The following is a 144,179-nucleotide window of genomic DNA, read 5'->3' as shown; positions in this document are numbered from 1 at the left end:
TGCCAAAAGATTATAGGTGTGTGATTGTCTGGATGTATTACAGGTTCAGTCTCAAGAATAACGAAGTCCACAGGATAGTAAAACTCATTTACCTTCACTATTACATCCTCTACAATCCCCTTGGGATGCTTCACCATCCTATCTCCTAAGGAAAGGGTAATATTTGTGGGCTTTAATTCCTCCAAACTTAACTTTTGGTACACATTGTAGGGAAGTAGGTTTACACTGGCTCCTAAATCTAATAGGGCTCTCTGGATGATCGTCTCTCCTATTTTTATTTCAATGGTGGGGCAACCAGGGTCTTTGAATTTTAGGGCAATCTGTTGTTGAATGAGAGATGAGGCTTGTGCAACCATAACAGCTTGCCTAGGAATACTGGTTTTTCTTTTGACCGTGGTGAGGTCTTTCAAGAATTTTGTATAAGAGAAAATTTGTCTTATGACATCAAGAAAAAGGTATATTTATTTGAACAGTTTTAAAGACTTCCATTATTTCATCAAAGTTAGATTGTTTTTTGGAGTCCTGAAGTCTACCGAAAAAGGGAACCTTATGATGCAAAAATAAAATTGTTCTCCCAAGTGCAGGAGAATCGCACAAGTAGTAAATTCTCGGGAGTCCGAGGTCGAATCCTCAGGGAACGAAATGTATATGAGATTATTTAATATAATTTTAGATTAATTAATTCAATAAATTTGTGGATTAAAATTATGTTTTGATTTTTAAAAATTAAAATGCAGAGAATAATAAACACAATTCAATGAAATAAAAATGGTAGGGATCTGGAATCCCCCTTGATGATATTGCATCCAAGGAATAAACTCTATGGTTCTTGATTTAAGATTTAATGTAGGATAGATCTAATCATGGTATATGTTTCATGAACATATGAACTCAATTTCTAAGCATTCGTCGTGCTTTCTACGTCTACGACGAATCAAATACTAAAGCAATCCATATATCAATAATCATAATCCATTTAAGAACTATCTACGAAATAACTATGCATGGATCAAAAACATATCAGTAAATATAATTCATTCAAGGCAAAAGTTTAGAGTTTACTTCAAAGAGCAATACATCAAAGGTTCATCCATCTCCCTCCCTAAGAAATTAGCCGGCCATAAACATAAAAGGAACTCCCCTGTTCCTCTTCCTTTTTTTTTTTTTTTATTTTCGGAAACAGGGGCTCCCCTGTTTCTCTCTTTCTCTGTTTTTTTTCTTTGTTTTCAAATGAGATCTCCTCCCTTCACAGCCGAGAGGGCCCTCCTTATATAGATCCCCCCGAGCCCTAATGATAACGCTGGATTCCCTGATCGCATGTGGAGAGGAGAGGGCACGGACAGCTGGGATTTTGCTGGGACTCGGATGGACGCGGAAGCGAAAGACGCGGACGGGTGAAGCTTGAAACCATCACAGACGGTAGGACGCGTGGAGCGCAGATGGATCAGAAGCTTGGGCTCTCTCGATCGCCAACGGATGCTTGGATGCGGGATCTTCGGTCGCTATGGAGCTTGGGATGCGAACGGATGAACTCGGACGCGAAAGAAGCGGACGGAAGCTGAGATTGGGAATGGATGCTGGCCCGCGGATGTCGTGGAAGATCTGGGGATGCTGGAAGGCTTCACAGATCCGATTCGGAAGCATGGGATGCGGAGGATTGATGCTAGGATTCGGATGATGTTCGCGGGATGATGAGCTGCACTCGGACGAACGTGGCATGCTGGGATGAAGTCGGGAATCAGGGAGATCTGATCGTGAATTCCGCGGGCTGGGAGGTTGATCATGAACAGTTGATCGCAGCTGGTAACATGCGGATGAAGCGGGATCTTTGCTGGCTCTTGGCTGAACACGTGGACGCTGGGAGCTGATCACATGGACACGGGATGAGGAGTCGCACGCTGGGAGAAGCTTCATGGGCAAATCGCTGAGAAGAGGTGGACGGCTGAGAGCTGATCACACGCGCTGGGGCGCGGTGGAATCGCCACGGACGGCCGGATGTTGGACTCGGGACGCTGAATGCTTCGTGGACGCACGAGAGAAACACTTGATCGCAGGTTCCAAGAGCTGGGAGAAAGGCTGATCGCGGCATGATTTGATCACGGATCCTGAGACGCGGACGGGTCTTGAGAGGGCTGATGTGGCTCACGGACATGGCAAGGATGCTGAAGTGCTTATGAACGGCTGAATCTGGGCTCTGTTCTGCAGCTGGAAAGAGATGAATTTATATAATGATAAAAATTATAATAAGTGCTAAGGGTAAAATATTTAATCATGTAAATGTTAACACCTATTATTTTCATTATTTTGCTAGCATTAGGCTAAGTTAATTGGTACTTAGATCGCACTTTTGTGCTCTCATCACACCCCCCAACTAGCTTATTGCTAGTCTCTAGCAATTAACGAGCAGATAATAAAATGAGAGTGCAAAAGGTGTTGGTTGATCCTTTGATGTTTTATTTGAACTAATTGCATAAAATTAAGATAAACACTCACTTTCGTAGGAATCACGATTGCACTTAGCACGTGCAACAAGCCGTTAAACCCCTACGTTACCCTAGTAGACGAGTGTTGTCTCGTGAGGGTTTTCAGGGATGTTACCCACAAACATCATGAATGATATGACATGACATGAGATCCTAATAAAAATGTGAAATAAATGTTAAGCTAATACACATGTAATGAATTGATATATATTTTCAAGCATGGCAACTGTCAAAGCAAGGAAAATATAAAAGTGCAGTGTGCATAAAATTGTATGACTTTCTCAGAGTACTAATACCTCCACCACAACAGGGCACCACCTGAGTTTTAGGTGCACTACTCAAGTCCATAAGTGTTTTCTACAATTTATTAGAACCTGATCCATCAAATTTTCAGAATATCACATGTTGTCTAAATTTGTCAAGAATGGTTTGTATATAAAGAAAGAGCTATTAATCCCAACTAAACAACCTGGGTACACGGAGGTCCAATACAATGGAGTCAAACCAGCCATTACCACATGTCACTAGGTTCAGCCTAACCAACTCATTCATGCTTATTTTTATTTTATTTTATTATTATATTTTTTTTTCAGTACACATGACAACTACAGCTATCCAACCCCATTAGGCTCTAGTAAGGTCCATGTAGCGAGCTTTCAGTCAATGACCCCCGATCCAGTTGGCTCGAGACATTAGGTGAAACACCCCTCGGACTTAATTACTCGAACCAGACTACGCCACGAGGCCAGACTTGTCATCATAAGTTTTTTTTTTTAATTTTTAATTGTGCAAGAAAAGAGATGGTAGACTGAACCATATAGATATTTTTATTATATATGTGACTGCATTGTGACTATAGGTCAACCAAGGTCGGATCATAAGGCACCTAAGTAATCTAGTCGGGATATTCAACCTCTATCTTTATGTGAAAACCAAATCATGAACCTTATGGTACGAACAAGGATACTCGTACTTCTTTTATGGATAAGGCTAACAAAAATGCAGTTAACAAATATGAACTCCTGAGGCCTTCCTATTGTCATTAAGTATACGTGTGGGGATCTAATAATAGGTCTCTGATCAATCATAGTATGCATGTGTTCCTTGCCTTAATAGTTGCACAAACTCAATATGAAAATACATATGCATTTGCTTAGAAAAGAAAGTAATAAATCAAATGCAAAAACAAGTTTTTTTTTTTTTTTTTTTGATCAAAATATTTCCCTCCCCCCAACTTAAACATTGCATTGTCCTCAATGTAAAAAAAAAAATGCAAGAAAACTATATATGAGAGACAATAGAGAAAATAATAGAGAGAAGAAGAATACCTTGAGTTATTGATTTCCAGAAAAGAAGACCTACAAAATAAGAAGAAAACTAGAAATAAAAGAAAAAAATTTAATTCTAACGAATATACACATACCTTGGCCTTCATGTTCAGTCATAAGAAGGCTCCCCCAAGGAAAAGGAGTTCTCTTCATCTGCAAAATTTTCAAGAAAAGGTTTTAATCTGTGTCCATTAACCTTAAAAATTTTGCCATCCTGTGGATTCTCAATTTCAATTGCCCCGTGTGGAAAAATAGTTTTTACAATGAAAGGACCTGTCCATCTTGATCGTAACTTTCCAGAAAACAGATGTAAGCGAGAGTCATACAAAAGAACTTTTTGTGCAGGCTCAAAAGATTTTCTTAGAATTGAGTTATCATGCCTAATTTTCATTCGTTCTTTACAAAGTCTAGTATTGTCATACGCATCCCGACGAATTTCATTCAATTCACTTAATTGTAATTTTCTAGCGAAACCAGCATCTGACAGTTCAAAGTTTAATTTTCTAATGGCCCAATATGATTTATGCTCTAATTCAACAGGTAGATGACATGCTTTTCCATAGACTAGCCGATACGGGGACATACCAAGAATAGTTTTATAAGCAGTACGGTAAGCCCACAATGCATCAGAAAGTTTTAAAGACCAGTCTTTGCGTGATGGATTCACCGTTTTTTCTAAAATTCGTTTAATCTCCCGATTGGCTAGCTCTACTTGGCCACTAGTCTGCGGGTGATAAGGAGTTGCAATTCTATGAGTGATACCGTACTTTCGTAATAGGATCTCAAAAGGCTTATTACAGAAATGTTTTTCCCCATCACTAATTATAACCTTGGGCATCCCAAATCGTGAAAAAATATTTTCTTTTAGAAATTTCAAAACAGGTTTGTGATCATTAGTTCTATAGGCAACAGCTTCTACCCATTTTGACACATACTCAACACCAACTAAAATATACTCATATCCAAAAGACGGTGGGAATGGGCCCATGAAATCGATGCCCCAAATGTCAAAAATTTCAATGGCAGTAATGGGCTGAAGAGGCATCATTTGCCTACGAGTTAGACTTCCAACACGTTGACATGGGTCACATGTCCTACAAAACTCGTGGGCATCTTTAAATAGTGTAGGCCAATAAAAACCACATTGCAACACCTTAGCTGCCGTTTTCTTAGATGCAAAGTGTCCTCCACAAGCACTGGCATGACAAAAAGAGAGTACACTTTGTATCTCATGTTCCGGAATGCATCTTCTAAAGATTTGATCATTGCAATACTTGAACAAATAAGGAGCATCATAATAATAATTTCTTACTTCACGCAAGAAATTATTCTTATCATTCGATCCCCAATGCTCCGGCATCCGGTTAGTGACAAGAAAGTTTACAATATCAGCATACCATGGCATAGTAGAAAGTGCAAACAATTGCTCTTCAGGGAACGAGTCCTTGATGGGCAACTGTGGCACCGAATCATTAAAAACTAGCCGTGATAAATGGTCAGCAACCACATTCTCTACTCCCTTTTTATTTTTGATAGTGATGTCAATTTCTTGGAGTAAAAGAATCCATCGTATTAAGCGTGGTTTAGCCTCTTTCTTATCCAGTAAATATTTTAGCGCTGCATGATCCGTAAAGATAACAATAGGAGCACCAAGGATATAAGAGCGAAATTTGTCTAATGCAAATACTACTGCAAGCAATTCCTTTTCGATGGTGGTGTAATTCATTTGAGCATCATTTAAAGTTTTGCTTGCATAGTAAATGACATATGGCTTATTATCCTTGCGTTGTCCTAGGACAGCTCCTATCGCATAGTCACTAGCATCGCACATGATCTCAAAAGGCAATGACCAATCGGGTGGTCGCACGATAGGTGCAGTGCTAAGCATAGACTTCAACTTTTCGAATGCCTCTTGACAGGTTTCAGTCCAATTGAACGGTGTATCAAGGGATAGGAGGTTACATAATGGTCGGGCTATGACACTAAAGTCCTTGATGAACCTCCTATAAAATCCGGCATGACCCAAGAATGATCTAACATCTCTAACCGTCTTGGGTGCAGGTAGCTTGGCGATTAAGTCAATCTTAGCTCTATCAACTTCCATGCCCTTCGATGAAACAATATGTCCTAGAACAATTCCCTTTGGCACCATGAAGTGGCATTTCTCCCAATTTAGTATCAGGTTCTTTTCTATACACCGAGCTAAGACAGCTTGTAAATGTAGTAAACAATCATCAAAAGAATTGCCAAAAACAGAAAAATCATCCATGAACACTTCCAAAAACTTCTCGTTCATGTCTTCAAAAATACTGAGCATGCATCTTTGAAATGTTGCAGGTGCATTACATAACCCGAACGGCATCCGACGGAAAGCGAATGTACCAAAAGGACAAGTGAAAGTAGTCTTCTCTTGATCTTCTGGTGAAATCTCGATTTGGTAGTATCCGGAATAGCCATCGAGAAAACAATAAAAATTATGTCCTGCAACTCTTTCCAAAACTTGGTCTAGGAAGGGTAAGGGAAAGTGATCTTTCCTAGTGACCAAATTCAATTTTCGATAGTCAACACACATGCGCCAACTCGTGGGGACACGAGTCGGGACTAACTCACCCTGTTCATTTTTGACTACCGTCAGACCTGTTTTTTGGGGCACGACTTGAGTAGGACTTACCCACTTGCTATCGAAAATTGGGTAAATAATACCCACGTCAAGCAACTTGAGGACTTCTGCTTTAACCACATCTCTCATCGTAGGATTCAACCTGCATTGCATTTGCCTTGTGGTTTTGGCATTGTCCTCCAAATATATCCGGTGCGTGCAAATTAAAGGGCTAATCCCCTTCAAGTCTGCAATAGACCACCCTAAAGCTCCTCTATGATTCTTTAGAACACCAAGTAATTTTCTTTCTTGGGCATGATCAAGATCAGATGAGATGATTATAGGAAAAGTGTCATCGGATCCAAGAAAGGCATACTTGAGTTCCTTCGGTAAAGGTTTCAACTCGAGCTTAGGTGCTTGTTCATGGGATGGTACCATCTTTGTTCCTCGAGATGGCAAATGTTCAAATTCCTCTATTCTCGGTCTCCACCCATTGACCATCATAACATCCGAATTATCTAAACCAGGTGGGACCACATCATTAGCAGTACCTTCAGAACACCAATCTATTAAACCATTGTCGGCCGATTCAGTAAATGTTTCTTTTAACAAATATTCTTCCGCAATGGTTTCAATCCATTCAACTTCTTTACTTTCTTCATGATCACTGGGTTGTTTACCTATACTAAAGACGTTCAGTTCCAAGGTCATATTTCCAAAAGAAAGCTTCATGACACCATTCCTACAATTGATCAATGCATTAGAAGTTGCAAGAAATGGACGTCCTAAGATGACCGGAATCTGAGATGGTGAATTGGAAGCCGGATGTGTGTCCAGTACGATAAAATCAACAGGAAAATAGAACTTGTCTACTTGGACCAACACATCTTCGATAATTCCTCTAGGGACCTTCACTGACCTGTCAGCTAATTGTAAGGTCACAGTTGTTGGCTTTAACTCACCCAACCCGAGTTGCTCATATACCGTATATGGCAACAAGTTCACACTCGCTCCTAAATCTAGTAATGCTCGCTCAATCCTAAAATTGCCAATGATGCACGAGATAGTTGGGCAACCTGGATCCTTATATTTAGGAAGAATGTTATGCTGTAAAATTGCACTCACATTTTCAGCCAGAAATGCCTTCTTCTTGACATTTAAACGACGCTTGACAGTGCACAAATCTTTTAAAAATTTTGCATAGGAAGGCACTTGTTTTATTGCATCAAGAAGAGGTACATTGATTTTTACTTGCTTAAAAAGCTCAAGAATTTCAGAGTTTGGTTCAAGCTTTTGCAAGGGCTTTAATCTTTGTGGAAATGGTGCAGGAAAAGGACATTCAATTTTTTTAGTAGATGTTGGTGCTTCAGTTTCTTCATTATCCTTTTCTTTTGTCTTGGGAGGGTCAGAATCAGGTATGACTTGTGTTTGTTCTGGGACTGGTCGGTCAATAATCTTTCCACTTCGCAATGTTATTATACTCTTTGCTTGCTCTTTATGCGAAGTTGAAGATGATGCATTACTACCACCATAGACTTGAGGATTAGGTTGTGGTTGAGCTGGTAGCTTACCTTTCTCTTGAGCACTTAAAACAGTGGTCAGCGTTGTCAGTTGATTTCTTAATTCATCATTGATTTTGGCTTGACCTTGCATGAAAGATTGCAAAGTTTCTTCGAGACTGGATTTTTGAGGGGGTGGGTGTGCATAATGAGGTTGCGGAGGTGGAGGAGTTGGGTTATATACTTGTTGAGGTTGGTCATTCCTCCACCTGAAATTTGGATGGTTCTTCCATCCAGGGTTGTAAGTACCCGAAAAAGGATTATTGAAAGATTTTTGATAGGTATTCATAACATTGGCCTGATCGTGCAAGACTTCCTTGAATGCGGGTATTGTGGGGCAATCAGTGATGAGATGGCCAGGCATCTCGCAAATCCTACAACACTCGCTGTTATGTTCTACGGTTTTGACGGGTTCAATCCTTCTAAGTTCAATTTCCTCTACCTTCCTAGTAAGGGCTGCCATTTTAGCTTGAATATCATCCTGAGTATTAAGGTTGTAAAGGCCCCCGTGTGGAATGCTAGTAGGCTTAGGCAAAGGTTTATTCACTCTATCCCCTGTATCCCATAATTGTGCAGTCTCTGCGAGAGAATCTAAATAGTCCCATGCCTCATCGGGTTGCTTTTCCAGAAATAGACCATTGCACATAGTCTCTGTAAATTGTTTCAACTGTGGGGACAACCCTTCGTAAAAGAAACTAATGGTTCTCCATGTTTCAAACCCATGATGAGGACAAGAGAGAAGCAAATCTTTAAATCTCTCCCAGCATTCATAAAATGTTTCATGGTCTTTTTGCTGGAAATTACTAATGTGCCTTTTCAAAAAGTTAGTCCTTTGTGCGGGAAAGAATTTTTTCAAGAATTCTCTTTGCATATCATGCCATGTTCCTAACGATCTTGGTCTCAAGGAGTTCAGCCATGTTTTGGCTTTATCCTTCAAGGAAAAAGGAAACAAGGTTAATTTAAGGACATCTTCTGATACATTTGGCACTCTAAATGTGATACTAATTTCTTCAAAATCCTTAAGATGAAGATAAGGGTTCTCGGATTCCATTCCATGATACTTTGGCAGCAATTGAATTACTCCTGGTTTGATTTCAAAGTGTCCTACATTTTCAGGAATAATCATGCATGAAGGTTGACTAGTCCTAGTGGGATGTAAGTATTGTCGAAGTGTCATAACTGGGGGTCTACCTTCATTACCATGGTGACTTCCTACATCATCATCAGCCATCTCACCAGATCTGAGATTTTGCGAAAAAGTTTCAATAATGTGATCTAAGGAATTGTCAAAAGGTTGTCGACTCAGACGTCTAGTGTTGTCCCTATTCCAACCTAGCATACAAAATTTCGGAGTTTATTTATTTGTTTGTTTTTTTTGTTTTTTTGTTTTTAATGATTACCCTTGATTTTTTCTTAAAGTTCTTATCAATTTTCAAGTAGCAACAAGGGTTAATGAGATATGATGATAATAAAATTCTGATTCTAAACAAAAAAATTAAACACAGAAAATTCAAAGCAGACAGCAGCAAAGTTTATATTAATTTAATGATTGTAAAAGTATCAGAATATCAATCAGACTGTTCAGATGAAGGAAACATGTGTCCTACAGCAGCCGACAAAATTTGAGTGCAATCCGACGGTGGATTACTCAGATATCAGAGTTTGATGCAGACTGTGCAGGGAATAAAAAAAACAGCAATAAATTTTTTTTTTTTCTCAGTTTTAGTTTTACTATAATGTTCAATCTAACTGATAGGGTACTAATTAAATCTAAAACTATACTAATAACTAAGCCGTTCCCCGACAACGGCGCCAAAAACTTGATGCAAAAATAAAATTGTTCTCCCAAGTGCAGGAGAATCGCACAAGTAGTAAATTCTCGGGAGTCCGAGGTCGAATCCTCAGGGAACGAAATGTATATGAGATTATTTAATATAATTTTAGATTAATTAATTCAATAAATTTATGGATTAAAATTATGTTTTGATTTTTAGAAATTAAAATGCAGAGAATAATAAACATAATTCAATGAAATAAAAATGGTAGGGATCTGGAATCCCCCTTGATGATATTGCATCCAAGGAATAAACTCTATGGTTCTTGATTTAAGATTTAATGTAGGATAGATCTAATCATGGTATATGTTTCATGAACATATGAACTCAATTTCTAAGCATTCGTCGTGCTTTCTACGTCTACGACGAATCAAATACTAAAGCAATCCATATATCAATAATCATAATCCATTTAAGAACTATCTACGAAATAACTATGCATGGATCAAAAACATATCAGTAAATATAATTCATTCAAGGCAAAAGTTTAGAGTTTACTTCAAAGAGCAATACATCAAAGGTTCATCCATCTCCCTCCCTAAGAAATTAGCCGGCCATAAACATAAAAGGAACTCCCCTGTTCCTCTTCCTTTTTTTTTTCGGAAACAGGGGCTCCCCTGTTTCTCTCTTTCTCTGTTTTTTTTCTTTGTTTTCAAATGAGAGCTCCTCCCTTCACAACCGAGAGGGCCCTCCTTATATAGATCTCCCTGAGCCCTAATGATAACGCTGGATTCCCTGATCGCATGTGGAGAGGAGAGGGCACGGACGGCTGGGATTTTGCTGGGACTCGGATGGACGCGGAAGCGAAAGACGCGGACGGGTGAAGCTTGAAACCATCACAGACGGCTAGGACGCGTGGAGCGCAGATGGATCGGAAGCTTGGGCTCTCTCGATCGCCAACGGATGCTTGGATGCGCGATCTTCGGTCGCTGTGGAGCTTGGGATGCGAACGGATGAACTCGGACGCGAAAGAAGCGGACGGAAGCTGAGATTGGGAATGGATGCTGGCCCGCGGACGCCGTGGAAGATCTGGGGATGCTGGAAGGCTTCACAGATCCGATTCGGAAGCATGGGATGCGGAGGATTGATGCTAGGATTCGGATGATGTTCGCGGGATGATGAGCTGCACTCGGACGAACGTGGCATGCTGGGATGAAGTCGGGAATCAGGGAGATCTGATCGTGAATTCCGTGGGCTGGGAGTTTGATCATGAACAGTTGATCGCAGCTGGTAACATGCGGATGAAGCGGGATCTTTGCTGGCTCTTGGCTGAACACGTGGACGTTGGGAGCTGATCACATGGACACGGGATGAGGAGTTGCACGCTGGGAGAAGCTTCATGGGCAAATCGCTGAGAAGAGGTGGACGGCTGAGAGCTGATCACACGCGCTGGGGTGCGGTGGAATCGCCACGGACGGCCGGATGTTGGACTCGGGACGCTGAATGCTTCGTGGACGCACGAGAGAAACACTTGATCGCAGGTTCCAAGAGCTGGGAGAAAGGCTGATCGCGGCATGATTTGATCACGGATCCTGAGATGCGGACGGGTCTTGAGAGGGCTGATGTGGCTCACGGACACGGCAAGGATGCTGAAGTGCTTATGAACGGCTGAATCTGGGCTCTGTTCTGCAGCTGAAAAGAGATGAATTTATATAATGATAAAAATTATAATAAGTGCTAAGGGTAAAATATTTAATCATGTAAATGTTAACACCTATTATTTTCATTATTTTGCTAGCATTAGGCTAAGTTAATTGGTACTTAGATCGCACTTTTGTGCTCTCATCACCTTAGGTTTGTATGTTTCTATGGGTTCTTTTTTTTTGTCTGATTTATCCTGTTCTTGACCCCTCTTCTGAATAGGGTTCTTATCGGATTCATTTTTATTTTCTTTTTCATATTCAGAAAGTTGGACTTTATTGTCCACTTGCTTGCCAGACCTTAAAGTGGTAATTGTCTGGACTTCATAGGTCGGATTTTCATTAGAATCAATTTGATACTGACCTCTCTGACCTTGATTTTGTTGTCTACTAGGGTTAGGCACTGGTTGATTAGGTAGTTCACCTTTCTTCCTATCCCCTAGAGAGTTAGCTATTTGGCTCAGACTAACCTCAAGTTTTGCAATTGCTTGCGCATAGAATTGGTTAGTCTGGGCTTGGGCTGTATTGGTCTGTTGTTGTTGCTTGATAAAATCTTGTTGTTGTTTCATCATATTGGCCATCATGGTTTCTAATGGTGAAGGTTGCTGTAGGATAGGGGCATTATAAGGAGGTACAGATGGAACCAAAGGTTGGTTCATTTGTGATGGACCTATCCTAGGGTAGTTGTTCTGAAAACCTAGTGGACCACTTTGATGCTGAATAGGTTCATTCTGCTTGTATGAGAAATTTGGGTGGAACCTATTATCAGGGTGGTAAACTAGGCTAAACAAGTTGAGAGTGGGCTTCTTGAAGGCACTATATGAATTTAGAGCATTTGCTTGCTCGGCCTTTATGGTGGGCAGATTAGGGCAGCACTCCACTAGATTCTCCGGACTGTTACACAAGACATACAAATTATATAACTCATGATCCACTTTCATGATAGGATTTGACTCTTTGTATGAACTCGAACTAGTGGAAACAGTGAAAGCATCAAACTTTTTGCCTAAATTGTTTACTTCAGTCACCAGATTGGACATGATATTTTTGAGTTCTGGATCTATTTTCATTTCATAATTACCTGGTTTTCTAGATCCGAACTCATCTCTATTTACTTCCTCACCATAGCTACTCTAATTTTGGGCATTTTTAGCTAAATCAACAAGAAATTCATAGGCTTGATCTGGGGTTTGGTTCATGAACCTACCTTTGTGCATGGACTCAATCATGTTTCTATGTGCCGGAGTTAGTCCTTTATAAAAGAAATGTACTAGATCAGCCTTGTCAAGCCCATGATGCGGGCACTTGACCCAAAGATCATGAAATCTTTCCTAAAGTTGGGAAAATTCCTCCTCAGATTTTTCTCTAAAAGTTCTTATGGCTTCCTTAATTTTTTCAGTTTTTACCATGGGATAGAACTTAGCCATGAACTTCCTAGATAGTTGTTCCCATGATGCGATGGAATTTGAACCAAGGGAATACAGCCATGCAGCAGCACGATCCTCTAAAGTCATGGGAAATAACCTTAATTTAATACCCTCTTCATCTAAGTTTTGATTTCTAAATGTTTGACAGATTGTCAAAAATTTGTTTAGATGAATGTAGGGTTGTTCACTCTCGAACCCATGAAACTTGGTAACATGTTTATTGTTGTAGCCCGAATCTCGAATTGGGCTGTATTATTAATTGGTAATACTATGCAAGTAGGGGGACTAGCAGATGCGGGTGCAAACAACTCATTCAAAGTTCTAATATGTTCACCCATTGTAGAGATTGACGGTTGGCTTACAGTTCGCAAGTTGTGATGAAAAGTTCTGTCAATCTCAGGATCAAATGGGATTAACTTATCCCTTAATGACCTTCTACCATGCATACATTATCAACACTTCATTATATTTGACTCCTACAATAAACGAAATCCTAAGAGAAGAGAAGGGCTAGACACATACGACCACAACCAACACCACACAACAATTTGATCCTATTAGTCTTAGAATTAAGTGAGGTTTAGTAGTTTCTTAAATCTAGTTGCACAGAGATTTATCAGGTTAAAAAGTTCCTGAAATTCTCTCTAGATTAGACAGCTCCTAATCTCCCTTTTAGATTAAGCTTGAGCTTACCAGTTAAGCGATCCAGTAACCAGTGACCAGAAAAGTCCCGGGGTGTGTGGTGGTGCTAGAAGGGATACACCGATACCATAATACCCGTAACAGTTCTCACTGTTGTAAAACTTTCCTAGACATCATCAATTACTAAATCCTCACTGGAGTGGCTTTCAGCCGCTTCTTTCCAAGGGCCTAATTGAGCTCGAAAATCCTAGGCTAACGTCTAATTTGATTTTAATTTAATTTGGCTTAGGATAAGTATGCAAGGTGGTGATTTTTGGGCTAAGGACAGGTAATGACTTCCTGACCTTATCTTTTTAATGGGTTTTGCCCTTAAATTATTTTATGCAAATGCTTAATACTAAATGCAGCAAATAATCAATAATTTTTTTTAAAGTTTATGCAATGTCATTTGGTTGTACTGATTAAATGAACAAGCAATTTTTTTTTAATTTATTATTATTATTTTAATTTTTTTATTTTTTTAAATTTTTATATAGCAATAACTTGAATGTAAACTAAACACAATCCTTATGCGTCAGTCAATCTCCGAATGCCCGTTGAATAAGCTCTAGAGATTACTCCGTGAGGAGTCCCAATAGAGGTATGATAACCTCGGAGGATTGCACCCTATCAATTACTAGCAAAAATAATAAAAAAAAATTGATTTAATTAATTAATTTTTTTAACTTTTTTTAAAATTTAAATTTCAAATTTTGAATCTCAGAATTCAACTTTTGAATTTAAATTTTTGAATTTTTGAATTTTGAAAAAAAATTTCAATTTTTTTTTGAATTTTAATTTTTTACTTTTTTAAAAAAAACTTTAAATTTCGAATTTCAAATTTCAGAATTTAATAACTACGAAATTATTAACTAAAAATAATCAAATAAGGAAAAATAAAAACTTACTACCGGAGTGCGTTCACTCCGGGCATCCAAAATTCAATTTGATCTTCGTGATCGTTCTTGTTTCTCGATTTGCCTCCCCGACAACGGCGCCAAAATTTTATTGTGCTGATTCCTGTTTACCTAAAAGTATGCTAAACAGATCGTTGTTAGAACCGACAAACAAAGTTTAATTTAATTTTACTCTTACCTTTTCTACTTGAGGAATAGTGGTTGTAAGAGGTCGATCCACAGGGAAGCGATTGGAGTTGCATAAAAATAAAAACGTTCACTCGGATTCAAAATCAATTTTTGAATAACAATAGAAAAACATTATGTCGGGGATGATGATAGATTCTCTAGTCTACCGGAGAATTATTTTTAATTAAAATTAACTAGAAGACATGTACTTAGATTTAAAGAGCATTTATATATTTAACTAATCAAAGAAAAGCTTTGGCATAAATTAAAATGGATGAAAACAAGAAGATTAAAGCGAACACAAATTACATAGAGGAAGATTTAATGTATTGCATAAAAAAAATTACAGAAGTTGAAGAACGGAACTTAAAAATAACAAAAATTAAAAACAACAGAAATTAAAGCTTTAGTATAAATAAAACTCTTTATATTAAACTAAAACTAAAAACCCAAAAACAACATGTCTCAAAATAAAACTCTTACTAAAAAAAATACATTGCTCTCAATTAAACTAAAAAAATAAGAACAACATGATACTCAAAACAGAATCACTAATACACAAATTAAAAACATAACTTCTAAAAAAAACAACTAAAACAATAAAAAAATAAAAAAAAACTAAAGAAATGTAATGCTCTGTTTTCAAATATGAAAACAGAGCACTACTCTTCCGCCCCTTTCTTGGACCAAACCCGCCAACCACCCTGTTCTTCTCTTGGACCAGCCGGCCACCACCTCCACCGAGCACCCCCTCCTCCTTGGACCCGCCGGCCACCACCACTCCGAGCTCCTTGTGGTCCAAAACCCACTGACCACCACCCCCACCGCCCCCTCTTCCCTCTGCTTCTCCTCCCCTTTTATAGATCGCCCGAACTTGCGTGGATGGCTTGATTATGGGCGGAAGGAGAGGGCGGACGCGGTAGAGGGGGAGGACAGCCGCTGAGTACGCCTCGAATCCGGACGGCTTGGATCACTGGAGCTCCGGGATCGATCGCGGAATGAAGGAGGCGCGGGCTGAGAGGAGGCGTTGATGAAGTGGAAGGAGGGAGGAGCTACGGGATGAGCTGGAGGAGCCTTCTCGGATGGCTGGGATGTTGATCACGGCTTGAACGCTGCTGGGATGTTGCGGGATCTTTGTTGGGACCACTGCTAGCATCACGGAAGAGGGGAAAACGTGGATCCACGGGAGAGGGCTGAGATGCTGGGAATCCGGAAGAGGGGCTGGACGCGGTGCGGGATCGCCGGATCACGGAAGAGGGGAACGCATGCGGAAGGTGGGGAGAATCACGGGCGGCTGAAGCGGCTTCTTGAATCGGCGCATATGGGAGAGATGAAGGCCTGCAGGATCGCCGGGAGGAATGCTTCACGGATGGAAGAAGATCCATCTTCTTCTTTGGCCCACGGACGGATGCGGGATCCGTGATGAACGCGGACGGGCGCTTGGGATCATTCCTTCTCCCCTGCACGGATGAAGCTGGAGATTTGAGGGAGATAGGCTCATATGGAATGAAACTGGGACGAGCGGAATGGAGCTTGGCTGCGTATAGGTCATGTGCCAGTTTCTGTAATGGATTTGGATTTTGGAAGAAGGTCTGGGACTTTCTTTGCCCTCCTGAGAGGGGAGCTGGGAGACACCAAGTTCCGTCCAATTAGTCATATAGATAAAAAATAGTGTGATATGAAATTTGGCTTGTAGACGGACGGACTTAGTTCGTCACGGGTCATCTATTCTGACTGGAGGTCAATTGCAAGTCTTCCAAGTCATGGGTCACCCGGCACCTCATAGTTATGATATGGTCAAATTAGATTTGCCCAAAATTCTTTCCCAAAAGCACAAAGAAATTGGACTTGATTCGGACCCGAACCCGACTCGGACCCGAACCCGACTCGGACCCGACTCGATCTTCAATCGGGTCGGATCTGGGAAGGGATCCTTCTGAAGTCAAATTTGTACTCAATGTGCATTTTATCTCTAATTTATGATAATCTATGTCAAACCCAAATATAATATTAATCTAGTGAATTTATTATTATTGGTTAGCAATAACACTAATTTTAGTGACATGTAGGTCGTACTTTTGTGCTCTCATCAGCAACCCTCTTCTTGGCCGGCTCCAGTTGCCTATAGAGCCGCCGGGACTCCTCCTGGCATTCTGAGACAATGAATACCAGGGTATCAACTTCATGGATGTGCTGCAAGAAAAGCAACAATAAGTAAAAATGAAGAAAATACCGACGACTAAGGGCAAAATGAAAAGGTGACTTACCCGAACAGTTTTACGGTAGGTCTGATCGACAACTTCCTCCAACGAGAGGGTTCTGAACTCGGCCCGGTCCGCCGGGAGCATTGCGCGGCGGAATACTTCACGCGGAACATCACCATCTCGAAAGGCTGGGCTACCCTCGCGTATCGAGGATTCCGGCTCGGCCGACGCCCTCCCTTCGGCCCCCGAAGAACTTGGCCCCCCCGAGGTCGTGGCGGCGGGGCAGGATGCGCTCGGGACCCCGGGGCCCCTGCTTGGCTCTAGCCCTGAGCGCCGCAGACGGATAACTGGCCGGCCCGCCTGCTGGAGAATGGGAGCGGGGCAGGTCGGAGAAGCCGAGCCCGACGCTCCCCCGGAACCCGAGCTCGTGCGCTCGGTAACTGGAGCTCTCCCTCGGGAAGACCCCGAAGCTCCGACCCCCGAGTCCCTCGCCTCAGCAGGGGCAGAAGTAGTAGCCAGCTTAGCCTTCTTTCGGGGCTTGGGGAGAGCCCCGCCGGTCTCGGCCGCCCTCCTCTTCAGTCGGACGAAGAGAGATGCATTGCTGGTCGGCATATGGGGAATGTTTGAAACAGAGGGGAAGAAATTTTTCTAAGTATCGGACCAACATCAAAAGAACAAAGGAAGGAAACAAATAAGGCAAAGAACTGAAAAATGAAGGAGCAGTACAACTGCCCTTACCCTCAGGGCGTGCCGAGCTCAGGCCGACGTTCACCAGAGCTTCCTCGGTCAGAAACTCGGTCAGAAGGATGTCCCTCCCGAGACCTCGCAGAGCATCAAAAGCCCTCTGCTCGTCCACCGAAAGACCACTAAGCCTATTCAGGGCCTTCAGCCCGGGATGCCCCCACCTCGGATTGAACCCCCACGAGAGCTCGAAAGAAAGAAAGAAAAATCTTCCCTTCCACTCATGAATCGAGGAAGGGGCACCTCGGAAGAGCGACATACCGCTCCTCCAGGCAAAATACAACCACTCTATGTCCGTCGGGTTCGTTTTTAACATGAAACACCGGTGGAAGACGCTCATCGAGGTCGGGATTGTTAGATGTATGCCCTAGAAGCCAATTTGGCTGACACATTGTTGATTCTAGGGACATAATTTTGTACTTGACTGTTTATTATTGAATAAATAAAAGGCATCTTTTCATTCATATTATTTATGTGTCTATGAATCGTCCAAGGAATTAATAAGATGATGATACATATTCTCAAGAGTTGAGAATTTGAGCCATGTATCATTGGTGATTAATTTCTAAATGCTCCTGATCAATGGATCATCACGAGGACGGTGATCGATCCGATCAGTGCACAGATCACTTTCCTTCTGGATGGATGAGACTTGAGTCCACAGTGTAGGGACACTGAAGTGATAGTGCAGGTGCTTGTTAGAGAACAAGGGTACTGAGCGTGACCAAGACAAGAAGTCACTTGGATGTCTATCCACTCGTCAGTGACTTGCTTGATGTTGCAGTAGTGTGACTGGTCCTTTGACCTGCGGTGCTTCGGCTACTCACAGTGAGGTTATTGTAGTTTGACTGCACACATATATGGTCTCTAGCCATATGGGTCCATGCAGTGTAGATTGGCTGCAGTAAGTTCACTGTAGGAGTAGGGTATGCACCTATAAGGAATCTATCGACCTTGATAGAAGAGGAGTGATCCTATGTGATTTGTTAGACTGAGTTCTAAGACCTTGGCCAGGGCAGTAATATCAAGTGGAGAAAGAGTTTTCCACTATCGAACTCGAGTCGAATAAATCTTGACATATGACAGACGATGGGGTTTGACGAGTTGTCCATGACCTCCGTCCTGTAGGGATCCACGATAGTAGGACTGTATCACACGTTAACTGCACCTAGAGGTTCATCATTCCATTCTGCTGGGTAGCCACTACATGCTGCTAGGTGTCACTGGTGGATGGTGGGACTCATAGGGATTATCTTGATGATCGATAAACCCTAATGAGTTGAGTTGGAATCGTTCCAACCCATTGAAAGGAGTTTTCAATGATATAGTGATAGAGATCACAATATATCTCACTACCAGTTAGAATAGAACCTATGGAGTCACACACACTAGAAGTATTGACCGATCCGATGGTTGAAATCGTGATTAGGAATCACAAGTAATCAATTTGATTGATAAGAAGTTGAAGAAGGAAAGGGAATTAATTAATTGGACTTGAAACAAGAGTCCTACTTCGAGTAGGATACCTAGAGTCCTAATTGGATTAGGACTGGGAATCTTAGTTGGAGTAGGACTGGGATTCCTACTTGGAATAGGATTCCTCAATCCTAATGAGATTAGGAGTTTTGAATCAAAATTGGATTCCTACTTGGAGTAGGATTCCTAGAGTCCTAATCGGATTGGGACTTTGGATTCAAATTAGAGTCCTAATTGGATTAGGACTAAAATTAAACAAATCCTAATTGGATTAGGATTCCTTAAGTCTAAATTAATTAATAATCTAATGAATCAACATGACTCCTAATTGGATTAGGATTGAAGAGTTCAATTGAGTCATGATTCATTCAAGTCCTAATTGGATTAGGACTAGCATAGATTGAACCCAATTTTGGCTAATCCTAATTGGATTGGGATTAAACCATGAGAGAGGCACCTAATCCTCTTTGGAAGAGGATTAGGTTAACCAAGTAAGAGGGGCATCAGCCCCTCTCCACATGGCTAGGGCGACATGAAGAGAGGGGGCCGGCGCCCCCTCTTTGGCAAATTGTCTTGGAGCTCCTAATTGTTAGGAGCTCCACTCCTTATAAAAGGAGGACTAGGGCCGGCCCCAAGGAAGAAGAGCTCTCCCTTTCCTTGCAGCCGTGGCCACCCTCTCCCTCTCCTCCCTTGGTTCAGCCGCCAGCAAAGGGAAAAGAAGAAGGAGGCGTCTCCCTCCTCTTGGTCTTCTTCCTTGGCTTCAGCGCGCGTGAAGAGAAGAAGGCTGCGAAGGGATTTGATCTTCTTCCTCTTCTTCATCCTTCTTCTTCCTCCTCTCAAGCACTTTCAAGAGTTGAAAGAAAGAGAGGAGATCAGCCATCAAAGGAAGTCTCTGCAAGGGAGCTAGCACCCCGGGGAGACAAGGAAGCATTGATCGGTCCTCTACTTCGTGTGGATACCCGTAGAGGCCGGACGTTTGAACGGCTTCAAGCGAACCCTCTTCCAAAAACCACGAATTCAGATTTGCGGTGATCATCTACCCGCGCAAGGTGAAGATTTGATCTTCCTATTAGTTTTAAAAGTTTTAATTCTTACCTAATTACGAAAGGTCTCGAAACAACGTTCATGCGATGAACGTCGAACCCGTGCATGCCGATTCCGCTGCCATCTGAAAATTTTTGAAATATCAGCGGCATGGGCGGGTTACCAACAGTGGTATCAGAGCCTAGGCTTCGTAGATTAAGGTAAGAATTAAATATCTAAAGGCTTATTAGATCTGAAAATTGAATGATCATGCATGCTGAAAAATTCTGCATGCAGATTTTTCAGGGGTGCTGATTTTTTACATGCTGATTTTTATGTGATAAAAAGATGATTCTAATTGCATTGTTAATGGGATTACAAAGTTTAGAATCATGATTAGCATGATCAGCGACCTATGTCATGATATAATCAGTTAGTTTTCAGATCTGAAAATTATAATTGTTGCATACGGTGATGATCATAGGATTCAAACCCTTTTGGTATCAAATGTAATGACCTGCGATGTGATCTGCGATGTCATGTAATTTTTTCAGATGCTTGCATGCATCTTATTTGATGTTTTGAGAGGCCTGCGTGCCTTCTAAAAGGAGATGTAATTTATTTTTATTTTTATTTTACATCTGGTTGTATTTCTGTGATGTGATGTACATCAACGATCAAGTTGAAGCAAATGCATGAGATGAAAGGTGATCCAAGCGGTTGATGGCGATGGGATCAAGGGTTGATCAAGGATCGAATCAAGGAGGCTTGGAACCAATTCAAGAGTTGAAGACCACTTGATCGATTGATGTGCATGTGCTTGTAATACGACCTAATTAGAATCCATGATCATCACCTATTTAAAGTTTAACTTTAATTTGATGCTGCGATTATAACTGCCTGTGATGTACCGTTTGCATGTGATGTGAATGCGAGTCGGGTAGATAGGTTTACATGTGATGTAGCAAACCCAATTGAGACCTAAAACAAAACCTCCTCAATCAAGTCGAGAGTGAACCGACATGAGCAAGTCATATTAGATTAATTGATCTAATTGGTGTCTAGGAAAGCATGAAAGGTGGTTACTTAATTAGGACCTTACTCTCTGAGTAAGGGGAGCCTCCCACCTGCTTACCTGGCCAATTGTTCGATTACCTCTTATGAAGGGCTCAAGTTGCAAACACTAAGACCTGATTAACCAATATTAAGTCAATAGGTCTTCCACTGTAGTAGAGTTGCTAAGGCCTTTCTGATGTTGATTTGTCTCGGCTGGACACAGTGGTCAAGTTGCATCGGGGGACTGGACCTCTCTATAGACATGAGATGTTGTAGGATAAAGGTGGGGTTGGGCACCAATAACTGTTAGGTGAGGACCCAATGACGACTTTATTCCTACGGTTATACGGTGGGTCTGACTTAACTAAGAAATGGGACCAATAACTGTTAGGTGAGGTTTTCATGGCTTAGAGACCAAGTTACACTGCAACATGCTTGAGAAGCATTGTACAAGAGTTGTACATTCATCAATCTATGTGTCACCAATAACTGTTAGGTGAGGTGGCATGTAAATTGGTGGGACCGCAGTACCCACTAGAAACCCTAGTCATGTGGGATTTCCGTTTCCCTACCAGGGAAGTGTGAGGGATTCGAGAAAATAGTGGGAGTTACATTTGTTCTAAAAGACCTTAGAACAGATTAGGATCAAGTACAAAAGTCTAACTAGAATCTTTACTCTCTGCAGATACAATGTCGGCTTCAAACCCTTTGACCCGTATTCTTGAGACCAACCGACTGACCGGAACCAATTACAAAGACTGGCTTAGAAATCTCAAAATAGTTTTGGACTGTGAGAAGATAGGCTACATACTCGATTCAGATATCCCCACACTACCAGCACGTCCTACTGATGTTCAGCGTGAAATGCATAAAAAGTGGTTGGATGATGACATTAGAGTAAAATGCTATATGATGGCATCCATGTCTAATGAACTCCAATGCCAGCATGAAAATATAAAGACTGCTAGGGACATACTGGCACACCTGCAAGAGTTGTATGGTGAGCAGAGTCGCACAGCTCATTTTGAAGTGTCCAAGAGGCTCTTCAAAGCGAAGATGCGCGAGGGGCAGTCTGTCCATGATCACGGTCTGACCATGATCAAGGACCTAGAGGAACTTGAGAAGCTCGGTATGGACATGCACAAGGAATTACAAGTGGATTTGATCCTACAGTCACTTCCTGATTCATTTGGTCAGTTTATAGTAAACTACCACATGAATAAGATTGAATGCACTAAGACTGAACTAATCAACATGTTGGTAACTGCTGAGGGAGCCTTGAAAGGTTCAAGGGGCAATGTCCTTGCTGCTGAGTTGACTTCTGGTTCCAAGAGAAAGTCTACTTGGAAGAAAAAGAAGCCTGCTAAGAAGCAGAAGAAAGACAAGAAGCCAAAGAAGGAAGTTCAAAAGAAAAAGGCTAACGACAAAGGAAAATGTTTCCACTGCAATGTCGAAGGCCACTGGAAGAGAAACTGTCCTTCATACCTCGAGAGCCTGAAGAACAAGAAAGGTGACACACCTTCAGAAGGTATAGACTTGCTCATAATTGAAACTAATCTAACGGTTTCTTCTACTTCTAGTTGGGTTATAGATTCTGGTGTTGGGGTATGTGGAGACCTTTGGTGATGAAGAGAATTGAAGGAAAATCAATTCTGCATAGTTTTCTGTCTGGCGGACTGTCGGAGTCGACTCGAGCTTCAGTCGAGTCGACTCGGGAACAGTCGAGTCGACTCGAGGTCTGTCGAGTCGACCCGAGAGGAGAAAGCCGCAAAAACCATGTTTCTGTCTGGACTGTCAGAGTCGACTCGAACTACAGTCGAGTCGACTCGGAGCATCATCGAGTCGACTCGAGATACAGTGGAGTCGACTCGAGATCGTGCCAGTTAAACTGGAAGTTGTTCAGACGTGCCAGAGTCGACTCGGACTTCAGCCGAGTCGACTCGGACTCGCGAAAAATCGTACGGACGATTTTCTTTTGGTGTTTTTGGTGGCGTTTCGACGGCTATGATCATCTGAAGGTCTTGAGACTATATATAGGACTCATGAGAGCCCTAGGGTAAGGTAATTGGCCGTATATTTGAGAGAGACTCTTGTTTGTGAGGCTAGGGTTCTAGAGAAGAAGAGGATTGGGATCCTACTTCTTGTGCAAAGGGAATTCTGTGTGAATCTCTTGTAGATCGATCGCTTGTGATCGTTCGGGTGTGTGCTATCTCTGTAATCAGTTCATCCTTATTGAGATTTGGAGCGGTGGAGGACGTAGGCTATTTGTAGCCGAACCTCGTTACATTTTGTGTTTGCTTTGCTATTTTCTTCCTTCTTCTTCCTTTGATCTTTGATAATCCGTTGCGGTGCTCAAGTGTTTTATCCTACTGATACCACGGGGTAATCTTTTGCCCTTCGTAGGCGGAGCGAAGAGGTGATCCTTGAGTCCGGAGTCGAGGGAGCGAGAGAGTGCTTATCCGTTTGTATCTCTCTTGCTTGTCCGACGTCGGTGGCGGCGCTGGTGTGAGTGGGTTCCAGTGCGGGGCGCCGATAACAATTGGTATCAGAGCTATTGGTTATTCTGCAATGGCGGATGAAGGGAAGTTGCGAATTGAGAAGTTCAATGGCACGAACTTCGGGTTTTGGAAGATGCAAATAGAAGATTACCTTTACCAGAAGGATCTCTATTTACCTCTTGGAGGTAGAGCAAAGAAACCAGAGAAGATGTCCGATGAAGACTGGGAGGTCCTCGATCGGAAGACGCTCGGCACCATCAGATTGTCACTTGCATCCCAAGTGGCATTCAACATCAAAAACGAGAAGACGACGATGGAGTTGATGGCAACATTGTCGCGGATGTACGAGAAACCCTCAGCATCAAACAAGGTATTTCTCATGAAGAGGTTGTTTAATCTTCGTATGAAAAATGGCGGCAGCATAGCAGAATACCTCAACGAGTTCAATGGACTCACGGCCCAGTTGGAATCAGTGGAGATTAGTTTTGACGATGAGATTCGGGCATTGCTAATCCTCTCCGGATTGCCTGATAGCTGGGAGGGCCTGGTGATGGCGGTGAGCAACTCTTCGGCAACGGGGAAGTTGATTTTTGATGACGTTGTGGGAGTGCTTCTGAGTGAAGAAGCAAGAAGGAAATCTTCTGGAGCTACGGAGTCGTCTGGAAGTGCACTAAACACCTCTGACCGGGGAAGACAAAAGAAGGACGGTCGATTTCGAAGCGACTCGAAGTCGAGATCCAGCAGGTCTCGAGCACCTCAGAACAAGGGAGCGAAGTGCTGGAACTGCGGGAAGACGGGGCACTTTAGGAGGGATTGCAAATCTCCTAAAGGGAAGCAAGGCGACCACACCGAAGGAGTCAGCAAGGATCTGGCAAATCTTGCTGAAGACGGTGATATGGATGCCCTCGTTCTATCTTTGTCTACCTGTGACGAGTCTTGGGTGATAGACTCGGGCGCGTCTTTCCATGCTACATCCCAACGGAAGCTTCTTGAAGGATATGAGAAGGGAGACTTTGGCAAAGTCTACCTAGGGGATGGAGAGCCTTGCACCATACAAGGAAGGGGAAGCGCGGAAGTGAAGTTGGTTTCTGGATCTTCACTTGAGCTTGAGGACGTACGGCACGTACCTCAACTGCAGAGGAATCTGATTTCTGTTGGACAGTTGGCGAGCCAGGGGTACAAGGCTACTTTCACAGCTGATCAGTGGAAGATATCCAGAGGTTCGTTGACGGTGGCTAGTGGCAAGAAGGTTGGGACACTTTATGTCACCAACGGCACGGAGAACTCTATTGGAGTTGTTGCAGCAGATGTGGACACCAAGTTATGGCATTGTAGACTTGGGCACATGAGTTATCAGGGACTGGAGGTGATGCACCAGTTGGGAAAGCTGCAGGGTCTCAGGAGTGTTGAGATGGACTTCTGTGAGGATTGTGTTCTCGGAAAGCAGAAGCGTGTTTCATTCAACAAAGAAGGTAAACCTCGGAAGCAAGAAAAGCTAGATCTCGTGCACACGGACGTGTGGGGGCCTGCACCAGTTTCTTCCATTGGTGGATCTCAGTACTATGTTACTTTTATTGATGATGCTACCAGGAAGCTTTGGGTGTTCTTCTTGAAGCACAAGTCAGAGGTATTTGGGGTCTTCAGGAGATGGCAGGTGATGGTAGAACTCGAGACAGGAAAGAGGTTGAAATGCCTGAGATCGGACAACGGTGGTGAGTATTGTAGCAGGGAGTTTGAGGACTACTGTGCAGATGCTGGGATCGTCAGGCAAAGGACAGTTCCAGGAACACCACAACAAAATGGAGTTGCTGAAAGGATGAACAGAACAATTAATGAGCGTGCCAGGAGTATGAGGATACATGCTGGATTGCCACAGCAGTTTTGGGCGGAAGCAGTTAACACTGCTGCCTACTTGATCAACAGAGGGCCATCAAAGAAACTTGAATTTGGGATTCCTGAGGAAGCATGGACAGCGAAGAAGATTGATTTGGCGCACTTACGAGTATTCGGTTGTACCAGTTATGTCCATGTTGATTCCAGTCAAAGAAGCAAACTAGACGCCAAATCAAAGAAGTGTATTTTCGTTGGATACGGAGGTCAACAGTTTGGGTACCGGCTTTGGGATCCCGAACACAAGAAGATCATTCGTAGTAATGATGTGGTATTCAATGAGAAAATGCAGCAGAGCACTGAATCAGAAACAAAACCTGTTGAGCCGTGTTTTGTGGATCCTGAAGAGGAGTCTACAAATTCTGGTCAGAAGACTCAGTCAGATCAAGAACCTGAAGCATTGGCACCCCCTCCACAACTAAGAAGGTCCACTCGTAGTACTCATGGGAAGCCTCCTCAAAGGTATGATGGGACTCTTAGTTATTTGCTGCTCACAGATAATGGCGAACCTGAATGCTTCACGGAGGCATTGGAGGTTGATACCAGGAAGGAGTGGGAGTTGGCCATGGATGATGAGATGAAGTCATTGGAGCAGAATCAAACGTGGGATTTGGTGGATCTGCCCAAGGGGAAGAAAGCACTGTCAAACAAATGGGTTTACAGGCTGAAGGAAGAGCAAGGCGGGAAGAAGCGATACAAGGCCAGGCTGGTTGTAAAAGGATTTCAGCAGAGAGCAGGTATCGACTTCACAGAGATCTTTTCTCCTGTAGTCAAGATGAGTACTATTCGAGCGGTGCTGAGCATGGTGGCAGTAGAGGATCTTCATTTAGAGCAGCTTGATGTGAAGACGGCCTTTCTCCACGGAGATCTCGATGAGGAGATATATATGCAGCAGCCGGAGGGATACATTGCAGCTGGCACGGGTGACTTAGTCTGCAAACTAAAGAAAAGCCTCTATGGTTTGAAACAGGCACCCAGACAATGGTATCTCAAGTTCGATAGTTACATGCTTGAGATAGGATACAGGAGATGTCAGGAGGATCACTGTTGCTACTTCCGGGACTTCGGTACATCTTACATTATCTTGCTATTGTATGTTGATGACATGTTAGTTGCAGGAGCTAGCATGCATGAGATTGCAAAATTGAAGCTGAAGCTGTCAAGAAAATTTGCAATGAAGGATCTAGGAGCAGCAAAACAGATCCTTGGGATGCGGATCAGTAGAGATAGGTCTAAACATATCCTCAGACTATCTCAGGCGGAGTACATCAGCCGAGTACTCAGGAGATTCTGCATGGAGGGTGCCAAACCTGTTGGCACACCGCTGGGTGCCCATTTTAAGCTCTCAAAAGGGCAAAGTCCGAAGACGCGGGTGGAGGAGCTCAATATGTCAAAAATCCCATATGCATCGGCAGTGGGGAGCTTGATGTACGCTATGGTGTGTACGAGACCAGACATTGCTCAAGCAGTGGGAGTTGTGAGTCGCTTCATGAGCTGCCCAGGCTTGGAGCATTGGCGCGCAGTCAAATGGATACTGAGGTATCTGAAAGGCACTGAGCACATGTCATTGTGCTATGGAGGTTCTGAGATCCGGTTACAGGGCTATGTGGACTCAGACATGGCAGGGGACTTGGACGGCAGGAGAAGCACGACAGGGTACTTGTTCACTTTGGGCAGTGGAGCCGTCAGTTGGATTTCCAGGTTGCAACCAGTTGTTGCATTGTCGACTACGGAGGCGGAGTATGTGGCAGCCACAGAGGCGTGCAAGGAACTAATATGGCTTCAAGTCTTGATGAAGGAGCTTGGGAAGGAACAGAAGGATTGCATGTTATATTCAGATAGTCAAAGTGCAATTCATCTGGCAAAGAATTCAGCTTTCCATTCAAGGACGAAGCATATTGACATACGGTACCACTTCGTGAGGTCATTGCTCGAGCAGGGACTCGTCAAGTTGGAGAAGATTCATACAAGTCAGAATCCTGCAGATATGTTGACGAAGGTCGTCACGGTGGAGAAGCTGAGGAGTTGTTCAGCTTCTGCTGGTCTTCATGCTTGAAGACGTTGAGGAGGCATCGTACCTATTTCACTAGGATGATTTAGTTTCAGTGGGAGCACAGAGGAGAGCCAAGTAACAAGAGGATATACCCAAGGTCTCCAAGTGGGAGATTGTTGGGGTATGTGGAGACCTTTGGTGATGAAGAGAATTGAAGGAAAATCAATTCTGCATAGTTTTCTGTCTGGCGGACTGTTGGAGTCGACTCGAGCTTCAGTCGAGTCGACTCGGGAACAGTCGAGTCGACTCGAGGTCTGTCGAGTCGACCCGAGAGGAGAAAGCCGCAAAAACCATGTTTCTGTCTGGACTGTCAGAGTCGACTCGAACTACAGTCGAGTCGACTCGGAGCATCGTCGAGTCGACTCGAGATACAGTGGAGTCGACTCGAGATCGTGCCAGTTAAACTGGAAGTTGTTCAGACGTGCCAGAGTCGACTCGGACTTCAGCCGAGTCGACTCGGGCTCGCGAAAAATCGTACGGACGATTTTCTTTTGGTGTTTTTGGTGGCGTTTCGACGGCTATGATCATCTGAAGGTCTTGAGACTATATATAGGACTCATGAGAGCCCTAGGGTAAGGTAATTGGCCGTATATTTGAGAGAGACTCTTGTTTGTGAGGCTAGGGTTCTAGAGAAGAAGAGGATTGGGATCCTACTTCTTGTGCAAAGGGAATTCTGTGTGAATCTCTTGTAGATCGATCGCTTGTGATCGTTCGGGTGTGTGCTATCTCTGTAATCAGTTCATCCTTATTGAGATTTGGAGCGGTGGAGGACGTAGGCTATTTGTAGCCGAACCTCGTTACATTTTGTGTTTGCTTTGCTATTTTCTTCCTTCTTCTTCCTTTGATCTTTGATAATCCGTTGCGGTGCTCAAGTGTTTTATCCTACTGATACCACGGGGTAATCTTTTGCCCTTCGTAGGCGGAGCGAAGAGGTGATCCTTGAGTCCGGAGTCGAGGGAGCGAGAGAGTGCTTATCCGTTTGTATCTCTCTTGCTTGTCTGACGTCGGTGGCGGCGCTGGTATGAGTGGGTTCCGGTGCGGGGCGCCGACAACATCTGGTTCTAGTGCTCATCTGTGCACTACCATGCAGGGTCTAAAGAAAAGTAGAAGACTGGCGGAAGGTGCGGTAACCCTTCGGGTTGGCAACGGGGCAAAAGTTGCTGCTGTGGCTGTGGGCACCTACCATCTGCGACTACCGTCTGGATTTAGTTTAATACTTAGAGACTGCTATTATGTACCTGTTGCTAGCAGAAATTTGATTTCTGTTTCATGTCTAGCACAGGAAGGTCATGTTTTTACTTTTGAAAAAGACTGCTATTCTATTTATTTCAGAAATAAAATAGTTGCACGTGGTTTCATGATTGACAGTCTCTATCATTTACATATGGATGTATCTGTGAATGTTACCGAGCAAGATGTGAGTGCCAAAGGATCCAAAAGATCCAGAGATGAGATAAACCAAAGATATTTGTGGCACCTCAGACTTGGCCATATTGGAGAGGATAGGATGAACAAAATGGATAAAGATGGGCTTCTCGGCTCATTGACTTCCGAGTCATATCCAGTTTGCGAGTCCTGTCTTCAAGAAAAAATGGCTAGACTGCCCTTTGTAGGACATGGGGAGAGGACCACTGAAATACTTACCCTAATACATACAGATGTATGTGGCCCATTCGATGTGCTAGCCAGGGGACGTTATTCTTACTTCATTACCTTTACCGATGATTATTCACGGTATGGGTATGTGTATCTTATGAGACACAAGTCTGAGTCTTTTGAAAAGTTCAAAGAGTTCAAGAATGAAGTAGAAAAACAAACTGGAAAACCACTTAAGGCTCTTCGATCAGATCGAGGAGGAGAATACCTTAGTAGAGAATTCCGGGACTATCTCAAAGAAAACGGCATAGTCTCACAATGGACACCTCCGGGTACACCTCAACTCAACGGGGTGTCAGAGAGGAGGAATCGGACCCTATTGGATATGGTCAGGTCCATGATGAGCTTCACTGATTTACTTATGTTCCTTTGGGGAGATGCCTTACTCACAGCGATTTATTTATTGAATAGAGTTCCCTCTAAATCCGTTCCTACCACACCGTATGAGATATGGCATGGTAAGAAACCAAGTCTGAATCATCTCAAGATTTGGGGATGTCCGGCCCACGTCAAGCGACTACAGGCGGACAAGTTAGAGGCTAGGACCATAAGTGCTCGTTTTATAGGATATCTTAAAGAGTCATTAGGATACAATTTCTACATCTCAGAGGATCACAATGTGTTTGTGAGCCGTCATGCCATCTTCTTGGAAAATCAGTTTATCCTTGATAGAGGCAGTGGGAGGAAAATTGAGCTTGAAGAGAAAGTCTCTGAAAAGCAACGAGTCATGGATCCTATAGAACCCATTCATAAAGAGCCAGTACACGATGTCCCTCGACCACCTCGTAGATCTAGTAGGGTCTCCCATCCTCCCGATAGATACTTAGGTATACTAGAAGAGGATACCGAGAAAATGTTCCTAGTGGGAGATAGGGATCACATACAGGATCCCAAAACCTACAACGAGGCGATATCTGATATCGATTCCGAGAAATGGCTGGAAGCTATGAAGTCGGAGATAGACTCCATGCATTCCAACCAAGTCTGGACCTTAGTAGACCCACCAGAAGGTATTGTACTTATTGGATGCAAATGGATCTACAAAAGGAAGATAGGTTCGGATGGAGAGGTAGAGACCTATAAGGCAAGGCTTGTGGCGAAAGGGTATAGTCAGCGCGAAGGCATTGACTATCAGGAGACCTTTTCACCTGTAGCCATGCTAAAATCCATCCGAACATTGCTTGCCATTGCAGCATTTCATGATTATGAAATCTGGCAGATGGATGTGAAAACTGCTTTTCTGAATGGATATCTTGATGAAGATATCTATATGGAACAGCCTTTGGGTTTCACTTCCAGTGATGGAGATCACAAGGTCTGCAAGCTGCAAAGGTCCATCTATGGACTAAAGCAAGCATCTCGGAGTTGGAACACTCGTTTCGATGACGCAATCAAAACGTTTGATTTCATCAAAAACGAAGAGGAACCGTGTGTTTTCAAAAAGGTTAGTGGGAGTGCTGTCGTTTTTCTCGTACTGTACGTAGATGACATTCTCCTGATTGGGAATGATATTCCCATGCTAACCTCGGTCAAGGTCTGGTTGTCAAAAAGAATTCTCCATGAAAGACCTTGGGGAAGCATCCTATATTTTGGGAATAAAGGTCTATAGAGATAGATCTAAAAGGATGCTTGCCTTTCACAGAAGATGTACATAGAGGAGGTGCTGAAGAGGTTCAGCATGGAAAACTCCAAGAGGGGTCTCTTACCCCTAAGACATGGAATTCATCTCTCCAAGAAGATGTGCCCCAACACATCTGAAGAGATTCAACACATGAGCAAGATTCCCTATGCATCGGCAATAGGAAGCCTCATGTATGCCATGCTGTGTGCACAACCTGATATAGCTCTTGCTGTGAGTGTCACAAGCAGATATCAGTCGGATCCAGGCAAGAAGCACTGGATAGTTGTGAAGAACAGTCTTAAGTACTTGAGAAGAACTAAGGACATGTTCTTGGTCTTTGGGAGAAGATCAGAGTTGAAGGTAGAAGGATGCACACATATTGATGATAGAAAGTCTACATCAGAATATGTGCAATTGTGGTTCAGTAAATTGGAAGAGTTCCAAACAACCGATCATTATAGATTCTACCTTAGAAGCTGAATGTTAAGCCGTATCTAAGGGTGCAGTGGAAACCTTCTGATTAAAAGTTAATTGCAGAGTTAGGTGTAATGTCATTAGATGCCATAACACTTTACTGCGATAACATTAGCACCATAGCACTAGCTATGGAGCCATGGTCTCATCAGAAGTTCAAGCACATAGAGCGGCGCTTCCATTTCATACGCGACTATGATGTAGAGGTGCAGAGAGTAGACTCCGCGGATAACGTGGCAGACCCGTTCACTAAGCAGCTGAGTCAGCAAAAGACTGAAGCCCACCTTGAGAAGATGGGCCTAAGATATATGACCAATTGGCTTTAGTGCAAGTGGGAGATTGTTAGATGTATGCCCTAGAAGCCAATTTGGCTGACACATTGTTGATTCTAGGGACATAATTTTGTACTTGACTGTTTATTATTGAATAAATAAAAAGCATCTTTTCATTCATATTATTTATGTGTCTATGAATCGTCCAAGGAATTAATAAGATGATGATACATATTCTCAAGAGTTGAGAATTTGAGCCATGTATCATTGGTGATTAATTTCTAAATGCTCCTGATCAATGGATCATCACGAGGACGGTGATCGATCCGATCAGTGCACAGATCACTTTCCTTCTGGATGGATGAGACTTGAGTCCACAGTGTAGGGACACTGAAGTGATAGTGCAGGTGCTTGTTAGAGAACAAGGGTACTGAGCGTGACCAAGACAAGAAGTCACTTGGATGTCTATCCACTCGTCAGTGACTTGCTTGATGTTGCAGTAGTGTGACTGGTCCTTTGACCTGCGGTGCTTCGGCTACTCACAGTGAGGTTATTGTAGTTTGACTGCACACATACATGGTCTCTAGCCATATGGGTCCATGCAGTGTAGATTGGCTGCAGTAAGTTCACTGTAGGAGTAGGGTATGCACCTATAAGGAATCTATCGACCTTGATAGAAGAGGAGTGATCCTATGTGATTTGTTAGACTGAGTTCTAAGACCTTGGCCAGGGCAGTAATATAAAGTGGAGAAAGAGTTTTCCACTATCGAACTCGAGTCGAATAAATCTTGACATATGACAGACGATGGGGTTTGACGAGTTGTCCATGACCTCCGTCCTGTAGGGATCCACGATAGTAGGACTGTATCACACATTAACTGCACCTAGAGGTTCATCATTCCATTCTGCTGGGTAGCCACTACATGCTGCTAGGTGTCACTGGTGGATGGTGGGACTCATAGGGATTATCTTGATGATCGATAAACCCTAATGAGTTGAGTTGGAATCGTTCCAACCCATTGAAAGGAGTTTTCAATGATATAGTGATAGAGATCACAATATATCTCACTACCAGTCAGAATAGAACCTATGGGGTCACACACACTAGAAGTATTGACCGATCCGATGGTTGAAATCGTGATTAGGAATCACAAGTAATCAATTTGATTGATAAGAAGTTGAAGAAGGAAAGGGAATTAATTAATTGGACTTGAAACAAAAGTCCTACTTCGAGTAGGATACCTAGAGTCCTAATTGGATTAGGACTGAGAATCCTAGTTGGAGTAGGACTGGGATTCCTACTTGGAATAGGATTCCTCAATCCTAATGAGATTAGGAGTTTTGAATCAAAATTGGATTCCTACTTGGAGTAGGATTCCTAGAGTCCTAATCGGATTGGGACTTTGGATTCAAATTAGAGTCCTAATTGGATTAGGACTAAAATTAAACAAATCCTAATTGGATTAGGATTCCTTAAGTCTAAATTAATTAATAATCTAATGAATCAACATGACTCCTAATTGGATTAGGATTGAAGAGTTCAATTGAGTCATGATTCATTCAAGTCCTAATTGGATTAGGACTAGCATAGATTGAACCCAATTTTGGCTAATCCTAATTGGATTGGGATTAAACCATGAGAGAGGCACCTAATCCTCTTTGGAAGAGGATTAGGTTAACCAAGTAAGAGGGGCATCAGCCCCTCTCCACATGGCTAGGGCGACATGAAGAGAGGGGGCCGGCGCCCCCTCTTTGGCAAATTGTCTTGGAGCTCCTAATTGTTAGGAGCTCCACTCCTTATAAAAGGAGGACTAGGGCCGGCCCCAAGGAAGAAGAGCTCTCCCTTTCCTTGCAGCCGTGGCCACCCTCTCCCTCTCCTCCCTTGGTTCAGCCGCCAGCAAAGGGAAAAGAAGAAGGAGGCGTCTCCCTCCTCTTGGTCTTCTTCCTTGGCTTCAGCGCGCGTGAAGAGAAGAAGGCTGCGAAGGGATTTGATCTTCTTCCTCTTCTTCATCCTTCTTCTTCCTCCTCTCAAGCACTTTCAAGAGTTGAAAGAAAGAGAGGAGATCAGCCATCAAAGGAAGTCTCTGCAAGGGAGCTAGCACCCCGGGGAGACAAAGAAGCATTGATCGGTCCTCTACTTCGTGTGGATACCCGTAGAGGCCGGACGTTTGAACGGCTTCAAGCGAACCCTCTTCCAAAAACCACGAATTCAGATTTGCGGTGATCATCTACCCGCGCAAGGTGAAGATTTGATCTTCCTATTAGTTTTAAAAGTTTTAATTCTTACCTAATTACGAAAGGTCTCGAAACAACGTTCATGCGATGAACGTCGAACCCGTGCATGCCGATTCCGCTGCCATCTGAAAATTTTTGAAATATCAGCGGCATGGGCGGGTTACCAACAGGGATCCCATGCGCAAGGCAGAGGGACGCGAATCCGATGTTCGTCCGATTCCTGTTTACCTAAAAATATGCTAAATAGATCGTTGTTAGAACCGACAAACAAAGTTTAAATTAATTTTTACTCTTACCTGTTCTACTCGAAGAATAGTGGTCGTAAGAGGTCGATCCACAAGGAGGCGATTGGAGTTGCATAAAAATTAAAACGTTAACTCGGATTCGAAATCGTTTTTGAATGGTAGATGAAAAAACATTATTTTGAGGATGTAAAATGATTCTCTAGTCTACCAGATAAGGTTTTCCATTTGAAAATAACGAAAAGACAAATACTTCGAATAGAAGAGCATTTATAAATTTAATAAAATATTTAACTATTCAAAGGAAAACTTTGGCATGGATAAAAACAGTGCTTAGGAAGATTGAAGCCCGGAACATAAACTGCATGAAAGAAAATTTCATATATTGCAACTAAAACAAGAATTCTTGGATGCATAAAATAAACTGCAGAAATTAAACTGAAACTTAAAACATAGATTGCATAAAAGATAAATGTATGGATTGCATGAAAGGGCAATTACAAAAATAAAATGAAGATTGGAAGTCTAATGCTTCCTCCTTTTACAAAATAAAACATAAAAACCAAGGAAGAAAAACAAGAAAACTCCCCTTTCTTCTCTCCCCTAATTTTTTATTCTTTCTTTTCAACCCGAAACAGAGCATGGCTCTGTTTCTTTTTCTTTCTCTCTTCTCTCACAAACAGAGCCTTCCCTTCTCCTCTTTTGAACCCGCCGGCCACCCCGCCGAGAGCCCCTTTCCTCCTCCTTTCTCCCCTATTTATAGATCGCCACAGCATGGAGAGGAGGAGAAACGGGCGAGCGTGATTTGTGGGGGTGGATCCGTGGAGATCGGATGCAGACGGAAGGAGACGCGGGCTGAGGCGGAGGAGATGGATGCTAATCTGGAAGCTTTGGAAGAGGAGGAGAACGTTGGATTCGGGCGCTGGGAGGAGGACGAACGGCTGGATATGATGCTTGGATCACGCTTGCAGTCGGACGGGAGCAGGAGGAGCCGATTATGGCCACGGTTGAGGCTGGAATTCCGGAAGAGGGTGGAGCTGCGCCGGTAATCTGCTGTTGTGGCTGGAAGAAGAGAAGATGGGAGGAGACGCGCTGAAGACGCTGGGACGGTGCGAGATCCGTGGGGCACTGCGGATCATTTGGAGGCTGCCGCAGGATGCTGTGAGGAGGCGATGACCCGTGGGCTGGTGGGAGGAGCGGGCTGAGGCGGAGGAGGAGCGATCTTGGCGTGATCCGTGGACGGCTGGGAAATCGCTCGGGATCATTTGAGGAGCCGGGAGCGTGATCAACGGGAGGAAGAAGCTCTGTGGATCATTTGTGATGTGCGGAAGAGCTGGGATGCTAGGAGGACGCCGATCATGGGAGAGGCGGTCATCCGGGCTGAGAGAATGGCTGAGGGAGCGACGCGGACGACTTGAATCCGGAAGAGGAGAAGATGCTGGAACTTGCCCGGCATGCTCAAATGAAGAAGGAACGGGGACCACGAACGGCATGGATGCGGCTTCAGCTTGATTTGGGAAGGAGCTGGGACGTTGCTTTGATTGCGTTGATGGCATGGAGGATTTGGAAGGGATGCCACGGCTGCAGGTGCGGACGGTTGATGGTCTAGTGATGTTTTATTGGATGCAAGTTCGGATGAGACGTGGACGGCCGGGATTTCATGCATGCATGGCAGCTAGGGAATTTGTTGAGCTCGGGCTGCCGAGCATTGGGCTCAAATCCAATGTTATTGGATCTCTTGGATTCCTTGCACTCAAACACAATACAACATTAATTAATTAATTTTATCATTAAAGATTAACTATAATACTAATTAAGATGGTATGACGATTGCACTTTTGTGCTCTCATCACACCCCCCAACTAGCTTATTGCTAGTCTCTAGCAATTTAGTGCAAAAATGATAAAATAAGAGTACAAAAGTGTTATTTATTATATACTAAGATAAATACTCACTTTCGTAGAGCATTACGATTGCACTTAGCACATGCAACAAGCCGTTAAAGCCCCAGGTTACCCTAGTGGACGAGTGTTGTCTCGTGAGGGTTTGCAGTGAAGTTACCCACAAACTTCATTAGTCAGGGATTTCTAATTTTTAACTCGAAATTTGAACAGGTATTACTATATGAAACTAGAATTGCAAGGACAATAGAGACTTGTTGCTATCATATTTAAACAGACTCTAACTCAAGTTTCATTACACCCCATCTATCTGCTAACAAGTCAAGAATGTAGTGAGGTGCAAGATAGTATCATATAAATGAGTGGCTTTTACTTACTTCCAACATGATCACTCCAATTTTCAAGACTTTCTAGAGTTAAATGGTAATGAACACCCCGGATTTATTTATTTATTTATTTATTTATTTTTTCAGACTGAATGCTAAGAAGAATGACTTGTGCAATATCTAGCCTTATTAAGCTTTCTAGCTGACCTATGTAGCGAGTGTTAGGCTAATGACTCCCGATCCAGATGGCTCGGGGCACTAGGTGTAGAGACACCCTAACAGGCTTAATAACTCAAGTAAACTAGGCTTCAAGGCCAAATTAGTCACTCAGAGTTTAATCTCAATCATCCTCACCTTTTTACGCGAACACTCGCTGCTTGCCAGGCAAGAGGTCCGGTTACTCAGCGAGAAGACTTAAATTAAACTCATTATTTTATTTTATTTTATCTCTTTTTTTTTTTTGATTAGGGTGTTCATCACACATATAACTTTAAATTATTCCGAAGATTAAAAGTATTCATATTAGCTGCAAGTTTGCATACCCCACTATTCATGTGCTTACATGTAGGTGCTAAATCATCTTGTATCATGTTAGCAGAAGATAGGTGGGACGAAAACTCAAGCTAAAACTGTTATCATATTTCTTAACTCAAAGCTATTGTCAAAGCAATTCCTAGTTTGTACAGCCAAAAAGATTAGAGTTTGAGTTAAAAATTTGAAATTCTTTTTTTTTGTTTAAATTTTTTTTTAATTGCCTAAAAAAATCAAAAATATTCTCACCCCCATACCTAAATCTAACATTGTCCTCAATGTTAAAGAAGATTTAAAGCAGTAATAGGATATAGGAGAAGTTACCTGATATGGGTGGATAAAGTGACAATTGGGACCAAAAATCTCCAAACCTGCATGTTAGTAATGTTGGGAACCCGCCCATGCCGCTGATATTTCAAAAATTTTCAGATGGCAGCGGAATCGGCATGCACGGGTTCGACGTTCATCGCATGAACGCTTGTTTCGAGACCTTTCGTAATTAGGTAAGAATTAAAACTTTTAGAACTAATAGGAAGATCAAATCTTCACCTTGCGCGGGTAGATGATCACCGCGAATCTGAATTCGTGGTTTTGGAAGAGGGTTCGTTTGAAGCCGTTCAAACGTCCGGCCTCTACGGGTATCCACACGAAGTAGAGAACCGATCAAAGCTTTCTTGTCTTCCCGGGGTGCTAGCTCCCTTGCAAAGACTCCTTTGATGGCTGATCTCTTCTCTTTCTTTCAACTCTTGAAAGTGCTTGAGAGGAGGAAGAAGAAGAAGGAACTCAAGGAAGAAGAACACAGCTTCTGCAGCCTTCTTTCTTTTCCCTGCGTTGGAAGAAGGATTGGAGGAAGAGGAAGGCGCCAACGCTTGGACCTTGCTCTTCCTTTGCTTGCGGCTGAACTAAGAGAGGAGAGGGGAGGGTGGCGGCAGCAAGAGGAGGATGGCTCCAATACCTAGGGCGCCGGCCTCATGGTGCTTCTTATAGCCATCAAGGGCTCCTCCAAAGTAGGAGCCCTAGATGGTTTTCCAAAGAAAGAAAGGGGGGGTGCGCCGGCCCCTCTCTCTCCTTCAATCCGCACCATCCAAGATGAGAGGGGCTGATGCCCCTCTTACTTGGTTAACCTAATCCTCTTCCAAAGAGGATTAGGTGCCTCTCTCATGGTTTAATCCTAATCTAATTAGGATTGGCCAAATTGGGTTCAATCTATACTAGTCCTAATCCAATTAGGACTTGAATGAACCATGACTCAATTGAACTCTTCAATCCTAATCCAATTAGGAGTCATGTTGATTCATTAGATTAATAATTAATTTAGACTTAAGGAATCCTAATCTAATTAGGATGTATTTAATTTTAGTCCTAATCCAATTAGGATTTCTAGGAATCCTACTCCAAGTAGGAATCCAATTTTAATTCAAAACTCCTAATCTCATTAGAATTTTAGGAATCCTATTCCAAGTAGGAATTCCAGTCCTACTCCAACTAGGATTCCCAGCCCTAATCCAATTAGGACTCTAGGAATCCTACCCGAAGTAGGATTTGTGTTTAAGTCTAATTAATTAATTCCCTTTGTTCTTCTTCAACTTCTTTATCAATCAAATTGATTTCTTGTGATTCCTAATCACGATTTCAACCATCGGATCGGTCAATACTTCTAGTGTGTGTGACCCCATAGGTTCTATTCTGACTGGTAGTGAGATATATTGTGATCTCTATCACTATATCATTGAAAACTCCTTTCAATGGGTTGGAACGATTCCAACTCAACTCATTAGGGTTTATCGATCATCAAGATAATCCCTATGAGTCCCACCATCCACCAGTGACACCTAGCAGCATGTAGTGGCTACCCAGCAGAATGGAATGATGAACCTCTAGGTGCAGTTAACATGTGATACAGTCCTACTATCGTGGATCCCTACAGGACGGAGGTCATGGACAACTCGTCAAACCCCATCGTCTGTCATATGTCAAGATTTATTCGACTCGAGTTCGATAGTGAAAAAACTCTTTCTCCACTGTGCATACTGCCCCGGCCGAGGTCTTACGAACTCAGTCTTATAAATCACATAGGATCTCTCCTTATCTATCAAGGTCGATAGATTCCATATAGGTGCATACCCTACTCCTACAGTGAACTTACTGCAGCCAATCTACACTGCATGGACCTATATGGCTAGAGACCATGTATGTGTGCAGTCAAACTACAATAACCTCACTGTGAGTAGCCGAAGCGCCGCAGGTCAAAGGACCAGTCACACTACTGCAACATCAAGCAAGTCACTGACGAGTGGATAGACATCCAAGTGACTTCTTGTATTGGTCACGCTCAGTACCCTTGTTCTCTAACAAGCACCTGCACTATCACTTCAGTGTCCCTACACTGTGGACTCAAGTCTCGTCCATCCAGAAGGAGAGTGATCTGTGCACTGATCGGATCGATCACCGTCCTCGTGATGATCCTTTGATCAGGAGCATTTAGAAATTAATCACCAATGATACATGGCTCAAATTCTCAACTCTTGAGAATATGTATCATCATCTTATTAATTTCTTGGACGATTCATAGACACATAAACAATATGAATGAAAAAGATGCCTTTTATTTATTCAATAATAAATAGTCAAGTACAAAATTATGTCCCTAGAATCAACAATGTGTCAGCCAAATTGGCTTCTAGGGCATACATCTAACAATCTCCCACTTGCACTAAAGCCAATTGGTCATATATCTTAGGCCCATCTTCTCAAGGTGGGCTTCAGTCTTTTGCTGACTCAGCTGCTTAGTGAAAGGGTCTGCCACGTTATCCGCGGAGTCTACTCTCTGCACCTCTACATATTTCTTCTCCACATAGTCGCGTATGAGGTGAAAGCGCCGCTCTATATGCTTAGACTTCTGATGAGACCTTGGCTCCTTAGCAAGGGCTATGGCGCCATTGTTATCGCAGTAGAGTGTTATGGCATCTGATGTCATCACATCCAGCTCTGCAATGAATTTCTTGAACCAGAAGCCTTCCTTAGCAGCTTCAGAGGCGGCGATGTATTCGGCTTCCATAGTCGAATCAGCAATGATCGGTTGTTTAGAACTCTTCCAATTCACCGTACCACCATTGCACAAGAACACGTATCCAGATGTTGACTTCCTGTCATCGACATCAGTCATGAAGTCTGAATCTGTGTACCCTTCTACCTTTAACTCTGATGATCCTCCAAAAACCAAGAATAAATCTTTAGTTCTTCTCAAGTACTTAAGAATATTCTTCACAGCTGTCCAGTGTTCTTCACCTGGATTCGACTGATATCTGCTTGTGACACTCACAGCAAGAGCTATATCAGGTCGTGTACATAGCATGGCATACATGAGGCTTCCTATTGCCGATGCATAAGGAATCTTGCTCATGCATTGAATCTCTTCAGGTGTGTTGGGGCACATCTTCTTGGAGAGATGAATTCCATGCCTTAGGGGTAAGAGACCCCTCTTGGAGTTTTCCATGCTGAACCTCTTCAGCACCTCCTCTATGTACATTTTCTGTGACAGGCCAAGCATCCTTTTAGATCTATCTCTATAGACCTTTATTCCCAAAATATAGGATGCTTCCCCAAGGTCTTTCATGGAGAATTCTTTTGACAACCAGACCTTGACCGAGGTTAGCATGGGAACATCATTCCCAATCAGGAGAATGTCATCTACGTACAGTACGAGAAAAACGACAGCACTCCCACTAACCTTTTTATAAACACATAGTTCCTCCTCGTTTTTGATGAAATCAAACGTTTTGATTGCATCATCGAAACGAGTGTTCCAACTCCGAGAGGCTTGCTTTAGTCCATAGATGGATCTTTGCAGCTTGCAGACCTTGTGATCTCCATCACTGGAAGTGAAACCCAAAGGCTGTTCCATATAGATATCTTCATCAAGATATCCATTCAGGAAAGCAGTTTTCACATCCATCTGCCAGATTTCATAATCATGAAATGCTGCAATGGCAAGCAATGTTCGGATGGATTTTAGCATGGCTACAGGAGAAAAGGTCTCCTGATAGTCAATGCCTTCGCGCTGACTATACCCTTTCGCCACAAGCCTTGCCTTATAGGTCTCTACCTTTCCATCCGAACCTATCTTCCTTTTGTAGATCCATTTGCATCCAATAGGTACAATACCTTCTGGTGGATCTACTAAGGTCCAGACTTGGTTGGAATGCATGGAGTCTATCTCTGACTTCATAGCTTCCAGCCATTTCTCGGAATCGATATCAGATATCGCCTCGTTGTATGTTTTGGGATTCTGTATGTGATCCCTATCTCCCACTAGGAACATTTCCTCAGTATCCTCTTCAAGTATACCTAAGTATCTATCGGGAGGATGGGAGACTCTACTAGATCTACGAGGTGGTTGAGGGACATCGTGTACTGGCTCCTTATGAATAGGTTCTATAGGATCCATGACTCGTTGCTTTTCAGAGACTTTCTCTTCAAGCTCAATTTTCCTCCCACTGCCTCTATCAAGGATAAACTGATTTTCCAAGAAGATGGCATGACGGCTCACAAACACATTGTGATCCTCTGAGACGTAAAAATTGTATCCTAATGACTCTTTAGGATATCCTATAAAACGAGCACTTATGGTCCTAGCCTCTAACTTGTCCGCCTGTAGTCGCTTGACGTGGGCCGGACATCCCCAAATCTTGAGATGACCCAGACTTGGTTTCTTACCATGCCATATCTCATACGGTGTGGTAGGAACGGATTTAGAGGGAACTCTATTCAATAAATAAATCGCTGTGAGTAAGGCATCTCCCCAAAGGAACATAGGTAAATCAGTGAAGCTCATCATGGACCTGACCATATCCAATAGGGTCCGATTTCTCCTCTCTGACACCCCGTTGAGTTGAGGTGTTCCCGGAGGTGTCCATTGTGAGACTATGCCGTTTTCTTTGAGATAGTCCCGGAATTCCCCACTAAGGTATTCTCCTCCTCGATCTGATCGAAGAGCCTTAAGAGGTTTTCCAGTTTGTTTTTCTACTTCATTCTTGAACTCTTTGAACTTTTCAAAGGATTCAGACTTGTGTCTCATAAGATACACATACCCATACCGTGAATAATCATCGGTAAAGGTAATGAAGTAAGAATAACGTCCCCTGGCTAGCACATCGAATGGGCCACATACATCTGTATGTACTAGGGTAAGTATTTCAGTGGTCCTCTCCCCATGTCCTACAAAGGGTAGTCTGGCCATCTTTCCTTGAAGACAGGACTCGCAAACTGGATATGACTCGGAAGTCAATGAGCCTAAGAGCCCATCTTTATCCATTTTGTTCATTCTATCTTCTCCAATATGGCCAAGTCTGAGGTGCCACAAATATCTTTGGTTTATCTCATCTCTGGATCTTTTGGATCCTTTGGCACTCACATCTTGCTCGGTAACATTTACAGATACATCCATATGTAAATGATAGAGACTGTCAATCATAAAACCACGTGCTACTATTTTATTTCTCAAATAAATAGAACAGCAGTCTTTGTCAAATGTAAAAACATGACCTTCCTGTGCTAGACATGAAACAGAAATCAAATTTCTGCTAGCAACAGGTACATAATAGCAGTCTCTAAGTATTAAACTAAATCCAGACGGTAGTCGCAGATGGTAGGTGCCCACAGCCACAGCAGCAACTTTTGCCCCGTTGCCAACCCGAAGGGTTACCGCACCTTCCGCCAGCCTTCTACTTTCCTTTAGACCCTGCATGGTAGTGCACAAATGAGCACTAGAACCAGAATCTATAACCCAACTAGAAGTAGAAGAAACCGTTAGATTAGTTTCAATTATGAGCAAGTCTATACCTTCTGAAGGTGTGTCACCTTTCTTGTTCTTTAGGCTCTCGAGGTATGAAGGACAGTTTCTCTTCCAGTGGCCTTCGACATTGCAGTGGAAACATTTTCCTTTGTCGTTAGCCTTTTTCTTTTGAACTTCCTTCTTTGGCTTCTTGTCTTTCTTCTGCTTCTTAGCAGGCTTCTTTTTCTTCCAAGTAGACTTTCTCTTGGAACCAGAAGTCAACTCAGCAGCAAGGACATTGCCCCTTGAACCTTTCAAGGCTCCCTCAGCAGTTACCAACATGTTGATTAGTTCAGTCTTAGTGCATTCAATCTTATTCATGTGGTAGTTTACTATAAACTGACCAAATGAATCAGGAAGTGACTGTAGGATCAAATCCACTTGTAATTCCTTGTGCATGTCCATACCGAGCTTCTCAAGCTCCTCTAGGTCCTTGATCATGGTCAGACCGTGATCATGAACAGACTGCCCTTCGCGCATCTTCGCTTTGAAAAGCCTCTTGGACACTTCAAAACGAGCTGTGCGACTCTGCTCACCATACAACTCTTGTAGGTGTGCCAGTATGTCCCTAGCAGTCTTTATATTTTCATGCTGGCATTGGAGTTCATTAGACATAGATGCCATCATATAGCATTTTACTCTAATGTCATCATCTAATCACTTTTTATGCATCTCACGCTGAACATCAGTGGGACGTGCTGGTAATGTGGGGATATCTGAATCGAGTATATAGCCTATCTTCTCACAGTCCAAAACTATTTTGAGATTTCTAAGCCAGTCCTTGTAATTGGTTCCGGTCAGTCGGTTGGTCTCAAGAATACGGGTCAAAGGGTTTGAAGCCGACATTGTATCTGCAGAGAGTAAAGATTCTAGTTAGACTCTTGTACTTGATCCTAATCTGTCCTAAGGTCTTTTAGAACAAATGTAACTTCCACTATTTTCTCGAATTCCTCACACTCCCCTGGTAGGAAAACGGAAATCCTACGCGACTAGGGTTTCTAGTGGGTACTGCGGTCCCACCGATTTACATGCCACCTCACCTAACAGTTATTGGTGACACATAGATGGATGAGTGTACAACTCTTGTACAATGCTTCTTAAGCATGTTGCAGTGTAACTTGGTCTCTAAGCCATGAAGACCTCACCTAACAGTTATTGGTCCCATTTCTTAGTTAAGTCAGACCCACCGTATAACCGTAGGAATAAAGTCGTCATTGGGTCCTCACCTAACAGTTATTGGTGCCCAACCCCACCTTTACCCTACAACATCTCATGTCTATAGAGAGGTCCAGCCCCCCGATGCAACTTGACCACTGTGTCCAGCCGAGACAAATCAACATCAGAAAGGCCTTAGCAGCTCTACTACAGTGGAAGACCTATTGACTTAATATTGGTTAATCAGGTCTTAGTGTTTGCAACTTGAGCCCTTCATAAGAGGTAATCGAACAATTGGCCAGGTAAGCAGGTGGGAGGCTCCCCTTACTCAGAGAGTAAGGTCCTAATTAAGTAACCACCTTTCATGCTTTCCTAGACACCAATTAGATCAATTAATCTAATATGACTTGCTCATGTCGGTTCACTCTCGACTTGATTGAGGAGGTTTTGATTTAGGTCTCAATTGGGTTTGCTACATCACATGTAAGCCTATCTACCCGACTCTCATTCACATCACATGCAAACGGTGCATTGCAGGCAGTTATAATCGCAGCATCAAATTAAAGCTAAACTTTAAATAGGTGATGATCATGGATTCTAATTAGGTCGTATTACAAGCACATGCACATCAATCGATCAAGTGGTCTTCAACTCTTGAATTGGTTCTAAGCCTCCTTGATTCGATCCTTGATCAACTCTTGATCCCATCGCCATCAACCGCTTAGATCACCTTTCATCTCATGCCTTTGCTTCAACTTGATCGTTGATGTACATCACATCACAGAAATACAACCAGATGTAAAATAAAAATAAAAATAATTTACATCTCCTTTTAGGAGGCACGCAGGCCTCTCAAAACATCAAATAAGATGCATGCAAGCATCTGAAAAATTACATGACATCGCAGATCACATCGCAGGTCATTACATTTGATACCAAAAGGGGTTGAATCCTATGATCATCACCGTATGCTACAATTATAATTTTCAGATCTGAAACTTAACTGATTATATCATGACATAGGTCGCTGATCATGCTAATCATGATTCTAAACTTTGTAATCCCATTAACAATGCAATTAGAATCATCTTTTTATCACATAAAAATCAGCATGTAAAAATCAGTACCCCTGAAAAATCTGCATGCAGAATTTTTCAGCATGCATGATCATTTAATTTTCAGATCTAATATGCCTTTAGATATTTAATTCTTACCTTAATCTACGAAACCTAGGCTCTGATACCACTGTTGGGAACCCGCCCATGCCGCTGATATTTCAAAAATTTTCAGATGGCAGCGGAATCGGCATGCACGGGTTCGACGTTCATCGCATGAACGCTTGTTTCGAGACCTTTCGTAATTAGGTAAGAATTAAAACTTTTAGAACTAATAGGAAGATCAAATCTTCACCTTGCGCGGGTAGATGATCACCGCGAATCTGAATTCGTGGTTTTGGAAGAGGGTTCGTTTGAAGCCGTTCAAACGTCCGGCCTCTACGGGTATCCACACGAAGTAGAGAACCGATCAAAGCTTTCTTGTCTTCCCGGGGTGCTAGCTCCCTTGCAAAGACTCCTTTGATGGCTGATCTCTTCTCTTTCTTTCAACTCTTGAAAGTGCTTGAGAGGAGGAAGAAGAAGAAGGAACTCAAGGAAGAAGAACACAGCTTCTGCAGCCTTCTTTCTTTTCCCTGCGTTGGAAGAAGGATTGGAGGAAGAGGAAGGCGCCAACGCTTGGACCTTGCTCTTCCTTTGCTTGCGGCTGAACTAAGAGAGGAGAGGGGAGGGTGGCGGCAGCAAGAGGAGGATGGCTCCAATACCTAGGGCGCCGGCCTCATGGTGCTTCTTATAGCCATCAAGGGCTCCTCCAAAGTAGGAGCCCTAGATGGTTTTCCAAAGAAAGAAAGGGGGGGTGCGCCGGCCCCTCTCTCTCCTTCAATCCGCACCATCCAAGATGAGAGGGGCTGATGCCCCTCTTACTTGGTTAACCTAATCCTCTTCCAAAGAGGATTAGGTGCCTCTCTCATGGTTTAATCCTAATCTAATTAGGATTGGCCAAATTGGGTTCAATCTATACTAGTCCTAATCCAATTAGGACTTGAATGAACCATGACTCAATTGAACTCTTCAATCCTAATCCAATTAGGAGTCATGTTGATTCATTAGATTAATAATTAATTTAGACTTAAGGAATCCTAATCTAATTAGGATGTATTTAATTTTAGTCCTAATCCAATTAGGATTTCTAGGAATCCTACTCCAAGTAGGAATCCAATTTTAATTCAAAACTCCTAATCTCATTAGAATTTTAGGAATCCTATTCCAAGTAGGAATTCCAGTCCTACTCCAACTAGGATTCCCAGCCCTAATCCAATTAGGACTCTAGGAATCCTACCCGAAGTAGGATTTGTGTTTAAGTCTAATTAATTAATTCCCTTTGTTCTTCTTCAACTTCTTTATCAATCAAATTGATTTCTTGTGATTCCTAATCACGATTTCAACCATCGGATCGGTCAATACTTCTAGTGTGTGTGACCCCATAGGTTCTATTCTGACTGGTAGTGAGATATATTGTGATCTCTATCACTATATCATTGAAAACTCCTTTCAATGGGTTGGAACGATTCCAACTCAACTCATTAGGGTTTATCGATCATCAAGATAATCCCTATGAGTCCCACCATCCACCAGTGACACCTAGCAGCATGTAGTGGCTACCCAGCAGAATGGAATGATGAACCTCTAGGTGCAGTTAACATGTGATACAGTCCTACTATCGTGGATCCCTACAGGACGGAGGTCATGGACAACTCGTCAAACCCCATCGTCTGTCATATGTCAAGATTTATTCGACTCGAGTTCGATAGTGAAAAAACTCTTTCTCCACTGTGCATACTGCCCCGGCCGAGGTCTTACGAACTCAGTCTTATAAATCACATAGGATCTCTCCTTATCTATCAAGGTCGATAGATTCCATATAGGTGCATACCCTACTCCTACAGTGAACTTACTGCAGCCAATCTACACTGCATGGACCCATATGGCTAGAGACCATGTATGTGTGCAGTCAAACTACAATAACCTCACTGTGAGTAGCCGAAGCGCCGCAGGTCAAAGGACCAGTCACACTACTGCAACATCAAGCAAGTCACTGACGAGTGGATAGACATCCAAGTGACTTCTTGTATTGGTCACGCTCAGTACCCTTGTTCTCTAACAAGCACCTGCACTATCACTTCAGTGTCCCTACACTGTGGACTCAAGTCTCGTCCATCCAGAAGGAGAGTGATCTGTGCACTGATCGGATCGATCACCGTCCTCGTGATGATCCTTTGATCAGGAGCATTTAGAAATTAATCACCAATGATACATGGCTCAAATTCTCAACTCTTGAGAATATGTATCATCATCTTATTAATTTCTTGGACGATTCATAGACACATAAACAATATGAATGAAAAAGATGCCTTTTATTTATTCAATAATAAATAGTCAAGTACAAAATTATGTCCCTAGAATCAACAATGTGTCAGCCAAATTGGCTTCTAGGGCATACATCTAACAAGTAATGTATTGAATTTTTTTTTTTTTTGAAAATTACATGTTGGGTTGCCTTCCAAGAGCGCTAAGTTTTATGTCTTCAGCCAGACAAAATGTAAATCCTCCTTTTTTTTCAACCATTATCTAAGAATGGTTTTGGAAGAGTCCGATGAAGAACAGTCGGCTGATGACAATCTATGCTCATAAGGAGAACAGAACTAAGGGGCGCATGCTTGACCCCTTCCCCGGAATGAGCAAGGTAAGCTTCTAAAGGATCCTTATTATAAGTTTGTAAGAAAGTCTCCTGAACCAGACTTTCAATCATGTCAACTTCATTGATTTCTTTGTCGTCTGGTGGTTGTTTACTTATGTTAAAGACATTAAGCTTGACTTTCATGTTGCCAAAAGATAACTTCAGCACCCATTTCGACAATTGATCACAGCATTTGCTGTGGCTAAGAAAGGTCTACCTAAAATTATAGGTGTGTGACTGTCTGGATGTATTGCAGGTTCAGTCTCAAGGATAACGAAGTCCACAGGATAGTAAAACTCGTTTACTTTCACTATTACATCCTCTACAATCCCCTTGGGGTACTTCACTGTCCTATCTGCTAAGGAAAGGGTAATATTTGTAGGCTTTAATTCCCCCAAACCTAACTTTTGGTACACATAGTAGGGAAGTAGGTTCACACTGGCTCCTAAATCTAATAAAGCTCTCTGGATGATCGTCTCTCCTATTTTTATTTCAATGGTTGGGCAACCAGGGTCTTTGAATTTCGGGGCAATCTGTTGTTGAATGAGAGATGAGGCTTGTGCAGCCATAACAGCTTGCCTAGGAATGCTGGTTTTTCTTTTGACCGTGGTGAGGTCTTTCAAGAATTTTGTATAGGAGGGAATTTGTCTTATGGCATCGAGAAAAGGTATATTTATCCGAACAGTTTTAAAGACTTCCATGATTTCATCAAAGTTAGATTGTTTCTTGGAGTCCTGAAGTCTACTAGGGAAGGGAACCTTGGGTTTGTATGTTTCTATAGGTTCTTTCCTTTTTTCTGGTTTGTCCTGTTCTTGACCTCTCTTCTGAATCGGGTTCTTATCGAATTCATTTTTATTTTCTTTTTCATGTTCAGGAAGTTGGACTTTATTGTCCACTTGCTTGCCAGACCTTAGAGTGGTAATTGCCTGGACTTCATAGGTCGGATTTCCATTGATTTGATACTGACCTCTTTGATCTTGATTTTGTTGTCTACTAGGATTAGGCACTAGTTGACTAGGTAGTTCACCTTTCTTTCTATCCCCTAGAGAGTTTGCTATTTGGCTTAGACTAACCTCAAGTTTTGCAATTGCTTGCGCATGGAATTGGTTAGTCTGGGCTTGGGCTGTATTGGTTTGTTGTTGTTGCTTGATAAAATCTTGTTGTTGTTTCATCATATTAGCCATCATGGTTTCTAATGGTGAAGATTGCTGTGGAATAGGAGCATTATAGGGAGGTACAGATGGAACCAAAGATTGGTTCATTTGTGGTGGCCCTATCCTGGAAAAGTTGTTCTGAAAACCTGGTGGACCACCTTGATGCTGAATAGGTTCGTTCTGCTTATATGAGAAATTTGGGTGGAACCTATTATCAGGGTGGTAAACTGGGCTGAACGAATTGGGAGTGGGCTTCTTAAAGGCACTATATGAATTTAGAGCATTTGCTTGCTCGGCCTTTATGGTGGGCAGATTAGGGCAGCACTCCACTAGATGCTCTGGACTGTTACACAAGACACACAAACTATATGACTCATGATTCACTTTCATGACGGGATTTGACTCTTTATATGACCCTGAACTAGTGGACACAGTAAAAGCATCAAACTTTTTACCTAAATTGTTTAGTCCAGTCACCAGATTGGATATAACATTTTTGAGATCTAGGTCTACTTTCATTTCATAATTACCTGGTTTCCTAGATCCAAACTCATCTCTATTTACTTCCTCACCATAGCTACTCAAATTTTGGGCATTTTCAGCTAAGTCAACAAGAAATTCATAGGCTTGATCTAGGGTTTGGTTCATGAACCTACCTTTGTGCATGGACTCGATCATGTTTCTATGTGCCGGAGGTAGTCCTTTATAAAAGAAGTGGACCAGATCAGCCTTATCAAGCCCATGGTGCGGGCACTTGAGCAAAAGATCGTGGAATCTTTCCCAAAGTTGGGAAAATTCCTCCTCAGATTTTTCTCTAAAAGTTCTGATGGCATCCTTAATTTTTTCAGTTTTTACCATGGGATAGAACTTAGCCATGAACTTTCTAGATAGTTGTTCCCATGATATGATGGAATTAGAAGCAAGAGAATACAGCCATGCAGCAGCACGATCCTCTAAAGTCATGGGAAACAACCTTAATTTAATACCCTCTTCATCTAAGTTTTGATTTCTAAACGTTTGACAGATTGTCAAAAATTTGTTTAGATGAATGTAGGGTTGTTCACTCTCGAACCCATGAAACTTGGGTAACATATTTATTGTTGCAGCCCGAATCTCGAATTAGGCTGCATTATTAATCGATAATACTATGCAGGTAGGGGGACTAGCGGATGCGGGTGCAAACAATTCATTCAGGGTTGTAATATGTTCACCCATTGTAGAGATCGACGGTTGGTTTACAGTTCGCAGGTTGTGATGAAAAGTTCTATCAATCTCAGGATCAAATGGGGTTAACTTATCCCTTAATGACCTTCTACCATGCATACATTATCAATAACTTAATTAGACTCGACTCCTAAACGAAATCCTAAAAGAGAAGGACGGCTAGACACAGATGACCACAACCAACACCACACAACAATTTGACCCTATTTGTCTTAGAATTAAGTGAGGTTTAGTAGCTTCTTAAATCTAGTTGCACAGAGATTTATCAGGTTAAAAAGTTTCTGAAATTCTTTCTAGATTAGACAGCTCCTAATCTCCCTTTCAAATTAAGCTTGAGCTTACCAGTTAAGTGATCCAGTAACCAGTGACCAGGAAAGTCCCGAGGTGTGTGGTGGTGCCAGAAGGGATACACCGATACCACAATACCCGTAATAGTTCTCACTGTTGTAAAACTTTCCTAGACATCACCAATTAGTAAATCCTCACTGGAGTGGCTTTCAGCCGCTTCTTTCCAAGAGCCTAATTGAGCTCGAAAACCCTAAGGCCAACGTCTAATTTGATTTTAATTTAATTTGGCTTAGGATAAGTATGCAAGGTGGTGATTTTTGGGCTAAGGACAGGTAATGACTTTCCGACCTTATCTTTTTAATGGGTTTTGCCCTTAAATTATTTTATGCAAATGCTTAATACTAAATGCAGCAAATAATCAATATTTTTTTTAAAGTTTATGCAATGTCATTAGGTTGTACTGATTAAATGAGCAAACAATTTTTTTTTATTTTTTTATATTTACTATTTTCTTATTTTTTTTTAATATTTAAATTTTTATATAGCGATAACTTGAATGTAAACTAAACACTATCCTTATGCGTCAGTCAATCTCCGAATGCCCGTTGAATAGCTCTGGAGATTACTCCGTGAGGAGCCCCAATAAAGGTATGATAACCTCGGGGGATTGCACCTTATCAATTACTAGCAAAAATAATATAGATATTTTTTTTATTTTTTTTGAATTTTTTTATTTTATTTTTATTTTTATTTTTTTAAAAAAATTTAAATTTCAAATTTCGAATTTCAGAATTTAAATTTTTGAATTTTTGAATTTTGAAATATTTTTTTTTTCAATTTTTTTTTTTTGAATTTTTTTTCGGATTTCAAATTTCAGAATTTAATAACTACAAAATTATTAACTGAAAATAATCAAAATAATAAAAATAAAAACTTACTACCGGAGTGCGTTCACTCCGGGCATCCAAAATCCGATTTGATCTTCGTGATCGTTCTTGCTTCTTGATTTGCCTCCCCGACAACGGCGCCAAAATTCTGTTCGTCCGATTCCTGTTTACCTAAAAATATGCTAAACAGATCGTTATTAGAACTGACAAACAAAGTTTAAATTAATTTTTACTCTTACCTGTTCTACTCGAAGAATAGTGGTCGTAAGAGGTCGATCCACAGGGAGGCGATTGGAGTTGCATAAAAATTAAAATGTTCACTCAGATTCGAAATCGATTTTTGAATGGTAGATGAAAAAACATTACTTTGAGGATGTAAAATGATTCTCTAGTCTATCAGATAAGGTTTTCCATTTGAAAATAACGAAAAGACAAATACTTCGAATAGAAGAGCATTTATAAATTTAATAAAATATTTAACTATTCAAAGAAAAACTTTGGCATGGATAAAAACAGTGCTTAGGAAGATTGAAGCCCGGAACATAAACTGCATGAAAGAAAATTTCATATATTGCAACTAAAACAAGAATTCTTGGATGCATAAAATAAACTGCAGAAATTAAACTGAAACTTAAAACATAGATTGCATAAAAGATAAATGTATGGATTGCATGACAGGGCAATTACAAAAATAAAATGAAGATTGGAAGTCTAATGCTTCCTCCTTTTATAAAATAAAACATAAAAACCAAGGAAGAAAAACAAGAAAACTCCCCTTTCTTCTCTCCCCTAATTTTTTATTCTTTATTTTCAATCCGAAACAGAGCATGGCTCTGTTTCTTTTTCTTTCTCTCTTCTCTCACAAACAGAGCCTTCCCTTCTCCTCTTTTGAACCCGCCGGCCACCCCGCCGAGAGCCCCTTTCCTCCTCCTTTCTCCCCTATTTATAGATCGCCACAGCATGGAGAGGAGGAGAAACGGGCGAGCGTGATTTGTGGGGGTGGATCCGTGGAGATCGGATGCGGACGGAAGGAGACGCGGGCTGAGGCGGAGGAGATGGATGCTAATCCGGAAGCTTTGGAAGAGGAGGAGAATGTTGGATCCAGGCGCTGGAAGGAGGACGAACGGCTGGATATGATGCTTGGATCACGCTTGCAGTCGGACGGGCGCAGAAGGAGCCGATTATGGCCACGGTTGAGGCTGGAATTTCGGAAGAGGGTGGAGCTGCACCGGTAATCTGCTGCTGTGGCTGGAAGAAGAGGAGATGGGAGGAGACGCGCTGAAGACGCTGGGACGGTGCGGGATCCGTGGGGCACTGCGGATCATTTGGAGGCTGCCGCGGGATGCTGTGAGGAGGCGATGACCCGTGGGCTGGTGGGAGGAGCGGGCTGAGGCGGAGGAGGAGCGATCTTGGCGTGATCCGTGGACGGTTGGGAAATCGCTCGGGATCATTTGACGAGCCGGGAGCGTGATCAACGGGAGGAAGAAGCTCTGTGGATCATTTGTGATGTGCGGAAGAGCTGGGATGCTGGGAGGACGCCGATCATGGGAGAGGCGGTCATCCGGGCTGAGAGAATGGCTGAGGGAGCGACGCAGACGGCTTGAATCCGGAAGAGGAGAAGATGCTGGAACTTGCCCGGCATGCTCAAATGAAGAAGGAACGGGGACCACGAACGGCATGGATGCGGCTTCGGCTTGATTTGGGAAGGAGCTGGGACGTTGCTTTGATTGCGTTGATGGCGTGGAGGATTTGGAAGGGATGCCACGGCTGCAGGTGCGGACGGTTGATGGTCTAGTGATGTTTTATTGGATGCAGGTTCGGATGAGACGTGGACGGCCGGGATTTCATGCATGCATGGCAGCTAGGGAATTTGTTGAGCTCGGGCTGCCGAGCATTGGGCTTAAACCCAATGTTATTGGATCTCTTGGATTCCTTGCACTCAAACACAATACAACATTAATTAATTAATTCTATCATTAAAGATTAACTATAATACTAATTAAGATGGTATGACGATTGCACTTTTGTGCTCTCATCATCCGACAATGGTCCTCCATGAGTTTGGAGTGAGCTGTGCTGGGGTGAGTTGGTACTCCACCAGCAAGTCATTCACGAACTTATGAAGGGGGAACCGCAGGCCGGCCTAGAGCATATCGATGTACACCCCGATCCGACCTGGCGGAGGTCTAGTTATCCGGTCTTCCGACCCTGCGACTTCGAGACGAAGCCCGGATCGGAAGAAAAATCGGGAACGGACCAGTTCTAGTTCCTCCTCGGTCAAGGTAGACCCAACCTCACTGGGACCAAGACCCATCTCAAAAGAAAAAAGAGGAAAATGAAGGAAAAGTGAGAAACGAAAACGAAGAAGGGGAAGAAAGCAGGTATTTAAAGAAAAGAAAAGGACTTCCGAGCCAATGTGGGAAAACGACCTACTATGGAGTCGCCGGAAATTGCCTCTGAACACTGCCGGAAATCGCCTCAGAACGCTGTCGGGAGAGCTCAATTGCAACCAGAAGAAAGAGAAAGGATGGCAGCAATAACAAACAAGCGAGACCTTTCTAGGGCGAAGTCGGGGGTTTATATAGACCCACCCGACGGCCCAGATCGGCAGGGCTAAAACCCGCCTCCCGTCCGGATTGCGCCACATGTCGGCCCCGAAAGCCGAAGTGGCGCATTTATTCTGGACGGGAGCCTCGAATACGGAATCGAGGCGCCGTCCCGTCGGATCTCGGAGCCCCATCATGAGCCCACTATACGAAACGACCTCGAAGAATGAAAGGGCGTCGCCCCCTCTCCCCTCATTAAAAGCACCCTAAAGCGTGCAGAGCGCTGGCATAATTTAAGTCTCCCTAGCCCCCACCATTGCAATAAAAGCAATTACTTCCCACGTCCGAGCTTGCGAGCAGCTCGGACTCGGAAGTCGGGGGGTAGTGTTGAGGAAAATACAAGTCCCCCCGAAACACGTGATTGGAAGCACCCGACCTCGGACGACCGACCTGACGCCCGACCAGGCGTCCAACCTAGGAGCTCTCGACCTCAAAACGCCCGACCTAGAAAGCACCCGATCTCGGAAGGCATCCGATCTCGGAAGTCGGACCTTGCCGACTGCCCGCTGCGGTCACATCCTCCTACGGCCCGATTTGGGACCACGCCTTGAGCGGCTTACTCAACAATTAATGCGCATGGTCTCTGCAGACCTCCGGCTTACTCAACAATTAATGCGCATGGACTCTGCAGACCTCCGGCTTACTCAACAATTAACGCGCATGGCTCCTGCTGTCAACGGATCTTCAGTCCTCCACAGCAAGTTAGCTCGGCTGCGTCCAGTCAGCCGTGACAACTCCTTGATTCCGACCTCATCCCCTACGACAAGGCATTAATTCACATGATCGTGCACCAATTCATGCGACGTGCTCAGTCGTACGGCAACCTGGTCCCGTCGCATCACAGATAACCCAGCGCCCCTCTATAAAAGGAGAACCCCTCTACCTTGAAGGGGGCTGGATACAAAAACTCTGGACACATCTTTCTTCGATATATCTTTTTCCCCTCTGACTTAGGCATCGGAGGGCCGGCGCCGGAAACCCCGGCCACCGGCTTTTTGCAGGCCCCGCGGAGGACGCCGCCCGCCGACGGAACGCCACTCACCGACCCTCGCCGGAGCTCCACCTTCTCAGCCGACGGCCACCCCCGAGTCCAATTTCCAGCAACAATGGGGTTAAAAGTATGAATGAACATGGAGTAGAATCAACAATATAATATGTATTATTGATAATTTTTTATTTTTAATATATATTTAACCTCTTATTTAGTTTTAACTATCCTCTTCATATTAGTTTTACATTAAATTATGCTTGAAACTTAAAGGACCTAATTAGAGATTTTATAAAACTTAGGGACTACAAATATAATTTATAGTATATAGGTGATGACATGGCGTACAAGTGATGACATAGCGTATAGATGATGATGCGACACTCAACAAAATTCTTTTGGAAAGAAATTTTCACAATACATGTCATGTCATCACTCACATATCACATCATTACTTATATGCCACATCATCAAAATAAAAATATTTTATTTATTATACCGCATCATCACGCATATGCAACATTATCCCTAATCGGTCACATAATCATCTAGTTAAGCATTTTCTACCGCATAATCAGCCACGTAATTATCGGCAACGCCCAACATGGATTTACGATAGGAGAAAGTGGCTGAAATTTGAGAAAAAGATGGTACTAAAATAGTTGTAAAATAACATGAGTCAAATTTAAGCTTTTTGATGCTCAAAAATTTATTAAAAAATACGTGTTCCAGAAATTTGGTCCAAAGTGTCCGCGTCTTTGAATGAACCGACTCCAAATCATCTTCTAGTCTAGCACAGAAAGTAATCATCGAGCACCACTTGCCGCCCTTCGGCGGAAAAAGCCGACGTCATCGAGCGCTCTCAACCAAAAAAACAGCCGCAGCAGTGCCCATCAACCCTCCCTAAATCACGCAAAACAAAACAAAGGCGACTCCTGTGCTCATTCGTAGTCTTGATTGACCTCGACCATGAGCCTACCGTCGGTGACGCTCTAAACGTTTCAAAGTGGCTTTCCCACCGCTCTCCTCCCAAGATATCATCGCTCCTTTCCTCCCCTTCTCACACGCCTCGATACGGTAACCGTTTCCCGAAAGCGAACAAAGAGACAGGAGGAGAAAGAGGGGGGCGGGCGAGGAGGGAGGACTCCACCCACTGTTGTAAAACTCGATCCCTTTTGCCGTCTCCTTTCCCTCACGTGCCCCTGCCCATCGGGAGGTGCGTCAGACGCAACCGAGCATTTCATCGAATATATTCGACCCACCAATCCCTCCACTGAGGGAGAATGAATGCTTCTATGGCGATGAGTGGAGATGCATTAAGGAGGAGGAGGACGTGGGGCGGGACGGGAATGGGTCCCCGTTTGGAGATCGAGGACGATGAGAAGGACGCGGAGGAGCGGAAATCAGTTGAGGCGTTTCGGGAGGCTTTGATTGCCAGAGATCTGCTGCCGGCTCGTTATGATGATTACCATACCATGAGGAGGTAATTTTGATCGTCTACTCACCAACATCTGTTTTCCGTTTTATGTAATGATTAAATGAATTGAACGGGTTGGAGCTTTTTGTTTTTTTGCCGCTCTCGATCGATTGCAGATTGTTTGTTTGATTATTCATTGGATTCAGCAATTGGTGTATGTTTCAGATGGTGGATTTGCGTGATATATTGAGGTGGATGCGTCAGAATCTTGTGATATTATAATCTGAATGAGACCATGAATTTGATATTGTGAAATTGGAGCTAAGAATTTTGCGTTTTGTGGCTTAAATTGTGATGATTAATGTAATTTGGGACAAGAAGATTGTTTTGAGAGGTTAGTCTTGTATCAAGAGTGAAATCTCGGGAAAGGGAGAATTTGTTTTCCTCGTGGGAGAAAAACTAGCCAATGGGGATAATTTGTGTAAAGTTTAGGCTTAATGTAGATGATTGGACTTATAGTGGAATCTAGCGTGTCTTACATTTGTGCCCATTGGTGGGTGGTGTTGCCTTTGTGCCCAGGACAAGATGCGACTCTTTGTTCATGCACAAATTTATTTTTATCTGATGTTTTTGGATGTATCCTGAACTCTGACAATTGGGAAGAGAGGGCTATGCATGAACCATACCTGCTGTTTATGATAGATGAAATTCAAATTGTTTCACTTATCTGTCATTGTGACTGGGAACATAGCCAAGCTCTGGTCTGCAAAAATTTGATTTCCCTTTTTCACTGATAGGGGGAGACATGCAGCGATAGGTTTTTCATGCTGGTTAGAACTAGGCTTTATAATATAAGACTAGAATATGTAGGTTTGATTTGGCGAAAATTGTAGCTTGGTCTCCAAAACTCTCTGTGGCCAAAAATTTCTGTGGCGAAACTTCTAATTTGTCTTTTTTTTACTTCTAGAAATTTATTAGTCTTACTGCAAGTTGATGTCGAACTGCAGTCCTTTTATGTGGATCAATCCTTTCTTTAAGTTCCTTTTTCTGATTCCACTCTTCTGCTTTAATCTTTTTGTCCATATTGCACAAGTGGCAAGCAAAAGATTTGCTTCTTCTCTACTTGCTCAAGAATCATCTTTATGGGTAGTTGGCTTGATTCTTAGTTGGTTCTAAAGGGTTACATGCCTACCTGGCAGGCTGTTTTAAGCAAACTAATGCATAAACAAATCTGATCTTATATTATCTGACAATTCCTAATTCCCTATCAAAATGCAACAGTACATATTTTAAAATGTAATTTAATACTTCATTTTAGCCATTTAGTTGTGATTGATCAGCATTTGAAATGGAGAGTTAGGTACTCCTTCACTTTCAAAGAGTTTTCTGAGAAGTAGCTCATGAACTAACATCCCTGTATGCAAGGCCTCTTTTTGTACTGTATGAGATGGACAATCTTTTGAAACAGCAACCTTCAGATAATTTTAACTTCTTTTTCTTTTTTTTTTGATCATTAAAAGGTGTACTGGAGTATAACCATACAAGTACATGCATTGATTTATTAGGTCCAAGCATATAGCTGAGTTCCTCTTGCTTGTTAAAGTACAGTCTTGGAAAAATAAATGATAACATTAAAAGTTTTAACATAAGAAGCCTCGAGGCAAAAATACTGCTCATGTGTTTTCTAGGCACATTGGATGCTAGAAGTGGAGGCAAAAATACTGCTCATGTGTGTGAGTTGGTGCTCTGTTATATCGTCATTGTTTTTTTTTTCCAATTAAATCTATGATAAAAGAATTATCTTCTACTAATAAAGAAGTCTTATCTCTTCCTAATGTGTCCAATTGAGATATTCTAATGTAGCATCTATATATCATTCTCTCTATCAAAGAAGGCATGCAAAGATATAGATGTATTTCATGACATAAGTAGTCATTATGGGTATAGAAACTAAGATGATGCAATCTGACCAGAATTTTTTTGATTCACATAATATCACTTGAACTGATTAAACTGTTGGATTTCCACGCATGCCGCAGAAAAATCAGAATGATTAGAATGCAGCGGACAGGCATGCGTGAGATTCCGTTCATCGAATGAACGTATTTTAAAACCGTCGTTCGTAGATAGATTAGGATTAAATACTTTTTACATGATTAGGAAGATCAAATCTTCATCTTGTGTGGGTAGATGATCACCGCAAATCTGATGATCGTGGATTTGTTGAAGGTTCGCTTGAAGCCGCACATGCGTTCGGCCTCTACGGGTATCCACACGAGGCAGAGGACCGATCTAAGTCTTTGAATCTCCTCGGAGTGCTAGCTCCCTTGCAGAGAAAACTTTTGATGGTTGAAATCCTTTCTTCTTGCAGCAACCAAACCTTTGATTGCTCTCTCTTAGGGAAGAAGAAGAGAAGAAAGTATAATAAAAGGAAGCAACCCCTTGCAGCCTTTTATTTTTATGGAAGAAGGAAGGGAGAAGAAAGCCCAACGCCACCCTTTTTTTTTTTTTCTTTGTTGGCGGCTGAAACCCAAAGAAGGTTGCTGTTCACGGCTCCTTTAATTTCCCTTGTTGCTTGCGGCTCAAAACCCAAGGGAAGAGGAGATGGTTCACGGCTCAAAGGGAGATGGAAAGATCCCACATATTTCAAAAGGAGGGGATTTTCAAGCGGGCCTGCATGGAGGCTTTTTTTAAAAACTCTCTCATGGCTGAAAACCAAGAGGGATGGGTGCTTTTCACGGTTCCAAGAGAAGGGGAAAAAAACACTCACGGCTGCCCCCCTTTTTTAAATTTTTAAGATAAGGGTTGGAGCTCCTAAAATTTAGGAGCTCCAACCTTATCTTTGATCCAAGAGGAGGGGTGTACGCCCCTCCTCTTTTTTTTCACGTAATGCACCAGGGGAGGGGTGTACGCCCCTCCCTCTTATCCCTTCTTTTTAATCATGTCCCCACTTAATTAAATTAAGTGGGTTGGGGCCTATTTACAAGGGGATCTAATCCTCTTCCAAAGAGGATTGAGTGCACCCATTTTCTTTCCCTTCAAATCCTAATCTAATTAGGATTCAATTGAACCATGACTCAATTGAACTCTTAATCCTAATCCAATTAGGAGTCATCTTAATCTATTATATTAAAATTAATTAGGACTTAAGATATTCTAATCTAATTAGGACTTATTTAATTTCAGTCCTAATCTAATTAGGACTTTAGAACTCCTACTCCAAGTAGGATTTTAATTTAATTTGAAGTTCTAATCTAATTAGGATTCTAGGAATTCTACTCCAAGTAGGACTCGTATTTAATATGATCAAGTCCAATTAATTAAATCCAATTAATTCAATTAGATTGCAATCCAATTACAATTATTCCTTCTTCAACTCACTAACTCTTAGTGGGTTTACCAATTATCAATCAAATTGATAATTATAAATTATTTATGATTTCAAATCATAATTCAACCATCGAATCGGTCAATACCTCTAATGTGTGTGACCCCATAGGTTCTATTCTGTCTGGTAGTGAGATATATTGCGATTTCTATCACAATATCATTGAAAACTCGTTTCAATGGGTTGGAACAATTCCAACTCAACTCATCAGGGATCATCGACCATCAAGATAGTCCCTGTGAGTCTCACCATCCACCAGTGACACCTAGCAGTATGTAGTGGCAACCCAGCAGAATGGAATGATGAACCTCTAGGTGCAGTTATCATATGATACAGTCCTTCTATCGTGGATTCCTACAGGACGGAGGTCATGGATAACTCATCAAACCCCATCGTTTGTTGTTGCCCAGAGATGGTCACCCAAGAGGGGGGTGAATTGGGTGTTTTAAAACTTTTTGACTATTTAAAAAATAAAACACGCAGATGTATGAACTAAAGTAAAGATGGAGGGATGAGAACAGTCAATCGCAAACACGAGGTTTTATAGTGGTTCGGAGCTTCCACTGCTCCTACATCCACTCCCCAAAGCACCTTTGGGAATTTCCACTATAATCCAAGATTACAGTCCGGTAGTTTTGCGAGTGCACTACCCAACTCGTTGTTTTACACCGGGCTAACAACGAACCCTATAACCCCCAATTTAACCTAGGCTTGGGACGCCTTTCTCTTGTTCCAAGTCCCTTGACTGGAACAAGCACAATATTGAAAAAGTTTTACAAGGATTTAAAAGCTCTGAATAAGCAAATATAACAATGATAAGCAATAGAACCCGGAAGAACCCTTTTAGCTGTTGGAAGCGTGGGAGATGATGGTTCTTCCGATGTGGATCGCGTTGGCTTGAGTGTGAGCTTTGAATCCCGAGCGGAAGAGAGTAGTTGAGCTTGAAATCAGTTGGGAAGCTTGAAGGCACTTGATTTCTTCACTTGAATGCACTAACTCCCTTGAACCTCTCTCTCTTGCTTCTCTCTTGAATGATCTTGTGTTGGGTTGGTGAGAAGTTGTTGAGAAGCACTTAAGAGGTCCCTTTTATAGCCCAAAAAGCAAATATAGCCGTTAGAGATAAAGTTAAAGAGATTTGAAATTCAAAACATCCTGCAAAAAGGTATCAGTCGCGTCCCAGGCGCTCCGGAGACGTCTCCGCTTCAACGCGAGACGTCTCGGCTGTAAGATTTTACTTTTGACGTTGTTTGGGGTCGACTCGGCGCTTTATGGGGACGTCTCGGCTTGTTTGCGCTTTTTGCATGGGGACGACTCCGCTGCTTCGGGGTCGACTCCGCTGTTATATCTCCGAAAAACATGTCTTCTGGAATTCTCTGAGAGAGTCGACTCCGCTCTTTCAGGGGACGTCTCCGCTGCCTTAACACCGAAAAAGACATCCTCTGGAAAACCCTGAGAGAGCCGACTCCGCTACCTCGGGGACGACTCGGGAGGTTTACTTTTTACTTGCGGGGACGACTCCGCTTACTGTGGAGACGACTCGCGCATATCACTTGAAATCGGCCTTTCTGCCGCCTCTGAGAGAGTCGACTCCGCTACTGAGAGAGTCGACTCCGCTATCGCGGGGACGACTCGGCAGGTGCCGGGGATGTCTCCAGTCGTGCCAGTTCTTCCTGTTTGTGCCAGAGACGTCTCTGAGACAACCCGGAGACGTCTCGGCTGTCCCTGATCTGTTTTCTTCAGCTCAAAAATTCTTCAATAAATTCATAAAATTATGGGAACTTGCCTAGACATTTCTTAACAATATTCTTAATTAAACACATGAAATCCTCAAGTAAATTGTTAAGATAAATGGAATTATACTCTAGTGTTTTGTATTCATCAAAATCCATTAGGGGGTCAACAATCTCCCCCTTTTTGATGATGACAAAACACTGAGTATATGCAAAATTCGAAATTTAAACATATACACAGTATTTGATCAGATGTACAAGTATAATGTTTTGATTAGAGCTAGATACAGTGTGCATAATTCAAAATAGTCAACTTTCATTTCTATCCTTATGCATAAGATTGATCTTAATAGCTCTTAAGCAATTTTAGCATATCAACTGAATTTGAATCAAGTTAAAATGAAATATTGATGTTCAAGATAATTGAAAGCTAAGTTCTTTTTGACTCCCCCTTTCTTTTCCAGAAGGGCAATTATCTTAAAGCCAATATTCTTCAATTTTATCTCTTCTAATTCTTCAATTTTGCATTCCACCATAAATTTTGCATTCCAATATATCCAATATCCATATTGGTTCTACTCCCCCTTTTTGTCATCAACAATGAAGGGGACAAATTATCCTTAGGTACTTAAAACTCAAGTTCTAGTAAAATTCAGCATATTACCATGAACCACTCAAGGATATTCAAGTTATTTCTATTAATGAATTCTGCATTCATTTTACTCCCCTTTTGTTTTGGAATTCATTTCAGACTCCTCTTTTCTCCCCCTGTTTTATATGCATTGATAAATTATGTCAAATTTGAACATTTAAGGTATGTTATGAGATTTTTATGGCACATCACAGAATCACATACACAATCACAGAATCATATACACAGAGTTAGCAACAATGTACACAAGGTTTCAAAAGAAATTGTATGTCATTCATGTATCATTGTAAACCTTTGAAGTCATTACAAAGTTAAAAGAGGAAATCATTACAAGTATTGATTTCTAATACAAAAAGTGTTTCAAAATGAGCCTAGGGTTTACAAAAAGAAGAACCCTAGTTGTCTACAAGGTGTCCCTCATCGGCGACGTTGCTCATAAACTCTGGCAGCTGCATCTATAAAAGCATTGATGGAATCTAGCAGTGTTTTGAATTGATCTCCCTGTGACTGATGAAAGGCTGCCACTAGTGCTTCAAATTCAATGCTTGCCCTATCAATTCTTCCTCTAAGTTGGGCAACCAAAGTGCCCACATTGCCTCCAGGGCTTGTCAATTCTTGAAGGCTATTTGAAATGGTCCTCAAGCTGTCTTGTAGCTCAATTGATCTGAAGGTTTGGGTGGCATTCACACTAACTAGTTCTTGCGCTGTAGCTTCTATCTGAGCTCTAATTTCCTTCAGCTCTTGTAGAATCCCTTCATGTGAGGCTCTGATGGGGGCCAACTCAGTAGAGATCATCGATCTCATCTCCTCCCTCATCTGCTGGCAAATTACAGATGCTAAAGTGCGCATCTGGTCTTCTGATAGGGAGTAGGGCCCACTGACTGGAGGAGGTGGTGGCATGGATGTGGAAGGTCCAGCTGAGCTGGAGGGTACATCAGAAAAGTCCATGTGGCTATGTGGAGGAGAGTGGTGGTCAGGCTCCTGAAGTGGGATCTCAGACTCTAGGGTTTGAGCTTTTCTCTTTGGTACCTTGACCCATGACCCATCTACCTTGTGAAACTCCATTCTACGCATTGTGCTCTCATTATAATAGTCGGTGTTTCTCAAGGGTTTTGCAGGCTCATTTTCTGGAATGGGTACTTTGAAATGTTTGAAGAGTAGGGTAAGGATCATCCCATAAGGTATGCTAAACCTAGAATACCTATGACATGTAGCAATGTAGTTCAACATAAGTCTAGGGAGGTTTAGGGGAATCCCTAGTAGGATGTGGTGCATGATAACTAGGTCTCGCTCCGAAACAAAATCGAAGCGGCCGGTTTTAGGGAATAAGACTCGGTTGACAATACTCAAAAGGAGTCTCATCTCGGCATTTAGGTCTTGGGAGTTAACCACATCGAGAGGGCCGCAGTCCTCTCGTCCTAAAAGCAAGTTTAGGGCTATTTCCCTTTGGGGATGTGAGGTCGGAGCCTCACCGTCCTTAGGGATTTGCAAGACGCTAGATAGGACATCTTCATTAATTTCTACCAACGTCCCCCGAACATATGCAGTGTACCCTAAGTCCCCTAAGGCCATATTGCTAAATAGTTCTCTAACTAGGTCGGGGTAGGTTGAAGTATTGAGTGTACAAAGATATTCCCACCCTTGGGCACGGAGTCTCTCTCCAATAGAGAACCCTTCACTATCTAGAAAATGGAAATCTATGTACCTCCTAGTGGTTACTGTGCGATTCGCACAGGAAATGGTCATGGTTGGCGGAGCAACCGGAGGAGACGACGCGGAAGGCTCTTCCCTCCGTTCCTCACCATCGGTCGCTGCCCTAGGACGCCTCCCACCAGTCCTCCTAGCTCTTTTAGGTGCCATTGAATGGAAATCCTAGGGAAATGAGGAGAAAGAGGCTAGGGTTTGTGTTGGAGAGAAAATGGAGGCTAGGGTTTTTTGTTTTTGTCGGGGATGAAAGGTATAGCTCGGGTCGGCTCGAGCTGTTTCGACTTATTTAAAAAAACCTCGTTCGGTCCCCGAGACGTCTCCGCGACTAATGCGAGACGTCTCGCCGGGGGGACGTCTCTGCGATTTGCCAGAGACGTCTCCGGCACTGAAAAATTTCAGACTGATTTTTATCTTTTCCCAATTTGTTTCATTTAATCAATTTAATCAACATGATTTCTTTTTGTGAATACAGAGTGAGTTTGTTTGTGATCCTCCCCCTTAATAATACATCCTATAAAAGTTTGATAATGATTTTTGAATCATTAATATTGAAATGAGGAATGTTTGACCAAATTTCGAATACCTATGAAATAGGCTCTGAAAATATCTCCACGAAGAGTCCAAGGGAGGGTAACCATCCTCCGGAAAGTCAAACAGTTCGTCATTTAGCTTAGATGGATTCATGCTTTCACTTATGTTGACCTTGAGGTGGATTACTAGCTTGAGTAGCAAAGTATTGCAATACAAGTTGAATTTATTTGCTAGGATCATACAAGCTCAAGGCATTCCTTAAGAAGTTGAACCTATCTTTACAAAGGGGTTTTGTAAAGATATCGGCCAATTGATTTCAGTACATACATATTCAATCATCACATCATTTTTCAGCACATGATCCCTAATAAAGTGATGCCTAATCTCTATATGTTTTGATTTTGAGTGTTGGACAGGATTTTTCGTTAAATTAATTGCGCTTGTGTTATCACATCTAATTGGTATATTGTCCATTTTGATACCAAAGTCTTCAAGTTGTTGCTTGATCCAAAGAACTTGGGCACAACAGCTTCCAGCTGCAATGTACTCAGCCTCAGCTGTGGACAAGGCAACTGAATTTTGTTTCTTGCTAAACCAAGAAACCAAATTAGCACCCAAGAATTGACATGTGCCACTTGTGCTTTTTCTGTCGAGTTTGCACCTGGCAAAATCAGCATCGGAGTAAGCAATTAAATTTATGTCAGATTGTTTAGAATACCATAAGCCTACATTAGGTGTCCCTACTAGATATCTGAAAATTCTTTTAACAGCTTGCAAATGTGATTCCTTAGGACATGCTTGGTATCTAGCACACATGCAAACACTGAATAATATATCTGGCCTACTAGCAGTAAGGTAAAGTAAAGAGCCTATCATACCTCTGTACAATTTGCAGTCTATACTTTTACCTTTTTCATCTTTGTCAAGCTTGCAGCTTGAGCCCATGGGTGTGCTAATTTCCTTTGCATCCTTCATCTTGAATTTTTCCAACATTTCCTTGATATATTTGGACTGACTGATGAAGATGCCTTCCTCTGATTGTTTTATTTGTAGCCCAAGGAAGAAGTTGAGCTCACCCATCATGCTCATTTCAAATTCTCCCTGCATAAGCTTGGCAAACTCTTGACAAAGACTATCATTAGTAGCACCAAAAATTATATCATCCACATAAATTTGTACAATCAATAAGTCATTTCCTTTTCTTTTAATGAAGAGGGTTTTGTCTACATTTCCTCTCTTAAATTTATTTTCAATTAGGAAATTACTTAATCTTTCATACCATGCTCTAGGGGCTTGCTTAAGTCCATACAATGCTTTATGCAATTTATATACATAATCTGGATGTAAGTGATTTTCAAAACCTGGAGGTTGTCCTACATAAACTTCCTCCATTATATAACCATTTAAAAAGGCACTTTTTACATCCATTTGATAGAGTTTAAAATCCATGAAGCATGCATATGCCAAAAGTAGTCTAATAGCCTCTAACCTAGCAACAGGAGCAAAGGTTTCATCAAAATCTATTCCTTCCTCCTGATTATAGCCTTTGGCAACTAGTCTGGCTTTGTTTCTTATAACTATTCCATCTTCATCTAGTTTATTTCTATACACCCACTTGGTGCCTATAATTGAAACATTAGGGGGTCTTTTCATTAGAGTCCAAACTTCATTTCTTTCAAATTGGTTTAATTCTTCTTGCATAGCATTCATCCAATTATCATCTTTTTCGGCTTCTTCTAGTGATTTAGGCTCTATTTGTGAAACGAAAGCAAGATAATTACTAGTATTTCTTAGAGAGGATCTTGTCCTTACCCCTTGTGAGGGATCACCAAGGATTAGATCCTTTGGATGACCATGTGCATACCTCCATTCCTTAGGAAGATCTTGATTTCTCAATGGAGGTTGATCTTCTTCATCTTGCTGAATTGTATCTTCTTTGATCTCATCCTCATGTTGTTTGTCTTGTATGGAGAATTCCTTCATTCGGTCTTCAAGTATACCTGCATCACCATCTTCTTCTTTTCTAGAAGAATCTCCATTAGCTTCATCAAAAACAACATGAATGGATTCTTCAACAACGAGAGTTCTCTTGTTGAAGACCCTGTATGCTCTACTAGATGAGGAATAACCTAAGAAGATCCCCTCATCTGATTTAGCACTAAATTTGCTTAGATTGTCCTTTCCATTGTTTAAAATAAAACACCTACAACCGAACACATGAAAGTAACTTATATTGGGCTTCTTATTTTTTATTAGCTCATAAGGTGTTTTCTTTAAAATAGATCTAACTAATGCACGGTTTAAAATGTGACATGCAGTATTTATTGCTTCAGCCCAAAAATATTTTGGTAGATCCGATTCGCACAATATGGTACGAGCCATATCTGCTAGTGTGCGATTCTTCCTTTCTACCACCCCATTTTGTTGGGGTGTCCTAGGGGCCGAGAAATTGTGATTGATACCATTTTCGTCACAAAACTTTTCAAAGTGCTGATTTTCAAACTCGGTACCATGATCACTCCTAATTGCTTTTAGTTTAAGATTGAGTTCATTCGAAACTCTATTATGAAACTTGATAAAAGCGGAAAAGGACTCATCTTTATGTGTAAGAAATGAAACCCATGTAAAGCGTGAAAAATCATCAACAATTACAAGACCAAATCTCTTACCCCCTAGACTAGCAGTTCTAGTGGGTCCAAATAAATCCATGTGAATTAGTTCTAAGGGTTTTGTTGTTGAGACTATGTTTTTAGGCTTGAAAGAGCTTCTCGTTTGTTTTCCTAATTGACATGCAGCACAAATTTTGTTCTTTTCAAAATCTATCTTTGGTAGTCCTTTGACTAGATCTTTTGTAATCAATTTAGAAATTAAATCCATGCTAGCATGTCCTAACCTACGATGCCATAACCAACTAGTCTCATTGACTTTGGGATCCATGGCTACAAGACATTGGCCATCCTTCATGGTGAGATCATCAAGATCTACCATGTAAATATTTCCATGCCTATGTCCTGTGAGTATGATCTCATTGTCAATTGGACTACTAATTATGCATAGTGATGATTCAAATGACACTTTAAAGCCCTTGTCACAAAATTGACTTATACTTAATAAATTATGTTTTAGTCCATTAACTAACAATACATTGTCAATAAAAGAGGAGGGTGATATGGAGATTTTACCAACACCAATTATTTGACCTTTAGCATTGTCTCCAAATGTGACTACTCCTCCTTCTTTTGATTTCAAGGTGACGAAGAGACTCTTGTCACCGGTCATATGCCTTGAGCAACCACTATCAAGATACCACATTCTCTTTTTATTCCCGGCTGCAAGGCATACCTGCAAAATGATTATGTGAGGCTCTTAGGTACCCAAGTCTTCTTGGGTCCTTCGTGGTTAGTGTAGTTGGTTCCCTTAGGCACCCATACTTTAGTTATGTTTTTAGCTTTTACAAATGTACTCTTGTTAGTTTGAATCTTTCTTTGAATACAAGAGTAGGCTTTATGTCCACCTTTTTTACAATGAAAGCATGTAGGTTTTTCAGTTTTGACATCTTTTGCTTTCACAAAGAAATTCTTTAGATACTTTTGTTGCTTGTTAGTTTTATATCCTAATCCGGCTTTATTAAAAACAGCTCTTTGATTTGAAAGAATAAGATTTAATTTTTCAGAGCTTTGTGTAAATTTTTCAACAATTGGTTTGTACTTATGTACCTCATTCTTAAGATTCAAATTTTCTTTAACTAGTTCTTCCTTGTCCTTTTTAAGGGATTCAACATTTTGTGCAAGTGAGGTATTATTATTGAGTAGAGATTTAACTTTTAGATTCAATTTCTTAATTAGTGTTTTTGCCGTTTCATTTTCAATGCTAAGTTTTGAATTTTTGTTTTCTAGATCAATGGTGTTAACATTTTCAACGCTCTCTTTCTTAATCAATAGATTTTTAATATCTTCCTTTAGTTTTAGATTGGAGGCTTTTAATTCTTTATTCTTTGCTCGTAACATACTACAATCACTCATAAGTTCTTGAAAAGCTTCATACAATTCTTCTAAAGTAAAGTTTATAGTTGAGTTTTGACATACCTCGTCGTCTTCGAACGCCATGAAGCACAAATTGGCGGTCTCTTCCTTCTCTTCCTCGGAGGAGGATGTGTCACTATCGTCCCAAGTTGCCTTTAATGCCTTCTTCTTCTTCTTCCCAAAGTACTTCTTTTGTTGAGGGCATTCGGAACGAATGTGTCCCGGTCTCTTGCAATCATAGCATATGATTGGGTCTCTTTCTTTTTCCTTTTCTTTTTTCCAATCATTTCTCCCTCCAAATTTCTTTCTTGGGAAGGGTTTCTTTCTTCTCATAAATTTCTTAAACTTCCTTACTATTAAACCCAAATCCTCATCTTCGCTTTCCTCTTCACTCTCACTACTTTCTTCTTCACACACACTCGAGGTAGCCTTGAGTGCGATTGTCTTCTTCTTTGGCAACTCTTCTTCATGTTGCTTCATTGTGAGCTCATGCGTCATCAATGAGCCCAATAGTTGTTCTAGTCCCAAGGTGTTGAGGTCTTTGGCTTCTACGATTGCCGTGACCTTTGCTTCCCATGCTTTCGGCAAAGACCTGAGAATTTTACTCACAAGTTCCGGATTAGTATAAGATTTACCCAAACTCTTTAGACCATTAATTATATCGGTGAAGCGTGTAAACATGCATGTGATGGTTTCATTGGGTTCCATCTTAAACAACTCATATTTGTGAACAAGAATGTTCACTTTAGACTCTTTGACTTGATTTGTACCCTCGTGGATAACTTTAAGCCTATCCCATATTTCCTTAGCGGAACTACATGTGGAGACTCTATTAAACTCATTTACATCTAGAGCACAAAATAGTGAGTTCATGGCTCTAGAATTGAGTTGAACCATCCTATTATCATTCTCATCCCAATCCTCCTTAGGTTTGGAAACTTGACTGCCATTCACCATGTGTGATGGTTCTTGTGGTCCCTTGACTATAACCCTCCACAAGGCATAATCTTGTGCTTGAATAAAGATCCTCATTCTAGTCTTCCAATAGGTATAATTTGTCCCATTGAAGAGTGGAGGTCTATTGGTTGCCTGCCCCTCAGCAGGAACATTGTTAAAGGGTGTTGCCATCTAGATCATTGGCTAAGACGGTTAGGTCTTTCAAGAAATACATAGAGCACCTGCTCTGATACCACTTGTTGCCCAGAGATGGTCACCCAAGAGGGGGGTGAATTGGGTGTTTTAAAACTTTTTGACTGTTTAAAAAATAAAACACGCAGATGTATGAACTAAAGTAAAGATGGAGGGATGAGAACAGTCAATCGCAAACACGAGGTTTTATAGTGGTTCGGAGCTTCCACTGCTCCTACATCCACTCTCCAAAGCACCTTTGGGAATTTTTACTATAATCCAAGATTACAGTCCGGTAGTTTTGCGAGTGCACTACCCAACTCGTTGTTTTACACCGGGCTAACAACGAACCCTATAACCCCCAATTTAACCTAGGCTTGGAACGCCTTTCCCTTGTTCCAAGTCCCTTGACTGGAACAAGCACAATATTGAAAAAGTTTTACAAGGATTTAAAAGCTCAGAATAAGCAAATATAACAATGATAAGCAATAGAACCCGGAAGAACCCTTTTAGCTGTTGGAAGCGTGGGAGATGATGGTTCTTCCGATGTGGATCGCGTTGGCTTGAGTGTGAGCTTTGAATCCCGAGCGGAAGAGAGTAGTTGAGCTTGAAATCAGTTGGGAAGCTTGAAGGCACTTGATTTCTTCACTTGAATGCACTAACTCCCTTGAACCTCTCTCTCTTGCTTCTCTCTTGAATGATCTTGTGTTGGGTTGGTGAGAAGTTGTTGAGAAGCACTTAAGAGGTCCCTTTTATAGCCCAAAAAGCAAATATAGCCGTTAGAGATAAAGTTAAAGAGATTTGAAATTCAAAACATCCTGCAAAAAGGTGTCAGTCGCGTCCCAGGCGCTCCGGAGACGTCTCCGCTTCAACGCGAGACGTCTCGGCTGTAAGATTTTACTTTTGACGTTGTTTGGGGTCGACTCGGCGCTTTATGGGGACGTCTCGGCTTGTTTGCGCTTTTTGCATGGGGACGACTCCGCTGCTTCGGGGTCGACTCCGCTGTTATATCTCCGAAAAACATGTCTTCTGGAATTCTCTGAGAGAGTCGACTCCGCTCTTTCAGGGGACGTCTCCGCTGCCTTAACACCGAAAAAGACATCCTCTGGAAAACCCTGAGAGAGCCGACTCCGCTACCTCGGGGACGACTCGGGAGGTTTACTTTTTACTTGCGGGGACGACTCCGCTTACTGTGGAGACGACTCGCGCATATCACTTGAAATCGGCCTTTCTGCCGCCTCTGAGAGAGTCGACTCCGCTATCGCGGGGACGACTCGGCAGGTGCCGGGGACGTCTCCAGTCGTGCCAGTTCTTCCTGTTTGTGCCAGAGACGTCTCTGAGACAACCCGGAGACATCTCGGCTGTCCCTGATCTGTTTTTTTCAGCTCAAAAATTCTTCAATAAATTCATAAAATTATGGGAACTTGCCTAGACATTTCTTAACAATATTCTTAATTAAACACATGAAATCCTCAAGTAAATTGTTAAGATAAATGGAATTATACTCTAGTGTTTTGTATTCATCAAAATCCATTAGGGGGTCAACATTTGTCATATGTCAAGATTTATTTGACTTAAGTTCGAGAGTGGAAAACTTCTTTTCCACTGTACATACTATCCCGGCCGAGGATTTACGAACTCAGTCTCATAAATCACATAGGATCTCTCCTAATCTATTAAGGTCGATAGATTCCATCTAGATGCATCCCTACTCCTACAATGAACCTACTGCAGCCAATCTGCACTACAAAAATCCAAATGGCTAGGGCCCATGTTTATGTGCTCGTCAAACTACAGCAACCTCACCGTGAATAGCTGAGGCATCGCAGGTCAAAGGACCAGTCATACAACTACAACATCAAGTAAGTCATTGATGAGTGGATAGACATCCAAGTGACTACTTGCTTTGGTCACGTTCAGTACCCTTGTTCTCTAACAAGCACTTGCACAATTGCTCAGTACCCCACACTGTGGATTCAAGACTCGTCCATCAAAGAAAGCAATCTGTACACTAATCTCAGTGGATCAATCACCGTCCTCGTGATGATCCATCGATCAGGAGCAATTCAGGAATTAATCACCACTAACACAGCCTCAAATTCTCAACTTTTGAGAATATGCGTCATCATCTTATTAATTCCTTGGACGATTCATGGACACATAAGAACATGAATGAAAAGAATGTCCAACTTAATAAATTCATAATTTGGTTAAGTACAAATTTATGTCCTAGAATAAAATAATGCGTCAGCCAAATTGGCTTCTAGGGCATACTTCTAACATAAACCTCAGTCCCTCTATTGATAATGCGAACATAGATGAAAAATTGTCTGCAAGTCATTAACTGTGCAATATGTGTCTGATTTCACCACCTCAGAAACTTCATGCTGTGATGTTTTGCACTTCTTCACTTTAGAGGTTAATGAGGAATATGCGGAACTATTACTGGATACACTAAAAGTGTCATGATGCGTTTAACAACCTACAAGTAGCCATTTTATCTTAGTAAAAGTCTTTAAACTTGCAGTGCCTTTTGTCTTCTATTATCCTTGGTCTCATTTCCAACTTAAGTAGTGAACTCACTAACAAAAAAATGTCTGTCAAATTATCTCCTAGATGAAATGGTTAGGAATCAAAATGACCATTACCAAATGAGATTCCTACCATTTTACTAGTATGTGATCTTCCTGCAGTAGTTTCTAACATGAATTGTATAACCAAGAAAGAAAGAGGAAAGCAAAAGGAGGAAAAAGCCTACAACCTCGACTTTGGAGGTTTTCTGCATCCACTTCCAACCTTTTGGTCATGTTTGCCACCACTTAATGGTGGAGGAGCAATGGTACTCTTTTGAAACTGGATTCTTGAACATGTCACCGGATTTCACCTCCTTCTGCATGGGTGGGGGTGGGGGTGGGGGGGGGGGGAGAGAGATTATTGTGACTGGTGGCAATGGATTGGAAGAGGGCTTAGGGATGAGAGGCTTTTCCTTATTTTGCATACTAGCTTTGATTGCTTTATGGGGATATGCTGAACATAATACAAAATTTGCAGTCAAGTCAACAAATCCAAATGCAATTCCTTTCGGAAAGTTTTCACTATTGCACTTTTTGTAAATGTGCATTTGATACTCAAGAAATCTTACCCAAAAATTAATATGCACTAGTTACAATTAAGAACAAATGTTGTTTGGTTGGATTGAGGGATCTAATGGGGAATAAATGTCTAAATAGGTGAAGGAAAAGAATTAAGTTCCTTCTATTTCACAGGATAAACTTATATCACCCTCTCTGAAAAATAAACCAACCTGAGTAAAGGATTTTAACTTTTGAGTGTCCAAATACCTGAGTTTGAAGCCTTTGATGTGTCAAATGAATTGTGGTCGCCTGGAGCATTAACATAACCTATGATCTAATGCAACAAAGTAGGAATTTGTTAGATAAAAGATAATTATTAATCAACTCACTAATAGCGCGTTACTAATTGGGAAAATTGTGAAAATTAACATATTCATGTTAGGAGGCCGTGCTTGGTTATATATGCTCACAGATAGTTAACACCGACATATCCGTCGCTTAAGAATGTGCAGGACATGTTATCACCATTATGAGTTGGTGACTGCCCTACAATCTCAACATTGGCTGTCCTAAATTGTCTTCTCAAGTGCCTGTATATACATCTTGGTTAATTATGTGACATGACTCCATCATTGTTTCCTTTTCATAACCATTTCCATACCAAGTGATATGTTTCTTTCATCAACGTCAGACATGCTGCACATGTTATTTGACATATGTTGCTGCAGATTTTTGAAGGCAAGAGGGTTCAATATTGAGAAAACAATACATATGTGGTCAGAAATGCTCCAATGGAGAGCAGACTTTGGTACAGATTCTATCCTACAAGTAAGCATTTTATAACATAATAATAGTATTAGTCTTCTTTTCATGGACATTAACCATTCTGAAGTGCGTGAACTATAATATTTTTCACATAATCAAATATTATAGTTTTCCATACCTGGTTCAATCATAGTGTAATAATTTTAATGCTATGATGCACTTTATTTTGCTATTCTCATTATTTTTTGGCTGCTAGCAATGAGATTTTGGTAAACACATTGCCTACATTTATTGTTATTTAATGGTTTTATTGTTATTTGATTTGGTAAATGCACGCCTATTTTGCTGAAATTTAAGGTTATATTGGTTTCAGTCAGCATTTACTTATTTGGATGATATTTATGATGTCATGATATTTACAATGGTTTATTTGCTACGCCAATGATATTTGGATGACATTAATGATTGGAACCATGATATATACAATAGTTTCACTTAGATATTGTTTGTCTGATTTATGTATTTTATTTCTTTCAGTAATTGATGTATTTAATAGGAAAGTAACTAGGAGCTACTGTTCATGTCGCTTTATTATGAACCGAATGCGCCACAGTAACCATGATATTTAAAGAGTCCTACTCAGAGTCAAAGAGGAGGTCAGTCAATCAGATTTTTGAGGAATTTCTTTCTATATTCATGAGGTTCCTAGATGACTCCAACTAGGAAGTTTCTAGGATCTTGTCGAGTCTATAAAGAGCCCAAAAGCATAATTAGAGTAAATTCAAGTTTTTCTATTGACTATCGTAATCTCAGAATTTGGACGGCTGGTAATAACCCTAATCCTTTGCTTCAAGGCTCACTATGGCATATAGGCATCCTTAACCCCTATTTCCTACATCAGTTTGGTATCAGAGAAAAATGGTCCTACTTTGTTCTTCCATGCTTTTTCTTAATACCTTTCTATTCTCTTCACTTCTTTCCCTCTGTCATTTTATCAAGCGTGGACTTGAGTTTCAAAATGACCTTGTTCATCAGCATGTCAATGCCTATCAGTAATAATATGATGTCAATGAGTGCTACATTTCAGGCAATTGCAGCAGCACTAGTTGTTGGAAAGTTTCTGAGATTGAACCACATATCAAGAGTTGGAAAGTTGAGAAAACATTGCATGAACAGCCCATAATTAAGGTTTCATCAAATGAAGGACCTATCATAGGGGAACCATCATGCGAAGATGCTGTAATTGGTGATTGTTGATTGACAATGGTGCAGATGGTGATCTATCAGGTATCTTGTGAGTAGATCACATCAACAAAGATCTACATGAAGAGCATTCATGGTGAGATCATCACAGTCGTAAAAGAAATGATGGAGAAAGAGTGATATGAAGATCTATTCCTCATTGGTTTGCTGGATTCATTGAGGATAATGATCAAATCAATGATTCATAACTTGCTGGTCATTAATCAAAGAGCATATAATCAACCAAGGTATGTTGACCCGGCCTGTACTAGCCGGTTCAGCCCGTACCGAACTGGTACCGCGCCGACCGGTCCGGTTCGGCCACAGAAAACGATTTTGGTGGCTGGTTCGGTATCGGTTTAAATCAGTCTGAACTAGTACCGACTTGGTATCGGCGCCGATTGGTATCGGTTCGACGATCCTTGTAATCAACCATTTGATGACATGATAGCACGAAAGTTCTATGTGGGCCTCTATCATCAAATTTAAAGATTCAATGGTGGATCAATCTTCAGAATGACATCACGAAGATCTTGTCTTTATGAGGACAAGATCTGCATAGCGTAAGTGTATGATGTGGAGCACCCTTTGGGTCCATAGAGTAGTCCATAAAAGTCTAATAATCCAAGCTTTTCTATTTAATTTGGTTTATAAATTGCTTAGGTCTAATTATTATTTACATCTCTTTTAGTAATTGATGTATTTAGATTAAAAAAGTAGCTAGGGTATACTGTTTACATAACTGTAACAATATATGCTATAGACTATAGTAATCATGGTCATTAAGGAGTCCTACTAAGAGTCAAAGGGGTGTTGAAACAGTGAGATTTTTAAAGGATTTGTAACAACCCAGGATCTCACCCAAAATGGTTAGCCGGAAGGTATTATTTGAATTTCTTAATTCTGTATAAGTACCCAAGATCTACCAAGAAAATAACCGATGTGGGACTAAACACACGCCTGCACGGATCCTCACATACTCTTTCTATTCAAGCCTTGACGTCCTCGTCAAGCTAAGGATTCAAATCTATTCACAAACACCACGATCGGCTCATGATCAGCTACAATGGATCCGTATTGTAGTGTCCCCTAGTCCACATAGGTTATGAGCTAGGTTTGCTCTAATACCATTTATAACAACCCAGGACCTTATCCAAAATGATTAGCTGAAAGGTATTATTTGGGCTTTTTGATCCTATATAAGTACCCATAATCTACCTAACGAATAATCGATGTGGGACTAAACTCACGTCCGCACGAGTCTTCATATACTCCCTCCGTTCAAGCCTTGACGTCCTTATCAGGCTAAGGGTTCAAATCCATTCAAATCTAATCACAAATACCATGATCGGCTCGTAGTCAATTTCAATGGATCCGTGCTGCAGTGTCATCTAGTCTAAATAGGTTATGGACCGGGTCCATTCTGATACTATTTATGACAATCCAGAACCTCACCCAAAATGGCTAGCCGGAAGGTATTATTTGGATTTCTTGATCCTGTATAAGTACCCATGATCTACCCGGTGAATAATTGATGTGGGACTAAACATACGCCCGCACGTTATGAATCATTGATTTGATCATTATCCTCAATGAAAGTAGGAATATAGGATTATTGTTAAGAAAATTGATGAAACTAGTAGATACAGTGGTAAGAGGAGACTTAACAATAGGGTCGCCGAGCCGGAACTTGATGCTGTACCGATCAACCATCGGTACGGTATTGGTACCGATTTGGTTCCGTTCTGATACATGGTATGGGGTGGCGCACTAGTCATCTAATTCGTATGCCATTTTCTTTATTTTTTTTATATTTTCTCAATCTTTTTTTTTGTTTCCACTTATTATTTTGGTGATTATAGTTTAATTTGTAATTTTCACTTTCTTTGGGTTATGAAATTGAATTGAAGTATAATTAAAGTATTTATAAGTGAATATACATACAATATAACAAATGGAGTAGATTTAATGTATTTAAAGTATAAAATAAGTATTGTTATCTAAAATTTTGTGGAGTGTCGATGTCTCTTGTTAGGTGTTAGGATCATGATCGTAGTTCAGGCCTAGGATACTGCTAAAGATTCTAAGAAGGCTACCCTATCTTCTTGCATTCTTTCATAATGTGTGCTCTTTGGATAGCCATCTTGATACTGATCCTCTGTTTGATACTAGGCCGTTAGAAGGTCGCGGCAGCAAAATTCGACACGTAAATTATTTGAGATTGTAAATTATAGTATCCACTTGAATATAATGCTTTAGACAAATTATATTCATGCGTGTCATAACCTGGCTGTGTGGAATAGGATCATGTGTACAACTTAAATCTAGAAATGTCCGGAGATCCTACTCCACGTATGAGATTATCTGCAATAACATCTTACCCCTAATGATCTTGAAGGGTCTGTTTTCCGTATACGATGATATCCTTGCAGGCTCTACCAAGTCATGCTCCGTGGCCCCTATCCTATGTAGCAAGAGTGAACTAGGGCTCACTAGTGAGTCAAAGATCTTGAGGCTGTGAATGTGAGCTATATACTGTCGTGCCATATCCTCTGCTACCTTCTTGGCCACTAGATGCTTCATCGCTCAAATTGTCATCACCATTGGTATCACGGGACGATCTAGGCGACTGGCTCGTTCGTCTTTGAATCTATGTGAAAGGACTCCTCCTTGACTCTAATGAAACTACAACTCCCTTTTCTTTTCTTTTCTTGTTGACCTGAGGAGCTGCCTTCAATGCCTTTTTGCCTGGCTCTGCTGGGCGGATCGACTGCACCCACCTTCTTGAGTAGAGCGAGTACCACAGTAAGCTCTTCTTAGGATCTCTACCAAATCTTGAGAATGATATCTTAGACATGGAACCTTGCAATGATGGGCTCCCTCCAACCTTTATGGCCACCTGGCTGGATGTGAGCATGGCATGTGTCATTTTGCCCATTGTTTTGCATCCACAATAGCCTCCCTTGCTACAAAACTGGCCAGTCAAGAAGGTGATCCTAGATCATCTAGTTTTGGCTGTTGCTATTGGCCTTCAAGTGTCATTGTGAAGTGGATCATCATATTTCAGCACCACTTCCTTTTCAATGCACTTCAGTCTGATATGCAAATTGTAATGCACATATACAAGATCATTCAAGTGCTTCTACATGAGATGGTTTCTCTGTTTGTTGTGGATAAGGGCGAAAGTAGATTAGTTGCCTCACTGTCACTGGAGGAGATTGTTTGCGAGAGGATCTGGATCGCTAGCCTCCCAAGGTTCTTGGATGACTGCCTGAAGTGGAACCACCATTTAGTGGCAAATGCATTAAGAAAATCACATATCATACACTACTAATTATAAAACTTTTAGAGTAGTTATAGTCAGTATCTGAAAATGCCTATATTCATGTTTTTTTTGCTTTCCGTACCTAGCTTGTTGCCGAAGATGTAGGAGCTCCCCCTAAATATTTTCTTCTAGGAAAAAGGCATACTACGTGATGTCAAATTGACATTGTCAATGATTTACATAAGTTGATAAAGTAATGATCGTGCATGCCATTTAACTTACCTTTTCTAGATACTAAGTAGTAACTTCTGGATCAGGCTCTATTTCATATATGATATTGTGCAGGGTAACCAGAAGTTCCTCATCCATACTTATTCCTGGGATGATGTACTAGAGCTTTGGGGTGAGGTCGCAGGTTGTCAATATATTTTGCAATTAATTTAGTATAATGTTAAACTAGTATATGAATGAATATTATCTACTAGATGTAATTTTCTACCTATCTCATAATCTCACCTTTGCTCAATGATGTCAATATATTCTTGGCCATGCTTTGGGTTTGCCTTCTTGATCTAGCCTTAGTAACCAACATCATGTGATACTGAAAGTCTATCTGTGGGTATCTTTTGTTGTCCATGACCCTCATTACTCAATACAATGGTGTGATAGACTTTGATAACTCTTTTGGCCCACTGCCAAATTGCTGGCTTATGACCAATCCCTCAACATGACTCCCTTTCATGGCCCAGGCATATCTACTCTCTTGCCACTCGGTACCGATGAATATCTGGTGCAGGTCCACTTTCTTGTCAATGATGCTATAAAGTGCATTGTAATTGGTGGGAAAATGAGCGACTGCTAGTCTCAATATCTCATCCGTTGTGTACTTTCTCATCAAAGGTAGCATCTATGTATGGTCGTGTACAAGCCTAGTCATGGACTAAGCTATCTCGACAACCTGTTTCATTTTACGAATCTTCTCGATGTCCATCAACATCAGATCTATGCACTGTGTAGCACATGGAGTTCCGAAAATATGTGGTCGTTTGTCCATCAGAATCTCTTTGGCGGCCTTATATTATGGGCATTATTTGTTGACTACCTGCATGACATCAGCTCCACTACTTGGTCTATGTAATGGGCATTGTGCACATGATCTAAAGCTCATTTGACTTGAGGAAAAATGTCTTTATGTCATAATATATTAGAAACTTGATGATGTTTGCATGCTGGGATTTGTCCGACCATCACATACTAGATTCCAACTATAGGTGTCCTACTTGCTCTGGTAGGAGGCTATTTGCTTCTCTAATCCCTATTATTGTCTAGTGCTTACCATATATATCCCTCAGCTTAGGAGGATTTATACCCTGATTGGTTCATTGAATATAGGCAATAGCAGATAGATAATATATGTTGTTTGCCATATTTGTAGGAATGTGGTTGAAGTGGAATCATGATTCAATAGCTCTCCCCATATCGTTTTTTATCTTCACCAACATAGTGTCAATCCTCTGCTGTTTGGAATATCTGCTGGAAAAGGCATGCAAATCCACATCATAAATGGTGGCCCTTCGCCAGTATCTCTCCATATTTCTTCCTTTTTTTACTGCTAAAGTCCCCAAACATAGAAGCAGTCCGGCCGCTACCTTTGTTAACAACCTCATAAGTGATGAGGTCCTTCTGTAGCCTGGATCTACTCTAGTAGACCCGAAATCAGAGTCTGTACTATGAGGGCCCTAACTGGGCCCTATGCCTGGCAATATCCTTCTTCAATCACTGATCATTCAGGCTCTCCTATATGGCAGCCTGAATCTGCTTCTTGTTTTTCAGAATGAATGCCTCATAGTCTTCCGGATCCCTCAACTAATATGATGTGGTTCTACTGCCCGGTGTTCGACCTCTACTCTCTTCTCAACAATTCTTTGTTTGGCTACCTTGAAACATGCTTCTTTATTAGTTGGCGGACTTGCAGTGAGCATTTTTGGCTAGCAGAAAGTTGGGGTAACCACGAACTAGATATTGCTCAACTTGGTCACCCCTTCTCCCTTGAATTTCGTGTTGCACCACTTAGACTTCTAGTGGTGCTAGCTTGAAAGCATGACCTTGTGATTCCGACCAATATTATACTCTTACTTCTTGGATTTATTTCTGTAAGTTTCTTAGATTTAATTACTTCATTAATTTTTTTAAATATTAGTGACATTACATTGTAATAAAAAATCACAATAGTAGTCCAGAAAATACTTGCAAATTATCTATATATAATACAAAATTTTAGTATTTTTTATAGTTAATTAAATATTATTTAATTAGCATTTACATAATAAATTAATATTTTACTATGAATATTTAGAAAATTTATTTTAATTCAGATTAATGTATACCTATACCAAGATGCTACATTTATTTTTTCTCAATTGATTGTTATTTGATTAATTATTTAAAAATAATGAGTTTTCATTGTCATTTAAAAAATTAAATTTCTACTTCAGAAAATATGTTTGAATTTTACTTCGGATCAGTGTAGTACCTATCAGGGAAGCTACATATATTTTTCTCAACTATGGCTATGCACAAAAGATCATCAAATTTATTTAAATTTGACTGCAAAACATGCTACTAGTTTTATAGAAATTTTTGATCATTATTTTATTTTTATTATTTTTAATATAACAAATATATTTTTTAATATAAAAGTTTATAAATTTATTATTGTGGCTGTATTAGAGAGATCATCTGTAGATCTACAACATATCATGAGATCATGCCAAAATCCAAAGTTTTAGCACGATCTCCCCTCATTCTCCATTTATTGCTAATTTTCAGCTTGAAAAAGAAAAAACAGAGAGAAAAGGGAAGGGGAGAAGGCTCGTTACCTATTTTAAGTTGGATCTAGGCTGAAATCAATGAACCCTTGATTTTTTTGGATTGAAAAAATATTAGAGGTGAGGTAGAGAAAGCATGGGAGGCCTTCGACCTCCTTGATAATTTAAGGGTAACAGAGGGTGGAACCGCCCTAAATCAGCTCGATTCGGGGCTGTACTATTTGGTTGGGGCTTGAACCGAGCGATTTGGTCTCTGTTCCAAATACCATCCCAGTTTAGGATGCCTCGAACTAGGTGGTTTGGCCTTCCATGGTTAGCATAGCTTTCCTACAAGAAACTATATGGATAGGAGAAAAAGCAAAAGAAGTTGGTAAATAAGATTATAAACTTTGGTAATAGGGGAAGATAGAAATCAATTAGATACGAATTTAACTGCTAGGGTTGTAGATATTAAGAGAGTAGAAGATAGAAAATCTTGATAAAACTGGTGTTTGGAGAGAAATCTGTTAATATCATTAATGGTTATGCTTTTTAAATAGGATTATATGATGCTACAGCACAGAGGCTTAGACTCTCACGAACATACCCTTGGGTGAGAAGTTCGTCAACTTGACGTTTCAGTTCAGTGTGCTCGTTTGGGTTGAGCCTATGATAAGGAAGATTGGGTAAGGATGCTCCGGGAACGAGATCAATTTCGTGCTGGATATCACGCATCAAAGGAAGTGTATCTGGAAGATCCTTAGGGAAAACAGAGTAAAACTCCTCCAGCAGAGGAACTACTGCCGGTGGGTGCTCAGGGCTCGACTCCACATTGATAACCTTAGTCACGAGGGCAAACACAGGTGATTGGCTTTCGATATCTTTCATTACCTCTTTCGAAGTAATGATGTGAAGTGATTCATTTTTTTCGTAGAGTGACACTCTTCTTTTCAAGGGCGGACTCTCTAGGAGGCAATGAGTTCAGTATAATTTTCCGACCCTGAAACATAAAGCTACACGAATTCGAACGCCCATGAAGTGTGACGTCCATATCGTATAACCAAGGCCTCCCTAGGATGACTTGACCTACGTCCATCGGAATGCAGTCGCACCAGATTTTGTCTTTATAGGATACGAATTGAATCGGGACGAGGCATCTTTCTGACACCGAAAGAGATGTCTTATCTACCCAAGCTACTTTATATGGGTTGGGATGAGGGGTAGATTTCAGGCCGAGGCGGGAGACAACTCCGGAAGCAATGGCATTAATACAACTTCCGCTATCAAATAGGATTTTGCATGTTTTACCATTGATCTTAATGAGCGTGTAAAATAGGGAGGTCCTACGCCAATCTTGTTTGGTCTGAGTCTGAGTTAGAGTGCACCTAACCACATGAAGCCTAGGGTTTTGGTTATTTGGATCAGTGGGCTCCTTTTGGGGTTCAGCCTGGAGAAACTTTAACTCGGTCTGTTCGTCTCCAAAGTCTTCTAGAAATCCTTAATGTTTGGCTCATAGACTTCTTCGACACATTCATTCGTTTGGGTCCCAACTTCTAGTTTAGTCATGAGATAGGTCTTGGCATTACATTGGGACGTTATATGGCCAAATTTTTAGCACCTGAAATATTGGGTTTGGTTTCTAGAAGGAGGATTGGGACCTAATATGTCATTTTCTTTATCATTTGAAGGGTTCTGGACAGGTATCGGGGATATCCTAATCGGTGCTTGGCTAGGGCCGGGCTGGTTAGAAGGATTGGGAAGCTGTCTGCGTTGTGGGAGGTAGTTTTGATTAGGTCGGGCTCCTGGGGCCATGGGTCGAGGGTTGGTACGCCTCACTACAGGGGCTTGTAAGAAACTATCTATATCTTGAGCCAACTGGTATGCTTGGCCAATAGTGGTAATCTCTCGGAGGATTAGTTCTTTCTGGATCTCCTCGCGGAGTCCTGCCCGAAACTTAGAGAGAGTAACAGTCTCCTCTTCGATTACACCGCATCTTATATGAAACTCCTCAAATCGTGCAATGTAATCGACAACGGTTGATGTCCCTTGAGTTAATTTCTGCCACCTATCCATAAGGCGTTGTCGGTAAGAGAATGGCAGATATTTCTCATTCAGCTTTTCTTTCATATCCTCCCAGGTGGTGATACGAGGAAGCCTTTGGGTCTCACGCATATGTTCAACATTATGCCAGTATCAGTGAGCTTGCCCAATAAGTTTCATTTTAGCGAATCATATTTTTCTATCGTTAGTCATTTCGTACTACTCAAAATAATTATCCATGGCTGCTCTCCAATCAAGATACATGCTTGGCTCTAGTTGACTGGCAAAGGTGGGGCATCTACTCTTACGGTACGAAGTAGTCGTTCATCAAGATCGCGCTGGTGATCAGGAGGATGTTGGTTCCTAGGAGGATGGGGAAGACCTACAGGTGGCGTGGCCAAACCAAGCTCGGGATAAGTTGCGACTGGGGTTGACGGTTCAGGAGTCCTAGGATGTTGCACTAGAGCACGGATCTCTCGCTTGAATTCGTCATGATCAGCTCGTAAGGCAACGATTTGTTCCACAAGATCTTGCAGAACTCTAGAATCCATTGTGGTTAAAGGGGTCTTAGAATGAGTGAGGAGGTACTCCCTACCACTACGGGTTGGCATGCAAGGACTACACTGGTTGCTGGTATGACATGCAATGCTACTAATGAATCCTAACTGACCAACTGTGATGCAGGACAACCTACTAATGCAACCTACTATTAATTCTGAAATCAACAAATTTTCACAAAAGTAACTTAAAATTAAATGTTATCAATTTGTACTTCGATTATTTCAGAATTAAAGTATGAAATTAGTTACTATAAGAAGTTAGGTTGCAAGCACGTATTACGGTCGTTCTAATCCTAAAGTAATCTGATTGATGGATGTTGAGAAATATCCTATCGCTAGAGTGTGCTAATTTAATATCTAGATTTAGATGGTGAATAGGACGGTTGTGGTAGTATATGTTCTAGGTTTTGAAATTTGACAGGAAAGTAAGTTTTCAAAATATGGCTATCATGCAAGAGAACTAGAACACAATTAGATAAACAAACTGAGGATGATAGTGGTATTTTGATGATTAATACAATGATTAAGAGTATGTTACAAGTTAATTCGATACATCATTAATAAGTCCGTCACTCTCGATACATTAGTATAATGAGATTAAGATGTATTTCAATGATTATTAATGAGATAAAATTTGCGATAGGAAAGGGATAGTGAACTCTAAATTCTAATTCGGCAAAGTTTCAAGTGAAACATACTCTTAAGTGGACAATAGTAATTTTCATTGTTTGGAGTATGTAGCACTACCATGACATATATTCAAAATTGTTTAAAGTTTATTTCATTGATTATATGGATGAATCTAACCTTAAGTTGCAGCAAAGTATGGATTGAGTCGACCCCAAGATTGATTGAGTCGACCCCGGCACATCAAGAAACCATCTGGCACACTTCTGCAAAAATGGCACGGATGAACAGTACTTGGGTCGACCCAAGCAAAGGATGAGTCGACCCAATCCTCAAGCCTCAAGAAAACAGTTCTCTGGAAACCCTGAGAGGGTCGACCCAAATGAAACTTGAGTCGACCCCAAGTTAACATGAGTCGACCCAAAGGCAATGACATTCAAAAATAGGTTCTCTGGAAACCCCGAGAGGGTCGACCCAAGTGGAAGTTGAGTCGACCCAACTGAACCTTGAGTCAACCCAAAAAGTGTTGAGTCGACCCAAGTGAAGGAAGGCTAAAATACAAGGTTCTGTGGTTTCTGAGAGGGTCGACCCCAATGATGCTTGAGTCGACCCAAGTGAAAGTTGGGTCGACCCCAGTAAAAGTTGAGTCGACCCAAGCACGGGCAGAAGCATAACGGCTAGTTCTGCAGAAGTACTTTCAGACCTCCCAATAGTTAGTAACGGCTAGTTTTTGAATTCTAATCATTGGAGCTTGTCCAATGGATGAAGGAAACTATTTAAAGTGACACTATTCATCAGAGGAAACATCCTTTTGCAAAATATCAAAGCTTACACAAAAAAAGACAAGTGCCCTAATCTTCTTCATCCAAGTGCTTCATTCAAGAGTCAAAAGGAAGTGGTTGAGCAGACTCCAAGAGATATCAAAAGCTCCATCCACCATTGAAGAGTGAAGCATACTTGACAAAGAAGAGAGAAGTCTCATCAAGCGATAACTATTCTCTAAACTCTTCTTTGTAGCTTATAAATGTTATATTTGCTCATCTAGGAGTTTCAACATTCTTCTTTCTTTTTAATCACCTTGTAAAGATTTGTTGGTGAGCTCGTAAAACCAACGGTGTAGGTTTATTGGTGAACCCGTAAAACCAATTGTGAAGGTTCGTTGGTGAGCCCGTAAAACCAACATAGGTTCTTGGTGATCCCGGAAAACCAAAGGGTAAAGATTTTTGGATTGTGAGCCCGGAAAACAATCCAACTGTAATCCGCGGGATTATAGTAAATTTTCAAGGGGTCGCTTGGGGAGTGGACGTAGGTGCTTAGGAGAGCACCGAACCACTATACTTCTTGTGTGTTTGTATTGTGCATTGTTCTAATTTCACTCACTCATCAATTGACTAAAGTAAGATAGTAAAAATTAAGAGAAACCAATTCACCCCCTTCTCTTGGCTTGTCACCTTGGGCAACAAGTGGTATCAGAGCGAGGTGCTCATATAGTATTTGTTGATCTCACAATCAAGAGACAAAGATCATGACAACCCAAGTGGGATGTTCTATGAGTGAGGGGCAATCCACAAATGGACCTCCTCTGTTTAATGGCACTAATTACACATATTGGAAAGCTAGGATGAGGATATTCATTCAAGCTCTAGACTATGAATTGTGGTATATTATAACTAGAGGACCTCACACACCCACAATTAGTATAGAGGGCACTATCATTCCCAAACCAGAAATGGATTAGAATGAGAATGATAGAAGACTAGCACAATTAAATGCTAAAGCAATAAATGTACTTTACTGTTCACTAGATGTAAGTGAATTCAATAGAATATCTACATGCATCTCCGCAAAAGAAATTTGGGATAAACTTGAGGTCACACATGAAGGAACTAATCAAGTTAAGGAGTCAAAAATAAACATATTAGTACATAAGTATGAGTTGTTTAAAATGGAATCCACTGAGTCCATAACTGAAATGTTTACTCGTTTCACGGAAATCATAAATGGGCTAAAGAGTCTAGGAAAGTCTTATACTAACTCTGAATTGGTGCGAAAAATTCTCAGGTCTCTACCAAGAGTTTGGGAGGCCAAGGTAACCGCAATTCAGGAAGCAAAGGACCTCAATACACTACAATTGGAGGAACTTCTAGGATCACTCATGACCCATGAGTTGACCATGAGGCAAAATTCAGAAGATGAGGTCAAGAGAAGAAAGACCATTGCCCTAAAGTCTACCACTCCAAAACAAGAAACTGAATCGGAAGAATCTGATGATGATGATGAATTTGATGAAGAAGGAATGGCTATGCTTGGAAGAAAATTCAGAAAATTTATGAGAAGTAAGAAGAGATTTCATAAAAAGAAATCCTTCTTCAAAGGTAGCTCAAGCAAAAAAAATGGTAAGGACAAAGAGAAAGAAAAGGAAACACCAATTTGTTATGAGTGTAACAAGCCCGGGCATTTCAAGATAGATTGCCCGGAATTAAAGTGGATGGCAAGAAAACTTAAGAAGAAGAACTTCATGGCTGAATGGAGTGAAAGTGAGGAGTCAAGTTCGGAAGAGGAAGATCATCAAGAGACGGCCCAAATTTGCCATATGGCCAATGACGATGAGGTAGATTCTGAACTTGAATGTGATTTTACTGTTGATGAATTACATGATGCATTTTTAGAACTCATGGAAGAACACAAAAAACTGATCAATAAAAATAAAGTTCTAAAAGAAGAAAATCAATCTCTTATCAAAGATAAGCTGAAACTATCTAATAACTATGAAACATTAAGTAGGAGACTCACAAATGAAACCAAGAATCTAATTGCTGAAAATGTCAAGTTAAAAGAAGATGCTGAAAAATACAAATCCTTAGTAGACAAGTTTACACTTAGCTCAACTAAATTAAATATGATTCTTGATAGTCAAAAAGCTGTATATGATAAAGCTGGATTAGGATATAAAACAAATAGGAAACAAAAATACTTAAAGAACATATTTGTACAAGCTAAAAATGAAAATATAACTTGTCATTGTTGCAATAAATTAGGACATAAAGTATATGAATGTAACTATAGAAAGTCTAGCTACAACAAATTGAGTAATAATTATAAGCTTAAATCCAAGAAAGTTTGGGTTCCAAAAGGAACATCAAGTACTAACCCTAAAGGATCCAACATAGTTTGGGTACCTAAAGCTCATTCTTGATCTTGATTGTAGGGGTGTCTTGCAGCTAATAAGGTGGATAAACGATGATATCTAGATAGCGACTCTTCAAGACACATGACCGGTGACGTAGACCAATTTGTCACCTTGGAGTCTAAGAAGGGTGGAGTAGTAACCTATGGAGACAATGGAAAAGGGATATCATTGGAAAGGGTAAAATTTTCATTACTCCATCTACCTTCATAGAAAATGTATTATTAGTTAATGGTTTGAAACATAACCTACTTAGCATAAGTCAATTTTGTGATAAAGGGTTTAAAGTCACATTTGAAGCATCAGTATGCTTAATCACAAATCCTAAAGATAATAGCATTGTACTTATAGGACAAAGGCAAAGAAATATTTACATGGTAGATCTTCATGAATTAGGCAAGAAAAATGGATTATGTTTAATTACTAATGAAGAAAAGAAAAATGAAACAAGTTGGCTTTGGCATCGTAGACTAGGACATGCTAGTATGGATTTAATATCAAAACTAGTCAAGAAGGAATTAATAAAAGATGTGCCAAAATTGATTTTTGAAAAGGACAAAATTTGTGGACCATGCTCATTAGGAAAACAAACAAAATCATCCTTCAAATCAAAGAATATAGTATCAACAACTAGGCCTTTTGAACTCATACATATGGATCTATTTGGACCCACTAGAACTGCGAGTCTAGGAGGGAAGAAGTATGGACTAGTTATAGTAGATGATTTTTCAAGATATACATGGGTTTCATTTTTGGCACATAAGAATGAAGCATTTTCAGCATTCTTGAAATATTATAATAATATCATAAATGAAAAGAAGCTCACCTTAATAGCAATTCGAAGTGATCATGGAACTGAATTCGAAGTGATCATCAATTTTCAGCACCTAGAACGCCTCAACAAAATGGAGTTGTTGAAAGGAAAAATAGGACCTTGGCAGAAATGGCACGCACGATGTTGTGCGAGTCAAGTCTTCCAAAGTACTTTTGGGCTGAAGCTATAAGCACTGCTTGCCATATTCTAAATCGGGTTTTAATACGACCTATAACCAAGAAAACTCCTTATGAACTTTGGAAGAATAAGAAACCAACCGCTAAATATTTTAGAGTATTTGGATGTAGATGTTTCATTTTAAACAATGGCAAGGAGGATCTAAGTAAATTTGATGCCAAGTCAGATGAAGGTATCTTCTTAGGATACTTCACATCTAGCAGGGCATACAGATTGTTTAATAAAAGAACTCTTGTAGTCGAAGAGTCAGTTAATATCATTTTTGATAAGTCTGATAGTAAGTCTGCTAGGAAAGAAGATATCCTTGATGATGATGCAGGAATTATTAACTTTGAAAAATTGAATCTTGATGACGTGCCAAATCAAGATAAGGAAAATGATCGCGTGCCACCACAATCTCAAGACTTGCCAAAGGAATGGAGGTATGCATATGGACACCCTAAAGACTTAATCATTGGTGATCCATCTCAAGGAGTAAGAACTCGATCCTCTCTTAGAAAAATTAAATGATTATCTTGCTTTTGTTTCACAGTTAGAACCTAAGACTTATGAAGAAGCTGAAAAAGATACCAATTGGATAAATGCTATGCAAGAAGAATTAAATCAATTCAAAAGAAGTAATGTATGGACATTAACTGAGAGACCAAAGCATAACTCTGTAATTGGAACAAAATGGATCTTTAGAAATAAATTAGATGAAAATGGGGTAGTTATAAGAAATAAAGCTAGACTTGTAGCTAAGGGATACAATAAAGAAGAAGGGATAGATTTTGAGGAAACATTTGCTCCCGTAGCTAGATTAGAGGCTATTAGATTACTTCTAGCTTTTGCATGTTTCATGGATTTCAAATTGTATCAAATGGATGTAAAAAGTGCCTTCTTAAACGGTTTTATAGAGAAAGAAGTATATGTAGAGCAACCTCCTGGTTTTGAGAATCATGAATTGCCAAATCATGCGTTTAGACTACATAAGGCATTATATGGATTGAAGCAAGCACCTAGGGCTTGGTATGATCGATTAAGCAAATTTCTACTAAATAATGACTTCAGTAGAGGAAATATAGATAAAACACTTTTTCTCAAAAGAAAAGACAAAAATCTGCTAGTGGTACAAATATATGTAGATGACATAATCTTTGGTGTCACAAATGATAATCTTTGCAAAGAGTTTGCTAATTTAATGCACGGAGAATTCGAGATGAGTTTGATGGGAGAACTAAGTTTCTTTCTCGGATTACAAATCAAGCAAACCAAAGAAGGTATTTTCATTCATCAAACTAAGTATACAAAGGAAATATTAAAGAAGTTTGGAAATGAAAATCACAAGGGAATAGGCACCCCAATGAATCCCACTAGTTAGCTAGACAAAGATGAGAAAGGGAAAAGTATAGATATGAAGCTTTATAGAGGCTTAATTGGATCCTTGCTCTACCTTACTGCTAGTAGACCAGACATAGTGTTTAGTGTGGAAATATGTGCTAGATACCAATCAGATCCTAAGGCGTCACATTTAAGTGCTGTTAAAAGAATTCTTAGATATTTAAGAGGAACTACAAACATAGGATTATGGTACTCAAGAGACTTCTGTCTAGATTTGCTTGCCTACTCAGATGCAGATTTTGCTGGATGCACATTAGATAGGAAGAGCACTAGTGGAACATGTCAATTTTTAGGAAATAACTTAGTATCATGGTTTAACAAAAAGCAGAATTCAGTAGCACTGTCAACGGCTGAAGCTGAATATATAGCAGCCGGCAGTTGTTGTGCTCAAGTACTATGGCTTAAGCAACAACTAGAGGACTATGGAGTTAAACTAGATAACATTCCTATAAAGTGTGATAATACTAGTGCCATCAACCTTACTAAAAATCCGGTTCAGCACTCTAAAGCCAAACACATTGAAATAAGATATCATTTTATTAGAGATCATGTGCAAAATGGAAACATATGTATTGAGCATGTATGTACTGAGAAACAATTAGCTGACATATTCACAAAACCTTTGAGTGAAGATCGATTTTGCACGCTTAGGAGGGAATTAGGCATATGTGATCCTTTTGATTGAGGAGATAGAAAAAGGAGCAAGCTGTCTCATGATACTCTCCTCCCATTTCTAAAAATCCATGAAACATTAGTCAAACTAGTCATCTATAGATTCCTTACTCATGTATCATTGTCCCAGTAAGAATTTGTAAGGATTGGAAGAAAGAAAAATTTTTAAAAGGGAAAAGAAAGAGAAAGAAAAATTTCTGAACTAGGGTCGACCCAACCCAGAATGGGGTCGACCCAATGTTGAGTCGACCCAAGAAAAATCTAGGATCGACCCAACGACGGGACCCCACTGTTAAAAGGGGACCCGTGAGCAATCTAAGGCACTGTTTTCACTTTGTCCTCTTCCAAAAACCCTATTCCCCACTCTCAAATCTTTTCCAATCATCTCCAAACAGTAGAAGGAAGCCTCCTCAAGCCGTTAGATCAAGATCTTGAATAAATGGGACCCAAGAAAGCCGTAGCCAAGCGATCCGGGAGGGTTTCACGGACCACCCATGTTGAAAGAGATGCTACAGAGCCTTCTACAGTGTCTCCACAAGGTGAGACACGTGTAGAGCCTCCTCCTCCTCCCTCCTCTTCAGTCCAACTTGCGAAATTTACGGGAAGACCGGTTACCACGGTGAGAAGGATCCACTCCGAGTTTTTGGATCAAGAAGGGTTCCGTTTGGGGGAATGGATCTGAAGGCAAGGATGGGAGTATCATTGCTCCCTAGATGTGGTGATCTATCCAGGATTGGTTCGTGAGTTCTATGCCTTCCTGAAAACTGGAATGGGAGGGCTTATATCTGAAGTCCGAGGAGTAAGGGTTAGGGTTTCAGAAGAGAGTTTGAGTGAGTTGCTTCATCTCCCCTGCGAAAGAGCAACTCCAGAAAAGCCCGAAAATAAGTTGAGAGCCTTGCAGTTGATTCTTGAGAATGAAGACTTTGATTATTCAGAAAATGTAATAGCAAGCTCTCTTTCAGCTGAAATGAGGTTGTTGCACAACTTCATAGGTCAGATTTTATTTCCGAAAAGTGGAAGATTTGATCTCATTTCTGAGCGAGACCTGGTCGTCATGGAGCATATTATTCAGGGCATTCCCCTGAACCTCCCAACTATGATACTTAGGCAGATGAGAAAGGTCATATGCAATTCGAGAGTCTCCCTGCCTTATGGTATGATACTCACCCTGATCTTCCGACAGCATGACATATCAGTAGAGGGAGAGATCTCCAGGCATCTGCTATTCACTGACACATACACTGCACGATCCCTTATTCGCATGGGTTATGAGAAGGTGAACGAGCAGTGGGTACGTGCAGGAGCTGGGATTTAGGGTGATGCAGCAGAGGATGATGCACCAGAGATTGGAGACCCCATCCCTGAGGATGAGGAGCCTACGGATCATCCTACAGCATCTTCAGAGGCTGGACCTTCGTCATCTGTTCCTGCGGGATACACAGATGAGTTTTGGAGTAGGATGACTGAACTTATGTCAGCTCAGGCGAGGACTATCACTGATGGACTGACGAGCAGATTGGATATTATGACTGCCGAGATTAGCGATTTTAGAGAGCAGGTAGGAGCTCTACGGAGAGAGAGAGAGGTTCATGGACCATCTGTGCCCCAGGCAGCTGAGTCAGAGATTTCGGCACAGAGTCATCCAGCTCACCGAGCTCCACGCCAGACTCAGTCCCATCAGACTCGACCTCCCCTCGCCACTTATGCTAGGAGGATGAGGACTAGATCACAGCCATTAGATACCCCCTAGGGTGATATTAGCATTATGATTAGAGCCTAGGATATGTATCTAGTTCTCATATGTATTTTGTGTTGATCATGTACTTTGTACTTTGATTGAGGAACATTGTATTTGTTTTGTTTTGGCATTATTGTACTACAATGGTCCATTTTGATCAATGAAACTGAAATGTTTGTTAATTATTGTGTCTACTTATCTATTCCCATGCACCTATTTGATGATAACAAAAAGGGGGAGAAGCAAGGAAAGAGAAATAAGTTGAAACAAGTTAAAAATTATAATAGGAAAGGGTATACATTTAAGGGGGAGCAATTTGTAACAATGAAAATGTTAAAGTCTAAGATTTAAATCGAATTTCAGAATTTGGCACATAGAATTTCAGAATTTGGCACATACCTTTCACACCTCGATACATAATCTGAAACTCATGCTTTATCTCAAATTTTTGAAGTTTCATCTTCAATGAAATATAAAAGAAAGGGAGAGTAATTCAAAAGGTCAAATTGGAAACATTTGGATGAAATAGGGGGAGACTTCACTCTCAAATTTGAAAAGCTGAAATTCAGCAACTTGAGCCCTTCTAAAACTAATTTTAAGATAAGTATCAATAGGCTCATACTCAATATTTTGTAATCATCAAAAAGAGGGAGATTGAGGATGATAGTGGTATTTTGATGATTAATACAATGATTAAGAGTATGTTACAAGTTAATTCGATACATCATTAATAAGTCCGTCACTCTCGATACATTAGTATAATGAGATTAAGATGTATTTCAATGATTATTAATGAGATAAAATTTGCGATAGGAAAGGAATAGTGAACTCTAAATTCTAATTCGGCAAAGTTTCAAGTGAAACATACTCTTAAGTGGACAATAGTAATTTTCATTGTTTGGAGTATGTAGCACTACCATGACATATATTCAAAATTGTTTAAAGTTTATTTCATTGCTTATATGGATGAATCTAACCTTAAGTTGCAGCAAAGTGTGGATTGAGTCGACCCCAAGATTGATTGAGTCGACCCCGGCACATCAAGAAACCATCTGGCACACTTCTGCAAAAATGGCACGGATGAACAGTACTTGGGTCGACCCAAGCAAAGGATGAGTCGACCCAATCCTCAAGCCTCAAGAAAACAGTTCTCTGGAAACCCTGAGAGGGTCGACCCAAATGAAACTTGAGTCGACCCCAAGTTAACATGAGTCGACCCAAAGGCAATGACATTCAAAAATAGGTTCTCTAGAAACCCTGAGAGGGTCGACCCAAGTGGAAGTTGAGTCGACCCAACTGAACCTTGAGTCGACCCAAAAAGTGTTGAATCGACCCAAGTGAAGGAAGGCTGAAATACAAGGTTCTGTGGTTTCTGAGAGGGTCAACCTCAATGATGCTTGAGTCGACCCAAGTGAAAGTTGGGTCGACCCCAGTAAAAGTTGAGTCGACCCAAGCACGGGCAGAAGCATAACGGCTAGTTCTGCAGAAGTACTTTCAGACCTCCCAATAGTGAGTAACGGCTAGTTTTTGAATTCTAACCATTGGGGCTTGTCCAATGGATGAAGGAAACTATTTAAAGTGACACTATTTATCAGAGGAAACATTCTTTTGCAAAATATCAAAGTTTACACAAAAAAAGACAAGTGCCCTAATCTTCTTCATCCAAGTGCTTCATTCAAGAGTCAAAAGAAAGTGGTTGAGCAGACTCCAAGAGATATCAAAAGCTCCATCCACCCTTGAAGAGTGAAGCATACTTGACAAAGAAGAGAGAAGTCTCATCAAGCGATAACTATTCTCTAAACTCTTCTTTGTAGCTTATAAATGTTATATTTGCTCATCTAGGAGTTTCAACATTCTTCTTTCTTTTTAATCACCTTGTAAAGGTTTGTTGGTGAGCCCGTAAAACCAACGGTGTAGGTTTATTGGTGAACCCGTAAAACCAATTGTGAAGGTTCGTTGGTGAGCCCGTAAAACCAACATAGGTTCTTGGTGATCCCGGAAAACCAAAGTGTAAAGGTTTTTGGATTGTGAGCCCGGAAAACAATCCAACTGTAATCCGCAGGATTATAGTGAATTCCCAAGGGGTCGCTTGGGGAGTGGACGTAGGTGCTTAGGAGAGCACCGAACCACTATACTTCTTGTGTGTTTGTATTGTGCATTGTTCTAATTTCACTCACTCATCAATTGACTAAAGTAAGATAGTAAAAATTAAGAGAAACCAATTCACCCCCCCTCTTGGCTTGTCACCTTGGGCAACACAAACCCCAAAAGGAGGAAGAACCTATTACCTACGGTGGATGTAGTCAACCGGAAGCGTCCGTTGTGGAGTCTCGAGCGCGAAGAGGATAATGGGCGCAGTGCAGAGAGCTAGCTGGAATTGTGGATCTGGATCTGCAGCACAAGGGGCTCTTGGGCTTATGAAATGGATTGAAGAATGTGCTAGATCGGACCTGAAACAGGTCCTGCGGCCGATTGGGCTTGGGCTTTGGCCCGCAGTGGAGAGAAGGTGTTGCCCAAGGTGACAAGCCAAGAGGGAAGGGTGAATTGGTTTTTCTTGATTTTCGATTCCTTAATTATGTTAATTGATGAGTGAGTAATTTAGTTAATATAGATTAAGTGTAAATAGTGAAGTTAGAACAATACACAATACAAACAACAAGAAGTATAGTGGTTCGGTGCTCTCTTATGCACCTACGTCCACTCCCCAAGCGATCCCTTGGGAATTCACTATAATCCCGCGGATTATAGTTGGATTGTTTTTCGGGCTCACAATCCAAAAACCTTTATACTTGATTTTTCGGGATCACCAAAAATATATGTTGGTTTTACGGGCTCACCAACAAACCTTCACCGTTGGTTTTACGGGTTCACCAACAAACCTACACCATTGGTTTTACGGGCTCACCAACAAACCTTACAAGATTGTTAAGAAGAAGAAAAAGATTGAAACTCCTAGATGAGCAGATATAACAATTATAAGCTACAAAGAAGAGTTAGAATATAGTATCGCTTTGATAAGGCTCTTCTCTTCTTTGTCAAGGAATGCTTCACTTTTTAAGAGTTGGTGGAGCTCTTAATGCCTTTTTTTTGATCTGCTCAACCACTTCCTTTTGACTCTTGAATGAAGCACCTCGATGAAGAAAAATTAGGGCTTTTTCTTTCTTGAGTAAGCTTTGATATTTTGCAAAAGGATACTTCCTCTGATGAATAGTATCACTTTAAATACTTTTCCTCATCTATTGATTACCTCCCATTGGTTAGATTTCAAAAACTAGCCATTACTAGCTGTTGGAAGGTCAAAATGTACTTCTGTAGAACTAGCCGTTATGCTTCTGCTCGTGCTGGGGTCGACTCAAACTTTTCTGGGGTCGACTCAAATCACTGTTCATCATACTTGGGGTCGACTCAACTTTCGCTGGGGTCGACCCAACTTTCGCTGGGGTCGACTCCAGCTACAGTGGGGTCGGCCCTATCAGGAATCACAGAACCTTGTATTTCAACTGTTTTTCACTGGGGTCGATTCAACTCTTTTTAGGGTCGACTCAAGCTATAGTAGGGTCGACTCAAGTTCCATTGGGGTTGACCCTCTCAGGGAATCCAGAGAGTTTTGAACGTCATAGCCTTGGGGTTGACTTATGTTCAGTTGGGGTCGACTCCATTGGGGTCGACTCAAGCATTTCTGGGGTCGACTCCATCTGGGGTCGGCTCAAGAAAAGTTGGGGTCGGCCCTCTCAGTAAATTTCAGAGACTTGTTTTCTTGAGACTTGAAGCTGGGGTCGACTCAAGCTTCTTTGGGGTCGGCTCCGCTCCTGGGGTCGACTCAAGCATACTTGGGGTCGACTCGACTACTGTTCATCCGTGCTATTTTTGCATAGGTGTGCCTGATGATTCCATGATGTGCTAGGGTCGACTCCACCTATGTTGGGGTCGACTCATTTCACACTTTGCTGCATTTTAAGGTTAGACTCATCCATACAATCAATGAAATATATTTCAAGCAATTTTGAATGTATGCCATGGTAGTGCTACATACTCTTAACAATAAAAATTACTATTTTGCCCTTAAGAGTATATTTCACTTGAAACTTTGCTGAATTAGAATTTGGAATTCTTTATCCCTTTTCTATTATAAATTTTATCTTATTATTAATCATTGAAAGACATCTTGATGTCATTCTTCTAATGTATCGAGAGTGTCGAACTCAGTAGTGATGTATCACGTTAACTTGTAGTACTTAATTAGATATTTTCTCAATGGTTGTGTTAATCATCAAAATAACACTATCATCCTCAATCTCCCCCTTTTTGATGATTACAAAATATTGAGTATGAGCAAATTGATACTTATCTTAAAGTTAGAAAATTTGTTTTAGAAGAACTCAAGTTGCTGAATTTCAGCTTTTCAAATTTGAAAGTGAAGTCTTCCCCTCTTTCATCCAAATATTGCCAATTAGAACTTTTGATTTTCTCCCCCTTTCTTTTGTATTTGGTTAAGGATGAAACTTCAAAAATTTAAGATAAAGCAAGAGTTTCAGGTTATGTATCGAGGCATAAGAGGTATGTGCCAAATTCAGAAATTTTGATTAAGAATTTAGACTTTCTTGTTTTTAAAAATTTGCATTGTTACATGTTGCTCCCCCTTAAGTGAATATTGTCCCTTGCTATAATTTTCAAACTTATTTGTCCCTTTACATTGCAACTTCTTTCTTTTCTTACTTCTCCCTCTTTTTGTTATCATCAAACAAGTGTATAGCAATAGGTGAGTAGAAGCAGTAAAAGATGAAAATTCAAATTTCATTGATCAAAATGGACATTGTAATACATTAAAGCCGAAAGTACAATGTTCTTCAATCAAAGTGCAAAGTACATCAACAAAGCAAAATACATATGAGAGCTAGATAAATTCTAAGCATTAATTATAATGCTAACATCAGCCTAGGGGGTATCTAATGGCTGTGATCTAGTCCTCATCCTCCTAACATAAGTGGCGAGGGGAGGTCGAGCCTGATGGGACTGAGTTTGGCGTGGACCTCGCTGAGCTGGATGACTCTATGCCGAAACCTCCGACTCAGCTGCTCGGGGCACAGATGGACCATGAGTCTCTTTTTCTCTCTCTAATGCTCCCACCTGCTCTCTGAGGTTTCTAATCTCAGCAGTCATAATGTCCATCCTGCTCGTTAATCCGTCAGAGAAAGTCCTTATCTGAGCTGACACAAGCTCAGTCATCCTACTCCAAAACTCCTCTGTGCATTCCGTAGGTACGGATGACGAAGGTCCAGCCTCTGAAGGTGCCGTAGGATGATCCTCAAGTACCTCAGCCTCAGGGATGGGGTCTCCAACCTCTGGTGCATCACCCTCCCGTGCATGTATCCCTGCTCCTGCACGCACCCACTGCCCGTTCACCTTCTCATAACCCATGCGAGCTAGGAACTGTGCAGTGTAAGTGTTAGTGAATAATAGATGCCTGGAGATCTCTCCCTCCACAGATATGTCATGCTGTCGGAAGACCAGGGTGAGTATCATACCATAGGGCAGGAAAACTCTCGATTTGCATATAGCCTCTCTCATCTGCCTGATCATCATAGCTGGGAGGTTCAGGGGAATGCCCTGAATGACGTGCTCCATAATGACCAAATCTCGCTCAGATATGTGATCAAATCTCCCACTCTTCGGAAACAAAATCCGACCTATGAAGTTGTGCAACAACCTCATCTCAGCTGATAGAGAGCTAGCTATCACATTTTCGGAGTAGTCAAAATCATCTCTCTCAAAGATCAACTGTAGAGCTCTCAACTTGCTTTTCGGTCTTTCTTGAGTTGCACCTTCGTAGGGGAGATGAAGCAACTCACTCAAACTTTCTTCCGAGACCCTAACCCTTACTCCTCGGACCTCAGACACAAGCCCTCCCATTCCAACTTTTAGGAAGGCATAGAACTCACGAACTAAGCCCGGGTAGGTCACTAAGGCCCTGTTTGGGAGAGCTTTTGGAGGGCCAGAAAGCACTTTCTGTGCTTTCTGGCCCTCCAAAAGTACTTTTAGATGAAAAACTATGTTTGGTAAATTTTTCAAAAAGCTGTTTCAGCTTTTGCGGGAAGCTGAAAACAGCTTTTGGGAGGAAGCTCCAATTTGGAGCTTTTGGGAGGAAGCTGTTTCAGCTTTTTCGGAAAGCTATATTTTTGACAAAAATGCCCATATTAAAATAATATAATTACATAGTTTATCCCTGTATAAACCTAAAAATCTGCTGGAGCCAAGAACCCAAGCCGTCAGACTCCCTTCCGTAAGAAAAGGTATTTTTCTTTTCAATTTTTGTATGCATCTCTTGAACCACATTTTAGAAGAAAAAAAATTTTAATCCTTTTCTATACCTTCCAAAATCAATCTATTGTTTTTTTTTATCATCAACCTCGCAGCCCACGCTGAGGTCCTCCTCGAGCGTGGACCATGAAGAAGAGCCCCTGGACCGCGGAAAATTATTTTATGAAAAATTATGGAAAATTATTATGGAAAATTATTTTATACTAATAATTATAATATTTTATATCTTTATTTTTGTATTATACTATAAATATAATATCATATTATATTATATCATAATACATTAATATGTTATGTTAAATAATTTAATATTATATTATATTATGGAAAATTAATTTATACTAATAATTATAATATTTTATATCTTTATTTTTGTATTATACTATAAATATAATATCATATTATATTATATCATAATACATTAATATGTTATGTTAAATAATTTAATATTATGTTATATTATGGAAAATTAATTTATACTAATAATTATAATATTTTATACCTTTATTATTGTATTATACTATAAATATTGTATTATATTACATTACATTATAATACATTAATATGTTATTTTAAATAATTTAATATTATGGTATATTATGGAAAATTAATTTATAATATTAATTATAATATTTTATACCTTTATTTTTGTATTAAACTATAAATATAATATCATATTATATTATATCATAATACATTAATATGTTATGTTAAATAATTTAATATTATGTTATATTATGAAAAATTAATTTATACTAATAATTATAATATTTTATACCTTTATTTTTGTATTATACTATAAATATAATATCATATTATATTATATCATAATACATTAATATGGTATGTTAAATAATTTAATATTATGTTATATTATGAAAAATTAATTTATACTAATAATTATAATATTTTATACCTTTATTATTGTATTATACTATAAATATTGTATTATATTACATTACATTATAATACATTAATATGTTATTTTAAATAATTTAATATTATGTTATATTATGAAAAATTAATTTATAATATTAATTATAATATTTTATACCTTTATTATTGTATTATACTATAAATATTGTATTATATTACATTACATTATAATACATTAATATGTTATTTTAAATAATTTAATATTATGTTATATTATGAGAAATTAATTTATACTAATAATTATAAAATTTTATACTTTTATTATTGTATTATATTATAAATATAATATATATTACATTATATCATAATACATTAATATGTTATGTTAAATAATTTAATATTATGTTATATTATCAAATATTAATTTACTCTAATGATTATATTACTATTATGCTATATTAACATAATATTATTTTATATTACAATAATATTATACTATATCGTATATTTATGTATTAATTTATGTTATGTTTTATTATGTTGTGTTGTATAATACTATGCAATGTCCTTTATGGTAATTTTGTCATATAAAAGTACTTTGTCAGTTTGTTTACCAAACACAAAACAAAGTACCACAGCACTTTACGAATGTAGTTACCAAACAGCAAACAACTTTTTATAACAGCTCTACTTCAGAGAGCTCTACTTCCAACAGCTCCCCCAAACAGGGCCTAAGTCTAGGGAGGAAAGATACTCCCATCCTTGCCTTCAGATCCAATCCCCCAAATGGAACCCTTCTTGATCCAAAAATTCGGAGTGGACCCTTTTTCCTGTGGTTACCAGTCTCCCCGCATATTTAGCAAGTTGAACTGAAGGGGAAGGAGGTAGAGGAGGCTCTACACGTGTCTCACCTTATGGGGGCACTGTAGAAGAATCTCTAGCATGTCTATCTACAAGGGTAGGCCGTGAAACTCTCCCGGATCTCTTAGCAACGGCTCGCTTGGGTCCCATTTTCACCAAATGCTTCCTTAGGTCTTGATCCAACGGTTTGGAGAAGCAATCTTCTACTATTTGGAGATGATTGGAAGAGAATGGAAAGTAGAAAATAGGGTTTTAGGAAGAGGACAAGATGAAACAGTGCCCTAAAATAGCTCACGGGTCCCCTTTTAAAAGTGGGGTCCCGTCGTTGGATCGACCCCAGTTTCTGCTAGGGTCGACTCAACGTGGGGTCGACCCCATTCTGGCTCGGGTCGGCCCCAGTTCAGCCAATTTTTTTTTTATATTCTTTTTTTTTCCGATCCTTGCCAAATCTTTGTGGGACATTGATATGTTAGTAAGGAATCTAGAAATGAATAATCTTGCTTATGTTTTATGGGATTTTCAACATAAGAGAGGAGTATCATAAGGCAACTTGTTTCTTCCATTTTCTTTCAATCAAAGGGATCACATATACTTAATTCCCTCCTAAGTATGCAAAATCTATCTTCACTTAAAGGTTTTGTGAATATGTCAGTTAATTATTTCTCGGTATATACATGCTCAATACATATATTTCCATTTTGCACATGATCTCTAATGAAATGATACCTTATTTCAATGTGCTTGGCTTTAGAGTGCTGAACCGGATTTTTGGTAAGGTTAATGGCACTAGTGTTATCACACTTTATAGGAATGTTGTCTAATTTAATTCCATAGTTCTCTAGTTGTTGCTTGAGCCATAGTACTTGAGCACAGCAACTCCCGGCAGCTATATACTCGGCCTCGGCCGTTGACAATGCTACTGAATTCTGCTTTTTGCTAAACCATGATACTAATTTATTCCCTAAGAATTGACATGTTCCACTGGTGCTCTTCCTATCTAATTTGCATCCAGCAAAATCTGCATCAGAATATGCAAGCAAATCAATACAAGAGTCTCTAGAGTACCATAATCCTATGTTTGTGGTTCCTCTCAAATATCTAAGGATTCTTTTGACAGCACTTGAATGTGATTCCTTAGGATTTGATTGGTATCTAGCACATATTCCTACACTAAATACTATGTCTGGCCTACTGGCAGTTAGGTAAAGCAAAGATCCAATTAATCCTCTATAGAGCTTCATATCTATACTTTCTCCTTTTTCATCTTTGTCTAGTTTACTAGTGGGGTTCATAGGAGTGCCTATCCCCTTGTAATTTTCATTTCCAAACTTCTTTAGTATTTCCTTTGTGTACTTAGTTTGATAAATAAAGATGCCTTCCTTAGTTTGCTTGATTTATAATTCAAGAAAGAAATTTAGTTCTCCCATCATACTCATCTCGAATTCTCCTTGCATTAATTTAGCAAACTCTTTGCAAAGATTATCATTAGTGGCACCAAAGATTATGTCATCTACATATATTTGTACTACTAGCAAATTTTTGTCTTTTCTTTTGAGAAAAAGTGTTTTATCTACATTTTCTATACTGAAATCATTATTTAGCAGAAATTTGCTTAATCGATCATAACAAGCCCTAGGTGCTTGTTTCAATCCATATAATGCCTTATGTAATCTAAACACATGATTTGGCAATTCATGATTCTCAAAACCAGGAGGTTGCTCTACATATACTTCTTCCTCTATATAACCATTTAAGAAGGCACTTTTTACATCCATTTGATACAATTTGAAATCCATGAAGCATGCAAAAGCTAGAAGTAATCTAATAGTTTCTAATCTGGCTACGGGAGCAAATGTTTCCTCAAAATCTATCCCTTCTTTTTGATTGTATCCCTTAGCTACAAGTCTGGATCGTGGCTTTGGCAGCAGGGGCAAAGCCGAAGCTCTGATACCAAGTTGATGCCGCACCAAACACGGGGAAAACGGCTGCGGTGAGGGTCCAACTCGGGGCGTCTGCTGTGGTGTTACAATGGGAAACAGAAGAAGAGGGAGGAAGAACAGGAGGAGAAGAAGAGAGGAAGAACGGCAGAAAGAGGAGAAGAGGGAGAAGGAGAAGGAGAGAGAAGAGGGAGACGTGGGGAGAAAAGAGTTTCTTAATCTTTCATTAATCCTAATCAACATATAAGTCCCCTATAAATAGGGCCCAAATAAGAACAATTAAAATAAAACCCCTTACACAATAATTCCCAATGAACCCGAAATACATAAATAAACCCTAAAATGCAAACAAGCCCAGAAATAACATATAACAAATATGCAAAATAAAATGGTGGACTAGGCGGGGACATAATCAGCTCTGATGTCCCCATCAGCAATACTTTTGGAAGAGTATTTATGGACTAATTCAAGAGATTCCTAATGGAGAAAAGATGGAAGAGAAAAATATATTAATAAGAATATTGAGATGGATGTGTGGTAAAGCAAAAAATAAAGTTAAAATAAGAAATGAAATCATTCGTAAAAAGATGGAGGTAGCACCAATTAAAGACAAATTGAGAGAAGGGCTGCTTAGATAGTTTGGACATGTAGAAGGGATGAAGAGTAATAGAGGTAAGACCAAAAACCACATGGGATGTAGTAGTAAGAAAGGAATCGGCATCTCAACATCTTTCAAAAGATATGATCCTAAAGCAAGCAGAATGGAGGAAAATGATTCTTGTAGCTGACCCAATTAGTTTGAGATTAAAGGCTTTTGAGTTGTAGAGGTTTTGCATTACTTCTCTATTTTGATTTAAAAAATCAAAACCATGGTGCATATATAATTTGTATGCATCATTTGATCTATTATGCTTATGAACCTATATTTGATTGCTTAAGAGAGCTCTAGATTGTATTTGGTTCATCCTTACATCTAGGGCATCATAAGTAGAATCAATTTCAAGTTTTCCTAATGACTATCCTAATCTTAGAATCTGGACATTTACTAATAAAGTCCTTCACAACCCTAATCCTTCTCCTCAATACCCACTATCGCATTTAGCCAGCACTAACCCCTATTGTCCTACATCACTGCTCCGTCACCAAGCAAATCCACACTCGAGCTTTCCTCCCTTGGCAAAAGTTGATACCATGACCACAATGTTTGATAAGCGCGATGGTCACAGCCATTTTGGTTGCTCTTTTATGTCGATTGAGTTTGTCACCAAGCTCATAGCTCTTATCCTATATCTAATTAGGGGTGGCAATTTATTCCACCCTATCGTGTACCCAAGCTGACTCAACCTAATGGGGTAGGTTTTACCCAACTCGCAATTGATCTAAGGTATGTACAGGCAAGGTTCGTCGTACTGGTCAGTACTGTACCATACTAGGCATACCATACCGTACTGGTCAGTATTGTACCGTTCCGATGTATCGAACCATACCGGTACCGAATCGATATATAGTCTTGTACTGTACCAACACGATACATCCTACTATCTCGTGCCATACCATATACCGATATTATAATAGGATGGTACCAGTGCATGATCCAGTATTGAGACGGCGAACCTTGGGTACAAGTAATAGTACAAGTTGAAAGAGTAGATGCCCTACAAGCCAATCGCAATATGTATTGTGAAGGATTTTTTTTTGATTTTCCAAATCATGTACATGACATTTAATATAAATAAAGGCATTGTGTTTCATCATATGCTGTTGATTATATTTGTGATGAACCCCTTAGATTAAGGCAATGATTTTGAGGCTATGATGAGATCATACTAGTGAGACCTAAAATCCTAAAATCCTAATCTTAAATATTCCCAGTCATTGGTACATTGAGTCGGGGATCAATGTTTACCGGAAAGACTGGCACATCTTATGTATGCTCGATGCAGAGGGTGATTGATCTCACAATCACTTGTGTGGAGACACTAATACAAAGATGTGGGTGCTCATTAGAGAAATGAGTTCACTGAATTGACCTACAAAGAGAAATCTTATGAAGTCTTACTTACATGTCAAAAGATGATTCTCTTAGTGGGAGTTGTGCAACTGATCCTTTGACCTGAGATCATCATAGTATCTTGTGCACATAAATCCATATTTTGGTTTCCACTCATTCATGACAATAAGTTATATACGAGGTCTTCTGGATATGGTGGATTATGTACGAAGGTTATGAGTAGGTCAACAAGGAATTAATCACTTCTAGTAAGAGAAGATCGCATCCTATTTATTCTAATCATATGATAATTCAGGAAGCCTTTGATCAAAGCACAATGAAAATTAGAAAGAGTTTCTAATATTTCATTATTCGAATTATCATTAGAAGATTGAGAAATATATGAATATGAAATTGAGTTTGACATATATTCATACTCATATACATATTCGGGATGCAGTTTGATTAAAGGATTGAATTGCACGGTAACTTGCCACTGAAGGGTATTTTTGGTATTTCCACCAAATTCCATATTTTTCGGGTAGATATGACATGTTGCTAGACGTCAATCTTGTCTTATAGGTTTGATCGAATTAAAGAGTTTAATTCGATCACCAATTAGAAAGGATTCTAATTGTTAAGTTCGGGTTCGCGCAGTTTGGACTTAAATCGATTAGAAGAGTTTTAATCAAGTTGGGTCAACTCACACTCACACCTATTGCTGGCTAAGTATGGAACCCAATGGGTCACACACAAGAAAACTTATTAAGGATCTAACTGGATTAGATCATGTTTGCAAGATAGACATCCTAGCAGGTGTTGCAAACCCTTAGCTCTTGATTCGAATTGGATTTGAATCTGATTCTTAATTGATCTAATTTGATTAGATCATGTTCTAATATGGGTAAGCCAAGATCACCTTAATGGAAGCAATCAAATAATATAATATAAATGCAGAAATAGAAGAATACCTCTAACGCTAATCCAATGTGCAGAATTTCCACTAGGTGCCCAATTTGATACACCTCCTCACTTGATCTGCACCTCCTCTTATTTGATATGGCCCTTTAGATGGTGCCCTTTCATGAGAGGATGTGTGGATGGGATGCATCCCTTGGAGATGCATCTCTACACCTATTATAAATAGGCTAGCACTCCATGGGTTTCATCATTCCAACTCCACCCCACTCCTCTCTTCTTTTTTTCTTACATTAGTTTCTTTCTTTCTAGCATTGCTTCTAGTGTGTCCTAAGCCAAGACAAGGTGGTCTTCTTTAGGACAAAAGAATTAGAAGTGATTTTAGAAGGTTAAAGAAAAATATAAAGAAAGGAAAGCAAGCCATTAGAGTTCTTTAGAAGAATTTTGTATTAAGGATCAAAGTCTTTGGAGCTTAAGACTTAAATCAAGTTTTCGTGTGGATCAACGTTGGAGGGTGAACACTTGGGCACCTAGTGGAAATTCTGCACATTGGATTAGCGTTAGAGGTATTCTTCTATTTCTGCATTTATATTATATTATTTGATTGCTTCCATTAAGGTGATCTTGGCTTATAAGGGTTTTATATTAAGGAAACTTTATCAAGAAATTTTTAAATTTTCTAGCTTCCGCTGCCCATTATAGCATGATAGAACCCTTCAGTGGTATCAGAGCCACCCTTAATTGGTTCAATCAGGTGATTATGCATGATGTATGATTGTTAAATTACTATGAGATAGCCATGATGTATATATGCTATGAGATAGTATTATGTTATAAATTTCATGATATGAATTTTCATATGAAGATATGTTAATTGATTTAGTTAATTGGTAATAATTTATACATGCTATGAGATAGCTATGATGCATGATAGTTGGTTATGATTTATATCTGCTATGAGATAGATATATAATTTGTTATAGCATATACAAAGACATATGTTTAATATGTTATAATTATAGAATGTGCATGAGACCAGTAAGCCCTCAATAATATTATATTAAGTCATAGTGTTGAAAAACTTTGAGCTGACCCATTCTAGAACAATTAATCTAATTAGTGTCTAAGGAAAACACTAAAGGTGGTTACTTAATTAGGACCTTACTCTCTGAGTAAGGGAAGCCTCCCACCTGCTTACCTGGCCAATTGTTTGATTGCCTATTATGGATAAGCTTAATGTTGATAAAATACTACTGATATCCTTCCTTCATGCCTCGACATTATTATGTCAAGATCCATGCTAGTTTGTTGTGCAACCACAAGACTTGCAATGAGGACTGATGTTATACTGTCTTGGTGCATAGAGATGCTTATGGCATATTTTAATATGTTGCTTTGTTGTGCAACCACAAGGACAATATTATTTGAATATGACTATATGGAAATGAAGGGTTTGACTTAACTAAAACATTATAGTTTGTTGTGCAACCACAAGGCTATAAGTGTTTTAAGAGGATAGGATAAAGTTGAGAATTGCATGAGATGCAATTGGAAAGAGTTTCCTACCTTTGAACTCATAAAGGTTTGTTGTGCAACCATAAGGCTTTTATGATGAATTAGGATCTAAACCCTACTAAGAAAAATTAGATTTTCTCGTTTATCGTAGGAGAGGGGTATGATATTCGATAAAATAGTGGGAGTAACAATTAGATAAAGTTCTTGTCTAATTGTATATATGTCATCATGATTGGTTTGTTTATGATAGTTTTGTTCTTTGCTTATGTAGAATTAATTCTGAATTAAATGGCATCTTCACTATCACTAAGAGGCATCTTGGATGCCAACAAGTTGACCGGTCCAAACTATGTAGACTGGTTGAGGAATCTTAAGATTGTACTCACTCAGGAGAAAATTTCCTATATTCTTGAAACCCCTGATCTTGGAGATCTAGGGGATGATGCTACAGAAGAGGAGGTAGCCATACATAAGATGTGGAAGAATGACAGTTTAACTGTCAAATGTATCATTCTTGCCTCCATGAGCAATGAGCTACAGAGACAACATGAGAACATGGACACTCAATCCATACTTCTTAATTTAAAGGAGTTGTATGGAGAGCAGAGTAGAACTGCTAGATATGAGATATCTAAGCAATTGTTCCGTGCTAGAATGAATGAAGGAACGTCCGTGCAAAACCATTGTCTTATGGTTATAGACTTGATCACCAGATTAAGTCAATTAGGTTTTGCTATGGATAGTGAGCTCAGTCAGGATTTGATCCTGCAATCACTACCTGAATCATTCTTTCAGTTTGTTGTGAATTTTCACATGAACAAGCTGAATGTCTCACTGCCTGAGCTGTTAAATATGTTAAAGACAGCTGAAACCCATATCAAAAAGGAAAAGGATCCGATCCTTCTTGTTGATAGGGGCTCAAGGAAGAAATCAGGCAATGAGGGTTTTAAGAAAAGGTTGAACCCTAATAGTAGCAACATCAAGAAGAAGAAAGGAAAGAAAAACTCCAAACCCAGTATCTGTTTCCACTGCGGCAAGGAAGGCCACTGGAAGAGAAATTGCAAGAGTTTTCTTGCAAGTATGAAGACCGATGCAAGAGTTGCATCGAAAGGTATGTTTATGTTACATGCCAACTTATCATTAAGTTCTTCAAATTCAAATTCATGGGTATTGGATACCGGCTGTGGTTCTCATATTTGCAAATCTTTGAATGGACTACAGAAAATTAAAATTTTGAAGAAAGGTGACTTCGAGCTGTATGGCACTGGAGGAGAGTCCATCCAGGCTGAAGCTGTGGGAACCAACCATTTGGAGTTGCCTTCGGGAGAGCACCTGAAATTAGAAGATTGTTATTATATGCCCAAAATTATTAGAAATGTAATCCGTTCCTTTGTTATTAAAGAAAGGATATGAAATTAATATAAAGAGCAATGATTGCTCAATTTCTTTTTCTAATAAAGTCTATTGCAATGGCATTATGGAAAATGGTCTTTCTTGTTCTATTACTTAATGACAATGTCTTTCATATTGATAAAAGCAATAAAAGAAAGAAAGAAGAAGTAAATAACACCCTTCTTTGGCATTGCCGACTTGGTCACATAAACGAATCAAGAATCAACAAGTTGTACAAAGAAGAGTTCTTTGATCCTTATGATTATGAATCATTAGGAACTTGTGAATCTTGTCTTATGGGTAAAATGACTAAGTCTCCATTCATTGGATATGGAGAAAGGGCAAGAGAGTTATTAGGACTTGTGCATACAGATGTATGTGGTCCTATGACAACTCCTGCTAGAGGTGGATACTTTTATTTCATCACATTTACTGATGATTTATCAAGGTTCGGATATGTGTATCTTATGAAACATAAATCCGAAGCCTTTGATAAATTTAAAGAGTATCAAAGTATGGTTGAAAAACAAACTGAAAAATGTATTAAAATCCTTCGATCTGATCGAGGAGGTGAATACCTTTCTAGTGAGTTTTTAAATCATCTTAAAGAAAAGGGCATTCTCTCTGAATGGACACCTCCGTATACGCCACAATTAAATGGTGTAGCTGAACGAAGGAATCGTACTCTATTAGATATGGTACGGTCTATAATGTGCTTTACAGATCTTCCTATTTCCTTCTGGGGTTTTGCCCTAGAAACTGCTGCACTTATATTAAATAGGGTACCATCAAAATTCGTATTTAGTACTCCATATGAGATATGGAGAGGAAAGAAGCCTAATCTTAAGTATCTTAAGATATGGGGCTGTAAAGCTTATGTCAAAAGAAATTTTGGACATAAGCTAAGTGCTAGATCAGATAAATGTATTTTTGTAGGTTATCCTAAAGATAGTATAGGATACATCTTCTATCATCCTACCGAACAAAAGGTCTTTGTAGGTAGACATGCCACTTTCTTAGAGCAAGAGTTTATCTTAGAAAAAGGTAAGGATAGGAGAATTGAACTTGAAGAAGTTCAAGACCTACAAATGGAAACACAAGATATTCCTCAACTAGATGTACCCATTGATGAAGTACAACCACAGCACACATCTCCTCTCCAAAGGTCAGATAGAGTGCGAAATGCACCTAAGAGGTATGGGTTTATCATTGAGAATGATGAAGCCCACATCGTTGAAAATGATGATCCTCTGACCTATTCAGAAGCTATCATGAGTAATGACTCTAACAAATGGTTAGAAGCTACGAAATCCGAAATAGACTCTATGTATACCAACCAAGTATGGACTTTGGTTGATGCACCAGAAGGTGTAAACCCTATAGGTTGCAAATGGGTCTATAAGAAGAAGATTGGAGCAGATGGCCAAGTAGAAACCTATAAGGCTAGATTGGTGGCAAAAGGTTTCAGGCAAAAGCAAGAAATTGACTATGATGAAACTTTTTCACCAGTTGCCATGCTTAAATCTATTCGGATTTTGCTTGCAATAGCTGCATACTATAATTATGAAATTTGGCAGATGGATGTCAAAACCGCCTTCCTTAATGATTATCTTGAGGAAGAGGTTTACATGACACAGCCAGAAGGATTTGTCTCAAGTGGGAGAGCAAATCAAGTATGCAAGCTTAAGAGATCCATTTATGGATTAAAGCAAGCATCAAGGAGTTGGAACATCCGTTTTGATACAACAGTCAAAGAGTTTGGTTTTATCAAAAATGTGGATGAACCATGTGTGTACAAGAAGACTAGTGGGAGTGCCGTTGTCTTCTTAATATTGTATGTAGATGACATACTAATCATTGGAAATGATATTCCAATGTTACAATCGGTCAGACTTGGCTATCAAAAAGCTTTTCCATGAAAGACTTGGGAGAAGCATCCTATATACTTGGTATAAAGATCTATAGGGATAGATCTAAAAGGATGCTAGGCTTGTCCCAGTCTAAGTACATAGATCGTGTGCTGAAAAGATTCAGCATGGAAGGAAGTAAAAGAGGTTACTTACCTATGAGTCATGCATGGCATACGTCTCTTTAAGAAAATATCTCCTAAGACATCTGAAGAGAGGAATAGAATGAATTCTATTCCCTATGCTTCGGCAGTAGGATCAATTATGTATGCTATGCTATGTACTAGGCCTGATGTTGCTTATGCCTTAGGCATAACAAGCAGATTCCAGGCTGATCTAGGAGAGAATCATTGGATAGCTGTGAAAAATATTCTTAAGTACTTAAGAAGGACTAAAGATATTTTTCTAGTTTATGGAGGATCTGAGTTAAAACTAGAAGGATTTTCTGATTCTAGTTTTCAATCAGACCCAGATGATAGCAAGTCCACTTCAGGGTATGTCTTTACCCTAAATGGTGGTGCAGTGAGCTGGAAGAGTTCCAAGCAGCAAACTGTAGCTGACTCAACTACTGAGGCAGAATACATCGCTGTAAGTGAAGCCGCTAAGGAAGCTGTCTGGATGAAGAAGTTCATCTCTGAGTTGGGAGTAGTTCCTGAGATTGCTGGACCAGTTCCAGTTTATTGTGACAACACTGGAGCTGTTGCTCAAGCAAAGGAATCAAGGTCTCATCACAAATCCAAGCACATTCTAAGACGCTTCCACCTCGTTCGAGAGATCGTCGAGAGACAAGACATAGTCATTGAACGAGTAGACACAAAGAACAACTTAGCAGACCCGTTCACTAAAGCTCTACCACAACAGCAGTTTGATCGCCACCTCGATTGTATGGGGATGAAATATAAGGGCGATTGGCTTTAGTGCAAGTGGGAGATTGAAAGAGTAGATGCCCTACAAGCCAATCGCAATATGTATTGTGAAGGATTTTTTTTTGATTTTCCAAATCATGTACATGACATTTAATATAAATTTAGGCATTGTGTTTCATCATATGCTGTTGATTATATTTGTGATGAACCCCTTAGATTAAGGCAATGATTTTGAGGCTATGATGAGATTATACTAGTGAGACTTAAAATCCTAAAATCCTAATCTTAAATATTCCCAGTCATTGGTACATTGAGTCGGGGATCAATGTTTACCGGAAAGACTGGCACATCTTATGTATGCTCGATGCAGAGGGTGATTGATCTCACAATCACTTGTGTGGAGACACTAATACAAAGATGTGGGTGCTCATTAGAGAAATGAGTTCACTGAATTGACCTACAAAGAGAAATCTTATGAAGTCTTACTTACATGTCAAAAGATGATTCTCTTAGTGGGAGTTGTGCAACTGATCCTTTGACCTGAGATCATCATAGTATCTTGTGCACATAAATCCATATTTTGGTTTCCACTCATTCATGACAATAAGTTATATACGAGGTCTTCTGGATATGGTGGATTATGTACGAAGGTTATGAGCAGGTCAACAAGGAATTAATCACTTCTAGTAAGAGAAGATCGCATCCTATTTATTCTAATCATATGATAATTCAGGAAGCCTTTGATCAAAGCACAATGAAAATTAGAAAGAGTTTTTAATATTTCATTATTCGAATTATCATTAGAAGATTGAGAAATATATGAATATGAAATTGAGTTTGACATATATTCATACTCATATACATATTCGGGATGCAGTTTGATTAAAGGATTGAATTGCACGGTAACTTGCCACTGAAGGGTATTTTTGGTATTTCCACCAAATTTCATATTTTTCGGGTAGACATGACACGTTGCTAGACGTCAATCTTGTCTTATAGGTTTGATCGAATTAAAGAGTTTAATTCGATCACCAACTAGAAAGGATTCTAATTGTTAAGTTCGGATTTGCGCAGTTTGGACTTAAATCGATTAGAAGAGTTCTAATCAAGTTGGGTCAACTCGCACTCACACCTATTGCTGGCTAAGTATGGAACCCAATGGGTCACACACAAGAAAACTTATTAAGGATCTAATTGGATTAGATCATGTTTGCAAGATAGACATCCTAGCAGTTGTTGCAAACCCTTAGCTCTTGATTCTTAATTGATCTAATTTGATTAGATCATGTTCTAATATGGGTTAGCCAAGAGTTGGCACCTAATTGGCTTGGTTTGAGTCTAATTGGATTAGATTTAATAAATCATTCAATCTAGACCGTTAGATCTTGATCTACCGTTGGATGAAGACATAATGGAGAGTTGCTTTAACCCAATTGGATTGGGTTAGAGGATGACTATCATAATTTCTGCATTTATATTATATTATTTGATTGCTTCCATTAAGGTGATCTTGGCTTATAAGGGTTTTATGTTAAGGAACTTTATCAAGAAATTTTTAAATTTCCTAGCTTCCGCTGCCCATTATAGCATGATAGAACCCTTCACAAGTTGCCTTGAATCCGATATGGATATATATAACTCTTCACGAATCTCCATCCCAAGGTAAAAAATGATTTATGTGAAAATAATATTTTTTGTAGCTTTATGCGACCTGATCCATCCAACCCGTCCTGTCTAACTCTACTCATCCTGCTTCACCTCGAAGCAAGTATGGGGTAGGTATGGGCAATAGCCTACCCAACCCATACCTGACCCATGCCATCCCTACATATAATTGCTGGCCACTGAAGTGGCAATCATGTGCTCGTTGATGGTTGAAATGTCCTTGAGCTCCCATGACATTTGGAGGATAAATGATGCTTGGGTGGCTATCAGTTTATCAAACAAGGATGGGGATCATTGCAGCTTCCTAAGGAAAGATGAATCAGCTTGTGAGCAGCATGGAGCTTTATGAGGCCAGTGAGCTCAGACTCATCTTTTTGTGCTCCAAGTCATTGTCTTGGATTGCTAGGCGATCCCATCTAGGAGTATTTCCATGCAGCAGGTAGTTCTAAATTTCCGGGATGGAAGCAAAAGCTCCCATACATTTTTCTCCTTGTAAATTATTATTCTATTTCCTTTTGGGTGTGTATAGTTTGTATTGGGGTTTCCTTTTGCTTAAAATGTCATAGCCTTTTGTATCAGTATAAGTTATTTCTAAACTGCTGGCTTTCTTTAAAGCATTAGAAAAATACAAATTTCAGTTTTAGCTCTTATCAAAATTGAAGATCAGTTATGATGACTAGCTGCTATTATGATGTCATGAAAGATGAGAATGTTGTTTTGAAGGGCAGATAGAAGTGTGGAAAGTTGCGATGTGAAAATGAAAAGCAAGGGAACTCTAATGGGAAGACTAAAATCAGGAGGATTCTGTTTGGGTTTAGATTAAATTTATAGCAGTAATTTAAAATAACATGCCAGTAAAGTTAACTGTTGATTGAATGCCATGGAACTTTTGTTTCTCCTCACCAAATAACAATGCAGTTGTCATTGTTTAATAAAAGAGGACTATTCTGGGGTTGGGCTTAAGTCCCAGGTCCCACTGTTATACACATGGGTTTCATTGAGCTGAATAAAATTATTAGCTAGAATGTGCAGTGGTCATTTGATGGATGCCATAGCTTCAATGATGTATGCTTGCCTCCAAAAGGAAAGGTATAAGTTTAGATTTAGACCTGAATTTTGTATGAAACTAACCAAGAAAGTTTTTGTCTTTTTGAAATGGTAATCGATTACTATATTTAACCTAGCATTTGTTCTAGAGTCTAAACTGGTTTTTAAAGGGTTTCTGTAGTTGAATAATCAAAGTCAAGCTAGCAGAACGGGGAAAAATCAGAAACCAAACGAGAATAAACAAAATGGGAATAGAATAATACTTCCTACGTAGTGATCTCGAACCACCATGAAACCTGTGTCTCAAACCTAGAGTTTGAAGGTCTCATACCTTTCACAGAATCGCACAATAAGATGACAAGAAGGCATTTTGATTCATACTTCTTCAATAATCAACCATTCAATGGAAAAAGGAAGAACTTATAAAGCTGCTCGTTGCATTGGAGAATTTAACTAGAAAAGAAGATACAAAATATAACTAATTTGGGCTCCTAATCACATAAGCCTGTATATACAAGTATTCTTGTATGCTTTAACTTTTGTTATTTTAAGTATAAGAATTACATAGGAATTTTGTGCATATACTAGTTGTCCTCTTCAAATCTTTCAGGAGTTAGCTAATTGTCATGTATACCCCTTATTGGAGGCTGGTTTATCTAGTTTACATGATGGTCGGCAGTTTTCTTTTCTTTGTCCATCAGATTTAAAGAACCTATATTGTTTAATTTCGGATCAGGCTGTGTTAATTTATATGACACTTATGCTTGCTTTATATTGTTTTTCCTATGCTCTTCCCCTTATTCTTCCCTGCATGGCCTTTTGTAATCCATGAACTTGTCTAAAGTAATCTTATGCAAAAGGGAAAAGTATAATTGTTACCTTTCTTCCTACCAAATCAGTGCTATTTTTTATAAATGACTGCTTCAGTTTTGTCAGAAGGTACTGCATTTGAGCTTCAGCATGTTATATATAAATTTTCTAATATATGAATGGATTTTAGGACTTTGTGTTTGACGAACTGGAAGAGGTTCTTCGTTACTATCCGCATAATTATCATGGTGTGGACAGAGATGGTAGACCTGTTTATATTGAAAGGCTTGGGAGGGTCGATCCAAGCAAACTTATGAAGGTTACAACAGTTGAACGATTTCTAAAATACCATGTTCAGGTGTTAGAGAAAGTTTTCACTGAGAAATATCCAGCATGTTCACTTGCAGCCAAAAAGCATATTGATACAATGATAACAATTCTAGATGTACAAGGAGTGGTATGTTGCTGCTAGCTTACCTGACTGTTTATTTGTGACCTATCATTATCCAATGTGACTAATGGAAACTTGACTAACTTGATTATGCAGAATTGGATGAGCGTTGGCAAATTGGCTCATGATATAGTCCTCCGCATCAATAAAATTGATAGTGATAACTACCCTGAGGTTGTCTATATATTATACACTGAAATTTTTAGACATTTTTGTACAAGCAACTTTTCTATTTTTTTTTCTTGATGCTGGCTCATTTGTGCAGATATTGCATAAGATGTTCATTGTTAATGCTGGCAATGGTTTCAGATTACTATGGAGTGCTTTAAAAGGTTTCATTGATCCAAGGACATCTGCAAAAATACAGGTAAACATAATTGGCTTTGTCATTGCCCCGCAACAAGTTTATAGCTAACTCTTTTTTCTACCTTAATTTGCAGGTATTAGGAGATGCATATCGAACCACGTTACTTGAATTTATTGACATGAGGTTTGGATTATTTTTGCTGTATAGGTTTTGCAGTGTCTTGAATTGGTCTAAGATGTAACTTTCTGGACCTCAATGTGGTATTTTTTTCATCTCTCTCTTCTTTTTTGGGCAGTCAACTGCCTGATTTTCTTGGTGGCTCTTGCACTTGCACTAATGAGGGAGGATGTCTTAGATCCAACATGGGACCATGGAATGATCCACATGTAATGAATGTATGAGCCATTTAATCCATTTTCCATTTTTTGAAACATAGTGATATTTAAGCAGTTAGGAAAGATTTAGTGGTAATTTTTTTAGATTTTTCTTTTGCAAACAATTATAGAATCATACCCTAATCTGTTTCTTCAGTTAGCTCGATGTGCCCAGACAAGCTCAAGGAAGAGAACCAGTCTATCTGGTGAAGAATTGACCACCCCGGTTAGATGACATCTATTAAATTTGGTAGATAACTGCTACTAATGTTATGGCCAACTAGTATTCATGGTTTAATAGATATATCAAAATTTGCAGAATTCAGTGCCAGAAGTCATCACTCGGTTGGAACCAGATTTCCCTGATACTGCCCCTTTAACAGGATTAAGTCGTTCATTTGCCGTTCAGTCAACTCCAGCTTGTGAAAATGTTAGTTTCCTTCTGGCACCTATCTCCTTGGCTGAAGAAATACATATCTGTTTTTGTATGACTGCTTGTTTGTACATATCTGCATCCACATGTGCAGGTGTAGTTCATGCATTAGAATTGTGCTTGAGCTATATGCGAGTGGTGTGTGACATGCCGGCATGCAAGTGTGCATTCTTTCATGCATGTAGCTGTTGCATGCTAAAGTTTATTTTCTGCTTTCCATCATTGTTATTTCCGTCGCTCATTCAAAGTCTAAATAGATCTCAAACATTTCACATACTATAAGCAAAACATGCTAGTGCTGAAAATTGTGTTAAAGATACGATTATCTGAGGTGTTAGTATTTATGCTGTGTTCTTTTTATGGTCTTTGGAAGATCTTTTCCTTGTAGCTTAGAGGTTCTCTACCTATAATGTCAAAGGGTCTGTGTAGCTGATGTGGCTTAACAAGCCTATGAATGAGACAGTCCAGATATATAGGTCTTCATTTTGCATCAAGAAAGGCCGAACCGGACTGAATCGCTCGGTTCGGCCTGTACTGAGCTGACTCGGTGGGAAACCGGTTCGGTTCGGCCATTGGAGTTGGTTCCGACCCTGAATCGATTGGAACTGATTCTGAACCGATCGGAACCGGATAGAAAAGGTCCAAACGGTTTCAGCCCGACCCGGACCGTACCGGCCGGTTCCGTTTGAACTCGGTGGGAACCTTCCAGTTCACATCGAGTCGACCCGGTTCTAAACCGGGCCTTCTCTTTTTTTCTTTGTTTGCTGATAAAATAATGCTGGGAAAGCCCGAGAAGGCCTTCCAAACATCATTTCTAAGCAGCGGAGAGCTTTCCGTCTTTCCTCCTTTCTCCTACGGTGAAAATCACACTAATATAGCACTTCAGAAGAAAGATCTAAGCCTAAATAAGGTGTGCTTTCTTTTTCCTATCTCATTCCCTCACTTTTTTTTGGAGAACTTAAAAAATAGCTCGAAAATTGTAAAATAAGAAGAGATCATGTCAAACTTTTTAATTTGCGCTTGATTTTATTATATGTTGTATATCTATGGATGATCTACACGATGACATAAAAATTTTTAATTTTTGGATTATATATAATTTTTAAAAATTAAAAATTTATTTTCGGATTAAAAAATAATAATTATAAAAAAATAAAAACTGTAAATTTAGAAGTATTTAGGGGCATGTAAGCTACTCTCCAGCAACATTTGGTGTTCCTTTTTTCAAGTTTTGATTTGATCATGCGCATAGTGGCCTAGGCCTAAATTTTAAAAAAATTGAGAAATAAGTAGTCTTTGATGCATGCCTATGGGCCTAAAAAAATATATGTAGCATCCATTATTGGGTTCTACATGAATCTAAGCTGAAATTATTTTTTTAAAATATTAATATTTAAAAAAATATTTTTAATTTTAAAAAATAATTAAAAATATATAAATAATACCAAAAATTATTAAAAATTAATAGTACGTATTACATAATTTAGAAGTAGGTTGAGGACTTCTCTGGGGTAGATGAGTAATCAGCGGAGTTTTTTTTTCGGTGGAAGATGCAAAAAAACTTTGTTTGAAGTAGCAAATATATTCTTCTGAATTTATAAAATTTAAACATATTTTTAAATTTAAAAATTGTTAAAAAAATTATAAATAAAAAATATAAAAAATTAATGTTATAAATTAGATAAATCAGATGTATTTTTTGACATAAAAAAATATCTTCATCGTAACAAAATTTTGTTATTTTTAAATAATTGATAAATTGATGCAGTTGATAAAACTGCAAGAATGGAGCCATCAAGAAAAAAAGGCAGAGCATGATATTGGCTGGGATCATGGACAAATACTTTCGGGTCGGCACTATAGAAAGTGCAACTGGTGCAATAGAGTTCAAGAGAAGAGAGGTAGCTAGGTTGAAATAGCACTTAGCCCCGACGTATCTATGTGCCGAAAATGCCCACAGGAGGTTCGACTGCTGATGGAAAAATACTTCGCTGATTTTAGAGTGCGAAGAAGAGAGTTTCCAAGAAGAAGGCGAAGGTGGACCACCGAATGACAGAGCCACCATTCTATCACTGTAGGGAGTCAAAGGAGGCGTCCGCTCCAGATAACAATGAGGCGCAAATTCAGGCTGCCATGCAGATGAGCTTAGATGATTAATGGTAGTAGGATGAGGTGGCCAGATATAGGGCTCAATTTGGGCCTTTATACTACGAGTCGGGCTTTGGTTCTGCGAGTAGCAAGACAGATCCAGAGTTCAGGAGGACCTTAGTTAGGAAGACCGTCAGTAGAGACGGTGGTCGTATTGCATCTATGCTAGGAGCTTTTGGTAGCAAAAGAAATTCATCCAGAGAGATTTCACTAGGAGCAGCAATCCATGATTTAGATCTACATGCTTTTTCCAATAGAGATTTGAAGGGTAAGAAGGCAACTACCCATCACACCAAAAAAAAATAAAAGGCACCTGCAACCCTAATAGAGAGTGTCGAGGAGGAGTTAATTCATTCAGATTCAGAGACTAGGAGCAGTAGTTCTGGTGGTCATAGATCTCCTGGCTAAGGAGAAAGTCGAGGACATGAGACGGTCATTTATGCGACAGCCATAGGGTGATCTTTGATTCACTGGTGAGTCCCAATTTACGCATGCTAGATAGGATAAGGACTACGGTGCACGATCTGGTAGAGCCCGCCATGACTGATTGCATATAGAAGACGAGCTCCTCGAGATCATTCAAGAGAACACAATGCAACTACAGATGACCTCGTACGTAGAGTAGAATACATAGACATCAAATTTCAAGTCGTATACGGAATCCTATTATCCGCAACCACAGGTAGCCTATGACCCACAGGGATATAGATATGGATATTGTGCATTTGAGGCATCTTTCGGTGGCTACTACCCTATGCAGCTCGGAGCATCTTACGGGTTGGATTTTGTTGCCGACTTATTCAGATGGGCTCCTTTACAGCCATTTTATCAACTAAGGAATATCTCTCAGAGCCAAAACTTCGACAAGAGATCCGAGAATGCTTATAACCTGGAGTGCGTTCCTTATAGGATGAGCATATAAGACTACAACGCTGCTTGGTTAGAGGGGTGGACTGATGTGCCTCCTGACTATACTGATGATCCGGATATCTACGAGAGGCATCAGCACTCGATGAGATTTTAGATATCGGTATGTATGTTGTACTTTAAATATATGTAATTGATTGTATTATTTTATATTTTTCACCTCACTACTTGATTTGGAAATATTTCATGTTGCTTCTTATAGCATGCAATATCTCACTAATTATTTTATGATTTGTATCATTTTAAAACAATAAGATGTATCATTAATGTTAAACTGAAATCATAGAAACATAAAAAATATAAAAAAATAAAAAAAAAAAGTCAAATTAGACTTAAAATCATTGAAAAAGTTTAAAAGATTGATTACTAATTAAATCAACTTGAAAAACTCCACTAAAAAAAAGGGAATGCTGGTATGGAACGGGTACACCCTACTGTATAGTATGTCGGTATGGTACTGAACCAGTATCATATCGATCCATCCGCCGGCCAGTACGGGTCTCGGTACCGGTTCAGCGGATTTTGTCCAGCATACTAACCAATCTTAATAGATTGTCAAATAAAGTTACCTATTGAGCCATGCCCCTGTGCTGGGACATAATCCTAGAAGTCTAGAACCATAATCAGGCTACAGCCGACTTCATTAGAGCTGGACTGCACCACACTTTGGGACAAATATGCTACCCAAGGATGGAACTGACAGCTTATCACAAGAGGAATTGAGAGGCAAGCCTCCTTGTTTTCTGGTATCCATAGTGTACGAGAACTTTCTGAACCATGTATGTCCATGCAAGAGACTCGTGATCTCAAGGAAGTCATGGCAGTTGCAAGCAAGGACAGAATCCATTTTCTATTGTTATCCTTAAAATTTGTATTTCCTATTGCAAGGAAGTGGATAATTGTTGGTTTGATTGCAGGCTTCTGTGCTGTTATTACTGTTATTATAGATTTTCACTCTCATGTTTGATATTCATCCATGCACATAGTTATAACAGATACATTTGATGTTTGAATTTGGTTTACAAAACACTTATTATCAAGCACACATTTTTCTAATATCTAGTTAGATGACAGAAACCTTTTTCTGAGGACCAAGGGTGTAATGAGGTGGGCTGATCTCTTCTAGATATAATAACTGCTTGGTTGTTGTCATACATTCAGGCTTGTAGCCATCTCTAATATTTATCTTGGAAAAATTTGAAAAACTTCTTCTGGCTCAGCCCACTCAATGGCAAGTGTCCTAACATTTATTAGCACAACAGATGTTGATCAGTGCATGCTACAATGCGTTCATTTGGGTCACAAATTGGATGATCCACCCTTCTAGTGTGCTTTATGCCCAGTTTTTTTTTTTTAAGATACTAGAGGTGGATTATCTTATTGCACATTGCATTGAAGAATTTGGTGTGCTATTGTCTCATTTCCATCGAAGCATGGCTTGTGAAACTGTTCCTGATGCATTTATGGTGTCTCAGAACCTTGCTCTCACCAAATGGAAGGGCACCTCAAACTCATGCCTGATATGTGTGCTACACAATTGAGAGTGCAGGCTTGTACTGAGCATGTTTTGTTTGTGAATTACATGGTGCTGCACCTTGCATCACACCATGCCCTGCATAGCAATCAGCACCTAGGATTTGTAAAGCCCAAGCGTCATTGGCATGTCGGTTACTGGGTTACACTGTAGGCATGCTGAAGAAATTCAATTAGATACATGTAAAGTGGGCCTCAAACACTCATAGACCTACTGGTCCAAGATTTTTGCAAGTGAGTTCATAATATGCCAAAAAAAGATATTATTGATTCTTTTCTTTAAGAATATGCATGATATAGATTATATGATCATGAATGTTTAAGAGAAGATGAAACATTTATTAATGTTCTGAGTTCTTCTTGACGTTACATTTTGTGCTCTCAGATTAAGATTGATGAACATGAGGCTTCCATCAGCTTGACTAGTCAACCGGAAGTCAATAACAGAATTGGAGGTAAAACTTCAATTTCTCCTGATGCACATTTAGATAAATATTGCTTTTATTTTAATGTTATATAATTACTTTTAAAGGTTCCTCTGGCATTTGTACAGTCCTTTTAGTGGAGCATCCTAATTCTTATAGTCTATAGCATGTTTTCAAATCTTCAATCCTGTGATGGATACAATTGTAAATTCTGCTAGTGTAATAATTCATTGTTGTGTGTATTCTTTCTAGAATAAATAAACTGTTTCAAACTTTCAATTCTTACTATATCGTACTCTTTTGGGGCCAAGTAGTTTATTTCACTGGATGCATTTCACATACTTACGTCAGCTAGATGCTTTATGTGAAATGGATTCAATCTAACCCTTCCTCCTTGAGTTTTGTGGTATTAAATTCTAGATGCTATTGAGCCAAGACCATCACAAAGATTGGAGACCACCAACAGAAATCCTTTTGTCATTGGGCCAATCCTGCCTCTGGATCAAAACCTTGCAGAGTCTGACAAATAATATTTACTTATTGTGCATGAGGCTTTGTAATGTTAAAAATGCCCAATAGGTTTGGTTAGTTAACTAACAACTTTCCATAAAAGTGTATGGCAATGCAGTTTATGATTCCTAGGCTGAGATCTCCCTGAAAACCCATCATCTAGTCATTGACTGTTGATCACCCATTGTTAGAATAATTTGTTATGGTGCCTCATCATTTAAAGCTAAAGAATTGTTAGATTTCAGTTGATCTATTTTAATTTATAGCCAAAGGATTTTCATATTTGGGTGAGACCAAAGGATTTTAATCAACTTTCCATGGGTAACCTAGTTTGATTCTCTAATCATCTAGCATTGTTGGAGTATGGGGAATTGGATGGCTCTATTTAATATTGGACAGCACTCAAAAGGATTTTTGTTTTTCCCTCTTCCTTAATTAATTCTTCATCTCTCATTGAGATTTAATTTGGAGTTGTTTTTTTTTGACTTTGTCAAGCTTCCCCTTAAAGGCTCAAGCTCACAGCTTTCCTTGGTAAGTTTTAACATCTAAAAAGTACAGAGACCTCTGTACCCACTTTTTCACCTTCTTTGGTTGGTGAAATAATTTTACAATCTTTTCAAATTAAATTCACATAGCTTGTCTTTGGATGTTTACCAATTTGGAGTTTTTGTTTGTGCTCTAGTAATTTTTCATGCTTTGTTAGTTTCCTTCTCCATTTATAAAATCTTTATGAATCTAAGCAATTATATTTATAATTTTATATCCAGTGGTCTAAAATAGAGGAAAAAATGTATGAATATAATAACGGGCTAGGTACAATAATGTTTCAGTTTTAATGAATATTAGCTTCCTTGGCAAGTTTCGTCACCAACCCTTCCATTACCCAACGAGTTGGTGGGGTGAGGGAAGTCTGATCTGTCCTGACTCATGAACCCAATGGATCAGGTTAGGTGGTGGGTTTGGTAAATGTGTTGAGTCATATTTTTTGGATCTCACCACTAAGTGGCTTTAAATCCTCGTTGATTGTCATTAGGGACCTCTTTAAGAAAGGGGCAGTTTTGATTCAGAAGGGGTATATAGGTAGTTTTCTCCCTCACAGACATCTATGTGAAGCTCCACTAGTAGTAATTTTTAATATCATAGACTACGCTTAAGGAAAAAAGTGAACCTACCACAAGACCACATCAGGATAAAACCCAGAGTCTAGAAAGATTTCATGCACTTGTCCTTTCCAACACAAAATTTGTTCATCTTGAAATGCTGCCTGTTGCCCAGAAGATGCAGCTCAAGAGGGGGGTGAATTGGGTTTTTCAAAACTTTTCTTCTAAGTGCAGCGGAATAAAATAATTCTTAAGTAAATGACTGAAATATAAATGCAATAAACAAAGTAAGCAATGCACACACACAAACACAAAGATTTTATAGTGGTTTGGTGCCACCCTGCACCTATATCCACCCCCAAGACCTCTTGGAAATTTTCACTATAATCCTTCCTGATTACAGTGCGGTTCTTTTACGAGTTCACAATTCAACTCATTGTTTTCTCGGGATCACAACGAACCCAGTTGGTTTTCACAGGATCACCAACTTACAACCTCACCCTATTTGTTTTTCGGGCTCACAAACAACCCAGTTAGTTTTTTCCAAGGCACACCAACCAAAACTTTTTGCCTTGTTGAATCTTCCTGATTAACAACTTCCAATTTAGGTTTGGAAGAACCTTTACAAGTGTAAGAATGAAAGCAGTTACAACAGCAATTAAAACAAAGTATTAAATGTTGTAACAAAAACAGAGCTTAAATAAATTGAGCAATAAATGAAAGCTCTGAAGCTATTAAGTAGTTGACTGTGGATGAAGGGCCTTGAATGCAAGCTGCCAACTCTTCACTTGAATCACTGCTTTTGCTCTGACTGATTTTCTCACACAAAGATTTGGCTCTAAAACTCACTTGAGGATTTGGACTTGGAAAGCTTAAGTACTCTTAGATTTCTCTATTTCTTTTGATAGGCTTTTTCCTCTTCTTGTTCTTGAGGTGCTCCCATGTGTTTATAAGCTTTTAAGAACCTTAGAGACCCAAACTAGCCGTTAGAAAGTGGAAGAGAGCTGTTGAAATCCTGAAAAACTAGCCGTTGGAGGTGTCAACAAACTTGGAGTCGACTCAACCATTTTGGGAGACGGTTCGTCTGAGATAGGAGACGTTTTGCGCCTGTTGGGAGTCGGCTCGAGATCAGGCTCTTCAAAAATAATATTTTGTTATTTTTTGCGGGAGACGGCTCGCGTAAGTCGGGAGTGGACTCGCGCACTGTTCTTTTAAAAGTGTGTTTCTGCCTTTTCCTGTGGGAGTCGGCTCCTGGAATGCTAGAGTCGACTCGAGCTCTGTGCTAAAGTTACCATTTGTGCCAGAGTCGATTTGAGGCTTCCAGGAGTCGGCTCCTTGACTATTCTTTTGGCTTTCTCTTTGAAAATCATCAGATCTCTTGCTATGCTTCCTACAAAATAACATTTTTCTTGCAACACAAACATTAGTAATTATACCACAAAGTTTTGTGATCAACAAAATCAATTCTAGGGTCAACAATCTCTCCCTTTTTGATGATGACAAAACTTTGAGTAAATGCAAGTATAAAAATAGTATGTGTGCTAGGAATAATTGCATAGCTAAGCATATTTCATGATAATGCTTTAGAAAATCATCATCAGCTCAACACAATCAAAATATTACGTTCTAGGCTGACTTTTCTAAGTTCAGTTTAAGACATAAAGCATTACATATAAGCATATACCCATTTATCTTCTTCCTTAACATACTGAGCATATACTCACTCAACTTCTCCCCCTTTTTGACATTATCAAAAAGATTGCAAAAAAAAATCATGAATCAATGAGCAATATGTGAGTGAGAATATTTCAGAGCAATCTATCCATTCAAGGTTCTTTTATGATATTTCAATTTAGTGCACAGAAACTAAGACATGGATTAATGCAAATTGTGATGAATTTCATAGCTTACCTAAAATCAAAAAGATTTGAAAGTTCTTTTGAAGCTTTTTGATAACTCTCTTACTCCTTTAAAACTTATAGCATCAAAATCATTAAAATGAATTGGCACAGGATTGAAACACTAAAGTGCAAGCCAATAAGAACTCATTAGTGAATTCCAAAACAGATTTTCTAATAGTGACAGATGAAATGCTTTTTCAAATAATTTTCAAAACAACTGATTTGCCCATTAGGTGCATTTTAAAATCTATCACATGTAATAGCAACTTTAAATTTGTTCACAAGAGATATTCAAGAAAATTTAAATAGTTTCAAGATATTCAGATTATGCAACAATTAACTTTTTCTATCCTCCTTTTTTTATTAAATTAGAGGCACTTAAGATCAACTATTTGAATTGCAATTTGGCTCATAATTGATGCATAAGATATATTAACCAAATAGCAAGCCTCAAGGTGTATCACAAAGATTTTCAGATTTAAATTTCAGATGATACATATTGGAGAGTATTAGGATTACTTCTCATTTAGTATTCTTTCTCTCTCCTTTAGTTATGGATTTATGCGATTAAGATCCATATGATCTCTCCCCCTGAAATTTTTTTTCTCCCCCTAAATTGATCATTCCATCTAGGAGTTTAGAATTTGAAGATAATTTTCAATAAAACATTCAAATTGTCAATTTCAGAAATGTGTTTTCTATGAGTTTCAGCACAACTTAAACCATTGAGAACATTTTTTCAAGTATCAAATCATATTCATTTGAGATAAGAAAAGCTCTATAGAACTAAACTCAAAGTATAAGCTATTATATAACTAAGACAAGTAAGGCAACATAAGGAGGTTCATCAAAATCAATCCATTCTTCCTAATTTGCAGATTCAGATTCCTTCATTCATTTTTAAGAATTCATTTAAGTTGAATTATGTTTCTTTCAAATAATCATAGTTATGATCAAATTTTCAACTTTAGAATCACTTGTTCATTTTTAGAAACTTATCTTCTTCTATCTTAGGATTTTGTTTCTTTTATATATGCATGAATTAATTTTCAGCTTTTGTAATAATTTCAAGCTTTCAAACAAAATATTCTAGTGTTGATTTAAATCAAGTTTTAGATTTGGATATCCAAATTTTCTTAGATCCTGGTTGACAAGTAATTATTTTTTCTTTAAAAACTCAAATTTTCTTAATTCCTCTAGTCATATTGTTTTTAAATAGACATGAATGTGCCAAGTGTTCCTTGCTTCTATAGTAATTACATTTTATGAAGACATGATTAGAATTAGTAACTATTGTATTGGGTGAATTTTGAAGTCTTAGCGTTTAAGTCTTCTACCTTTTAACTCTAGATCATTATTTTCAATAATTAATTGATCCTTTTGTTTTGAAACTATTTTTTTTTTCTTCAAATAGTTTAGAGTTTATTTTCCTAAATTCTTTATTTTTCTTTTCTGACTGTTTTAGTTCATAATATAGAGCTTCATCTATTAGTAACATCAAGAGGGGGTTCAGGTTTTACCTTATCATCATGTGCCATAAGGCACAAGTTGTTTACCTCAATTTCTTCTTCTTTGGAGCTAAATTCTTCATTGTCGCTCCAAGTTTTCAACTTCTTTTTCTTGTTCTTGCTTGGCTCCCCTTTGGCCAAGGCTTTCTTTCTTCTCATACCTTTCTTCTTTCTTTCTCTGTTCAGCTCTCCCTCAGCTGAAGCTTTTCTTCTTTCTTGCTTGTTCTTGTTCTTCATTTTCAGGAAGTTCTTGGTTTCCTTGGTGATTGATGATAAGTCTTGGTCTTCATCACCGGATTCTACACTTTTTGAGCTTTCTTCCTGATTGGAGGACTTGAATGCTGAGTATCTCTTGCCTCCATTTCTATCCTCTTCTTGGATCATAATGCTCATCTCATGGGTCATGAGGGAACCCAAGAGCTCATCCAATGATAGCTCGTTTAGATCTTTTGCCTCTTGAATGGTTGTCACCTTCGCTTCCCAAGACTTAGGCAAAGATCTAAGTACTTTCATCACAAGATCAGCATTAGTACATGGTTTTCCTAAAGAATTCAAATCATTAATGATAATGGAAAACCTTGAAAACATTTTAGAAATAGATTCATAAGATTGCATTTTAAACATTTCAAAATCTTGTGTTAACAAATTAATTTTTGTTTCTTTGATATTACTAGTTCCTTCATAAATCATTTCTAATTTGTCCCAAATTTTTTTAGCAGAAGAGCAAATAGAGATTTTGTAAAATTCATTTTCACTAAGAGCACAATAAAGTATATTCATAACTATAACATTTGAATGAACTACTTTCTCTTCATTTTTAGTGTTAGTGAATGTGTGTGGACCATGTACTATGAGATTCCATAAATCATAGCTTTGTGCTTGAATATAAATTTTCATTCTAATCTTTCAAAGACTGTAGTTCAATCCAGCAAACAGTGGGGGTCTGCTTGTGGATTGACCTTCGGCCATCAAAGTTCCTACAGGGGTTGCCATAGTTCTTTGGCTCTAGACGGTTAAGTCTACAAAAGTTACAGAGAACCTTGTTCTGAAACCAATTGTTGCCTAGAAGATGCAGCCCAAGAGGGGGGGTGAATTGGGTTTTCCAAAACTTTTCTTCTAAGTGCAGCGGAATAAAATAATTCTTAAGTAAATGACTGAAATATAAATGCAATAAACAAAGTAAGAAATGTACACACACAAATACAAAGATTTTATAATAGTTTGGTGCCACCCTGCACCTACATCTACTCCCCAAGACCTCTTGAAAATTTTTACTATAATCTTGTTTGATTACAGTGCGGTTGTTTTACGAGTTCACAACCCAACTCATTGTTTTTTCGGGATCACAACGAACCCAGTTGGTTTCTTCCCAAAGGCTCACCAACTAAAACCTTTACACCATTTATTTTTCGGGCTCACAAACAATCCAGTTAGTTTTTTTTTGAGGCACACCAACCAAACCTTTTTCCTTATTGAATCCTTCTGATTCAATAACTTCCAATTTAGGTTTGGAAGAACCTTTACAAGTGTAAGAATGAAAGCAGTTACAACAGCAATTAAAACAAAGTATTAAATGCTGTAACAAAAACAGAGCTCAAATAAATTGAACAATAAATAGAAGCTCTGAAGCTATTAAGAGTAGTTGACTGTGGATGAAGGGCCTTGAATGCAAGCTGCCAACTCTTCACTTGAATCACTGCTTTTGCTTTGACTGATTTTCTCACACAAAGATTTGGCTCTAAAACTCACTTGAGGATTTTGACTTGGGAAGCTTAGGTACTCTTAGATTTCTCTCTTTCTTTTGATAGGATTTTTCCTCTTCTTGTTCTTGAGGTGCTCGCATGTGTTTATAAGCTTTTAAGAACCTTAGAGACCCAAACTAGCCGTTAGAAAGTGGAAGAGAGCCGTTGAAATCCTGAAAAACTAGCCGTTGGAGGTGTCAGCAGACTTGGAGTCGACTCGGCCATTATGGGAGATGGCTCATCTGAGATAGGAGACGTTTCGCGCCTGTTGGGAGTCGGCTCGAGATCGGGCTCTTCAAAAATAACATTATGTTATTCTTTGCGGGAGACGGCTCGCGTAAGTCGGGAGTGGACTCGCGCACTGTTCTTTCAAAAGTGTGTTTCTGCCTTTTCCTGTGGGAGTCAGCTCATGGAATGTCGGAGTCGACTCGAGCTCTGTGCCAAAGTTACCATTTGTGCTAGAGTCGACTCGAGGCTTGCAGGAGTCGGCTTTTTGACTATTCTTTTGGCTCTCTCTTTGAAAATCATTAGCTCTCTTGCTATGCTTCCTACAAAATAACATTTTTCTTGCAACACAAATATTAGTAATTATACCACAAAGTTTTGTGATCATCAAAATCAATTCTAGGGTCAACATTGCCTTAGATATGTTCTTCCTTAATGTGCATGAGTTACATCTTTGTATAGACCACCTGCACGTTTTTATCTTGCTTTTGCCTTTTTTGTAGTTTATTATAAGATTGAGATTTTAGTTTGAAATTTGATCTGCCTATATAAACTTGAGTTTGTTATTTATAATAATTATTTTCTCTTTGGTTTTTGTTTCCTTGTGTTTTCCTCTCAAGCTCAATATGTTGCTCAAATTCTGTTCTGCACTGCTTTGTATTGATCTAGATATCATCATTATGCATATAGATATTATAATGTTGTTTGCCCCTACCTCTTCATTTTTCTTGGTTATAAAATTTTTCATGAAGTATATCTATTGAAACAATAAAACCTTTTTCCTCCGCTCTTTATTCTCATAAAGCCTTTTTTATTGGAATTGATTCTTTCGTTGAACGAATAGTATGCAGAGCCAATTGCTGCCCTATTATAATAGAGGAACAATATGGCATTCAACAACCTCTATTAATTCTTTAGTCTTATCATTTTCTCCAAGTTATTATGCATATTGATGTTCGCCGTCTCCTTCCACAATTCTGCTAATTTGTCATGATGACATCACCCATTTTTAGGCCTAACTACTATATAGATCATTGTGCTCTGCCTGTTAGTTTTCTTGCCAATTTGTTTTGGCACTTGGATTCTTTTTGAAGCTTTGCAAGTATGTTTTGCTTCTCTATTTAACACATTTAATTCACTGGTAACACTCTCGGACCTTGAATTCTACTCTGTCTTTTCTTTTATTTTTCTCTCTCTTAGTTTTAATCACCTTCGTTGCATTTATATTACTTTCCCTTTTTCCTGAAGCATGAATACTAACATCCTTCAAACTTTAACATCTTATGATCAAGTCTTTTAACATCTAATTAGTAGACTTCTTACATCCTTACAATTAGTTACTTTTCCATTATAATTTATTTTCGAGATTGATTTTTTTTTGGTTGACATTATATTCAAACTGTTAGTTTTATGTCAAGTGTAATATTGTATTTGTGCATTTTTTTGTTTTGCTACATTTCACGATTTTCCCATCACTTCTCACGAGCTCAAGTTGTCCTTGTGGAATTCACTGTATCTTACAGAACCATTTTGGCCTTTGTGACAGGTGCTTCATCTGATAATTCTATGCCTGAGAATTCATCAACCAAGTTCCTTACGCTAATGCGAGCATTGACTCACTTCATCATGAAACTGCTAGCAATTTTACTTATACTTTTTGGGCTGAGAAATGTGGCCTTTCATCAAGTGGATGTGAGGATATGGGACCATCATAGAATGGATTCTGCAAATGCAAATCCTACCAACCACCTTGCCTCGCATGATGCCAAGCGAGATGCCGTCCTTTCATGCTTGGATAGGCTGCAGAGGTTAGAAGAACTGGTAGTTGAGTTAAATACAAAGCCTAAGAAGATTCCTGCAGAAAAGGAAATCATGATTCTAGAATCACTGAATAGAATCAAATCCATAGAGTATGATTTACAAAAGACAAAGGATGTGAGTACTTTCCTAAATTGTTGAATTGTCTATCTACTCCCATATTTATCAGCTAAAACAGTTTAATCTTAATGTTATTGAAATAGTTTAACCTCCTACACATTGGCTTATTTTTTGCGTCATTGGTTTGTGCAGGCATTGAATGCCACTTCATTGAGGCAAGTAGAGTTGGCGGAGTCGCTGGAGAATTTAAAAGAGACCAGCTTACATGTAAGTTGAAATTGTCCTAGAAAATTATTCCTAAATGTTTGTCATGGAAATGGAGTACAATATCTATCTCCTGACTTCTCTCTGGATGACACTGATTATGGAACTCCTTATCTTTTGCATCAGGAGATAAGTCATAGTTTGCATAAAATTTCATTTTGTTGATCTATTAATGCAGAGGAATTCATGCTGGTTTAAGGATTGCAAGTCTCTTCAACAAAGAACTTAAACAGTCTGTCTGACAGAGTATACCATTTGCGATCCTTGTGTGATGTGCATCCATTACTGCACTAACGAGAATCCTGACTTATTTCTTTATTTTTGCCAGAGGAATATCTGGATTATCTCGTTTCCATCATAGCTAGTCTGCAACAACTATTCTATAGTAAGCAAAACTTGTTCTTTAGAGAGTTGCGAAGGCTCTTTTGTTTATGAATTGATGCTTTAAAACTCTCAAATACGTATCACATACAAATCATTGTATTTTGTTGTATAGCTGGATAGAAAATATTGAAATTTTATTTATTTTAAAACATGCTGAGAACTATTGTCTAGTGCAGTGGTAAAGTTATTAGAGGTTGGTACAAATTATCTGGGTTGAATTCCTGCATTTTCACCTGATTTTGGGCGACCTTCCTCCCGTTCCAGTTCTCAGTTAACAAACACTAATAATTACCTGGATGTACGAACGAGTGTGCAAGCTGGTACTGGCATTTTTATCGAAATTCTCATAATTATAAATAGAGGTGCTACTGTAGAGTGCTGGAGCTAGCTAAGGAGAGTCCACGAGGGACTCGACTAATCTAATAATTAAGTGAATTGAGCCTTCCTACGCTGTTGACGGGGGCCTCGTTGCCGCGCCCCCTCTCTCTCTCTCTCTCTCTCTCTCTCTCTCTCATAAGAAGGTTAGTAATGCTCTTACTCTTTTTTTTTCTTCTGTATGCATATCGATCTCGACAGTTTGTAAGTTTCTGTAATAATTTTCTTCTTTTCTTTTATTCTATCTGTATTATTCTAATATTCAATTAGTTTTCTATATAGATATATATGAGTTATCAGATATATGAAGGAGTCCATATAGAATAATTTCTGTTACAATTAATTGTAGTGAAACAAAATCCGTTTTAATTCCGTAAATTATAAATTTTTAAAATTACTTTTTTGTTTCTTAAATATGTACAGTAAATTACTGTATACTAAATATATGTAACTTAAAGTTTTATAAAGTAAAATGCTGGTGATTAGTTTTTGTTCAATAGGATAACAATAAAGTGACTATTATATTGGTAAATATATATTTTTAAAACTAGGTTTTAAAATACAGTAAATTCTGTATATTAAATTTCTGTATCAAGTATAATGATGCAGCACCAAGCAGTTCTACAGTGGAGGCTAAAGAAGTAAGTGTTATTGGTTGAGCCGTATCTTTCTACCTCCAATCCTCATCAGGACAAATCTGACTATTAAATTTCTATACATATTATATTTTAGTATTTTAATTATGTACACTAAATTTCAAGAACTTATTTCTCACCAAATAAAATTTTATTTATTGAATTTCTGCAAGTAATACTTTAGCTAATAGAATGAAAAATTTATATAAAAACACTAATCTTAAGATCAGAATCTAACAAGGTGGCTAAAATTTAATTTAACATAACCTATGGCATGCTAATTTGTATAAGTAAATATACAAAAATTGATTTTTAATTATATTGTTGAAGTTGGTCAATTCCATGTTGGTTTAAGGCTCTTGATGGTGCCAGGCAATTGTTAAGTTCTTTCTAGGTTCCAGGAGTATTGAAGACTTAGAATTTTACTTTAAAATTTATGATGACTGTATTTGATAAAAATATCTCTTGGAATATTATATTTTGTAGAGATTTTTCAGTACTAGTTGGATTTTTTTACTGCATGTGCTCACGAGATATGTGATAAGTTACCTTTTCTAAAGCTTCTATTTATTATCCTCTAAATAATATTTGATGTAAAATAGATTATAAATTGACTAACGTGCAAATTTTGAATTTTATACAATTGTATTCAAATTATATTTTGGATCGACACAAATTTGTAAAGTAAAAGTATTACATTTACTTTTATTATCATATGTTATGCATATTTTGTCTAGAATTTGATGTCTAAATGATTTATGAAAAGCTTTAATATGTTTTGAATTTTTGACTCTTAGCCTATATTTAGATATCACAAAGGGGGACACACATATATTGGCTCTTTGATTGCTTTGGAACTCGTTATTTTGGCCCATTTCTCGACACAAACACACACATATATATTGGCACCCTGATTGCTTCGGAACTCGTTATTTTGGCCCATTTCTCGGGGCATATATGTACAACATTCTGGCTCAATTTATAGAACATAACAGTATTATTCTGCCTCACTCTATAGGGTAAGTCTCATAGGCAAACCTAAATATTTTAATTTATTCTTACTAATATGAATAGTTGAGCAAACCTAAATATTTTTATTGTAAATTTTTGCCTTGTAAAATATAATAATCTTGCCATATATAAGAAAGGAAAATTTATTAGTTTATTGCTCGAACAAACTAGTTGAGGTATTCATCAGATTGTCGAGCTCAATATTTGGTCCTTTCCTTTTTCACAAGTTTAGAGAATTAGTGGTTGTGATATCATTATGGGAGTGTGACAAAATGCAAGATTAGAAATTTCAGCATAAACTAGAACTAGTCTTTATTGTCTTAATATAGATGTTGGATCTATTTTATAGGTTTTTCTTTGATTGCATTGAATATTTGGAGTCACTCTGATCGAATCCATCATGGTGGGCTCGTGTCACACTTACTGGGCAATATTGCTCAGATTGGGAATGGAGAGCATATAGTAGGGCTATCAGCATTTCACCTGACTATAAGGGTGACTTTATGAATTTTCTTGTTGACTTATTCAAATGTTGTTTACACCACATCTCGACTATGTAGCTAGCAGCCAGAGGCAAGCATTATGGATGAAGTTTAATAGAATTAGAATGGATAAGAATCATGTAACTCTAGCTAAAAATTGATAGAGTTAGACTTTAAAATCACGCATGGGTGGAGACCTAAGTCAAACAAATAGAATTCAGCCCTGAGGTAGAAAAACTAGGCTGAACGACTAAGTCTCGAGCCAGTTTGATAGAAGGCTGAGGCAAATATACCAATCTCAAGTTCTTAAGAACAGAAGACTAAATGGTAGGCCGAATCAAAAGAGACAACCAACACAAGTTACATCAGATAAGCTAAAGGTCAATGGGGCATGACAATTAGGTAGTTGCACCATAGTTATGCTTGTGCGTAGCGGGAAGATGGTTGGCAGAAGTTATTAAAATTGTCAAGTGTGGAGATGAAATATGGGAAGCAACTGTTAGAGTAGATAATTATTATATTTGTGGGCTATTACTATGTACTTAAATAAATAAGTAGAATTATACTATGTAGAAGGAAAAACTTCGACAATCAATTCAATTAGTTCATCTTTATCTCTATATCTACTATATTCATTTATTTTATAAGCAAGCGTAACTTAGCTTTCTACTTTAGTCCAGCACTACACCCTTACCGTAGCCCAACGCTACACCCCTACCATAGTTCAGCATTACATCCATTTCATTGTAGCCTAGTGCTGCACACTATCTATTTCCATCTCCTTTGAATGGTGGTGTGATGGTGGTGAAAGTCATCAAAGGTCGAGGTATCTAAACCCATACTACTCTCTATCCTCCATTCGACCCATATCTTTCCAGCTTGCATGACACCGCTAAAATGCTCTTGCATGCATCCAGACCTCGCCTAGCCAAACTTAGCAGACTACCCTCTACCTCGACCAACCGAGCTCTCCAAGGATTCCAAGTTCACTGGCTTGTCCAAAACTGGATAAAGAAAAGGGCAGCAACAAATACTAAGTCATATATACCTATCTTTTTTCTTTCAGCTCCTCTCGAGGCTATTCCTATTCAGCCACCCTAGATAGAGGCCGAACCTCTATCTTCGAAGTGCAAGAAGGTGTTTGGCCTAAACTAGCCTATTCAGATTTAGTTCACTGGCTGTGAAGTAGAACAAACACACCTTGGGTTTGGCCGAGGTTTTTCTTGGTTTAAAGTCCTTTGCATCCCTGTTAGTGCATGAGATCAATGGAAAGGATGTGTGTTGTCCAATAGACAACCCAAGAAGGGGGGGGAGGGGTGAATTGGGTTATGAATAATAACTTTAGTTTCTTTTCGAAATATCAAATGAGATTATGAAAGCTTTCTTGATTTTAATCTAAGAGATAAATCTTAACTATAAAGAAAGCAATGGAAACGAGATACTCAAGGAACCACAACACAAACACAATAAGTTTTATAGTAGTTCGGAGCTAACCCTGCTCCTACGTCCACTCCCCAAATCTTTTTACAGTCAGTTGTTTTACAAGCTCACAACCTAACTTGTTGTTTTCACGAGATCACAACGAACTCGGTCAGTTTTCATAGGATCATCGACTACAACCAAACTAATTGTTTTATCCGGAATTACAATCTAACCCATTTGGTTTTCCTTGGTTCACCAACCATAACCTACCTTGCTGGTTTTACATTGGTTCACCAACCAACCTTGTTCTCCTTAGAATCAAGTATAATAATAGAACGTAAAAGTTATATAGTTACAGCACAATAAAAACAATATTAAAGAGAAGAAGCTTTCAAACAGATTTTATGTTGAAGTAGGATGTGGCTTCTTCTCTTCTGGATCCTCTCTTCAATATGCTGGTGGTTGAGGAACAGTTAATCGAGCCTTGAATGAGAGGAGTACTTCTGAATTTGATGTTGGGGCAATTACTCCTCGTTTTGCTTTGAGAAAGGCTCCAATCCTTTTTGGTGGATATCAACTTGAATGCTCTTCAATGGATGCTTTGTTCTTGTCTTCTTTCTCCATTTAAACACTTTTCAGAGCCTTCCTTTTTGAAAACTAGCCGTTACAAAAAGTGAAAGAACCATTCTGATTCAACTGTGCAACCTGACAATGTCACCGTTGAGATTGAAGTCGACTCGCGCGACTTGGAGATGGCTCGACTATAGCTGGGGTCGACTCATGCTCTTCAGGTGGTGACTCCCCGACTTTATCTTTTAAAAGTACTTACCCAGCTATCCTCTAGGAGTCGGCTCGTGACATTCCGGAGTCGACTCTCCACAAGTGGGAGACGGCTCACATCTTTCAAGTATCGGCTTGATCTTAGAGTGCCAGAAACTAATATTTCTGCCTTTTTTTGTTGGAGTCGACACGTATCATCTAGTGTCGGCTCGCCAAAAGTTGGAGGCGGCTCGTGATTTTTAAGTATCGACTCGATCTCAGTGTGCCAGAAAACTAATCTTTTTGCCTTTTCTTATCGGAGTCGACTCGCGTCATCTGGTGTCGGCTCGCCAAAAGTTGGAGGCGACTCGCGATCTTTAGGTATCGACTCGATCTCAGTATGCCAGAAAACTAATCTTTCTGCCTTTTCTTATCGAAGTCGATTTGCGTCATCTGGTGTCGGCTCGCCAAAAGTTGGAGGTGGCTCATGATCTTTAGGATTCGACTTGATCTTAGTACCATAGAGAAAACTGTTAGAAGTATGCCTTAGAAACCAACGTGGCTGATGCATATTTGTAATCTGGGGCATAAATTTGTAATTTGACACTTATAGATAAATAAGATTGGGCAATTTATTTTTCATTCATGTTTGTATGTGTCCATGAATCGTCCAAAAAATTAATAGATGATGACACATATTCTCAAGAAGTTGAGAATTTGAGGCATGTGTCATTAGGGATTAATTTCTAAATGCTCCTAATCGATGGATCCATCACGAGGGACGATGATTGATCCGTTGAGATTAGTGCACAGATCACTTAGTCAGATGGACGAGTCTTGAGTCCACGGTATAGAGACACTGGAGTGATTATGCAAGTACTTTTTAGAGAACAAAGTACTGAGCGTGACCAAAGATAGTAGTCACATAGATGTCTATTCACTCGTCGTGACTACTTATGCTGCAGTTGTATGACTGGTCCTTTGACCTGCGATGCCTCAGCTATTCACTATGAGGTTGCTGTAGTTTGACGAGTATGTGAACTTGGGCCCTAGCCATTCGGGTCCTTGTAGTGCGGATTGGCTACAGTAGATTCATTTTGGAATATAGTTGCATCTAGATGGGATCTATCGACCTTGATAGATTAGGAGTGATCCTATATGATTTATGAGACTGAGTTTAATAAATTTCTGGCCAGGTATTTTGGAAAAAGAGTTTTCCATATCTCGAACTGGAAGTCGTATAAATTTAATATATGACAGACGATGGGGTTTGACAAGATATTCATAACCTCCATCACGTCGGGATCCATGATAGAGGGACTGTATCATATGCTAACTGCACTTAGAGGTTCAGACATTCCATTCTGCTGGGTTGCCACCATATACTGCTAGGTGTCACTAGTGGATTGTGAGACTCGAAGGCATTCACTTGGTGATCAGTGAATCCTGAGAGTAGAACTGAAATCGTTTCAGTCCACTGAAAGGAGTTTCAGTGATATTGAGATGGAGATCTCAATATGTCTCACTACCAGTCAGAATAGAACCTACGGGATCACATATATAGAGGATTTAATTAGTCAGACTATCATAATTATGATTTGGAATCACAATAAAAATCAATCATCAATATGATTGGTGATTGAATTAATCCACTAAGTGTTAGTAAGTTAATGAAAGAAGAATTAAGTGGAATTGATTGCAATTGGATTGCAACTGGGCTGATTAATGAGCTAAATCAAATTGGGTTCGACCCAAATTGATTTGGGTTCATGATTGGGTCAATTTGATTAAACCAAGGTTTGTGCGGATTTTAAAGACCACATGTCGTCGTAGGATGAATATGACTTAAGTCATGTTCACACTATATGGACTTTAAAGTCCACATGGCGTCGTAGGATGCATGCTCCCAAATCAATTAACTCCTAATAAGATTAAGAATCCTAATGTGATTAGTAAATTAATCAATTGATTAAGTGGACATATGTCATGCATTTATGAGCACAAGAATTGGACACTTGGCATTAATCCAAGGGTGGGTTATAGTCCCATACTCCTAATAAGATTAGGAGAGGCCCTAAACCCAATCTATAAAAGGGTAGCAAGGGAGGCATTATGAATCAATTCTCTCCTCTTCCTCTCCACGCCTCTTCTTCTTTCTTCCTCCTTCTCCATGGTAGCAAGGGGTCTTCATCCTCCTCTTCTTCCACGGTAGCAAGGCAAGGAAGATCCACGTGTAAGGTTCCTCCTTCCTCTTCCTCCATCACGAGCAAAGTTGAAGAAGAAATGTTCTTAATCAAGGAGGTAAGTTGCAGATTCTTATTCCAACTTATGATAGTCATGAGAGGTCTTTGCAAGAAGCTAGCACTCCGGTAAGACTCATTCTCAGATGATTAGATCCTCGTGTGGATACCTGTAGAGGCCGGACAATTGTGCGGCTCAAACAGGAACATAGAATAGATCATCAGGCTGCGGTGTTCTACACCTGCAGAAGTTTTGAAGATGAGAGCTTCAAATCTAATAACTTCTAATTTTGTTTTAGTTTTATAAATCTTAATCAACCCTCCTCAGATCCTAATCTTCCCTTCCTAATGAGTTCAAAGATCTTCTGGATTTGGATCCAGAAAAATTTTTGAATTTTACGATCCGAGGCACGTTCATTTGATGAACGACGTCTCGTTCGAATTCCGTTACGAACGTCGCATCGAACGGGGCGTAACTCAGCAAAAACACTCTTCTGTCTTTCTTTTTGGAGTCGACTCGGTATCAGGCGGAGTCGACTCGGTATCAGTTGGGTTGAAATGAGTCTTCTGTTTTCTCTCTGGGGTCGACTCAATCTCAGGTGGAGTTGACTTGCACTTTGAACTCGATAATTCTGCTTTCAGCCAATCTATCCGGAGTCGACTCGCCCAACCTGGGTGTCGACTTGAGGTCGTGCCAGATACAATCTTTTGTGCCAGAGTCGACTCGCGAAACCTTGGAGTCGACTCGAGTTCAGGGCAAGATAAAAATGGTTCCAAACATTATAATAATTGATCTTTCTAATTCTGAACCACTTTCTAAGTCATCCTAATGTATATAGCAGCATATTCCCTGAAACATTCACTTGAATTCATTAGTATAATATGAAATATACTCAAGTGTTTTGGGCTCATCAAAATCATATAAGGGAACAACAATCACTCAACAATCTCTCTCTTTTTGATGATGACAAAACACTGAGTATATGCAAATAAATTTATACATACTACGAGTTAAGTCAGAAAGAATTAGAATGAATTCAATGTTTAATAATTTTGTTTATAATAAACTTAAAAACTTAAGACTCCCCTTTCATTTGGAATTGTACAAGCAATCATAATATGCAAGTAACTATTTTGCTTATATTTAGATAAATGAGTCTTGTCTTTATATTTTTCATTCTATATTTATTCAAGGTCTTCTTGGTCTAAGCTTGATTCAGCCAATGTATCAGAGCATAGTGAAAAAAGTTTTAAAACTAATGTTTGACTTTTGACCCTAAACATTTTCATCCCAACATATTTTCATAATTTCTTCTCCCCCTCAATCAATGCTTCATCTCCCCCTCAAGCAATGCATAGGAATTTTTTGATCTTTCTTACTTTCTTCTCTCCCTTTTTGTCATCAGCAAAAAGAAAATTCAAGCACAGGGAATATTTTGCATTCATGGTAAGTGGAAGTGAAGAAAATGCACAAGTTGAAGTACTTAAAAAGAAAGTTCTTTGTATTGCAACCGATTACAAGACGTTGCACTATAAAAGAAGATGATTACATTGTGCACCAAAAAGAAACATCAAAATGTAGTTTACTGCACTACACAATCATAATCACTCAGAAGAAGAGGATGAAGAAGAAGAAGAGCGAAGTCTGCTGGTTGATGGTCTAGATGAGGTGATTTCCATGAGTTTTTGAACTGCAGTATTGCATTTGCCAAGATCCCGAATAATTTCAAGGGAGGTCTCTTGACAGGTTTTCCTAAGCTTAGATATCCTCTGACAGTTTTCATGAAGCTCACCAAGTAATTTATTGGCCATTTGTTCAGCATTCTCATGGAGTTTTCCTAAATCCCTCTTTACAAACTGCTGTAACTGCCTTGTGGTGTCTTTAAGATTCATGAATCGTCTATACTGTCCTTGCAGAAGACATCTGAGACTAAAAAGCTCGGCTCCTATATCAGCTACCATCTGAGTGAGAGCAGTAGTGGAGGGTAGGATGTCTATGGAAGGTCCTCCACCTAATGAGCCACGAGATGCCATCTCATCACCCAGAAGGGATGCCAATCTGCGCAACTGATCCTCACTCGGTGCAGGTGGAGAGGGAAAAGAAGATGGCTCAGGATGTGCTGTTGTAGGTGCATGGATGGGAGGCGAAGAGGATATGTCAAGGGAAGCTGCAGGAATATTGGGGTGTGGAGCAGAGGAGGAAGCAGCAGTATTCAAGGTTGTTGATGAGAGCACAAAAGTGCGATCTAAGTACCAATTAATTTAGCCTAATGCTAGCAAAATAATGATAAATAATAGGTGTTAACATTTACATAGATTAAATATTTTATTCTTAGCACTTATTATAATTTTTATCATTATTTTATATAAATTTATCTCTTTCCAGCTGCAGAACAGAGCCCAGATTCAGCCGTTCGCAAGCACCTCAGCATCCTTGCCGCGTCCGTGAGCTAGCTCTCCTGAGTTCCAGCCACATCAGCCTTCTTAAGACCCCATCCGCGTCCCAGGATCCGTGATCAAATCATGCCGCATCAGGTCTTTCTCCCACGTGCCCGACTTCCGAGTCCACATTCCCAGTCAGCCGCGTCCGAAGATCCTGCACCCCAGCAATGCTCCTTCCTTCCACGCATCTCCCGCGTCCAGCTTTCAGCATTGGAATCTCCCAGCATCCGCGTCCTAGCTCCATCTCCTCCTTTCGTTCGCGAGCATCTCCATCCCAGCAAAGATCCTACTCTCCACGCATCCCAGCCGTCTGTGATGGTTTCATGCCTCACCCTCCGTGTGATCAGCTCCCAGCGTCCGAGCTTCCCGCATCCCTGCGTCCAATGCCCTGCGGTCATTCCGTGCGTATCATCCAAGTCCCAGATCCCAGCGTTCGCACTTCATCTTCAGCATGAGATCCAGTCATCCCGTCCGCTCATCCCGTTCATCTCACGAGTCCTGGCTTCCTCTACTGTCCACGTCCGAGCTCCTCATGAACGCACGCCTCTTCCGCCTCTTCCCAGGGATTTTCCAGCTTCCGAATCCCAGATCCCGTGCGATCCAGCCACCCAGATCCCGCGACCAAGCTTTAGCGTCCGCGAGAAACTCGCTTCCCAACCGTCCGCGTGCAGCCCATCATCCCGCGATGCATGCGATCCCGATCTTCCAAGTGTGTCCGCAATCTTCCGAGATCCATCCCAGCGTCCGTTTCCACCGTGTGCGAGGAGGGGAGCTGATGGCTAGCATGATATATTCTCTCGGCTGGGGGGCGTTCGGATCATCCCTCATTCGAAAAAATAGAGGGGATACTCTGTTTCGGGCCAAAGGAAAGAAAGTAAAAGAAAAGGAAATAGGGGATGCCCTGTTTCCGAAAAGAAAAAGGAAAAAAAAGAAAAGGGGGATTAATGTTTGAAATGAGTGGCTGATTTCTTAGGAAGGGTGATGGAGGAACCTTTGATGTATTGCTCTTTGAAGTAAACTCTAAACTTTTGCTTTGAATGACTTATATTTATAATATGTTCTTGATCCATGTGTACTTATTTTGTAGATAGCTCTTTAATGGATTATGATTATTGATATATGGATTGCTTTAGTATTTGATTCGTCGTAGACGTAGAAAGCACGATGAATGCTTAGAAATTGAGTTCATATATTCATGAAACATATACCATTATTAGATCTATCCTACAGTTAATCTTCAATCAAGAATAATAGAGTTTATTTCTTGGATGCAATATCATCAAGGGGGATTCCAGATCCTTACCATCTTTATTTCATTGAACTTTGTTTATTGATATATTATTCTCTGCTTTTAGTTTTTAGAAATCAAAACATCATCTTAATCCACAAATTTATTGAATTAATTAATCTGAAATTATACTAAATAATCTTATATATATTTCGTTCTCTGAGGATTCGACCTCGGACTCCCGAGAATTTACTACTTGTGCGATTCTCCTATACTTAGGAGATTAGTTTCGCGAAAGTATTTTTGCGAACGCATCAGTTGTCCCAGTTCAGGTTCCCTCTATCCGATGAAATCCCATCCCTGTAAGGGTTCCCTCATTTACAAAATCTGTATAATAGAGTGGATGAGAGGACTCCCCAGCAGAAAAATAGGTACTCCGAGCTCCCTAAAAATTAATGTGAGAACCATCCCGTAAGGGAGACTAGTCCTACCCTTGTTAAGGACATCAATCATGTGAAGAAGGACAAGTTGAGAGAGGTTCAGAGGAATCTCCTTAATGATGTAATACATGATAGCAAGATCTCTCTCAGATATGAAGTCAAAGCGCCTAGTTTTTGGAAAGATGACTCTATGAATGATGCTTAGAAGGAGCCGCATTTCAGCATTCAACTGATTGGCAGAAACTTTCTCTAGGGGACCCTCAGATTCTCTATCCAAAATAGTTCTAAGAGCCTCTCCCATATCAGAATGTGATGAAGGAGAGGCACCGACGTTGGGGAGGTTTAGGAGTCTTGAGATTAGGATTCAGTGATGATTATTTGGACATTTCCTACCCAACCAATGATGCCTCCGCCATCTCTACTAGCAGTGCTAAAGAAAACTCTCACTAGCCCTGGGTATGTGAGAAGGTCCAAGGTACAGAAGAACTCTAAGCCTTGTGCCCTAAGATGATGCCCTAGGATGAACCCTTCCTGGGAGCGAAAATTAAAATCGACTTTCCTCCCGGTTGTGACCATCCTTCTGGCGTACGAATGCGAGGGAACCGGTCTTGGGGAGGAAGGAGCTTCGGGCTTGGAACGAGATGGCTCGTTCCTTGCCTTGGACCATCTCTTCGCTTCGCCTGCTACAAGGGGGCATTTTCTGCGGGATGTGGTTGCTTTCTTGGGAGCCATTGCCACGGAATCTAAGGAATGGAAGGAGAGAAAATCTAGGAAATAGATTCTAGGGATGGCTCTCGGGGACGAGAGTAAATGAGGCACAAGGAGACGAAAGGGAAGAATAAGATAGGGATCTCCCTTCTAGGTTAAGTAATCGTCCACCCATCCTCGAGACGACTCGCACAATAGCTTGAGTTGACTCGAGCATGAGTCGACTTGCAGCTCTACCTCGAGTTGGCTCGAGCCCTGTCTACCCCATATGTATTAAATTGTCTTGGGTTAAAATCTTGATCATGTTCAACTGATTCTAACAAGTTTATAAGACAGTGATAGGCTCAGATCAGATTGAAATAGGGCATGGAGGAATTAAATTTACTAAGAGTAAAAAGTAGTTCAATCAAATGGGTCAATCACTCCTAATTTTCTTCTAAGAGTACTAAATCGATATTCACTTAATGGTTTAGTGAAGATATCAGCTAATTGATCTTCAGTACATACAAACTCAAGCAATATATCACCATTCAAAACATGATCTCTTATGAAATGGTGTCTTATTTCAATATGCTTAGTCCTTGAGTGTTGAATTGGATTTTTACTTAGATTTATGACACTTGTATTATCACATTTTATAGAAATTTTGTCTTGTTTAATGCCATAATCTTCAAGTTGTTTAATCCATAAGAGCTGAGCACAACAGCTTCTAGCTGCTATATATTCATCTTCCGCTATAGATAATGCAATTGAATTTTGTTTCTTACTCCTAATAGTTGACATGTATCACTAGTGCTCTTCCTATCTAACTTACAACTAGCAAAGTCAGCATCAGTGTATCCTATTAGATCTAAGATCCTTTGAATACCATAATCCTACATTTATTGTTCCAATTAAGTACTTAAAGATTCTCTTAACAGCATGCAAGTGTGACTCTTTTGGATTTGATTGATACCTAGCACACATGCAAACACTAAACATAATATCAGATCTACTAGCTATAAGATACAAGAGTGAGCCAATCATACCTCTAAACAGCTTTTGATCTATACTTTTTCCTGATTCATCCTTGTCCAATTTGCATGAGGAGCTCATTCGCGTGCTTATTGCTTTACTTGTCTTCATCTCAAATTTGTTAAGCATTTATTTGATGTACTTTGCTTGATTGATGAAGATACCTTCCTTTGATTGTTTGATTTGAAGTCCAAGGAAGTAGTTTAGCTCATCCATCATGCTCATTTCAAATTATCCCTACATGAGCTCAGCAAATTTTTTGCAAAGATAATTGTTAGTAGCATCGAAAATGATATCATCAACATAAATCTGAACTATTAACATGTCTTTGTTTTTCTTTTTCAGAAATAAGGTTGTATCTACATGTCCTCTAGTGAAATCATTATCCAAAAGAAATTTGCTCAATCTTTCATACCAAGCTCTAGGAGCTTATTTTAAACCATATAGAGCTTTATTAAGTTTGTAGACATGATTAGGATAGTTATGGTCTTCAAATCCAAGTAGTTGTTCAACATAAACTTCTTCAGTGATATAGCCATTTAAAAAAGCACTTTTAACATTCATTTGAAATAGCTTGAAGTCCATATGGCATGCAAAAGCAAGTAAGAGTCTTATTGCTTCTAATCTAGCAACCGGGGCAAAGGTTTCATCAAAATCTATTCATTCTTCTTGGTTATATCCTTTTGCTACTAGTCTTGCCTTGTTCCTTACAACTATTCCATTTTCATCAAGCTTGTTTTTGTAAACCCATTTAGTTCCAATAACAGAAGATTCAGTGGGTCTTTCAACTAGGTTTCACACATTATTCTTTTTGAATTGTTAATTCTTCTTCCATGGCATTAATCTAATTAGTATCTGTTACGGGGGAATTTAGCCACCATGCCCCACGTGACCGGCACACGCGCCCGAGTCGGCTGCCCCCTGATCCAGTCATCCGACCCCGAGTCGGCAATCTCTCGACAACAACAGACTGTTCCTCTGAGGCACGCCGCGGCCCCCTGCTCCACTACTCCCTGCAACGGCCGTATCCGGCGCTGCCCCACGATCCCCTGTAACAGCCGTACAAAGCGGAGCTCCCCTATGCCCTGCCAGGGCCGTACCCAGCGCTGTCCCACGACGCCCTGTAACGGCCATGTCAGTGGCAGCCCCATCGTGCCACACGATGACGAATCCCCGGAAAAACCCCCCAGCCTGATATATATGGGGCTGGGGGGGGAGGGGGAGGGTAAGCAAAGGTTTTCTAGAGTATTCTCTTATCCGTTACTACTATCTCTCCTTCTCCTTCAATCTCCTCTGACTTGATCGTCGGAGGGCCCTCACTACCCCAGTGGTGGTGCGAGGCTTGCCTGCAGGTTTTTCAGTGGAAGGTGGAGCGCAATCAACCCAACTCCAAGGGAACCCCGTTCACACCGCTGTGCCAATCGTTCTCGGTTTGGACCACCCGCAACAGTTGGCGCTAGAGGAAGGGCCGGATCTTAGAGCGATCGTAATGGCACGGCGAGGTGGT

General features: G+C 39.8%; 1 protein-coding gene and 1 pseudogene across 5 annotated transcripts; both read left to right on the top strand.

Annotated features, from left to right (window-relative positions):
- Positions 1 to 8,685: 8,685 nt before the first annotated feature.
- LOC149753759 (small nucleolar RNA R71) lies at positions 8,686 to 8,783 on the top strand (annotated as a pseudogene).
- A 46,762-nt stretch (positions 8,784 to 55,545) lies between these two features.
- On the top strand, positions 55,546 to 130,076 carry LOC103697890 (phosphatidylinositol/phosphatidylcholine transfer protein SFH9-like). Of its 5 annotated transcripts, XM_039118168.3 has the most exons (14): positions 55,547 to 56,243; positions 73,138 to 73,237; positions 113,997 to 114,263; positions 114,354 to 114,431; positions 114,523 to 114,624; positions 114,698 to 114,747; positions 114,860 to 114,959; positions 115,096 to 115,164; positions 115,258 to 115,368; positions 120,365 to 120,434; positions 128,937 to 129,325; positions 129,461 to 129,535; positions 129,711 to 129,778; positions 129,861 to 130,076. In XM_039118168.3, exons 1-13 carry the CDS (start codon positions 56,044 to 56,046, stop codon positions 129,759 to 129,761), a joined length of 1,662 nt encoding a protein of 553 aa, XP_038974096.3. In that variant the 5' UTR covers positions 55,547 to 56,043; the 3' UTR covers positions 129,762 to 129,778; positions 129,861 to 130,076. The 5 variants fall into 5 exon arrangements, with proteins under 5 accessions (XP_089786228.1, XP_038974096.3, XP_089786227.1 ...); XM_089930102.1 differs by having other exon boundaries at positions 55,546 to 56,243; positions 129,659 to 130,076; XM_089930101.1 differs by lacking the exon at positions 129,711 to 129,778.
- The last annotated feature ends 14,103 nt before the right edge of the window (positions 130,077 to 144,179 follow it).

The sequence above is a fragment of the Phoenix dactylifera genome, chromosome 4 (assembly GCF_051530095.1).
Source record: "Phoenix dactylifera cultivar Ajwa chromosome 4, Ajwa_hap1_PhDact_Kaust_v1.1, whole genome shotgun sequence".
NCBI lineage: Eukaryota > Viridiplantae > Streptophyta > Magnoliopsida > Arecales > Arecaceae > Phoenix > Phoenix dactylifera.
Note: the sequence above shows the minus strand (reverse complement) of the source record. Positions and strands in the feature narration are given on the sequence as shown.

Coding starts and splice junctions, on each gene's coding strand:
- LOC103697890 (XM_039118168.3), top strand. CDS start 56,044: ATGAATGCTTCTATGGCGATGAGTGGAGATGCATTAAGGAGGAGGAGG. Junction 56,244..73,137: donor GATTACCATACCATGAGGAG/GTAATTTTGATC, acceptor ATGTTGCTGCAG/ATTTTTGAAGGCAAGAGGGT. Junction 114,960..115,095: donor ATGATCCACATGTAATGAAT/GTATGAGCCATT, acceptor CTGTTTCTTCAG/TTAGCTCGATGTGCCCAGAC.